Source organism: Hoplias malabaricus, chromosome 11 (assembly GCF_029633855.1).
Source record: "Hoplias malabaricus isolate fHopMal1 chromosome 11, fHopMal1.hap1, whole genome shotgun sequence".
In the NCBI taxonomy this organism is placed as follows: domain Eukaryota; kingdom Metazoa; phylum Chordata; class Actinopteri; order Characiformes; family Erythrinidae; genus Hoplias; species Hoplias malabaricus.
This window is the reverse complement of record NC_089810.1, coordinates 20123612-20267790: the sequence shown is the minus strand read 5'-3', so window position 1 is coordinate 20267790 and position 144179 is coordinate 20123612. Positions and strand designations below refer to the sequence as shown.

The 144179-nt window shown below is 39.4% G+C and overlaps 5 protein-coding genes across 8 annotated transcripts in view; 4 read left to right on the top strand and 1 right to left on the bottom strand.

Moving 5' to 3' along the window:
* The first annotated feature begins 28545 nt into the window (after positions 1-28545).
* Positions 28546-45651, top strand: kcng4a (potassium voltage-gated channel, subfamily G, member 4a). Its single transcript, XM_066685498.1, has 3 exons — positions 28546-28710; positions 31449-32373; positions 44178-45651. Exons 2-3 carry the CDS (start codon positions 31624-31626, stop codon positions 45051-45053), a joined length of 1626 nt encoding a protein of 541 aa, XP_066541595.1. The 5' UTR covers positions 28546-28710; positions 31449-31623; the 3' UTR covers positions 45054-45651.
* Positions 45652-55932: 10281 nt separating this feature from the next.
* Positions 55933-90701, top strand: si:dkey-246g23.4 (uncharacterized protein LOC559426 homolog). Of its 3 annotated transcripts, none has more exons than XM_066685613.1 (7): positions 55933-56074; positions 59451-59547; positions 59947-60000; positions 81634-81892; positions 82996-83139; positions 84576-85403; positions 90324-90701. In XM_066685613.1, exons 4-7 carry the CDS (start codon positions 81679-81681, stop codon positions 90359-90361), a joined length of 1224 nt encoding a protein of 407 aa, XP_066541710.1. In that variant the 5' UTR covers positions 55933-56074; positions 59451-59547; positions 59947-60000; positions 81634-81678; the 3' UTR covers positions 90362-90701. The 3 variants fall into 3 exon arrangements, with proteins under 3 accessions (XP_066541710.1, XP_066541708.1, XP_066541709.1); XM_066685611.1 differs by having other exon boundaries at positions 90226-90701; XM_066685612.1 differs by lacking the exons at positions 55933-56074; positions 59451-59547 and adding an exon at positions 59701-59828 and having other exon boundaries at positions 90226-90701.
* Positions 90702-100660: 9959 nt separating this feature from the next.
* wfdc1 (WAP four-disulfide core domain 1) lies at positions 100661-118103 on the top strand. Of its 2 annotated transcripts, XM_066685536.1 has the most exons (7): positions 100661-100971; positions 111061-111256; positions 111889-111972; positions 113943-114083; positions 114544-114594; positions 114719-114781; positions 115814-118103. In XM_066685536.1, exons 1-6 carry the CDS (start codon positions 100864-100866, stop codon positions 114772-114774), a joined length of 636 nt encoding a protein of 211 aa, XP_066541633.1. In that variant the 5' UTR covers positions 100661-100863; the 3' UTR covers positions 114775-114781; positions 115814-118103. The 2 variants fall into 2 exon arrangements, with proteins under 2 accessions (XP_066541633.1, XP_066541635.1); XM_066685538.1 differs by lacking the exon at positions 114544-114594.
* Positions 118104-119831: 1728 nt separating this feature from the next.
* utp4 (UTP4 small subunit processome component) lies at positions 119832-128219 on the bottom strand. Its single transcript, XM_066685123.1, has 16 exons — positions 128089-128219; positions 127141-127316; positions 126448-126636; positions 126070-126244; positions 125680-125891; positions 125101-125272; positions 124891-124982; positions 124709-124805; positions 124564-124628; positions 124284-124406; positions 123586-123739; positions 123383-123489; positions 121728-121823; positions 121218-121403; positions 120930-121040; positions 119832-120122 (listed from the first exon to the last, which is right to left on the bottom strand). Exons 2-16 carry the CDS (start codon positions 127297-127299, stop codon positions 120006-120008), a joined length of 2055 nt encoding a protein of 684 aa, XP_066541220.1. The 5' UTR covers positions 127300-127316; positions 128089-128219; the 3' UTR covers positions 119832-120005.
* Positions 128220-130722: 2503 nt separating this feature from the next.
* Positions 130723-144179, top strand: part of mical3a (microtubule associated monooxygenase, calponin and LIM domain containing 3a) — a 101362-nt gene continuing 87905 nt past the window's right edge. Inside the window, exon 1 of the mRNA XM_066685122.1 lies at positions 130723-130845. The gene's annotated coding sequence lies outside the window, so the exon portion shown is untranslated. The remainder of the gene's footprint in view (positions 130846-144179) is intronic.

The window sequence follows — 144179 nt, the reverse complement described above, 5'->3', positions numbered from 1 at the left end:
AATGTAGTCCAAAAGCCCCTGAAGTCATAAAATGACGCCTGTGAATAGTTACAGCCCTTACTATCAACTGTGCCTGTCCATCTGCTTCTGAGTGTGTTTATCAGAAAGTCCTGCCACTGGGACGTCCTGACTCTGCCTCTTGCTTCACCACTTCCTCTGGGGAGCCGTGCAATTCCATCCCCCAAACAATTAGCCCTCAATTCGAGTGAGGTCATTCACCGTGGAACTGCTGTGCCTGCTTCTTTTTCAGGCTCGGTTTTAATCAGTTCTGAATTTTCCAACAATTCCAGCGCAACACGATTCAAATGAATCTGTCACTAATCTGGCAGTTACACATAATGACAGGACTTTGTGTTGTGGCGCAGCCTATTAATCTTACAGTGCGGCCAATTCCGGCTCCGAGGTAATTACCGGACACATTCTGAGGCTTGCTGCAAGTTTATGAGATAGGCTCTGCTCCTGCCCACATTTCTCCATTCCCCTTAATGCAAAGCAGCAATTTGGGTTTTGGAGCGTGATGATGAGGCATATATCTCTCTGACTGATATGGGTCGTAACTGCCATTGTCCTGTCATGCATGCCACAGGCCACGGGCAGCAGCAGAGGAGGTTGGAAAATTGCACAGAGCCATGGGAAGGCACCGGCAATGGGTCGGAAACCCGGTTCCAGGACATCTGTGAGCTTATGAGAGAGGAAAATCACTTTTGTTTATGTCCATGTGTTGTTTTCCTTTTCTCACCTCCTCTCCTTTTTTATGGCACAATCGAACTGTCCTGTCTGTATGTTGATAGCTGTATGTTTGCTGCTGACTGGTAAGGGCAGGGATATTCTGAGGAAGGGTCTGATGGAGCTGAGGGTCATTCAGGCACACTGTGTCCTGCGTTTTCGCTGCCATGTCCTCTCATGTGGGATTTACTGCATCTGTTCATACAGCCCCATCTCATATCACCTAGCACAAACGTGTGAAAGCATTGGCATGGTGTTTTGGCCTTTCCCTTTGCACTCACAGCAGTGTAGCCGGCCTTAGGGGACTAGATGATGCATCCCTCCTTTAAATTGATTATTAATTCTGTTTGCACAGCTGTAGAAAATGTGGCATCCTAAAGCTGCTTATTTAAGCTGCTTCAGCCAAAGGTTCAGTACAATTCCATTAAATTCACTTCATATTTATAGCTATTATATTTTTATTGAAAAAATTTGAGATATTTCTGTGGTGCACAGATATAAGTAATAAAAAATGACTGTGTACATGATGCTCAATATTTTATAAAGAATAAGAGAAGACAATATATAAACAATAAATACTGATAGAGCTAGATGTATTGTCACTGTCAAAGAAATTACGTATTAAAAATAGTAATTTATAAGATATGTATATAATATTCATAGGAAAAAATAAACTTTCCTAACTTTCTATGAAATTTAATTTAAATAAGTTTATTTCCAAGTAATTTTGGAACATTTCTATTGGTCCATTCATCAGAAATATTTCAGAAAGGACAGCCTCTGTGTACAAATAATAATAAAAATAAGAAAAATTATATAATATAATTCATTTATAATAATATATAAATCAGCTTTTTAAGTAATTCATTTTAAATACATAGTAACTTATTTCAGTGTTTGTGTTACAAGCATCAACCAATAGATAAACTACATATACATAGACATAAATAATAAATACCCCTTCCGATTAGTGAATTCCACTTTGTACGGTTTCCCTGTAGGTTCAACTGTACACACTCAATTAGTATAATCTCCATAGAAAAGCATTGCCAATAAAATGAGATACTCTGCATGTAAACATATGCCAAAGGTTACCATGACCAATGCCAAAGCAAGAAAAGGCATTCTCCAGAGTGATTAGGCATAATCCAAAACCTTTGAGATGATCTGGAGTGATGTTTGTAATCCAAAGCCAATCATCCCACATCAGTGACCAGACCTCACTAAATCTCTTGTCGCTGTATGTAATCATCTACTCACAGCAATGTTCCAAAACCTGGGCATAACCTTGTCAGAAGAGAAGGTAGGTAGATTAATATTACCCATAATTTCAAAAGAATCATTGGATAAGTGCAGACCTTTGGTCATATACTGTATATTAAACACTCTCTATTAACTTCTTCTAAAAAGTGCTGCTTATGCCCTTACAAATCTTTTTGTACCTCCCCTCACTAAACCCAACCTTAATAGCATTCACACATGACTTTGAAATTGCAATTAGCTCATGATGAAAGTAAGCATTCTTTTTTTTATCCTTGCCTGCTTAACTGTATCTTTTGTAGGAACTGATGCTCCCAAGTCAATCCTAGCATTATTATTCCTGACTCTGCTTCTCTTTCATGCCAATTTCTTTTTTAGCCACTGTTCTTTCACTTCCAGCTGTGCGCCCTTGCTACTCATTGTTCTCACGTCCTTCCCCAGAGTCAGTCCCTTCTGTGAGACCTACCTCTCTTTCTCTCCTGAGGCCAGAAGGTGTATGAAGGGCATTGCCATCCGCCCCACACCAACTCCGCCCACTTTCCCTAGGGCAAATAAAAGAATGTCCACTGGACAATAACCCTATACTGGCTAATTAACCAAGGCCAAAGCCATTATGAAACACAGTGTGAGCCAATCCCCCCAACCTATTCCCCCAACAGAACTGAAGGTGACCATGAGTACGCAATTTTGCAGACCTTGCAGGTTTATTACTTTGTTTTTCTACCAAATGAAATATATGTACTATTCTTCATACATATCTGCTATATGGAGACACTATATTAATTGCTGTTGAAACAAAACATTGCGTCTGTCAAATGATACACTTATATGACATAGAAAATAATATTACAGTGAATTTTGAGGTTTGTTAATGCAATAAGATTATGTCCAAAATACTTTTGACTGTTTCTATTGGTTGCCTCACCATAAAATGCTCAAACAGTATAAACAGCGTCTCTCATTGTCATATCAGTGGAAATGTGGGAGGTTTATCTAATGAGTGAATGCAGCTTTTAAAGATACATTCATTGTGGCCACAGATGCCAATGGCACACTGTGTAGTAATTCAGTATCCATAGAAAACCACTGACCAATAGATTGGGAAGCTCTGAAGCAGCTACAGGAGTCAAAGGTTCCTGTAACCAATGCCAAGTTTGGGACAGATTTGTAACCCTCAGCAATGGGATGATGATTTATGAAACTGCATTCTGTGGAGCAATGGAGCACCATTCAATACCTTTGGAATGAGTTCATGTGGTGTCCTAGTATTAATCATCCAACATCACTAGCTCACTCCTCACTAATAGTCGCATGGCTGAGAGAAATCAAATCCTCACAGGATTCGCACATGTCTTCACAGATGAGTAAAAGCTGTAACTGCAGCCAAGTACAGTACAGATACCCTATTAATAGTCTTAATTTCAGGAGAAAGGATCAGCAAATAAATTAATACACAATAAATTAATATTGTGGGTGGCATGGTGGCGCAGCAGGTAGTGTCACAGTCACACTGCTCCAGGGAACTGGAGGTTGTGGGTCCAAGTCTCGCTCCGGGTGACTGTCTGTGAAGACTTTGGTGTGTTCTCCCAGTGTCCGCGTGGGTTTCCTCCGGGTGCTCCAGTTTCCTCCCACAGTCCAAAAACACATATTGGTAGGTGGATTGGCGACTCAATAGTGTTTGTAGGTGTAGGTGTGTGTGTGTGTGTGTGTTGCCCTGTGAAGGACTGGCAACCCCTCCAGGGTGTAGTTCTGCCTTGCGACCAGTGATTCCAGGTAGGCTCCGGACCCACCGCGACCCTGAACTGGATAAGCAGTTGCAGATAATGAATGAATCACTGAAATTAATGTTGTGATTGTCTCTTGTTATGGTCTGAAAAACTATACATTCAAGTGGGGGTAAGGTTTGAATGCTGTGCAAGTATTTAAAACTGCCCACTGGACATTTACCGTATACTGCAGTGGCGGTCATGGCATTTGTTCTTTGGTTTATACCATAGATATCGTTATTTTTAATTGTCTGTATATACGATCTCTTCCTCTCCTCTCATGTTGCAGACACAAATAGAAAGCTTTTGGTCTCAAATTACTGTGCAGTTTTCTCCAAAAGCCTGCCACTTTTCTCTGCTTAAGGTGGTTTTGGACTGTGGTCAAATGAAAAAGAAAAAAGAAAAGAAATAATGAAAAAGCAAAGCACCTTTACACAGGAATTGATATTTTCAGACTATTTAAAAGAGAGTGAGAGAGAGAAACAGCTCAGTGAAGATGAGGGGAAGCCTACACCTGCGCAGAGGCTTCAGGGCCTTCAAGCTGGCCTTCAATCAGAGCCAGCTTTCTAATTATAAACCAAGCTGTTAGACATGCTAATGGAGAGGAGGAATTCAATCACGGAGCACTTCGGACCTGGCTCATCCTCCCGAAGTGAGTTTCAATAGAATATGGTTCGTCTCAGCGACACTGAAACACACAGCTGGGGCTCAGGCTCCAAATGTCAGCCTCAGCGTACTGAGGATTTGTTTTAGAGAGAGTTGTATGATGCTGGGGTCGAGACCCGCTTTAGGGAGAAGCATGTCAGTCATGCACTCACTTCAGCTGAACCACAGACAGATGGGGGCTCTGCTCCAACTCCCACAGCTATTCCCAGCTTTACTGGCAGTCTGTTGCAAAGTTGAAAGCAGATTCACATCATATTCCGCATAAGTCATCTCAGCAAACTGGGCTTTGGTACTGTCCCACAAGCAGACAAGACACTTCTCAATCTTGTCCTCCTGTCCCCAGAAAACCTTGAATCTCCAAACTGAAAGTCTGTCAGCAGGGAATAACTTTTTCATTTGTACTTGTGACCCATGCGATGCAATTTTTGGCTGTTGTTTAGCTCCCATGCTTCTGAAATGCCCAGAGCTAATAGCATCCACTCTGTGAACTTGAGTCTTAAGTTTCTTGAGAACGCCAAAAGGCATGCATTAGCAGCACATACTTCCTCACTGATCTCTCATCATAGGCAGACCCTGTCTTATCTACTTGAGGCATGCTTTTTCTCAAGGCCTAAAAGATGCATTTCCCCTTGTCTTTCTCCTTTCCGTGGCTCTGTAACCTGTTCAATTATTGAAAGCTCTTTTATGTAGCCAGACAAATTGAGAGTGAGTGGCTTTATCTGTCCTTTAGAGGTGTGAAACTTGCAGGATCAAGAAGAATCCTTTTTTTGCCACTTTTATTCTTTGCTTGATCTTGGAGCGACTTCAAATAAAACATTCACAGTCCTGTCCATGCTCAATTTGGGTGACTTTGCTCAGTGGTTTTCGTGCAGTGTTGATTAAGTCCTAGAATTCTGCTCTCATACAACATTGGAAGGGACAAGAAAAGGAGTATTCATGGTTAAATCCCCCCCACCCTCTCTCTCCCTATCTCTCTCATCTCTCTTCACTTTTTGTGAATAATGAATGTACCCAGTGAGGGAACTGGAGCTCAGGAAAGACTGAGATCAATGAAAGTGATCCCGGGTGTGTGTTGGCTGGTTGACTTTCAGTCAGCTACGCTTGACGGTTTTAAGTAGAGTGCAGAAAGAGCGGCTATTGACTTGGTAATGGACCAGTGCGGACGCTATGTCTGTACTAGTTTCTCTTAAGTGCACTCCACCCCATAGAGCAATAGCTGCAATTTCCTCATACAGAAATGATATGTGCATTATGAGCATTTTGTATATTGAGTACTACTGAAAAATGCATGATCAGCAATTAGTTTCTCTAAGGCCGAGAGCTGAGTATAACAGATGATCAATACTTTACAGGATAGAGGATGTAATGAGTGGTGCGGAGATTTCCTTGAGGGTTCTGTCCACTTTTTTCATTAATGCATGGCCTGTTTTTTTGTGTTGAGCAATCGATAGCATTTTAAGTTCATTCTTCATGTTTTAATATTATCACCATGTCAACAAAGCAAACATGTATCTCAGAAATGCTGAGCCTACAGGACAAGCTAAAACACTTTTAATGCAACTAGATCTTCATCATCATCATCATTTTTCATTTCTCAAGTTCCACCCCAAATGGCAAGGATGCATCAGTTCCTGACTTGGCTGAGAACCAAGACCTGAAAGTCCCATCAGTCACTGTAGTAGCATGTTGAATTTGCTGTGGTAAGGTGACTTCTCAGGTACTTTCTTCTCAAGGACATTTTTCTATAAAAAAGAATGTCAAAATTGCACCCTTACTGTTGAGAAACATCCTTGATGGTAACAGTGTTAGGACTAGATGTTAAAGCATGGGCACCAATTCTACAACAATTCTAGGTAGTTTTATTCTCTATTAGCTGGGAGTTTAAGCTCATATGCAGCTGCTCCAGGACATCCCTTTTCTTTTTTGTACTCTTCTACACATACTATGCAAGCTGTGTGTGCACAGTTGAAAGCCTACACAATGGGTGTACTCTACATAATGTTGTACAGTGTACATGGCTATGATGTGACAATGATGTACATGTGTCAACTATTAAAACACAAGTAGCTATATCTTTAAAAACTACACAACTCTAACTCTGTATATATCTCTGTTTGATAATTAATACTGTTAATGACTTGATTCATTATAATGTTCAAGCCTCTTTAATGTCCTTTGGGTTATTTAATGCATGGATAATAACATGTCCATACTATAATAGGTTAAATGATTAATTATTAGAATGATCAAGCTTTCATTTAGGGACACAGCAATAGGCTAATGATTAGAAACAGACATAGAGTGATATAAGTGAGCAAGAAAAGATAATGGCATGTCCATTTGAGGCATTTTCTGAATGTTTTATCTTGATTGGGTGTTTTGTGGCCTCTTTGAATGTCACCAGAGACGTCTTTGTCCTTGGAATTTCTGCATGAACACAGAAAACACATTAAGCAGCCTGTGGCTTGACCTCCGCAACCCTCACAACACATACAACAAGGTTCGCTGTAGTAGTGACTTAAAATTGTATTGTGTATTGTTTTACAGCCTTCACTTCACTGCTTCATGTTCCCTGTGGGATGAGTGAGCTTCACTCATTCTCGACCTTTAAAAAATATCACAGTTTATCACCAGTATACTTTATGGATGCCTACTTTCAAACATTGTTTCTTCTGAAACTAAGGTGGTTTATAGGCCCCCTTTGCTGCCTTAAAGTCTTTAACTTTTCAGAGAAGCTTTGACAGATATGCTGGAACATAGATTTGAGAATTTAATGGCCTTTGGCCTCATGAACCTGTTTATGATGTATGATTTACATTTCCAATTCCAAAAATGTTGGTATGTAAATAAAAGGAGAGTGCAATGATCTGCAAAGCTTATAGGCCCATGTTTTATTCACAACAGAACACATATTCATTCATTCATTATCTGTAACCGCTTATCCAGTTCAGGGTCGCGGTGGGTCCAGAGCCTACCTGGAATCATTGGGCGCAAGGCGGGAATACACCCTGGAGGGGGCGCCAGTCCTTCACAGGGCAACACAGACACACACCCACATTCACACATACGGACACTTTTGAGTCGCCAATCCACCTACCAATGTGTGTTTTTGAACTGTGGGAGGAAAGCGGAGCACCCGGAGGAAACCCACGTGGACACAGGGAGAACACACCAACTCCTCACAGACAGTCACCCGGAGCGGGAATCAAACCCACAACCTCCAGGCCCCTGGAGCTCTGTGACTGCGACACTACCTGCTGCGCCACCGTGCCGCCACAGAACACGTATCAGATGTTGAAAATAAGATATTTTAATTGAGCCAATTAATGAACTTAATGAAATTGATCAACTTAATGGCAGCGACGAATCTCAATAAAGGTGGGACGGGGCAACAAAAGTTGGAAAAGTAAGTGGTGCCACTAAACAAAAAAACAAACAACAAACAGACTACAGCTATAGAAGCATTTCTCATGACTGGGTATAAAAATAGCATTTTAGAGTGGCAGAGGTAGCCAGAGGTTCACCAACCTGTGAAAAACTGCTTCTAAAATGATGACGACTTTGAATATGCCACAATCTACAATACTTAATATTGTCAAAAGCTGCAGAGAATATGGAAAGATCCCTGTGAGCAAAGGACAAGACCTGCAGTCAAAATTGTATGCTTGTGATCTTCAAGCCTTCAGTTGGCACTGCATTAAAAACAAGTGTGATACTGTATTGGAAATCACTGCCCCTGTAACCACAGTTGGCCAGGCAATCCACAAATGCAAGATAAATTTGTATCATGCAAAGAATAAGACCAATATGATCCAGAAACGCTGCTGTCTACTCAGGGCCAATGTTAATTTAAAATGGACTGAGGTAAAATGGAAAACTCTTCTGTGGTCAGAGGATTTAACATTTTTAAATCTTTTTTGAAACCACGGACGCCTTGTCCTACAGAGTCAAGAGGAGAGGAACCATCCAGCTTGTCATAAGTGCAGAGTTCAAAAGCCTACATCTCTGATGGTGTGGGGTTGCATTAGTACCTATGGTGAGGGCAATTTACACATCTGGAAAGGAACTATCAGTGCTGAACAGAATGTAGAGGATTTAGAACAACACATGCTTCCATCCAGATAACATATTGTTCAGAAAAGGCCTTGCATATTTCAGCAAGACAATGCTCAACAACATACTTTATCCCTCACCACAGCACAGCAAGACTCTCAACTAGGTTCTGAACTGGCCACCTGCAGACAAGAGCTTTCATCAATAGAAAACATTTGGTGCATCATGAAATGAAAAATCCAGCAAAGAAGATCCAGGACTGTTAACGGTTGCAGCAGAAATCCTACATTAGACAAGACTAGGACAGACAAGAATGGGATTCTGTCACTCCAGAGAAGACAGCTCCACTGCTTCACAGCCCAAAAATCTGAGAGTTTATATACCTCTCTTAATTATGATGATATTAAGCTCGTGCAGTCACTCCAGGACATCCCATTTCAAACCATTTTTTTCTGAATCATTAGATCTTCATTTTAACAGATTATTTGCTTAATTTTAAATGTATGTACATTCTTTAAAAGCAAATAATTTTCCTGCCCCATGAGACCACTTTGATTTGTATTTGAGCTTTCCTTTGCATTTGACAAACAGCACAATCTGTTTTCTGTTTGTCTCTGTTTTTAATTCATATTTTTTTTTAAATCACAAATGAAGGGCTTAAAAGCAAACTGGATAACAGAAAGTGGAAGGGAGGGAGAAGACGAGCTGGTGAAATGAGATATCTCATTAGATGCCCCACATCTCTTCACTTCTCTCTCCGTTGCTTTCTCTTGCAAAGTGCGAAATACGCCTCAAGCATCGTCCTTCCACACTTGAGTATTTCCTTGACTGTTAATTAAACAATCTGCCCTTCCCATTACACATTTCCACATATATTTCAACATATATAGCTCCATCTGCCTTTTATTCCTCTTTATGTAAATGAGTGAATTTTTCTTTATTTAACCTTTAATTTAACCAGGGAAATCATAAAGAACATATTCTTATTTACAGCGGTGGCCTGACAAGTGACAGAAACAGCCCAAGGAAAAGGAAAACACAAATTAGGACAAAATAAAAACAAAAAACACACCCACAAACAAACAAACAAAAAAAAAACACACCAGACAAAACCAAATGAGTCAACAACAGTCAACTGCTAAATAATAAAAAAAAGGTTTGGGTTTGGGGATCATTTTTCACACTGAAGTGATGCTGATGTATTGGTAGTGTGTTAGTTTTTTGGGCTGGTATGTGTGCATCTGATGCAACCATGCTGCTGGAATTTTTAAACCCCTCTGTGTCACTGATGGACTGAGAATAGTCCACCAAACAAAAATGAATGAATGAGTGAATGAATGATAGTTACACTTATACAGTACTTTTCTAAACACTCTTCTTTTGAATATTAGGGAGTCACCTTATAGAGAGCATCCACAATTATGGTAGATTCTCTCTGGTTTGTTTACGTTCAGAACCTCTGTGTCTTCAGTTTTGCTCACTGCTTGAACTACCACAGAAACCCATTTGTAACTTGAGTTGTTTATAGTACTTTTAGTCTGTTTTCATTCCACCTTAAGTCACAAAAAACAGCAAACAGCAAAAACAGCAAAAAATATTACCCACCTGGAGCAGGAGCACCTGGAGACCAGACCAGGTACTGACTGAGACAATTCATATCTTCAGCCAACAGCATCCTGCCTGGAGCTAACAAAGTATGTACAAAAATAGATGGACAGTATGTAGTTGTAGAACTACAAAGTGAGCCTGTATGGTCAGTGGAGCTCATCAAATGGGTAATGAGTTTAGAAATGAGGTTTTAATTTTTTGGTTGATTAGTGTAATTCTTAAAATGAGAAACAGACACTAAGAAGTTCAGTTTCAGTGTATTTGCATTGTGAACCAGCTGGTTACAGCAGAAGCCTGAAATGATGAGAATTCATAAGAACAGTGTTTTTATTGTTGAATATGAATGAAGCACCAGGTGTTCTACTGAATCAGAGTTTGACTGGCCAGGAAGAATCTTTTAAACCAGTCTATATTTCCATCTACATTCATGGTGTATAAAATACACTCTTTTTCAGTGTGATTTAAAATGTTTTATTGTCTATTCACCGAATTAATCCAAGCCAGTTAAAAAAGGTGAAAGTCCAAAATAACCTTGCACTGATTCGAACTAATTGTATTAATAACAAGTTGTATGGAGGGCCAAAATATATATGAATGGATAGCTGACTGATAAAGAAATGCAGGAAATGTCTGATGTGTACGTTTTCATGCCAGTCTGTAGACTGCATAACCATCAACAAACTGGAAGTAAAGTAATTTGAGCCAAAGTGATTTTGGCAATTATAATCTCTTACCTTTTGTATAGATGTCAGTGAAAGTGGAAAAGGAGTTGGTCTGGTGATAATGGTGTTTGGATTGGAAATGTAAGCATTTAAGCAATGAATGGGAAGCCGCTCAGTCACCTGCCTCTCGGGTTTCCCCCTCAGAGACCAGACTCACTGCATTCGAGTCAAGCCTCATTTATTCACGTTGCTCTGCTTTGCATTCTGAACCACCCTCAGACAAAAGAACAAAGCACTACAAAGGAGAAATGATTTTTCATCCTAAATTATGTGCATTGTTATGATTGTATCCCAGCAGGTCAGAAATGCTAGTCCATTTATGTCATTAATTATTTTGCAATATCAGCGATCTGACACTTACTTAAGGCAAGGTTTAATCCAATCATATATCACAACTCTATAAAATGAGACTAACAGTGCTGCATCAAATCTGTATTACATCATGACAGCTGGTAGTAGAAGGGCTTTTGGATTCCAGTGAATTTGCATAATAATGGGAATCAAGTGTTAGTTTAACTTGCCTTTCATCTGCTCCATCGCTTAAAAATGCACCTTTAGCCAAATCGCTTAAGCATGCAAGTCCCGAACACTTAAGGCCTGACTTAAAAAAGTGCTTAGCGCAACTGTTTTATTTTGGAAGAAAATAAATAGCAAATCAGCCATTGTGTGAGAATCACTTTTTTAGCCAGTCACTTTATTGTGTGCATTTGCAAAAATTTACCTGGGTGGGGTTGGTGGATATGTAATCAGTTAACCCAGAATTAACAGTGATGCAAAGTTATGTTGAAGTCTTTTTTTGAGGGCTCTGGAGCAGCAAGTCCACTGTCCTGAAAATACTCTCAAATTCTTTCATATTCAAGGTTTCATTTCTCAAATTAACAGCTTTCAATATTTTCAACCATGTTTTAAAAGTCCAAATATTGGAATGTATTGTTTTCCTCCTTCGACTTTTTGCCTTATGAGAATGCGGTATCTCAGGGGCATCAAAGACTCAATTTAAAATTGAGTGCCCCACTACAATCACGGCAGTAAAAAGTCAGTTTGATTCTGCATTGTGGAGTAGATCTGCAGGATATGACATGCAAATACATACAAACTACATTTCCCATAATGCCCCAGCATCTTTCAAAAAACTTAAGCAGTTAATGCTTTCTGTATGAACCTGGTACTTCTGGCTTTTTAACACGGAGAAATGGATATACATAAATCTTTATAAGAAATTCAGCCACGCAACAACAAGGTAATGAGTGTTCAGATACATGTTTTTGGTTATAGCCACTTAAAACCATATAACCTACCAAAAAATACAAATTACTTCACTAAAGCAAAGGCATTAATTTAAAATGCATATGTTACATTAGCATAGGCTTTATTCAGGCTAGTTCATAAGAGGAGCATTCTTAACACAAGCTCAATATCTGAGGAGATTTATATTGTTCCTGTTTTTATTTCTTGAAGCAGGTGCACATAAATAAAATAAATGCAGTGACAAATTTCTTTAGTGTTATTTTGGTATTCATTTACCATCCATTTAAAGTCCGCTTTATTCATCCATCCATCCATCCATTGCCCACCACTTATCTAGGTCCGGGTTGTGGAGGAAGCAGTCCGAAACGAAATTCAGACCTCCCTCTCACTAGCTACATCTTTTAACTTTTCCGGGGGGATACTGAGGCATTCCCAGGCCAGTCAAGACATATAAACTCTCCAACGTGCTCTGGGTATTCCCCAGGGTCTCCTCCCTGTTGGACATGCCCAAAACACCTCACCAGGACGACATCCAGGAGGCATCTGAACCAGATGCCCTAACCACATCAACTGGCTCCTCTCGATGTGAAGGAGCAGCAGCTCTGACTCTCTCCCAGATGTCCGACCTCCTAACCATGTCTCTAAGAGAGAGTCCCGAAACCCTGTGGAAGAAACCCATTTCAGCCGCTTGTACCCGAGATCTTATACTTTTGGTCATTACCCAAAGCTTGTGACCATAGGTGAGGGTTGGGACGTAGATTGAACGGTAAATCGAGAGCTTTGCTTTTCGGCTCTGCTCTCTCTTCACCACAACAGACTGGTACAGAGTCCACATTATTGCAGATGCTGCACCAATCCACCTGTCAATCTCCCAATCCATCTTTCCCTCACTCCTGAACAAAACTCCAAGATACTTGAACTCCTCCACATGAGGCTCCCATGGGCCCACCACATGTGGGAGAAGTAGTAATCTGGGTCTGGTGCAATGTGGATCGGGTGCGAGCTGAGGTCAGGGACCCTGGCATTCTAATCCTCAGTTACTGAAACTGGCTCTTGGAACATGGAAGACCACTTTAGTTTTAAATAAAGAAATATAATTAGCAGGAGTTTTACTAGATGCACATTTGTGCCCCTACAACTTATTGGGAAGAAAGATGGGTACTGCTCTGTCCCTGTAAATACTGTGCTCCAGTACAACAAATAGTGTAGAAATGCCCTTGGGTTATGTTATGTCTAGTGAGTGTTCTATAATATATATGAATACAAATGAATAAATTGTAATGTCTGTTTTAACTGGTAATTAATTACTGCAGCCAAAACACTAAAATTACCTCATTAACTATGTTCCAAATCCATTTGTACTTCTCAGCATAATTATAGATTACACAACTGAATTAAAAGTATGACAGTTTGTGCAAGTGACTATTACAGTCATTTTTTTTTATAAATAAGGGATGCAGCTTCTATTTTCAATTGACTGTAGTTCTGAATGTAATTATAGATTCTTTAAAATTATGTACACAGCACCTACAGGGAAAGGCATGGTCAGCTACTTTCAGGTACAGGTACTAGCAGAGTTTCATGGTGCTTTGTATTCATTAGATTCAGGATGTGATTTACCACAACAGTTGTCATCACATAGTTCTGAGATATTGTACACTGTTTATCCCATATGTATTAAGACATTATATTAATAAAGCTGACTAACGATGAAATGGGTGTTTCTCTTCTGATCTTCTCCCTTATTTGTAAAATGTTTGTAAAATACCCAGTAATAACCACATATTTCTGGTATCGTACCCTTTACTTTCTCAGTACTTATTTTATCTTACTGCTACCTTAACAGGTACACACTCTGTACTTACCCAGTAATTAGCGGGTTGTAATTTAAATTATCAGTACTTTGAACTTAAATACTTGTGTTGGAATGAGTCATGTGTACATTCACTGTATGTAGCTAAGTTGAAACAACAAGCAGTTTAAAGGCAAATCAACTTTTCATTCATTCTCTGTAACCACTTATCCAAATCAGGGCCGCGGTGGGTCAGGAGCCTACCTGGAATCACTGACGCAAGACAGGAACACAGCCTGGAGGGGCGCTAGTCCTTTGCAGGGTGACACATATACTCACACCTATGAACACTTTTGAGTCGCCAAGCCACCTACCAACATGTGTTTTTGGACCGTGGGAGGAACCCAGAGCACCCGGAGGAAACCCACACGGACACGGGGAGAACACACCAACTCCTCACAGACCCGTCAGTCACCCGGAGTGGGACTCAAACCCACAACCTCCAGGACTCAGGAACTGTGTGACTGCGACACTACCTGCTGCGCCATCGTGCTGCCATCAAATCAACTAACAGGAAGTAATTCAAAGCTAAACTTTACTTAAAATCATGAGTTGAAATAAATAATCATTCAATTTGGATTTAGCGTAAAAAGTTTTAGGCAGCTTTTGAGCTCATTTTTTTGAGATGGTGAAATTATTTAGTGTATGGATGTGTCTGATCCACTTGTACCAGTGCACCATATAATAACACAGCACCACAACATCAATGTCATTGTAGTGCTGAGAATGATCCGCCCTGTGGCAGAGCAATATACGGAATACAGTCTATAATTGTAGAACTACAGATTTCGTTTACATGACAAATGAAGCTGATATAGTGGACAAGGAGTGCAGAAGGTCATTTTTCATGTTTTGGCTGATCAGTGTATTGGGGAACTTTCAGAAATGCTACATAAGATGTGTATACCTCCAAACCAAAGCCAGAAAAATTGAAAGCTGACTGATGATGGACTCAGTAGCACTGAGACTGTAGATGTGCGTGTGTGTGTTTCCAACTTTGGTTGAGTGACTCACTTCATTGCCCTGTGTGTTATGCACAAACAGCCAGTGGTAGTGCTCGGGGGGAAAATATGCGTGTTTCATGTGTTTCTGCCTCTTTTTCTTCTTTTTTTTCACCCCTCCACTCCATTCCTCTCTTCTTAGATTGCTTATTATTCAGTGTGCATCTTTTTACTTCCTATTTCATGTTGTAGGATAGGAATTAATTAATGTCCTCCCAGTCAGGCTAGTAAGGGAGTTGGAGTTGCATGAGTGTGTTTGCGGAAGCTCATGTTCTTCCATTTGTATTGTGTGTGTGTGTGTGTGTGTGTCTGTGTGTGTGTGTGTGTGTGTGTGATTAAAGGCAGAGGAGGAGAGAGAGCCCCATGATGAAAGGAGAACAGGGAGACTGGCCGACTTTGACCTGTATGTGATTAAGAGGAATACTGAGGAGCCGCTGTTCAGCTGTACCCTGGAGGGGTGTGTGTTGAAGTGTGTTTGCGTGTGTGTGTGTGTGTGTGTGTGTGTGTGAGTTGGCTGGGTATCTCATTGGTAGCATTTTAATCTAGATGTCTGGCTCCAGCACACACCTCAAAGAGCAGAATTAATCTGTAGCCTGAATGCTGAATTAGCTCAGAGCCTGTACCTATGACTACCACACCGAGCCAATTAGAGCCCACATTAGATGAAATATTTACCAAAAGATCACTTTAACATCACTTACACTCGCTAATTCAAGATTAAGGATTTTTCTTCAAATCCTCATTAGGTCTCTTAGCAGCGTATTTTAATCTACATGTGCCAAAAAAGACCTGTGTGGGTTTCTACCTTCTACACATTCTACCTCTGTGAGTTTCTGTACCCAGAAAATATAAACTTGAAATGAATAACATTGGCTATCTTGATACAATGGCACCTGTCCAAGGTTGGGTTATATTGGGCAGCCAGTGAACTGTCAGTTCTTGAAGTTGATTTTGGAAACAGGAAAAAACATATGTAAGGGTTAGGAACTTTCAGCTTTGGTAAGGGCCAAATTATTATGGTCATAATGTTTTGATCAGAGCATCTCCAAAACAGTGTTTTAGTGTACAGTATGCAGTGTTATGCAAGAATGACTGGTAAGCCTGCAACAGCATTATGGGTGCATAGCAATCTGCTCACATTAGATGTTGACAAAGCAACAGGTGACCATTCGCTACCTACTGGTAGCAGGTGATTTGTTGTTGCAATTTGGTGACAGGCAGCAGGCAATATGATGACAGAGTGATGAGTCAAGTTGAGACTGTGTCTGTTGTATGCAAATTAATTAGGATATTGGACCAATCACAGATGCACTGTCCAAGGACAAGTGTTGCACGGTATACTGATACTAGACAAGTATTTAAATTTTTACCCCATATAATGAGTACCGGTACTTTAAGGAGTTTTTTAAAAAAGGGGTGGTATTTCCAAAGAGTGCCAGAGAGAGGCAGTGTATGCCCGCTGCGCTATGCCTCGTCTTCCTCCCTTAATGATTTTGCCGCTAGGTTTAGCTACTTTTCAGACCTTCTAGCGAGTTATTTCAAAAATTAAAAAAAAGACAGACTAGCACCAGCGACTTTCTATACCAGCCTCAGCTACTTTTTATAGAAGAGAGTTGCCAGTAGCACAACTTGTTAGAACACTGGGACTGACCGTGAGCAGGAGAGACAGCTCTCTCTCCGCAGCTTCTCTGCTCCTGGAGACAGAGCAGCACCGTCAGTCCGCATGGCAGCTTACACAGACCAGAATGAGCTGTGAATGTGCAAAAAGTGCTGACAAAGGCACGTTTGCTTCCTTTTATGTTGAATTTATTCCTTTTTCTGAACTCCTGAACTGAGATCACTAAATTGATTGAGGCATTCAGTTTTATTCAAACAGTGAACAAGTTTTATGAATGTATGACATAAGCCTGAAGGCGCGATTTAACCCAGAAAGGGTGAACAAGCAGATACCAGCAATTTTGCCAACCACCCTCGGTTTTTAGAAAGTACATGACATTTGCTGATGTTTTAGGTTTTTGCGATGTTATCTTTTCAGTATTGGTATCAAGATATTTAGGCAGGTATCATATTGACAGTCATAATTGTACACACTGACAGGCAACATAAGCAGCCCTGAACATGTCCACAGGAGATATATACCCAAAAGAAAAAGTTTTCATTCATTTTCTGTAACTCCCTATCCAATTCAGGGTCGTGGTGGGTCCGGAGCGTACCCGGAATCACTGGGTGCACCAGTCCTTTGCAGGGTGACACACCTCCACACCTTTGAACACTTTTGAGTAGTCCATCCACCTACCAGGTGTTTTGTTATTTGTTTTTTTTTTTGTTTGTTTTGGTTTTTTTTTTGACCGTGGAAAGAAACCAGAGCACCTGGATGAAATCCACGTGGACACAGGGAGAACACACCACCAGACCTCCAGGGTCCATGGGAGTCACAGACCTCTGACTCCCATGGACCCTGGAGCTGTGTGACAGCAACACTACATGTTGTGCCACCGTGCTGCCCAAAGAGAAAATTAGTGTAGGTCATTTCAGTTCTATGACTGATCGGTGTGTATAATATAACTACCCTATAATTCATTCATTCATTATCTGTAACCGCTTATCCAGTTTAGGGTTGCGGTGGGTCCAGAGCCTACCTGGAATCATTGGGCACAAGGCAGGAATACACCCTGGGGGGGGGGCGCCAGTTCTTCACAGGGCAACAAACGCACATGCACTCACACACTCACACCTAGAGACACTTTTTTTTAAGTCTCCAAGCCACCTATCAGCATGTGTTGGACTGTGGGAGGAACCCAGAGCACCCGGAGGAAACCCACGGGGAGAACACACCAACTCCTCACAGACAGTCACCCGGAGTGGGAATCGAACTCATAACCTCCAGGTCCCTGGAGCTGTGTGACTGTGACACACCTGCTGCGCCATCGTGCCGCCCACTACCCTATAATATATAATGTATAATACAGATATAATAATATAATACCCTACTTTGCAAAGTCTTTAATATCATTTGAATTTAAACCACCATAGAGTTTTAGCTTTAAAAACATATTAAAACACAACCCCACAACAACTGAATTCAGCACTACGCTGTTTGGTATTTAGTAAAAATGTAGCTTAGTATTTAATTATATTTAAAATTTGCACCTTCAGATTTCTGTCTTTGAATACATTCAGTGATGTTGAAATATGTGCCATGCCTGTGCTTTTTTATGATCTGCATTTTTATTGCCTATGTTATTTATGCTATAACAGCTATAATTTGTAATTAATAGTGTGGAAATTAAGTAAATGAATGTAAAACTAAAAGTAAAGATCCTCCCCAGAATCTTCAGGATCCTCTAGCTACCTTCACTAATCATCTCAAAGCAGCCTCGAGGTGTCAAGGCAGTTCTGGGCAATTTTTTTTTATTATTATTCACCTTAATTTGCCACCTCTAGTAGTCTTTCACTTTTGTGCAGTAGAGTATCCCTGTAATAGGAGCTTTATGGTAAAAATTTTCCAATAAAGAAGATTCTATTTTGGACCATTTCTATTGGTCTATTTGTCATGAAATATTAACACAAAACACATGCGTGTATTTAAATATAAATAAATAAAAATAAGAACTTAAAAATGTTCAATATGAAAGAGAGAACGATTTTTTTCCATGTGCACATTGCAGGTCTGTAGTAAATCAGTCTGGACTATGAAGATATTTCCAGCCTCCATAGATCGCAATCTTCCATCTGCTTCAGGATTCAGAAGCATGCAGCCGCAGAAATGTTATGTTGTCTCAATTGAGAGAGCTGATTTTGCTGGGTCCTCAGGTACTGAGCCTGTTTACACCAAGAACAAGAATTGTAACCTCACACAAATTTCACATCTGTTAAGCCAGCCCTGTGGCAATGAAAGGAGAGTGTATTTGTGCACAAATCCATTTCTCAATAATTAAAAACACTAGGCTGCCCCATTCCTTCATCAGTCAAAACAACAGCTGCAGGTCTGACTGTAGATCTGATGTAACAGTTGGGCAGCTTTGCTATATTCAGAAGCGTCTATCATATTTGCCACACTGTGCGTGTATGCCTGTGTGTGTGTGTGAACAGTAACAACAGTCTTGGTATAAACAGCACATCTAAGAATTAGGGGGGAAAAATAAGAGAGGAACGAGTCAGAGTTCTATTAGTTCTGTCCTGGAAGCAAATACTGCCTGGCAAGAATATTGAATTCTGCTTCAGTTGAATAATTAATAGAACAAGGCTGTGTAACACCCAGCATGTGTTTATGTATCAGAAGGAATTAGTCCTTACTCAAAATTAAAATCGATAATTGCTGACAGCTTTTAATTATTGAGAAGGTGTTTCTGCCCCTAGGTATGGAGAGTGAGGGGGTCTGTGGGGTTCTTGGCTGTGAAGAGGGTTTGATAACAGCCTCATGCCGGGTGTGAGTGTGATTCATTTGAAGACTGGGACTAATTACAATGGTGTTGGGGAATGTGCTAATGACTATTTGCATGAGGGTGCAGTTAATTATGAAAAGCATGCATGTGCATGCAAAGGCCCGTGTGCGTTTACGCTAAATTTAGCTGATTCATCTCTCCCAGGGCTTAAACACAGCGTCTCACGGCTGCTGGCTCAATGAGAAGAGCATGAGCCGTTGCGGTTGGGATGTTTTCTCTGAACTGTCATCTCCATCATCGGGCTTTTGGCCTTTTCAAGCCTGTTCCTCACTCGGGCCACTGTGCTCTGACAGGCCAGGGTATTTTGGGGAATGGAGTGAGGGCTGTGCTGATTGGAGCTGTCCAGTCTGGCCTGCTCTTTTTTGAGCAGAGTGTGAGGTAGGAGTGGACAGAGAGATTACAGAAAGTAGAAAAAGCATCGGGATGGCGGTCAGAGAAACTGCTTCAAGCACTTTGCCATGAACTAAGGGCTCTGCCCTGCAGGAAATCTGGACCTGCTGACTAGTTTACCATTTATATTTAAAAGTGTGGAATCACCATTCATATGGTAGAGTCAGTGTTGTCAATAATATAAAACCACTATGGCTGCAAACATGCACAGTAACCCAGGAATGTTTTCGAGTTTACCCAGAAGGCATAACATTTGTCCTGGAATTTACACCGATTTTATCCTCCTAGGATTTCCTCTCCATCTGCTAGCTCTCCACTGTGTTTGCATGCTGGAAACTTTGGAGCAATCCCTCAATGTGGGCAAGTATGTTTGAAATAGTGCCCACCGAGGTGCAGTTTCTAATCCAGTATGTATGTACAGTATGTCTGTGTGTGTATATGAGTGAGCGAGTGAGTTACTAACCAGTTCCATGAGGTGCTTCGCATCCAAAAAGCATCCATCCATTATCTGTAACCGCTTATCCAATTTAGGGTCGCGGGGGGTCCAGAGCCTACCTGGAATCATTGGGTGCAAGGCGGGAATACACCCTGGAGGGGACGCCAGTCCTTCACAGGGCAACACAGACACACTCACACCTACGGACACTTTCGAGTCGCCAATCCACCTGCAACGTGGTCCCAGGTCCCTGGAGATGTGTGACTGCGACACTACCTGCTGCGCCACCGTGCCGCCCATCCAAAAAGCATTAACAGATTTTATAAGAAGTGCTGGAAATGTAGATGTTATTGAAATTAACTAAAATTTGTTTAGCAGAATAATACACTGTGATCCAAAAATTCCTCGTATTTCAAAGGAGTGATCAAAGACAGAACCTTAATATGCTGTATTTGTGACACAGAACACAGTGGTTACAAAAATTTTATATTTTAAAAATTGAATTTCATAACAGTCAAAAACACATGCTGGTATGTGGATTGGTTATTCAAAAGTTTCCATAGATGTAAGTGAGATATGTTACCCCTCCAGGGTCTGTTTCTGCCTTGTGCCCAAAGATCCGAGTGGGCTCTCAATGAATTCATGAATGGAATTTTTTATTTTCAGGATTTATTGGTGGGGCGGCACAATGGTGCAGCAGGTAGTGTCGCAGTCACACAGCTCCAGGGACCTGGAGGCTGTGGGTTCAATTCCTGCTCTGGGTGACTGTCTGTGAGGAGTTGGTGTGTTCTCCCCCAGTCTCCGGGGTTTTCTTCCGGGTGCGCCGGTTTCCTCCCACAGTCCAAAAACACACGTTGGTAGGTGGATTGGCGACTCAAAAAGTGTCAGGGTCTGTGTTGCCCTGTGAAGGACTGGCGCCCCCTCCAGGGTCTATTCCTGCCTTGCGCCCAATGACTCCAGGTAGGCTCTGGACCCACCGTGACCCTGAACTGGATAAGCGCTTACAGATAATGATGGATGGATGTATTTATTGGCACCTATTGAGCAGTTAGGTTAAGTTTCAGTACTCAATGTTGACAAATATTTAATAGTCAGGTATTGGTTTGGTATTGATTGAGCAGTCTTCTATGTCACGTGTTTGGGGTGCTGCCTTAAAGGCCATTGTGCTATTGCCCTTGACCTTGGGAGGTCAGAGAACACAGTGAGAGGCAGCAGTTTTCCGATATCTTTACCTTATCCAGAGCAGGGAAGAAAGCAGAGCTTCTGTGTTGTAAGCTGATCTGCAAGGTGAGGTGTTCGGCTCATGGGCTCTCAAGCTCTTATTCAGGTGTGTCATTACCAGGTAATGTGAGATCAGAACAGAGAAGAACTGCTGATGTAAACAGCCTCATTTATTAGGAAATAAAACACTGACCTCAGCCAAAAGACCAGTGGAAGCAGACCGAGACTTTTCTCATTAAGGTGACTGATGATGGTGGACAGCAAATGTCATGTGTCCATGTCTACGTTCTTAATATTGATGTGATTAGTCATGCTTCCTAGTGAGAAGGGGAAATGGAGAAAATGACAGCTAATGAACATATAAGCCATAAATAACCATGGCGTTTTCTTATAGCATGTGATATTCATATTCACAGGGGAAAATGCTGACTCTGAGGATGCCATGTAGTAAGAACTTCAGCTATGTTTTATTCAGAATGGATGATGAATGTGCTGTTATTTTTGGTCATCCTGTACTGGGATATCCGGACTGCCACTCACACACAAGTACACACACACACACACACACACACACACACACACAAGCATGGAGGGATGCGTCTGTGACCAACAGGACTTTTCACGGTCAGTGCCATATTCCCTTTTAAGCTCAAAAGAAGGTTTGAAGTTGACGAAGAGCAGTGGTTCCTTGCTACCTCACCCATCATGCATTAAAATTTAACATGAATCACAACCAAAGGTGAATAGAGAAACACTTGACCCAAGAAGAAGTAAAAGTTGTATGAAATCAGTATTTAGAAGTAGCCCAAATCAAAACTAATTAAGCACCGAGTAACCAATTAAAGTGCAGTGAGAAGTCTTAGTTCCTGCATTGATCTGGGTAGGTTGGGTTAGTGTAGGGTAGGATCCAGACCCACCGCAACCCTGAAATGGATAGGTAGTTACAGACAATGAATGAATTAATGACTGAATGAATGAAAAGAAAGTAAAATTAGGTACTAATTCTACACTCAACTCCTGCTTTATAACATGTATTTCTCCAGACTCCCTTTATTCAGCATTCATTTATTCACTCATCTTCTGAAATCATATCAGCCTGATCAGGGACCTGTTGGGACCAGAGTCTGTATGGATTCACAGGCCACAAGGCAAGAATTTTAACATCTTAAACAGAGGTTTATTAAATTATTATTAAAGATTTGGGAGAACAAGGCTCAGCGAAAAAGAATCAGAAATAGCTTTATTAAACAAGCCATCAGACTTGATGAATGACTACAACTGACAACAGGACTATCTGTCCAACTGTGTAATTAGTTCCAACACAAACACAGACACACACACACACACCTCCCTGGGCTGCAGCTTGCACACTATACACATGCCATTTTACTGTGAATAAGATTAATTGCACAGAATTATGTAAAGGTTTACTGCTTTTAGTCAAGAACTAAACTTCTAAAGTAGATGTACATTCTTCAGTGCCTTTAACTGCACATGCTCAATGCAGTATATATAATTTGTACATTATTATAGGTCCATTATAATCATTTCCTGCTTCTTCTGTTTTTTCATTTGTTTTATTATGTTTTTGTTTTATTATGTTATTGCCTTTTATTATTTTTCTGAGCCAGAACAAGAGTACAGATCAAAATGGTCTTTGTTTAATGTAACTGAGGTTTACTGCACATATGATAATAAAAACTCTTGAATCATGAATAACAGTGACCTAGCCATGCAATAAACTGTATGGCATAAGCCATATGCTGTCATTTTTTTTTCTTGTTGCTATTCAGTAATAAAGCAGCATTTCATAACCACTGTTAATTTTCATGACATATGTCATAAAGGCTTACTAAAACATGTTTAGCAAAAAAGATAATGTGGCATAAGATAAATATTAAGTTATATTACATTAACATTGCAACATTTTTGGTGGCAATTGCCATGGTAACATGACCATTTTTACTAAACAAAGTCTGTCAACACAACTAATGACAGCATATGACTTGTCATGATGTGTATGGAATAGTTTTGTCAATATTATATAGCATTTAATGATGTGTTCCTGCTGTTCTACTCTTCTGAGGTGTGACCACTTGAAGACTTGTACAGATGCTGTCAATTATGTGATCCAGTCAAATTAAAATAAAACATTTTTAGGAACTATAAATATAAATCAGCTGTGCATGCACAACTTATATAATCTTCATAAAGAATGAAATACAATGAAATGCTCTGGAGCAGTTGCCCTTGAGTGATTTCATCTAATGTTAATGTGAAGCGATGTTTGCTAATACTATACACTATGCACACAGATTGTATTATATTAGTACAGAGAAGCATTATCATGCCCAATGCTTCAGCAATAGGGGTATACAATCTACCAGCACTGGGCAGTGGAGCAGAGGCACTGTGTTCTCTAAATGTGATGCATTATCAAACTAGGATTTGGAGTGCCACAAGTGATCCAAAAGTAATGGTCTAACATGAGTACCTGACCTGACTAATGCACTTTGGCTAAATGCCACTAAATCCTCCCATAAATGTTCCGGCATGTACTCTAAAGCCTTCCCAGAAACATCAGAGGCTATTACTGCAGTGAAGAGTGACAAACTACCAATAATCCCTTGATTTTGCAAAGGAATGTTTGATAAACAGGTGTCCACAAACTATATAGATACAACTATTTACCTCACACATATAAATCTTATCAAATGTTTTTATCCTCCTCCATCCTTTAGAATCCCCAGAACTAGAAGCCCTCCAAACACAAGCTGATTGACAGATGCTGTTCTCCCCAGAAGATAATGCACCAAACTGGCTCCACTTGGCTAGCTGCATGATGTGATTAAAAATTGCTATGTTATGTAAATCATTCTGGATTAGGATGGCTGCCTGGATCAAAAAACTATACACAACGACATAGCGCCTTTCTTAATACCCTCACACCATTCTCGCAAAATCTCTCAAACACACAATCAGAACATCTTCATAGATTACATCAAATTAATTTGTGCCAAAAGAGAGCAAATTAAAGACCAATTAGTGGGATAATCTGTCAGACAACTGTAGCATTTAGTATGGTGGGACAAAGGGCTGATGTGTGTCTTGTCACTTCTCATAGACTGAATCTGTTCCTGTCATGAGTGTGACAAACTGACCTAAGCCCTATGGAGCATATTCTTTGTCTCTAGGCTGGCCACCGGTGTAAATCTGACACACAAAATTAATCAACTGCTCTGTGAACAAATAGGGAGCTCACATCCAAAAGTGGGATCAAATATACGTGTGTGTTTCTGTGCACGGTAGAAAATATAAGTTAGGACAGTTTTGAGACTCAGCTGTAAACCCAGATTCACCCTGCTCATCTGAACCCCACCAGCTCTGCTGTGATCCCATCTCTTCACCAGGGATTAAAGCTTAATCCTCTGCCTGATTCCTGTCCTCTCGATTGCCCTCTCTCTCCCTCTTTCAAATGTAGCATCACCAGCAAAGCTGCCTAAAATAATGTCACCTGTTAGGGTTGGCTGTGTTTTTGTTTGTTCTTTTTTGTATGTGGTTGCATCCTTTTTAAAATGGTAGAAGAAACTTTTGCTATTTCCTCTTTCACCTAACAGAGAGAACTGAGGTGGTCTACCTACTGTGCGTCAAAACCAGGGACGGAGGTAAAGTGAAAGTTTGTGAGGGAGAGAGAGACTTCGTTTGATCCCTCGTGTGGTGTGATGGACACCTTATTATATTTCATATGTTTGATAACTTGGAACAGACACACGTGTACCACTAATGCCACATTAACAAATGCTATAAACAATGTGCTGCACTAAGTCAATTCAACAATGGGTCATTAGCAAATTACTGATTTTCACATTCTATAGTTAAGGCTACTATATCTACCACACATGATATCTAGTACCAGAGAACCAGGCAGTACAACTTAGTAGCACAGATGTAAACATCAAAGCCCAAGGAGAAGACTGCATCTGAATTGTTTTTTAAACCATTCATTCATTATCTGTAACCGCTTAGCTAGTTCAGGGTCACAGTGGGTCCAGAGCCTACCTGGAATCATTGGGCGCAAGGTGGGAACACACCCTGGGGGGGGCAGACCTTCACAGGACGACACACACCCTCACACATATTCACTCACACCTATGGACACTTTTGAGTCGCCAGTTGCCATACCAACGTGTGATTTTTTAGACCATGGAAGGAAACCAGAGCACCCGGAGGAAACCCACGCGGACACTGGGAGAACACACCAAACTCCTCACAGACAGTCACCTGGACCAGGACTTGAACCCACAACCTCCAGGTCCCTGGAGCTGTGTGACTGCGACACTACCTGCTGTGTCACTGTGCCGCAATTGTTTTCATAATTTAAACTTTTTGAATAAATGTCTAAAATGAAGAGATTGTAGTGACTAAGCTACCCATTCACTCAGATGAGCAAAACCTGAAGTTAGCATGGGAACTAGTCAGAGCAGTGTTTAATGAGAAAGATTTATCATTTTTCCTTTCATTAAGGTCTTTCAGGAAACATTAATGAAACAAATAAATATAGCGAGTACCAAGTAATGAATATATTTATTCTAAATGTTTTTTTTCACATATATGAGAGTCCTGCTGACTGATTTTAAGCTAACTGTGAGCAGGTAAGACAAGTTAGGAAAAGCTAACTTAGCTCCCACTGTCATGCCTGTTTTCCCCGCCATGTGCTCTCTCTGCACATGGCTCTGTCTGTTATTGTCCTTGTCTCCTCCCATGTCCCACCTTTGTTCCGCCTCCTTGTCCTTTACCCTTGTTATCTGTTTCAGGTGTGTCTTGTTTGTTCATGTATCTAAGTTCCGTTGTGTCACTTCCTTTCATCGGTCATTTGTTTTGCTATGTTCCAAGTCGTGTCGTTTTGTGTCTTTCTCTTTCCCAGTCATGTCGTGTTGTTTCCCTCCTTCTCTGAGTCAAGTCGTTGTGTTTCCTAGTCATGTCGTTTCGTTTCATTGTGTTTCCTAAGTCGTTTTGTTTCGTGTTGTCCCAATTCCAAGTCGTGTCGTTTCCATTCCAGGTCATATCGTTTTGTTTAAGTTCCTAGTCTTGTTGTTTCCGCAGTTGCCTGTCTTTGTTTTGTTATATCTTTTGTTTAATTAAAATCACTGTGTTTTAGCAAGTGCGTCCCCTCCGTCAGTCCGCCCCGCGATCCTGACACTCACCCAAAAACAATTGCTGAAAAGACGATTTGGCTGGTGAAAATATGTTTACAACAAGATGTTCCTCCTTTTAACTCTAATTTTTAACTCTAAAATTATTTGAAATGTGGTAAATGGTCTGAAAAAAATTAGACAGACCAATCAGAGCCCAAATTTCAACATCTGTTTTTGGGCCAAATAAAGGCCATGACGGACCGACCAGATTTAGCTCAAACAACAACATTCAAATGATGTCTGTTGTATTATAATTATAGTATTTTATAACTATATAGATAGTTATAGATTTTCTATATTCTAGATATATCTGTCTATTCATGTCCTTGGTACTACCATTCTCACTGCAGGTTTGTTCTGGTGGGCTTTCCAGAGATTGCCTTTCACTTAACAGTGGAAGGAACGCTTATAAGCCAGTTGTGATTGGCTGACAAACAGTCAGTTATTCACTCATTATAATAAATCATGGAGTTGGGCAGTTGACTGTTGTTACTTGCAATATTTTTAGAAAAAAATTGGCTTGTGATATATTTTAGTACATCAATGGCATGTTGGACACTTTTGCACAGCACACACACTGTAATGAATATTATAAATGCTGTAAATAACATCATGTTTATTTCAACCTCCCACACTTTCCCTGAGTCCATCATTAATGTCTGTCCACCACTGGTATAGCTTCTTTTAACATTTCCTCTGGCATGCTCAAGCAAATGAGCCTTCCAAAGGACAAATGCAGTATGCCCCCCAATTCCCCACCCTGTATATATGTGTGTGTGTGTGTATGTGTAATGTGCGTAAAACCTGATGCTGCTCAATTGTGCTGTCTGGTAAACAAATGATGTATGCAGAGGGGCCAGAGTGAGAGTGTCCATGTGTTCATGTGTACACAAACACAGAGCACTCTGCTTTATTCTGAGTTCCATTTTAAATTGATCTTTATGCCAGCGCAGTATATTGAAGTCATCTTCAGGGGTAAAGGATATCCATTTTCCACCAACATGATGCTGGGTCCCATTCTGGTCATTGATTAAACCATTAAAAACATGTGCATTTTAATCAAATTAACATATTTAACATATAACATAGTCTGTTCACATGGATTTATGAATGTGCCATTAGTCCTTGACCCTATCTCCACTCATCCTTCCTCTACTCACCTGCAGCTCAAAAGCCACACCCCTCAACTAATGGGAAGTTTCTTTTATGATGAAAGAAACACTGACTGTCCACGTTTAATGTTAAAACAAATAATAAAGATCATAAGACATATTTTAAATGGATGGAGATCATTAATGTTTTTCATTACTGTGATTTTAGTGAACATGAGAGATGTGCGCAGGTACGGATTATCGACTGGGTCAGAGTCCAGATGGGTCTTATGGCTTGAGGTAGCTAAAAGATTTGGGCAATCTATTTCATGTGCAAACCTTAGCTGATAATACTAAACGATCATTTATGTGCCATACACAAAGGTGTTTTTATTCAAACGAATGCTATAATATTTGCCGGCATATTCCTTAATATATTTAGTAGTTTTATGACATTAATCCATGAAAAAGGCTATGTAGGTTTGCCTTAAACACTTTCCTTCAGCTAAACGCGAAAGACGTGACGTAGTTTAAAGTCACTTACTCATCTAGGTTTTGGCGCGTAAACCCCCTACAGCGTCCCTCACGCGCTCTTTAAACGGCGTTATGTTGTTTTGTTTTCCACCTTACGTCCGACAAAGCCCCGCCCTCATGCACTATGATTGGCTACGAGTTCATATTCAACACGGCTCAAACACTGTGCAGTTAAGCAAAGTTCTGTGAACTACTAGCCAATCACAGCGCAGGTAGCGGACACCACCAGCCAGTCGTGTCTCAGGAGCGCAGGGCTGGTCGGAAAACGGGTGGGGAATAAATCGACTCTTTTTTTTCTTGCAGTGCTACTGAGAGAACGGGACGAGTGTGTTCTGCGGCTCGGTTTGTCAGGACTATTTCAGGAGATTCCGACTTTATCTGCGGCAAACACAAGAGAAGGACGTAAACTCTGCCGTCTTTGAGGAGAAATGCGAGCTTTATTAGAGAAGCACCTGTGTAAAAAGTGAGGACCGGCTGTGGAAAAGCCCAGTAAGAGGTAGGTATATGAAGACTTTTCTCCCCCTTCGTCCTCTACAGCTGCTCAAACGTTACGGATGTGCTCTTCAGGACGTTCGTCCCGTTCACGCCGTTCTCTCGTTCTCTGGGCTTTCATTTGCTATTCTACTATTCTACTGTACTCAGTTTTGTGAGATTTTATTCAAAGACGGTATCAACCGAAGCCATTGTAATTGTAACTTTTGAATGTATATCGCTTAGCAACAGCAGCAGCATAGTTTTATTTAATATCGACTTCATTAGCCTAATATATGTTTCACCATTTGTCTCCATAATAAGTTAACGTTAGCATTATGACTGCATGATATATAAGTTAAATTAGTTTTCTGTTTCGGAATTGTAGATAGCCGTGTTTAAAGTTTTAAGTGCTATGTACTGTTGACACACTTAACATATTTAACAGAATATCTCCCCGAACTCTCAACTACTTTATTTATTTCCAGTGGGCTATTGTGTCCAGTCTGTCTTTATTACAGCCGCAAAGACCGTGTCCCTCCGGGGCCTTGTTTGTCCACACCTCCAAAGTTCAATTTTAGAAGTTGCTTGCATTTTCTACTTCTCATGACTCCACTATTTCCCAACACATTCAGTAATACTGAGGTATGAGCTCTGGGGCAAGTCCACTGTTCTGAGAATACCAGCTGTTTCCTTTTTGGCGAACCTCTTCTGTTTTCTTGTCTCAGATATTACACCCTTACAGTCCCACGTCCTTTCAGACCCAGAGTATTGCATTCTCACTTTGAAAGGATGCTTCATTATTTCAAATCTCAACTAGGTTCAGCTCTTTATGGAGTTCCATTTTCTTTGTATCTTTCCGTAATGTTTAACTCCAGTTCGAAAAACTTCCACCCCACACAGTTATGATGATTTGTTCTCCCCATTCTAATCTTCTGTGAAACAAAAAATGAATAAATAAGACTGTCTTGACTGTCTTCTCTGGAAATCATATGTGAAATGTCGTCCCTGGCTTTTACCCAGATTTGTAGGCATATGTAAAAATAAACGTGGCTCAAAACATCATGCTGTAGGCTGCACTTCAAACTAAACAACAACTAAGTCAGCTGCAGACCTCTCAGGGTTGGACCCTATTCTAGCTCAACTTCATACCCCACCGCCTATGTGATAGGAACCGGATGCAAGTGTGTTTATATGCACAGACTGGAGGTTTCGCTTTGGTGTTTGTGTGAAAGCCTTAACGCTACAAACACTTCACTCAATTAAGTTTCCACACAGCGAGGCTAGGCTCCGTGCCTCCGACGGGAATACTCTTTCCACCCGTCCAGTTCATAAATACTTCATCGCTCTCTCCGCCCCTTCCTCCGGCGTAATGGAGCACCTTGACAGCAGGAACTTACCGAAGCTGCTGCAGTCCTACCATTTACATTAGGCTCTGAGGCCCGAGTGGTGCTAATATGTGAGCTCCCTGAGGGACAGAAAGGTTAACTGGATCCTCTCTCTCTCTCTCTCTCTCTCTCTCTCTCTCTCTCTGTCCACTGCAGCAGTCACCTATGGCATTTGAAAACCTTTTCATTCATAATTATTCTTAAACCAGCGTGCAGACTGTAGGGCGGACTTAAAACCGTCATAAAATATCACCTAAAATCATTGTAAACTCTGTGTCAGTGCCTAATAAGCTTGTGTGTGTTGTTTTTGTTGCTTCAAATAATCATCTAACACACCGACTGGTTAGCTTGCACAGTTGTAACAATTCTGATGTTAAACTGCTGTGTTGGTAACATTATAATGTTACCAATGTTAATGATGAGTAAGTAGCTTATACTTCAGTAAGATTTTGGTAATACTGTTAACTACTACACGTAAAACACCCTAATATGTCTTCAAATTTGTAGACACCGGCTAATCCAATGTTTAGAGCCAAATCAAAGGTATTGGTAGTCATTTTGTTCAGTCTTTGCTTTAGTAGCCAACTGTGAGGATTTAATTTACCCAGAATAACATTATTGAGGTCAAATACATGTGTAGGATAAATAGCTCCAAAAGAGGGAACTTAGGAGTGGGCTAAATTATTTAAACAATATATTTTTGCTATTGTGACATCACAGTGTGCTTTTCTGAGCATATCATGGGGATTATCAGTACTTTTCATGAACAGTTTTGTGTTTTACTACAATAATCAACATGTGGCACATTGTGAAGAGAAGTTTCATTGTATTCTTAGTGTCTATAACACTTTTAATGTGACATTAATTAGTGGTTCACTCTATGTTTTGCCCACCCATACACCAATGTATTCCTAAGTTATTCAATGTTTTGCTCCCTAATTCCAGAGAATGCTCGGCTGCCCTGCTAAAGTCTGAGGGCTTTATACCATTTATACCCTTCTGTCCTTGGGCATGGTGATCTTAGTTATCTCTTTGCATTCCTTTTATTTCCTTTGTTGAACTGTATTTCTATTGAAATTATACAGCATTTGTATGCTCAATTAAACGCCCGTGTCCACAAATGTTGTGGCGTAAAGAAGATGAATTAAATTACATGACCTTGTAATTGGGTGTCAGGCACATCATTTCAGATGTTTCAGTCATCTACTCTAAACCTGGATTTTGCAGATGGCATTTATGTCTTTGTTAGATGATGTGCATCAACTATAATAGTGTTATTTAATTGTTATATAAATATAATATTTATAGAATTGTTTAATTGTGGTGCAAGTAAGCTGTAATTTGCTTAATTTATTTTCCCTGTTGTCAACTACAGTGACCACATGATGCTGAGTGCCTGCCTGTACAATGAATATTGTACCACATTTTAAGGGATCTGCTGTGCTGTTCTTTGGATGAAGGCAGCAATTCCCACCACCCAGGGCCCAAGTTAAACTCCTCAGAGACAAAGGCCTAACGTCCTTTGTCTTGTCTCCTCTTCCAATGCCACCATGCCCATCATCAGTAACGCAAACCATGACTTCAGCAACCTCTCTGTCAGCGATGACAGCAGTCTGGACCGAATCTTCACTGAGATTCCTGAGACAGAGACCATTAAGGGTGTGTACTACCAGCGTGCCCGCTTTCTCCGCCGGCCAGAGGACCTGTTGTCTGTAGACCATGGCTTGCAGGCACTCATTAACGTGGGTGGCAACCGCTACACCTTTCCCTGGAGCACGCTGGAGCAGTTCCCTCTTACACGGCTAGGTCGCCTGCGCATGTGTAGCAGCCCAGAGGAGATTGCTGGCGTGTGTGATGACTACGATGAAGCACGGCATGAGTTCTTCTTTGACCGCAGCCCCAGCGCTTTTCGCGTCATCCTTAACTTCTTGGCTGCAGGCAAGCTGCGCATGCTTCGTGAGATGTGCATACTATCACTGCATGATGAGCTGACCTACTGGGGCGTGGAGATGGCCTACATGGAACGTTGCTGCAAACGCAAGATGTACACGCGCTTGGAGGAGATGGCCGACCATGAACGACGAGAGGACGATCGTAGGCGGCGCAGCATGCAGGTCCGCCCCCCGGTGGAGGAGACTCGTTACCGCAAGTTCATGAACCGTCTGAGGGACATGGTAGAGAATCCACAATCGGGACTGCCAGGGAAGTTGTTCGCATGCCTGTCTGTGCTGATGGTAGCAGTGACCGTAGTCAGCCTGTGCATCAGCACCATGCCAGACCTGAGGGAGGAGGAGAACAGAGTGAGTATCTGTGCTTATAGGATTACAAAGGAGCAGGGTTCATATAGAAGACATGCCAAATAACATAATGGTTTCAAAACCTGGTCATGAAATATCCATGTCTGGCATATATTGGTGTTTTTCAAGCTCTGTCACATGTGATCTCACTAATCAAAATATTAGCAAGGCCTTCTTTAATTATAGCAGGGGCAACACATGGTTGATTGATAGGGTATTGTAAGGATTACGTATACTGTCATATGTAGAAACATTCAAACCTATCACTCAAATGTAACACAGGCTTTAAAATTAGTTGTTTTTTTCCCTGCGTATTCTTTGTTTTGAATTGAATGTGTCTTATCACGTTATATGTCCTTTTTGTATGACTCTTGACTCAACTTGAGCTTCAAATCTTTTGACTCACTACTTGTCTCAGACTTCAATTTAGTGACCTGTGATTCACTCTGCTGCAATACGCTTACACCAACCTTTGTTATGGAGGGTGCCAGAGAGGATTTGCAAAACTTGTTATATAGGAACATTGCGGGTCTGCTAATATGTCCACATAATGTTTACTTTTGCAATTGGCAACAAAGGTTTATTCTGTGGGCCAATAAAAAACATGTTATTTCTTGCAGTAAAGCACATTATTGTAGAGTAAACAATGCTCTCTGGTTTACCATTTTCACCGAAGAGCTATAAAAAAAAATCACTTGTCATGTTGCCACAATTCTGTAGCCTATTTTTAAATTTTCTTTTAAAAATTGAGACAACATAGAAAGGTAAAATAGTCATGCAAAATAATTTAAAAAACAGTTATTCAAAATTCAGCAAGTTACATTCCTGGACACAATGTCAATAGCCAAAGCTACTTAGCAGAATTTGTGCCATATGAAACCCTTCATTTTTAGTCATTCATTTTTCATTTGAGTTGGATACATAAAACTGCCATTACAGTCCTCTAAAAGGTCTTACATAGATACATAGGTGATGAGTGTGCTCTGTCATGATTGTGCCTAGGTCTGTCTCTGTATGTGCTTTATTCCTAGTGGGGAATAATGAAGGCGGTACTTCCCTATGTCAGTAAATACTCAAAGAGTAATGAACTGGCTCAGCAAGGTATCCACAATGTCAGCAAACACGCACAGTGCATAATGAAGTAGCTCCTGCAAAACCTCCAGAATGTCAGTGGGCACGCAGCAGGTCTTCTGGAAGAACTTGGGCCTTTTTCGCTGCTAAATTACCATGCTGTCTTTCAGACCTTATGTACACATATCTAACTTGCATAACTTATTCTCTTAACCTGACTGACACCCAGGGTGAATGGACCACTGGAGGTCATGACTCAGCCATAAAACTCTGGCTTTTTAGAGTTTTAAATCATGGGCATGTTTTACATCATGAATGATGAATCTGCAGAACACCTCTATAGTTGCACCTCGTAGTGTTGGGTTTGTGTGTGTAGAAGCCAAGGTCTTGTTTTCAGTATCACAGGCTGTCCTCCTGTCCAGATATTGCTGGACACATACTTAATTTTCATTGCATCATCATTGCCCTTAATTTGAGTATACAGTAATGACTAGTAGTTAACCTAGAGCCTCTCTGTATTCACATCATTGTCTGTGCTGTTTGTGAGTGTTCATGAGAACGAGTCCACTTTGAAAGTATTAAGCTGTCTTCTACTTGACCATTTGGATCTTTGGATCTCATTGCAAATTGAGTGGATTGTGTCATGCAAGGGAAGGCATTCTACTGTAGTGTGCATTTGACATGCATATAATTAAATGACACTGTGTGTCTGTGGCTTTGTAGCAGGTCTTTGAAGAAGAGGCAACTAACCCCCAGAGTAAAGCAAACATGAGTCTGTATCCAGGGCATAAACGGGTGCCTGACTTTGTAAACCAACTATGAGCTGAAAGATAAATTTGCTTAATAAAGCCAAACAGGCCACAAGCGTATTAGACCGCTTTTCACAGCAGACTAAAACAGTCCATCAGACCTGCAAAGAATTTCATTTTAATGTGACTATAAGGTCAAAAAACCCTGTCCGTGAAGAATTTGATGCCACTGGAGTTCATATTAAACTATTTCAAAATTACATATTATTAAAATTACATATTATTCATTCATTCATTGTCTGTAACCGCTTATCCAATTCAGGGTCGCGTGGATCCAGAGCCTACTCGGAATCACTGGGCGCAAGGCAGGAACACACCCTGGAGTGGGTGACAATTCTCCACAGGGCGACACACACACACACACACACACACATTCACTCACACTCACACTTATGGACACTTTTCAATCACCAATCCACCTACCACCATGTACCAGCATGTGAACACACCAAACTGCTCACAGACAGTCACCTGGAGTGGGACTTGAACCCAAACCCCAGATCCCTGGAGCTGTGTGACTGCGACACTACCTTCTGCACCAAAATGCCGCCCATTAACATATTACCATTATTTTAAACTTTGTGTGGGTATTTGTTCTGAATCGCTTTTGGCTGATAACCTGAAAGAAAAAGTGGTACTGTGACATAACTAGTTATAAGAGCATTCCTGTGTTTCAGCAGGAACTGCCTTTGTTCTCTTCTCAGTCTAATATTGATCAGGGGGGTCTACTCTGGAAGTCATGCTGATGTGGGAATGATATATGACTTAGTGTAGGTTAGCTTTTATTTCTGTTCATAATAAAGTGGCTTCAGGTGATGCGATTCATGTATAACAGTAAGAAGAGAACCATCAAAATATGTGTTCACAGCAGGTTAGAGTGAGGTATTTGTCCTTTTTTGCAGTCTGATGTAGCTGTGCTTTGAATAGGATTATATTTGCTCTTTAATGACTTCCCTAGACATAAATCAAAGCCATTTGAAAGGCTTCCATAGGACAGACAGAGTCTGCAGTGCTGTTCAAATTTTTAACACTCAAAGACAAAAATAGTTTAGCATACCTGTGCATATGTAGCACTGGTTTATCTTGGGCCTTTCAGATAAGGTGTTAGGATTTAAAGTTGTGTCCCCTGGGATTGTTTTAAAATCTGTTTGCATGTCATATGGTAGTTAGGTACTTAAGTAAGATAGAGGGGAAGCAACCGGCGCTAGTCGAATGACCTTTCATAATCGGAATGTTTGCTCCATTCCTTTCTTCATTTCTTCTCCTTTCATTCTGGCTTCTTGTCCATCATGCCCCAACACATCCTGTCCCCTCTTAAGCATCCACTTATTTAAATTCATTGCTCATTTTTATTCATTATTTCATCCGGTTGTTTTTGTCTTTTGTTTCTGTACTGTTCTCCATGCCCTTTGATCTTTTGTGAGGTATTCTCCATGCCTCTTGTTGTCATATTATTTTCAATCATTTTCTTGCTGCTACTCTTTTCTTTCCCTCCCTCTTGCTCTCCACCTCTTTCCGGCTGTGGGTGTAAATTCTGCTCTGTTTGAAGTACAGCAGAGAGGACTCCAAGCTGAAAGCGTTAGCATGCCAGGAGCATCCTGCATGTGCTTGCTCTCTCAATCTAGGGACACACGTACTACGCTTAGTAATGTTGCTACAGTGGGGTACGTGTATGTGAGATAAATGTGTTGAATTAAAATTGCCCCCCCCCCTTCCCCCAATGTGTTGAATGCAAACTAATCTACAGAAACTAGGAAACATGAAATGAATATCAATTAATTCTGTAATCGAATATGTTTAGCTTAGCCTGAAGCCCAGTGAATCTCACAAACCAGCATGCTGTATGGCACTCTAAACGAAAGGAAAAAATGAAGGTCCCTTCAGAGCATGTACAAACATATGAGGTTGTTTTCAGTTTGTTGAAATATGGGCCAGCACTCTCAGAAATCGATCGGTGGTCCATGTGACAAAAATCAGATATGTTTCTTTTGCTCATGTGGAGTTATTAACAGCAGTTGGTATGCAGGCAGTTTATGCAGACCAAATAGCACTTCTGCATTTAGAATGGCATGTATTGGTGATAAATTCACTCTTTTGTTGAACCATAGTTAACTTGACCCTGAACCAAATCTGTTGATTTCTGCCAATCCGTGGTTCTGGTTTTTGTTACAGACTCGAGTGCTCGAGTGCTACAGACTCGGTAACGAGTGTTCACTCCATCAGTGCTTTTGTACCTCCATGCTTGGAAATTAATGAATAAATAAGTAATAAAATGTCATGGGTCACTGTAAGAGTGGGTGTTTTCCCTTCATCACCACTTCCTGATGCTCCAGTATTCTCCACCAATTCAAAAACACATGTTGGTATGTAAATATGCTATGTGAAATAGCCCATCGTGAAAGAACGAGTGGCTAAATAAGTGTGAGATATCCTGTGATGGCCTGTTGCCCTGTCCAGTTTGTGTTTCCTGACTTGTCCTGTCAGGAAACCTCTCTAACAATTAGCTTATGTGTAGTGAATGTACTGGCAAGGTTAGGCAGCAATCCATGGTTAGGCACATGATCCAGTTAGATACTGCACATTGGAGGCTGAGATGACACCCACAATGTTCCAAAGATATATAAAGCGCTTTGAGTGTCTAGAAAAAATGAAAGTGTTAGTAAACTAGGCATAAATGAACGCTCAGTTAGGCCAAGCGCAGTAAGGCTCTGAAACATCACCAGATGTCATGAAATCTGCTCAGTCAGTTGTGACCTTTCTATGTAAGACTTTAGTTTACATAACTTGGTTTAATGTCAAATATGTCAGTGTATAATTTTTTTCATGTTTCATCATGACCAAGGAAACAGACTCTACAGTGATATATATATATATATATATATATATATATATATATATATATAGGATGAGTAGAAATAATTGCGGAGCCTTTGAACATAGACTGGAAAGAGAAAGGTTGCACTAATAACTTTCCCTTTTGGATTTCAGTGCTCTTGACTTTTGTGACTTTTGCAGCCTGGTGAAAATGTCAACTCCAGCCCTGGCTTTGTGCTGTTCACTACTTTGAACACAAACATCGGCAGTCATTCAAGCTCGTAAAATCACAGTAGTGTCAAGCCACATCTCCATGAACAAACATACTCACACACATAGCAAACTCCAGGGCAACATTCCTTCTAACTGACAGTGGCTATTTGGGGGGCACAGTGGCATTTGGAGCCTCATTAGCTGCTGTGGAGTTTATCTGAAGGAGTCCAGGCAGCTGGTTTGGGCGACCGTGGGACACTGTTAGACGTATTTTACTTCCCTGTCCCACACACGTATTATTCATTCACTGAACGCAGAGACACGCTCTGAAGTAAACAGCATCATCCATCAGCGGTCCCAGGCCAGAAGTACCAATCTCACAGAATTAAAGATGCATTTTAATGTCCTCCAACTTATCCTCTCTCTGAATTTCCATACATTAATTTGACATGCATAACATACACTGGCATAAACAAGTTTCTCTGCATTTCTGTGCATCTGAGAGAGAGGATCTGTCCTCTTCTTCTCTGTTTTAGTCACTCATCCCTTTAATCCCATTCTGTCTTTCTGCACTTTGTGAGCTTCACTCTTCCTTTCTTTCTTGCCATTGTGCTTTATACACAGACATGCAGAGCACAGTGCCTAAAACCATCCTGTAATCTCTCTGCTCTTTTTCTGCTAAAGTGTTTATGGTCAGACAGGGAGGTATCCGGGTCCTGTTCAGTGTCTGTGCCTCTCTGGGCTTAAGTGCTGGAGAAGTGCTGCTTGACCAAACAGCGTCCAGCGGACTAGGGAAAACCTGCTAGGCTTAGACTAGTGTCAGATTTTAGAGTATATGTGGATAAAAACAGTTTTTCTAATGTTAACAGTCAAAACATTTTACCAATATAAAAATTGTGATAGCTGCGATTGTGAAGAATTAAAAAAATATTCAAAATATAATCAAAGCCACTCAAAGGGATCATTAAATGCTTTAAAGACTGGCAAAACACAAAACTCTAAAGCTATGTTGGTGTTATACTTATTATATTTCAATAATGTTGTGTAAAAATGCTGTAACTTTATGCATATAACAATTATTATGAGATGTGATTCTATTTGCATCTTTGCTTCTATTCTGAATAGTTGGGCTGAAATATTGAGAAGCCATAACCACTCACCAGCTGTTGCAGAGGACACAAACCGGACTGACAGAATTTACACTAACATGGCCTTAAGGACTCATTCACATGAACCAAGCCCAGCGTGTCCATCCAGGCTGGTGTCAGGGCAGACTTACTGGTCCGAGCTGAATGCTACTGATCCTATTTTTTGTCAGGTGTTTGAGGCTGCAGGGAGTAGGCTGTTCTTTGAAGGCTGATTTGTCTGTGTTTTGTACTGTGTAGTTTTATAAAAACGTGACGAGGGTACGGAATTGTGAGCAGGGTGTGTATGCGCGTGTATGTAAAATGTGTGCGAGCCCAGTCAGCTGGATCAGCCTCAGCCCTGGAGTCTGCTTCCCTGAGCAGACAGACCCTCACAGCACCCCCTCCAGGCAGAACACACATATAAACACATGCAAACTCACACACACACCCACACACAGACAGAGCTGCTCATCATAATTCAATTCTGCAGCCCAGCAGAGCAGAGCCATGCTCCTTGCCAGACCTAGCACTACACCACCATGCACTAACACTGATTGAGGCACTATTCTGGCGCAGTGTGTCTCCGACACCCCTGTCCACCAATCATGTTTGTGTTTTTGTCCAAGAACAGCGACACTGCAGGTGCACTCTCTTTTTAAACACACAGTCAGGGGTAGAGCATGGCATGTTTTCTAGAGGAAACTTTTTACTGTCATCACCAGTCCAATTATGGGGTACTGTAAAACCAACCTCTCAGTGCATATTTAATGATCATTACAATCCTCTCATAAAGAAGCAGGACAAATTGACAGGTTGAGTTGAAGTCTCTGATTTTGTTTTTGGTCAAGGCTGAGAACTTGTCCATTACTACATGCATGATCATTAAATTTTTCCAGTGTGTGAGGTGGATAATTTCCCATGATTTCCAGTTCATTAAAATAGCAATGGTTAGTGTGGTAATGAATACTCCGCTGTTTGCTTTCGCTAATTACAGTGCTGCAGTGTTTCCTAGCTGACATAATGATGGGGATGGCAGAAGATATTGGTTCAATGGTTAGGATCAAAATAAATTTTAAATAAAGTGTTTGATGGGTGTGAAATAAAATAAATCTGATGTTATTAATTGCAGTCATCTGATTCTGTAAGCACTTGTGCCTATTTCTTTTTTGTCCCTTGCTGTTGTATTCTATGGACTATTGTAGGTGTATCTTAGATACTGACCAAATTTCCTCAGAGCTTAAGGTCCAGAGAGGTTAAAAGAGCAAATGAAAGCATATCTTTTCCATCCATTCTTTAAGTCCATCTCATCTGATGTGCTAAACTGTTTAGTGGCCTTGCATCAGCCTGAAAGAAAAACAGATGTGTGGTCTCTGAGTTTTGGGCACTACTGTAATTCTTGTGTTTCTGTCTTTTTTTTGTGCACAGATATGTTAATATGATTATGCCATAAACAGTAAAAACTGGGGTTAGCTTAGACTTGCTGCAGGGTAATTGGACAGATAAGGGAGATGCATCAATTGTGAAGAAGCTTGCCTGCTTTCTATATCAACTCATTCCCATTTCTCTTCTCATTCTTCTCCCATCCCTTCATTCCCCCATGGCAGAGTCTGTCTATTACTCTCCATTATAGAGGAAAGAGCGTGCCTGTTAGCAGGAATGAGATTCAGTCTGCTTCAATAGACTCTCGGGGCAGGAGAAGCGAAAGGATGGACGTGTGTGTTTAAGATTCTGAGGAGGTTTGAGTGGCTCTCCGTGTAGTTTAGACGCTATGAATGAGGAAGCTCCACAGTCTGAAGGCTCCTTGTTCTTGTTTGGTGAACACAGAGCTACATATATTTTTTTTGCTTACCAAATATCATTCAAGGACCAAATTCAGTCCACTGCTGTTTGTAGGATTTTGAATGCTCACTGGTGAGTGTGTATGTGACAGAGGTTGAGTAACTGTCACACTGTGTGCATCTGATCATCTGTTAGGCAGCAGGGTTGACGTGTGTATCTGCACCGAGTGTATTACTGAGGGAGCAGATGGCTTAAGAGTTGTGCTCTGTGTCCCCCTCGGTGTCTAAAACTATACCAGTGACCTCAAGGTCGATCACAAATATGGGCTTACCGACACTACACTGCAAACAACATGACTGATTGCCTGGAACAATTTTTTTTTCACTCACTTTATCCTTTATGTCTTTCAACCAACTCCCAGGGGAGTGTGGGGATTAGAAGGCAAAGAAAAGCAATATGCTGACCTAAACAATTCCCTGTCTATGGTCTTTTCTAGGACTGATCTGAATGACGTAGGTCTGTTGACTCGATGCCAGAAAATGTTTGACAGCACATATTTGGAAAGAGATGGCAATAGAGAGAAGATAATAGACAACGGATGATGATTGAGAGATTTAACGGAGAGGAGGAGACAGAACGAAAGAGACAGATGGGGGGTGTTCTTTACAATGCTAGAGCAGTCTCATAATAATGGTGCAATGTTTGAATAAGGACTGCAGTAGTAATCTCGCTACAGAGTACCGAGCAATGTCACTGCTGTACTACTGGCTTGCATATGCACAAAAAAGACTGTGTCTTATGCAAGTCCATCTTTTGATGTCTTGGTGCATTGTAGGGCAGTGTATATATGTTTATTTTAAAAAACTGTGTTTATTTCATTTTCAGTGTTCAAAAGAGAGTACATCAGAGCAAATATCCCTATGTATGTATGAGCATGCTGGGAGGAAACACGTTCCTTTATTCTACTTCTGTCTGTTATGAAGCAAAGCCACAGGCTGTAAAACATCACAGAGGGGCAAGAAGATATGGGTTTGCAATGTCTGCATGCCCTGTGATCTCTCTCTCTCTCTCTCTCTCTCTCTCTCTCTCTCTCTCTCTCTCTCTCTCTCCTCACCAGAACATACATATACACACATACCATGGGTTTATTCCGTTTGTTTCGTTCTCCGCTGCTCATTCTCTTTTTTCCCTCATTCTTGCTTGGACTGATTCATTGTTTAGTCAGACTCCTTGACTTCTTTAAAAAAAGCTTAGCAGTACATGGCATTGATGAGCCACAGTCCACTGAGTCAATTTGTATGCAGAAGCGCACTGTGAACATAAAGAAATGGTACATGGTTTTGCAGAGATAACTCACCTCCACAGGGTACCAGAGGAATGTCTATCTCTGTCTGTGGCTTTAGCAAGCTTGGAGATTTATTTGCCCTTGTCATGAATAATGTGTTTGATCTGCTGTGTGTCCATACATGTTTCAGTGTTTGTGCTCTGTTTTTCTCTCTGAAAAATAGTAGCTCACTACAACCCTTCATTTGTTTAATTTCCAGTCAGCTGCATTATGTTATTGGTAAACCCTGAAGTTATTTATGTTTCATGTTCAACTAGTAAAATGAAGAAAATGTATATTTAACACAAAATTAGAAGCATCTAGATAATATTTCAGGTTTATTTTATTATTAATATTTTATTAATTTATTTTATTAATTTTATTATTAATATTTTATTAATTACTTATTTTATTAATTAATATTTTATTATTAATAATTATTAATATTTAGTTTCCCATATTTCAGGTGACTTACTTTCACTTATTTAAAAATATCTACATCAATATAATCCAGGGGTGGCAGGTAGTGTCACAGTCACACAGCTCCAGGACCTGGAGGTTGTGGGTTCGAATCCCGCTCCGCGTGACTGTCTGTGAGGAGTTTGATGTGTTCTCCCTGTGTCCGGGTGCTCCGGTTTCCTCCCACGCTCCAAAAACACACGTTGGTAGGTGGATTGGCGACTCAAAAGTGTCCGTAGGTGTGAGTGTGTGCGTGAATGTATGAGTGTGTGTCGCCCTGTGAAGTACTGGTGCCCCCAACAGGGTGTGTTCCCACCTTGCACCCAGTGACCCACCACAACCCTGAATTGAATAAGGGGTTTCAGACAATGAATGAATGAATGAATGAATATATCCCAGCACCACCAAAGTTCATTGTTGTGTGATCACAAAAATAAAAAAAAAACATTGTACATAGTGGGCATTTGGATAGAAAATGAAATGAAGGGAGGTCTCAGAGTTTCAAACAGTACGATGTGCTTTCTTCCTGTCAGCCACATACCTGATTCAATCGTTATTAATCAATTTGTGGTCCATTGTACAGTCAGATGAGAAGAGCATTTCTGATTGTCAGAGGAAAATGATTGAGTGTATGCTCCTGAATAGCGATGCTCTTTCAATTATTCAGACTACTGAATAACTTCAGCTCACTCCACAGACATGTTCACAAACCAGTCCACACATCTCATTAGTCCAAGTTCGCTTCCATTTGAAAGACTATTCTGCAGTGGATCTCTCATACTGTACCCTTCACTGAAGCTCACCACACACACGCAATTCCCCTGGCAAATGGCTTCACAGATACTGCAATTTTATGACACTTTTCATCTCAGCAAGGCCATTTCGTACCACTTTGTTCTTTCAAACTCTCCTACACAACTTTTACCAGACCCTGTTTGTTGTTTTATAGCAACATTTATTGCAAAATCATACAATGGGTGACAACTTCATAGTAATCTAGTCAGCAGTTTGGTGGGAGACTGGGAGATGTACAGTATGTTGGCACTGCAGGGGCTGAGGTGGCAACTGATTGATTCTCATGGGTGGAATGAGATGTCATTGACATTTCTTGCAGTAGCAGTCACAGAGATAAGGTCACTCTAAGTGCATTAGTGCTGAGAAATTGACAATTAGCCTGACAAGTGGGAAGGTGTTAGCATTCTTTCACATGCATAATGTCCTGATCACCAGTCACATTCATTTCAGCACACTGCTGCAGAAAGAAAGGGGAAACACAGGTGAGAGGAAAAAAGAAAAAGAGAGAATAAATGATTGAAGGATAAAGACATGCAGAAAAGGTTGGCAAAGGGAGGTACCCGGTAGAATATCTAAAATGATAGAGTGCCTGATACCCAGTATATGAAAAAGTAGGTGTATAGCTTGGAATAAGTAGTACAAATAGAATCTTCAGCAGGATAAACATATCTTGACAGCATGAATCACTGCCTCATGAGCCAACATTTTAACTGTCATACCTGAGTGACAAAGAGTAGTATAGATATGCAGGTTTAAGAAAAATGATGCAACTCAGTCAGGTAAAGAAATGATAGAGTAGTGATTGTGGGGGAGGGACCATGGAGATGGAGAAGTGATGAACTGGTCAGGAGTAGATTAGAGAGTCCATAGAATGATGGGTGCTGGGAAAGAAAGGAGCAGCTTCTAATGTATTGCAGTGGGTTTGTGTTTCAGTGGTTAATTGGCTTTCTGAGGAGAGGGCAATTAGAGGGCAAAGTTGTCTGTTTGTCTTCTGCGTTCACTCCCACAGTAAAGCGAATGGACCTTTGAACCAGGGTGCTTAATTGATTCTACTGGACTTATCTGCTAATGTGACTTGAATAGCAAAAGTAAACAGAGGCTTTGTATTAATGATGCGATGTCTATCTTATACCCTTGCCTTATCTCCCACATCCTTACGTTTTTGACCGTCAGTGACCCACCCCCCTTCCTAGACCAACCTCAATTTTTTCTAAATGTTATCTCTCTTTCCAAATCCCCTCTGCCAATGTCTCTCTCATTTATATTTAAATGTGGTAACCCTTTCAAATAATTGTGTTGAAGGTAAGACACAATTTAATGAAGATTAATTTCGTAGTGTTTAAACTTCTCTCTCTCTCTCTCTCTCTCTCTCTCTCTCTCTCTCTCTCTCTCTCTCTCTCTTCTGCCTCTTTATAGGGTGAATGTTCTCAGAAGTGCTACCACATGTTCATCGTAGAGACAGTGTGTGTGGCATGGTTCTCCTTGGAATTTGTGCTACGCTTCATCCAGGCTCGCAGCAAGCTGGAATTTTTACGTGGACCCCTCAACATCATTGATGCCATGGCCATCCTACCCTACTATGTGTCTCTGGCTGTGGAGGAAGAGGACCCAGGACTGGAGCATGAACGTCCAGCCGGGGGTAAGGGCTATCTAGACAAACTGGGCCTGGTGCTGCGTATTTTGCGGGCACTGCGCATCTTGTATGTGATGCGGCTGGCGCGGCACTCACTAGGCCTGCAGACACTGGGGCTGACCGTGCGGAGGAGTACTCGAGAGTTTGGCCTGTTGCTGCTTTTCTTATGTGTGGCTGTCACACTATTTTCGCCTCTGGTACATCTGGCAGAAAGCGAGCTGACAGGAGCTCAGGACTTCAGCAGCATCCCCGCATCCTACTGGTGGGCCATCATCTCAATGACCACAGTGGGCTATGGCGACATGGTGCCACGCAGCATCCCAGGCCAAGTGGTGGCACTCAGCAGCATCCTGAGCGGCATTCTCATCATGGCCTTCCCAGCCACTTCCATTTTTCACATGTTTTCCCGGTCCTACCAAGAGCTGAAGCAGGAACACGACCGACTGTTTAAGGAGGAATGTGCCGCTGCTGCTGCTGCTGCTGCTGCTGTTGGTGAATCAGAGGAGGACCAGGAAAGAGGTGTGGATTATCCTTCCCCTGGACTGGCTGTTGGGCAGGATGCAGGAATTCCTGGATCCACCGAGGCTCTATCTCTGCTGGAGAACAGAGAAGAGCCCACAGGGAATAACAGACATACACTACCAGCAGGAGCCTTTTAGAAAAGATTATTGGTATTCCAGTGTGGACATCACAGTGCTTCCAAATCTTCCTTATGCCAGACTGGAACCTGTAGTGGACAGCGGGGGCCTAGAATTGCTTCATTTGGAGTAATAGGCCCTAGAGACCTTCACTATGTGAATCGGCTACCTTGTCTTCCATTAGCCATCAGCTGCCTAGCTTTAACTGAACAACTGTGTGTTCCATATTCAACCTCTTTGAGATGGAACAGCTTTTTCAGATTTATAAATTATGCTTAAGCCCATTAAACAACATACAAGTTTTTTTTTGTCCTAGTTTGTCACAGCTGTAGATTCTTCATGCTTTGATCACAGTAATCTTTGCTTTTTATGTATTTCTGAAATATCCTTCCTTCAGTTGAAATCAGTCAAAATTCAGATAATGTTGCTAACTGTTTTTATTCCATCATTATATTGGTTTGTCCATAAGCTAATACAAAGAGTCTCTGCATTTACATTGTTGAGACATTTAGACTTGCTGTTCTTTTGTAGCATTTTGGTTGGACAGCATTGACAGATCCATAAAGAACCCAAATAAAGACAGCAGTAATCCCAGCACTTTGCTGTGCTGTTTTGATATTTCATTTCATTCTCTCATTTGCTTAAAACCATCTGATTACTGTAATGTTAAAAATATAAGACACAAGTTATTTTGTTTTTTTTTTATTTTCTTTTCTCTCCGTGAGTTAACACTCACACATACATATGACGATATGATTTCATATGATAAAGAAAATTCAGGCATTACAGAGTGTTTGAACGCTTATGTATGTGTTACATTTGTCATGTGCAGAGTGCAGTTCACCAGTAAGTTGTCAGTCATACAACTTTTGTTGTTTGACTTTTGAAATCCACCACATTGATTTTAAAATGAGACAGTGAATGTGGAGTTAAATGCAGAAGGTCACTATTAATTGAAGGGTATTTAGGGTTGAATCACAAAGGTACCTTAGCCAGTTGGACAAGGAGCTGCTAATTACTTTTCACTTAATAAGATGTAGCATGTACATCTGAATTTAGTTACTGGACAGAGTTAGGAAAGGAATTGTCAAAATACAGTTGGTTAAACAAAATACTTAAGTCTGTAGAGGTCTGAAGCAGAATAATGCATTGGAACAAAAGATCCATGAACCAAAACGTAGCGAGGGACTACTGAAATAGAGGGACTATTAAATAGCCCAGGGGTGGCCAACCTATCAGACACAATGAGCCAGGAAAAAATAAACAACAACAACAACATTACTACCAGGAGCTTACCAAGTTATGTATTTACACAAATATGCGTGCACTCAACTACCAGTTCTACAGCAACCACAACTTCTTGTGACAATCGCAAACCGAGACTGTGTGAGACAGCAAGAGTTTCATTCCAGATGTTCAAAGAAGGTCTTTGGGAGTCCATTCCCTTTACTATTTCTGTTCACACTGACTTTATTTATTGACTTTACTTATATAACTATGGATTTTGCAGAGCAATTTCTGGCCGATTTTTAACATAGGAATTGAGTTGATTCAAGCCATTTCAGACAAAAGTCTCCTCACACTCCTAAAAAAAACGTTTGATCTTCCCAAGAATCATGCACCATAGAGATGCTGCGGAGGCTTTTTGCTGAGTGTAAAGTGATTTCAGAGTGTGCTTCTAGGGCTGTCTTTCTGAGAAATAGAACAGAGATAACAGAGAGTAATGGGAAAAGGTAAAATTGAACATCCATTGAGTCACCCTGACCACAGCCCCAGAAACAGATGAAGAATTTTCCTGTTTTATTTCCCTGCAATTTTCTTTTTTACAAATCTGAAAGCTTTTGATTCAATTTTTCCATTTTCCCACTTCAAAATAAATATTATGAGCCCAAAGGTACACAGACCCAACAGGTTTCTAGCTATATTTTTGTATTATGAATGAAAAAGCCACAATTGTACAGGAATAGAGCCACGGGTTGGCCGCCCCAGAAATAGCATGTATGGTTCACACAGTGTAGATGAAAATAAAATCAAATTAAAGCTGACAGTCTGCACTTTTATTTTGCAGTCATTGTTCCATTTGAAATCCAATGTGCTGGATAAGAGCCCAAGTAACATTGACAGTGCTACTGTGCAGGTTCTTGCATTCTGCCCAGTCTATATGTTTTTATGTACCATTTTATATGACCTCACCCGAATGACTAAGTTATTTCATTATTTTAATTCACCCCTTTCCCATCTGACTTCCCCTGAGGACAATCTGCTGCCTCTGACAGTATAGTTCCTTTGCATAAGATCACAAAATCGTGTGCAGTGATTACTGAGAGAGGCAGCAGATTTGGAGTAATCTTCATGAGTTTGGGATTAGTTGAGCTGTAAATGGAGACAGCTGCCTTTGTCTACTGCAGTAATTATAATTTTGCTAATTTGCCTCTCTAATCCCGTTACTTTAAATAAAAAATAAATAATTAAAAGTACATTTAGAAATTTAAAATAATTTTAGTCTTTAGATGCCGTTTACATTTTAATGTGTGCTTTACCGTGTATTCTGCACAAACACCAATCAGCCATAACATTATGACCACCTCCTTGTCTTTACAGTAGCATAGTATAAAATTTAGGGATCAGTCATAGTACTGTGCCCCAAGGCTCTATATAAACCTCCATTTGGAGTCATTCCCATGGCCTTAACATACTGGTTAGGCATGAAATATAGTGTTTCCTGTATTAGATTTATACCAAAATACAAATGCATATAGATCATGAATTTAAAAAATATTTTAAAATATTTTTTGGATTTATCTTCATAAAATGGTCTTTCAGGTTAACTGTATTGCTACTTAGACCATATAATAGCCTTCGTTGTTGATAACCGACTACTAGGATAGGATGTGCTATCAGCTCAGCAATAAAGGACCTTTTAGCATCTGCTCTTTTTTAAAGTCTCAATCAATATTTGAGGGATTACTCGAATGCCGCATCATATGCCATTAGTTATACCAAGATTCCACAGCCTGATTAAAGTGGAACTGAAGGTCATATATATGTACACACCATGGAGAGATGGTTCAGTATGCCGGTGGTGCATCTACTGTGATACGTCTAGAAAGCCTCTTGCTTGGCTATCTCTCATTCTCCAAGCACTTAAGATGCAGTTCATGATCCTCTGTCCACACACATCTTAGGTGTTAGATGCTACAGTTGGTCCCCATAGAACAAGATATTTTGTTGTTTATTTGGGGGTGTAGATAGATAGACAGATAAAATCGACTTTGTGGCCATTGCTCTGTACAAGTACAAAAATAAAAATTGCAGTTAGTATTTACGAGAAGCGCAATAATATTTTTCACTCATTCGTTGTCTGTAACGACTTATCCAGTTCAGGGTCGCAGTGGGTCTGGAGCCTATCCAGAATCACTGGGCGCATAGCAGGAACACACTCTGGAGGGGGCACCAGTCCTTCACGGGGCGACACACACACTCACACATTCACACCTAGGGAACTTTTCATTTTTATGAGTCACCAGTCCCCCTACCTTCATGTGTTTTTGGACCGTGGGAGGAAACTGGAGCAACCAGAGGAAACCCACACAAACCAGGGGAGAACACACCAAACAGACAGTCACCTGGAGCAGGACTTGAACCCACAACCCAGGGACCCTGGAGCTGTGTGACAGTGACACTACCTGCTGCTGTGCCACTCTGCCGCCCGTGCAATAATATAATTTGGCAAAAAAAGTACAGAATGAATATTAAATTTATTTTCTGTAATTGTTTTATTCTGTATCGCTAGGTTCAGAGCCTACCCTAAATCACTGAGTGCAAGACAGGAACACACCTTAGACAGGGCACGAGTCCATCACGTGATATCACACCAGTCCACCTACCAACATGAGATTTAATCGCAGTGGCAGTATCCACATTTTTCATACCATGCCCAAATATGAACATGGTATACAGTATTACCATGAGGAGGGTGTGGGGGGTGCACTGTCAGGCTGCGCTGAGTCCAATATCTGTGAGTGTGTGTCGATTGAAGGGTTTTCACCACTGTAATGTTCACCTCAGCACAGCCCCTCACCGCACACCAACACGTGTTGATGATAAAAACCTGTTTATGAGTGAGCAAATTTCAGTGGCTGGTGCTGGAGGAACAGAAAAAAAAGTGAAATAAGTCTCGGCAGTTTTTAGAAGCACAGATGGCCAGATAACAGGCCCTTTTGGTTATATACCACAGCAGATGATTTTTCCAGTGAACTGAGGCTCAAAACAAACATATTTAGAGGATAAAGCTTCATGCCTGTGAACATAAATTGGAGTGAAGTTTCTTCTTTTGTCTGTTTTCAGCCTCCTTCCTCTGTCTTTTAACTCAATGCTAAACTCACACCCACAATGGACTACTGGGCTTGTGTTTGTTCCTCAACTGTTTTCAGAGTGTGATATCACCAGTCAGCAAGCTCCCATAGCACCCTCTTCCTGTGGCCCTCATTTTGACATACTGTCCACATTTTTAGATGTATTACTTTTAAACCACCAAATAGTTTTTGGACTGTAGGAGAAAACCAGGAGGAGACCCATGTTAACGCTGGGGAGAACACACCAAACTCAGACAGTGACCTGAGATTGAATACTGGGGATATTTATGTTGTAAATGAAGACAGCAGAGTATTGTTCTTATTTAATTGCTGCATTAATTACCATTTGCCAAACTAATTCAATTCCGTAGGGTGATGGATGTTGGGCAGAACATGATGTTGAGTCTAATGGTTCTAGAACAGATTTTCCTTTATCTGCCCCTGGATTGCAAAAGTATATACAGGGTGTAGCTGGGTTTCTGCTATTAAAGGTCTCCAGTGGTAGGGAGCAACAAGATGATGATGTATGGGGTGGTCTTCACCACTATTTGCAGGGTCATCTTGTCAGCCACAGTGGAGCCGATGTATCACATTCTCACACAGTTAGTTCAGTCTCCTCAGGAAGATGCTGTTGTACTTTTTTAACCAAATTAAAGGTATTTTGTGTCCCAAAGAACACCAAAAAACATTTTGGTTCAGTTTGGTTTTTGGTCCTCCGGTAGTAAATGAGTTCTTTGGTCTTCTTGGACATGATGGGGAACTTGCTGGAGGCTGCCAGGTGTTGAATCTTCTCCCTGTAGGATGATGTAATGTGACCGACCACTGTAGTGTCATCAGAAATCTTGATGGTGACCAATACAAAGGTATAGTCAAGGGTAAACAAAGAGAAGATTATTGGGCTTAGCACAGAGCCCTGTGGCACACCAGTGACCAGGGTTCGGCTGGAGGATATGTAATTACCTTCACAGACGGTTGTCTATTGGTAAGAAAGGCAAGAACCCAGTTACAGATGATTGTGCTAGTCCTCAAGTCACTGAGCTTGGTGACCAATCTTATAGGGATGATTATATTGAAGGTGGAGTTAAAATCAGTGAACAGTGTCTGGATATACTGTAAGTGTTGTTCTTGTCCATGTGGGCAAGGGCAAAATAAAGTGCTGTGGAAACCACATTCTCTGTTTATCTGTTTTAAACTGATGGGGATCCCCACCAGTATCTCAAAATACTTCTGTCATGCCGAAGTAGGGCCCTTTGGCACTAGTATGGTGGTGGTTGCTTCCCAGCATGTGGGGACAGTAGCCTGATCCAGTAACAGTTTAATGATATTGTCAGGGAAGATCTAAGACAACATTGTTAGCATTATACAACCCAGTTCAGATGAGTAACAATGGTGATCTTTTTTGTATCGCAAATAAAATTTCAGTTTTTCATAATTACTGTGTCATTAGTATTTGATCTATAGCCAATCCGATAAGAGTTTAAAGAAGCCTACATCAAATTAAGAATGTTTTTACTCCTAAGGAAACTTTTTGCACTACAATAAAAAATATGTATCCATAAAGGAACACAATATATTTCTTTTTTACGATAGGCTGTGAAATGGTTTACCGTCTGGAGTATAATGACTTCCAATTTAAAGTGAGGAGAACCTGAAACTGTGACAGTTTTATGGCTCTGTATTTTAAAAGACTGTTACTTTTTTGGGGAGGGTGTCAGGAATTTCAAACAAAACACTTGAGAAAACATTCAGTGATTTTTTTTGGCATTACATTTTCACAGAACCTGTATGAAAGCAATGAAAGATTGTTTTTGGTGATAATGCCCACCCTCTAATGTCCTATTGGGTAAATATATCTAGACATGGGTGCACTAACAAAACACCTAGGATGTGGTCCTTTCAGCCAAACATCCTCAGAGTCACTTGAGGTAATCATTACCCTTGTAGCTCACTGTTTAGCTCATGTGCATTTGTATGCATGGTGTGTCTGCCCTACCTCTCCGCATAGAATTATGTTTGGCAGCCTCAGCAGTATTGCACAGAGAGATATTGGTCAGTATGGATGGTCAGAAAGTAGCAGTGGAGAAAGATTTCAGCTTGACTTGAACAGCATAGGGATTTTACCATGTGTTCTGAGCCTTTGAAGTGTCTGCACTTATCTTCAAACACACAGTGGGCGGCAAAACTCAAGTGTGGAGGTTTGCAATGATCAGCACTGACCGAAACTATAAACTTTTGGTGCAAGAGGTCATACAACTCTGACTTCAGGCCAGTACTCTGCCCTGCACATGTCCTAATCAGATAAATTTGACCCATTTCATCCATTAATTGTCAGGATTGGTTGGTGTGTTCGAGTGATGAAATCAGCTGTGCTGGACACTGACCTTCTTCTCTATAAAACCTTACATACTCACATGCCCCTGCTCTCTATTCTATCAGTTACAGTGACGAGAGCATCAGTCAAGTAGCTTGTTTGCCATCAATCTCAACTGACATCTTGAATGCTGGGTGCGCTGATGTGTGGTCGTAAAGTTTAGGAAGTAGACTTACCCAGAAACACCATTGCTCTGTGAGAGTGCTGTTGTGTTTAAACCCTGGAGATGCTAATCACTGTCTGGATACTGGCCATAATGAGGGCTGCTACTGGGATTCATCACATGCAGCACAGGTTCTGTTTGACAGACAGCTGTAATTGGAGTGATTTGGTGCGTTACATGGACTTACAATATCCTCTTCCTGCTGTCACTCTTTTTGAGCAAAGTTTTAAAAATTAATCAAAGACATTGATTTAACTGCTTGAGGTTCCTTTTTCTCAAAGTTCAGGCCCAAATCTACCCACCCGAAACCGATAAACCAGAAAGTTTGGCGGGAAAGTGCTGCTCATTTATATTCAGTATGTCCCCTATGTGAAAAAGTGCCATATGATGCTCTTCTTACTAACAAGCTGTTGTTTGTTTGCATTGGCTAGCCTATAGAGCAATTCATCTGTTCAATTGCAGGGTCTATTCCAGACCAAATGACTTTCTTTCTACTTCTATGCTTTCCATTTTGCAAGATGGCTTTTTCTCTGAGTGTCATGTCGACTTGCGTTCTGAGGGAATGAGCCGTGATCACAGCTTCAGACTAATGGCCGAAGAGATAGTTTGTTAAATCATTCGAGCATGATCACCACTCTAAACTATGAAAATGAAATAGGTCATTAAAGACTGCTTAATAGAATTTTGAAGCCTTGTATATACTCTTGTACCCATAGGTGCTTCTGACTCATAGAAGCTGCTGAGAGACAATGCTGTGTTTTTGATTTCGCTGCTGGGCTTTGAGAGGCTGGTATCCTTGTGCTGCTTCTGCTTGATAAGCACTTCAGTTTTACACTTGGGAAATTGCTGCCTCTAAAGGCAGAGCTGCAACATGCTCTTTCATTATCCACTTCTTCCAAAACACTGCCATTTGTTGTGGGTGGTTAGTGAGGGTGAGATTATTTATTTATTTATTTTATCTTTCTCAGTATAGTCAGAACATTGCAACTGCTAGGTTTTGAATGCTTTTAACATCTTTTAAATGTGTTTAAATGTTTAACTGAACTATTTTCATATTTGGGGAAAATGGAAGATTAGTAAAATTGTTCTCAGAAGTGTTATCAGTTTATCCAATAGTAAAACAACACAATTAAACCGTGTACAAAATGTATTAAAGTGTTTGAAATCAAGTAAAAGTTCAAAAGAGGCATGTGCATAACTTAAATGCAATGTTCATGATTTTAATTAAAAACACTTATTAATTCTGCACAAACTGTGCAATGGAAACTGGTCTAAAGCCCCATTGTCTGTAAATGGGTATAAAACGGTCTCCGTCAGTATGCTAGTCTTTCTCTCTCTGATTACGGCACAAATTGACACATGGAGGTTTTTAAAGACCTCCAAACATTGAAAAGCACAAACCAAGATGAGGATATTGCTTTATTCTTGCTTCAAAGGTGTGTAATATTGACTTATTTTTGCTGTCGATGAACCGTCTCTAAATTTCATACATAATAATAGTATGAAAGTAAACACAGACTGAATTCAGAAAAAAATGAAACAACTTGAGTAAGACATTTGTTTCTCTTGTCATTCAAGCACTGAATAAAAAGTTACAGACAAGTTAAACTTCAACTTAAACAAGTTTTTCTTTTTCCTCAAACATACTGGCCCCACTTAAAACACACCGATTACTGAACAAAAACAAACCAGAGCGAACAGGGTGAGCGATTACAAAAGGTGGATGAATTAATGAAGACTATTTTATTAAATATTTTTGTATATTAGTTAAAGCCCTAATGAACATCACAGAAGATGCAGACATGTACAAGCACCCACACATTTTCCTAAGTGAGTGCTTCAGTTATGTCACTGCTCAAGTGAGCTTTAGGCATTAACAGCATGTAGCTGTCTGTAAAGTAGGGTTAATCTATTTTTACTTTGTATCATGTAGGTACCATGGACCAATAAAAAGATAAACATTATATAATACACTACATGACTGGAATTTTTATTCATCCAACGTTTCTTCAGAAATTAAGGATATTAACACATAGTACATCTCTACATGTTTTTGAGGACTGCATTCAGCCACCAGAATATTAGTGGGACCAGGTACTGATATTATATATATATTTTGTTCTGGTTTTCAGACTCTGCTCAAATCTCATCACAAAAGTATTGGATGGAGCACATTTAATCCACGATTTAGTTCCTCCAATTCACCAAATTCCAATGCTGGGAGGCTTACAGCAGATGAATTTACTGATTACAAGAGGTAATTCATTAAGTAGCTCAGAAGTCATAATTCCCATAAGTTTCACATATTGTTGCAACATTTTGGGCAGCATTCTTTGTATGCTTCACATGCAATATGGCCACCTTAGGAATTATTTTTCACCACTCTGCTCCAATAATACACAAAATTAGCCCTGGAGCACCCAGTCTGGACTCTTTGAACATCTCTGTATGATGAAGTCATGCATGGCTGATAAGCAGTTGTGATGCTGAAAGCAATGGCCTACTTCTCTATAAATGACCATGCCCATAAGGACACCGAATTTTATTCTGTGCCCTAGTGAGTCCTAGTATGCATGGGGCAGTGTGATCAAAGTGGTTCTGAGCGTAATACAATACACAGGCTGCTAAACTATCTAATTATTTAGTTCAGAGTTTTTACAGTATTATGACTTAACAACACAAAAATAATTTTTATTTATGTTGCCAGACCGTATCATTTACTGATTGTTATTGGGTTGTAAAAGTATTTAGAACTAAAACTGTGTTAAGACAAATCACCTACTCCACATTTAATGGGATGGCAGTTTATTACCCACAGATATAGAGTGGATGAATAAAGTCAGAGAGAATGAGAGAGGAGTAATGAGAGAGATGTTGTGATGATTAGTGAATTCTGCCAGTAAGACCAGATTGAAGTGTTGCTTTAATTATCTCATCTCTACAGACAACTATTTACTGACTTTTTACTGAGAAATCCTGGCCAAGTACCAATCAATCAAAGCCTCAGTAAAAGTGACTGCGATGAAGGTATTCCCAGTTCTGTGGACACTTCAAGCCAATCACATATGGACATGTCTATATTACAGTCCTGAATTTGATTGTACTGGATTTCATAGAGAAGGAGCGGTTAAACTGATTCTGTAACTGATGATTGCGATAAAAACTGCACATTTTTAAAAGTTTTTTGGGAGTAACATCTTTTAATAGTCACAGTCCATAATATAGAGATTTGATCCTTTGTCATTTTTATGAGAAGCTACATCATAATTATTAGAGATAATTATTTATTATTATTATGAGCTTTGAGTCCAGACTATGAATTTCTAAATCATAAATATGAAATACTGAGTCATAATTGTTAGAAACATTCTCATCACGTCGACTCCCTAAATTTCAAGTGATAATGTGCTTCCTTAATATTAAATAGGGTTTTTTTTTAATTGTGAGACTGGTAGAAGAACAGTCCTTAGATGTAAAAACTTTTAAAAACAGCAATGTTCCTAAATCCATTACAAAAATAAAATAAAAAGTATCTCCTAGCACCTAGCTAGCCCTCACTGCAACCCTGAGCAGGACGAAGTGATTACAGAAGAAGGAATGAATAAAAAGTTTAAGTTGTTGGATAACTATGGATTATTTTATACAATCATTATTGTTTTATTTAGTTTTACTTTCATATTTTTGTTGCTGCTTTGGAAACAACACACCAACACACAGATTTCTACTTCAAATATAGAATATCCACATTTCTACATTAAAATGTATGATCTCTTTAATCAAATGTGTTGCATTAAGGAAACTCAAAGCTGAAACTGTATTCTCTCTCAGAGCGTTGCTAAAGCAGTATACTGTCATTGAGAAGTGGCCAGTCCCGTGCAGAGCTCCTATGATCCCGCCCTCCGATGCCCTGCCTGTCATACCGCTCTGTGTGGCCAAGTCTACAATCACTATCTCCAGCCATGAAATGACTAAGTGAACATTGTTAATGTTATATTTTACCGGACCCGAAAAGCCCCATTGCCCTTCTACAAATCTCCTTGACCAGAGACGGAGTAGAATGAGAGGAAATATTGGCCTTATGTTTGAAAAGGGAGACATTTTACAAGCAGCAACACCTCAGAACAGAGCCAGTGCTAATTTCCCTCCTGAACAGGTAACAGCAACATATTTCTGAAAAAAAAAATACATAGAAGTACAGTTGCATATGAATAGATTAAAAGATTCATTAATTAATAGGTTGTGTGTTTTCTATAAATAAAGTGAGGCATAGCGACGTTTGAAATGTGTTAGGACTGTGTTTTGTGTTTTATACAAAAGAAGGTGAATAAAAACATGATTGAAATGTGTAAATACCATTTTTTTTCCCGTGGTGTGTGTTTAAACAAATTAAGGACTAAAAATGTGTAAAACGTATTCACCTATTTAAGGTGGAATGGAGAAATCAGTCTTGGTAGCACACAGTAAATATAAGCGTCTCACTAGTAGGTAGATGTTTTAGTGACACGATGAACATTTGGTCGTTTGTTATAAATGAATAAAATGGGAAATAAGTCGCAAAACGAGTTGTACTTATAAACCTAGCGCTAGCTTCGGCTCTTAAGGTGGAACAGAGACTTCAAGAACCTGTCGAGTAACGCCCTTAGGGCTCGTAAACCGACGCGTATCTAATGTGGAACGAAATGTTTGACTACGAAAATTGTACCAAGTAATAAGATCTGCCTCCTAAACGACATTTATAGTGGAAATGTCTAGTCTAAATATTTCAGTAGGACTGGGATAGAAAAGACTTGTAAATGCCTTGCGCCCAGTGATTCTGTGTAGGCTCTGGACCCACCGCGACCCTGAACTGGAAAAGCGCTTACAGACAGTGGATGAATGAACGCATTTCTGTGTAAATATGTTGATTATGGCACGTTCTTCTCAGTTATTATGGTCCATAGTTCTTAAACTCATTTCTTACTCGTTCGTTCACTTTCCTCAAACCGGCAACTGGTTCGAGCCTCACTTCTGAGGGGGAGGAGGCAGACAGCTCTCTCCACTGTTTTGAAACTTCATCATAGTTCCGGTTTTAAACGCTTGATGTCAGTATTACTTGCCCCTTTATCTCCTTATTTGTGATTTTCTAGAATTTCCTTGTTCTGTTCTTCTTTTTCCTCCATTGTCATTGTGAAAAGTTGTGAACTATATTCACAGGGGACACTCACTCCACTTTCACTCCTTATTGCTTACTAGCAGCTCAACACCAACATACACAACATACAGTCAATATCTTTCACAGCAGGTGATCAGGTGATGTAAATATTGTTGTTTTATGGGGAAATATTTGTATCTGATTATTTTCACTAAAAATAATTTAATTTTGCTGTCGACTGGCTCCTAGGGACCCAGCAGGTGGAGACTACACTTTTCTCATATTGAATACAATTTATTCATATTCAATAAGATGGATATTTTGATGCAAAACACCTTATGGATCTGGTTTGTAACTCACTCATTTACTCATTCACATACATATTCACTTACTGGTTAGGAAATAAACCCCAGGTTTCTCACACACCCGCTCGCGTTAAGGCACTGTGCCACAAGTGGCTACTGTGCTTTGCATCAATGACACTATCCGTGTCCTTATTTAATACAAATATATGCAAAAAAACTTTATATGAATGTGTCCCACTCAAAGATATCTAGAGAGAGAGAACTGGAAGAAAATTATATTCTGGAATGATTTCCAGTGAAATCGGTCAATGCAGTGGTGCAACACAGGACATAATCTAGTGTGGACACAAAGTAAGTGAAAGAGGACTGCTGTTTTATTTTGAGCAGGAAATTATTGTATTAGTGAGATGAAAAGTTTGCAATTAAAGCTGAAACGCACATCTTAAAATTTGTTTTTCCAGCTTTGATTAGTGGGAGTGCACTGTTTTAGATTTGAAAGTGATTGCAGAGACAGTCATGTGGGCCAGTTAATGGTAGCATTAAATCCAATTAGGAGAAGGCACCATTGAGCTAACGTAGCATCTCAAGACATCTGACAACTCTTCAACTCTGTAGCCTCCATAAAATCACTCGATCTCATTTTACACAAGATAATGTCTATAATGCGCTCTGTCATTTCCCCCTCCATTCTGTTGTGAGTGAATCTGTGAATGACCCATTACTGCACTTTGCTCATGCTGAATCAACTGGAAAATACTGAAGACAACATTCAAGCGAATATGTCCATGGGGAGATCTGGTCATGAGCAGAATCAGTCACCTTTTTTCAGGCAAATTTTATCATCTCATCATATTTTTATTTCTTCAAATTTAAGAACAAGAAAAATAGAGAAAAACACTTAAATTGAGTGGATATTGGATGCTCTGCTTCCTCTCCCATATTAGATATACAGTGTAATTTGTGATTATCCAGAGACAGAGTGGGTAAGGGGAAAGAGGCGTCTCTGTCCCCTCAGCTGTGGCAGGGCCGGATTGCTTCTTAATCAGCTGAACTATCGGCGCAGACTGTGAATAAGTCCCTCATGGGCTCTTCATCTTGCTCGGGTGGAATTGCAGAGCAAACCTATCATCTCGCATTAGCCCCCTACTGCATGGGCATATTCAGACACACACACACCCTATCTATCCCCTAGTGCATAGATATACAAACCCACACATATGCTTTAGGCTATTGCCTTGAAAAGACCCTTTGTAATATTTCAGTTATTTCAATTTAAATTGTATATTAGATTGAATATTATATCCGTGCATGTTTTGTAAATACAAAGCATTGCATATGAATGTGTGTGTGTTTTGTATTCTGTCCACATTTAAGGTCTCTCTATGTCACACACACACACACACACCCACACACACAGGTAAGTGTGTTTACTTGAGGAAAAGGGGCATAATATGACCTCTATAAATATTAGGTTTTCTATCTTCTTTTTTACAATGAAAGTGAATAACATCATGATGTTTGGTCGGTGTGGTACTGTGGATCAGGTGGTCTGGAGGTACCTTTTTGGGGAGCATATAGTTGGTGAAAAGAGGTTCTACAGGGTCAGGAATAGCGTTTCTCCAACAGTGAGTGATTTATTGTGAAGACCAAAACACCACAGAAAAACATGCAAAAATAGAGGACGAACAGTATTTACAAAAAATGTATATATATATTAATTACATTCCTTCAGGAAGGAGAGCTAATTGTGGTTGGTCTGGCTACCACCAGTTACACTGGATAACGTAATAATTTACCCCAAGTCCATAACTAAGATCCAGTCACGCGGAATCCAAGCTAACAAAGTCCTTCCTTCCTCTCTATTTTTGGTTTCCCAGCCCCTTATAAACCCCATTAGCACCACCCTGGACTAAACCAAAATGAGTATTATGGCAGTAGGGGTGTACTCCTAAGAACGTTAAAATATAAACACATTTAATTTCTAAGATAACAGGTTAGATCTTGATGCATGCATACTATTCTAGATGTTATAGCTAAATATATTTATTCAGTTATATGACAAAAGGTATTAACTGTATTGTTCCCATTTACAGGTTCACTGGATCCCCCTGCACCAGCTATTTACCCTAGTCCACTGAGGACTAATAAAAGCTGGGTGACCCACACGTTGCCACTCCAAAAAGGACACGTGTAAGTACTAGTCTTCTATGTTTAAGTGTCCTTTTCGCGTCTTTTCAAAGCTGTAGTGTGTGTGTATGTTAAGAATTAATATGTGCTTAATTTGGATTTGAAACATACTTAAGAAGATATAATGACAATTCATTTGATTGATCCAGCTTATAAACTGGTGTCACACTGTAACTGTAGGTGATCTATTAAACCAGATGAGCTTAAACTACAGATTTAATCATTTTTTTGTTTTCCCACTTACACTAACAACAATGCTAATGCTACTGATGGAACGGTCACAGGTACAGATTATTCCTGTCTGTGCCCCATCCAACTGTTAAAGGCAGTTCTCATGAGACTGACTCATTTATATATCTTCCCACCATCCCCCTCCCTCTGCTTGTTTACCTCGGTGAACAGGGCCTTAGCCTGGCAGTAATAACACACCTGGAGGATGCTGAGCTGGATCTGCAGGTAAGAGAATTGATTATTTGCTGGCTTTGCTTGTAGGCTTCTCTTTATAAGTTTCACACCTACTCTTACTCTATTATGGAGTGGTTGTTTTACAAAACTGCAAAAGTGAATTTTTTCATGAGCTTTAAAAGTGCATGACAGTGTGTTCTACCAAAGGGTAGTGTGCTACAGAGGATAACTTCCATTTGCTTGCAGCACTACTCCATAAGGAACAGGTCTTTAACACTGTGAAAAATCTCTGGAGGTGGAACACTGTCTCCAAGCACAACAAAACACTGCCAAGATAAGCACAGATTGAGTCATACTTGAACCAGTGGACTCGACAGGGAGGAAAGAGGACAAGTAATGACCAGTTTTTCAGCACTCTCCACTGAAATGTCTTCACATTATATTGAAATTATGCAAAAAATTTGGATGACATTTTACAGGGGGCCATTTTAATGTGTCACCCACCCACATGCACCATATCAAATCAAAAGGCTGTAATGAACAAGCTGGTCATTGCTATGTATTTAAGCGCTAAGTGAAATGAACTACCTCATTTATTTGAGGACTTTTATTTGTATATCGTACATGAAGAACTAAGTATATGCTTCCAATTGGTGTGACTGTCAAAACACTAGCCCTATCACTGGGAGATTGTGAATTTGATCCCTGGTAATGCCCAGCAGTCCAGGACAGCAGAACTGGCCCCAGTCTCTCTGTGAGGGTAGAATGGCCTTCTCTCTTTTCCCATTAGTAGTTCCCAGTTGAGAGAGAACTGTAGCACTAGGGCCTAGCCGGATGAGCATTAAGACCCAGCTGGGAGGGAATAAGAGGGGCACTAGGACCCAGAAGGAAAAACGCATTTTGGATTTGAGAACCAAACACAAATATATTGAGGTTTTTCGAGATCCGTAGTGTGCCGCCACTGATGAAAAGCATGTTCAGAACGCCACGGTAGTCTGGAGTGCTCTGACTGTTTCCCTGGTTGTGTATAAGAAAACGCTGGATGCAGTACTGTGGTTTGCATAGCCGGCACCTGCAGTAAAATTGGTGATAGACGGTGGAATCACAGGAGTGCCTGGAGACGAGTGCAGACATTTACGTAACAGCTGTTTTTCCCCAGGTTTATATTCTTTTTTTTTTTAGTTTTTATTTATTTTTTTTTTAATATTTGAACAAATTGTACTCTCCCTGTATTACTAAAGCCTTAAGCTGGAACTATTTAGGGTTTTTTTTTTATTATTCTTTTAAAATTCCCTAATATTTTTAGTAGTCCATAACTAATATTTACTATTGGTGTTAAAATCATCAACTGTATTGTTTGAGATCAATTTGTTTTTTGGGAATGTGCAATATCTTGATGCCTGGTATGGTTACATTGTGTTTAAGTGCCCACTATGACAAGGTCATACTCAAATCATTTATATTTTATGCCTGGTGGTTTGGGGTGTATATTATTGATTGAGTTGACTATGACAGTTTAATAAGGCCTACAGGGAATTGATGTCATTTTCCTGAAGGTTAACGTTTATAGTTATTGGTAATGTATTGAGTTGTATTCCCATTCTTTAGAGCTTAGAATATTTTAGCTACTTATATGGAACCGTGGTGGCTGTGGAGGGGCAGCTAAGCATACTTCAGCCCTGCCCAGTGCTTGGTGTGATTGAGTGGTTGAGTGAATGATATGTACTTTTAAGTTTGAGAGTTTGCATTAGACATTCATATCTGGTCGTGTTGGTCCAAATCCACAGGTGTATGGAGAGCAGTGACATTGAAATATTGTTCTTGAATCAACAGCTGTATGTTCTATGTATATTTAAGGGTCCATGACTGAGGAAAAATATTGATAAATAGAGTTCTCCCACCCTTTAGTATTAGGGAGTGGCGTAGTCTGTAATTTACTAGGTAAGAAGGGCCACACTAAGACCACACAACTGATGAGTTAGTCTTATCCTAAAAGCAAACAAAATTGTAAAATGGTGTTATATTACGAGGAGTTTAAAAAGAGGTGGTGGCTGCCTTCACTTCTGCATGTCAGTCTATTCATAAGAGGTGACTTGTAGCTGTAGTTGAACAAGATTGTCAAAAACACAAATTTTGTTTTATTATTTTTATTATTAATATTCCAAATCACTGTTACTGTGAACTGAAACACAGCAAAAAATTAGGTGGATGTCCTCAACTCATAGTTCATTTATTCACTCACATCTGTAATCGCTTATCTAGTTCAGGGTGACAGTGGGTCTGGAGCCCAGCCAGAATCACTGGGCACAAGGCGGGAGCAAAGCCTGTAGGGGGCACCAGTCCTTCACAGGGCAACAAACACTCCCACATTCACTCATACACTTACACCTATGGACACGTTTTGAGTCGCCAGTCCACATACCAACGCGTGTTTTAGACCGTGGGAGTGAAGTACCCAGAGCAAATATATGTGGAGAACACACCAAACTCCTCACACCCATGACCTTGGAGCTTTGTGACAGAAACACTACCTGCTGTGCTAACATGATGCCCTCAACTCGTAGCTGTGATGCAAAAATAGAGAAATAATCTGTTCCCAAGCTTTTTCTGTCACCCTGGTTATTGTTGAATGACGCTACTTATTTACCAGCTATAAGCAACAAAAGTCTAATAAAAGCATTTAGTGGGGCATTACTCATTCATTCATTCTTTATCTGTAAGCGCTTATCCAGTTCAGGGTCGCGGTGGGTCCAGAGCCTACCTGGAATCATTGGGCGCAAGGCGGGAACACACCCTGGAGGGGGTGCCAGTCCTTCACAGGGCAACACAGACACACACACATTCAGTGGGGCATTATAATTATTTAAATATGTAAGTGTTACCAGAATTTCTGTACAGTTAATGGAAGCTCTTCCTAAGTATTATGAACCTGTCATGCTTAGATAACCAGAGCAGAGGGGATAAAAACAAATCCTGGTATGTGATGAAGAGAGGTCTTGTGGTTTGGTAATCATTGATTAAAAACTGGTGGAAGATTAAGAGATCATTTAGATTGCTAGGTCCAGAGATCCTCCTCACCATGTGCTTTTCTTCCAAGAGTTCCCCAGGCCTGGAATTAGGTGTAGGATTAATGCATCAATGAAAAGAACATCAATACTTTCATTGGGATATGTGAGAAAGCACTTGGGCAAGGTAAAAGCTAAAGGTGTCAAATTTTCACCAACTACAACACTGCAATAAAAATCTCTGAACTGTATCTTTATACAGCTACTGGAATATTATACAGTCAAATGATTGTGGACACCTAAACCATCACTTCAATGTTATTTATGGGCTGCCATCCCCCTGTGTGGCACACCTGAGCATGAGTGATATACGGTAGAGAGACCTTCCTTTATCTGTGCACAAATTTTAGTTAGCACCTTAGTTTGCCCCACTTTGCTTCAGTCTACTATTCTGGAAAGGATTTAAACAACATGTTAGAACATTTCTGTGAGGAATTGATAACATTCAGCCACAGCAACTTTAGTGAGGTCAGGTACTAATGTTGGATGACTGGTTCTATTTATCCGACACCAGTCCAACTCATTCCTTTGGTGCTAGACGACATTCCAGTTCCACATCTCGACAGCCCAATGTTGGAGGGCTTTATACCCCACTTCACTTTGGGCAGAGAGTTCCATTACATTTATTGTTTTTCTATGAGGATTATACAAGCTGTGTCCACAATTGGTTCACAATGGATTAAATACTAACAAGGGCTGTCTACACATTTCTAGCTATATAGTGTACCATGTTGTTACACAATGTTTGTACTTGTCTATTCACAGTTCATGTCAGACATTCTCTAACCCAGTGGCCAGTTCTTAAGAGGGCAGTTCCTACCATGGCTTTGGGCATGTATAAACATGTTTAGTAGTTAAGTCACAGATGACAGGAACTTCAGCTACAAACCTCAGACACTTAAAATGGCAGTGTATCGATAGGAATAGTGGCTAAAGTAACATAATTTCAACCTATGGAATAGATGTCTTTTAAATTGGGTTACAATTGTGGGTAAAGGGTTATATGCATTAGTTTCTAGCTGTATTTCACTTAACTGAGAATGTCAATAGAGAAATGATCAGTGTATCAGCAAGAACAGTCAATCCACAACCACAGAAATGTAGACAAAAGTGACATTATCAAATTAGCCACCCTCCACCATATTCCCCAGAAATGAGTGAGTAGTATGTGTGGTTTACATAAATAGAAAAGTGCAGGTCTCTATGCTTAACACCTACAGTGAGGGCCAGTGGTTCTGGAATGTTATATTCTCTTCCCTAAATGATAGAGTGACATAATACAATGTTACATTACTATCCTGGTGCAAGTGTTGCATTCCATGATGAAAAGGCCTGGATCCACAGAGCTGAGGTGACAGGAGGTGTCACTGAATGATTTGAGTGAGAAAATGATCTAAATCATGTGTTACGGATTTCAGTCACTTGATCTCAACACAGTTGAATATCTGTGCGAAATTATGGACTGACATCTTAGACAGCACTCTCCATCACCAGCGCCAAAACATATGTCTGGGGAATATCTTTGGAAGATTAAAGCTGTGTCCACGAGGACACGTTTATTTTTAAAATCTGAGGTTTTTGTCTGCATTTTGGCCCAGGTCCACACGAAAAATGCATTTTAGGACACCGACAACAGAGGTATTTCGAAATTGCTCTTTAAGGTGGAGAATTTTGAAAACTACACAGGAACTATGGAGTGTTTTAGGATTAAGCCTCTGTTTCTCTCATGTGTTGTGGTGTTTTGTTGTCTCTTTTAGATGTACTACTGGACTGGCATGATAATGCTGCAGTGTTTGTATTCATCTGGATGAGGATATTAAAAAAAAAAAAAAAGAAAAAGAAAATAAAAACGGACAGAGGAAAATTTCCAAACCATTGGCTACATTAAATCAACAAAACCACTCCTACATCTGGGGAATTTGCATTGCATTGTCTATTTTTCCAGTGGTTAGTGTTCAATGTCTTTAACTCTCCTGGAAGTATTCTGAGGATTTTTTGTTTATAAAACCATTGAATTTATCACATAGATAATAGAAATTATTATAATACAAAATGAAAGATATACCAACAAATTTAATCAGCATAATTATATAATAGAATTGTGACCTATGCCTAACCTGCAGCTCCTCTGATATCCTGGCTTTATAGTCAGCAGCAGGACCATCTGGGTAAGTACAGAGACACCTGTGTTTTTTGGGTGGGAGCCACCAGGAGGGAAGGACTGCCAGAGGAGGATGCCCTTCTCAACACCACCACAGTAATGCATCCAAAATGACAAAAACAATGAAGGTAAAAACCAGGACTTTATAGAGTGAGGGCGGAAGGTCAGAACATGTCAATGATCAGATCTAATGTAAGCACGGGGGAGACTCCCCTAGTTATTTAACAACATTCACTCATCCTTTCAATCATTCATTCAAATTCTGAATTTTCCGCCTGATCACCGCTCCAGTGGGTGTGGATATAGTAGGCTGTAAGGTAGGAATTTTTTACAGCATTTTTAATGTACTTAAGTTTTCTTACTCTAATAATAACAAGACCATACATTTTTTTTAAATTAAGTTTGTGTACACCTGCTTTGTTTGAAAATTGAGTATTCATTTAACTGAATTATTTTGTTCTGGGAAGATTTAAGACCAAATGATGGAACGTATCTGTGAGAGTTTGATGATAAAGGTCAAGGAAATATGTTGAATAGATCAAGGCAGTTCCACTACTCCACATTACAGTGCTGGGGTTTTTAGTATCCTTGCATCTAGATTTTGCATTAGGCATGGTGATCATGGTCTTATGTACAGCTGCTCTAAAGTGTCTGATTGCATTTCATGCTTTTCTGTAGAGATAACACCAGCTGTGAGTTTCTAAAAGTAGCTCAATTCTCTAATTATGAGGAGAGTCTACACACATTTTAGCAATTAACAAATCTCTAAAAGAATGGGTTAAGATAAATTGTAGTGTAGGCTTAAGCTTCTTAGATCCCACAAACAACGAGAGAGAGAGAGAGGAATTTGGAACATAGGCCTATACTGGCCTCTGTCACCAGGTCTGATAATGATTGATTCAGTCCTTTGGGCTTTTTTTTTTAAGAAGCTCTGATCCTGTCCAAGCCTAGGCTGGGAACTTTGCAATGCCCTTCATTCAGGACAATCCAATTGCAAACAGATTAACAGCCCCTGCTACAGAACGGGGCAAGAATGAGGGCAATGCCAAATTTTCTGACCGTCAGAGTTATGCAAAGTGGAGAAATAACCATCATCTGGTCAGGCAGTTTAGTCTTGGCCTGATTGCTGTCGTGAAGGCATTTGGCTGAAGCCTCTCTGCTGCATGTACAGACTTTATTTCATAGAAACAATTATACAAGCACCTGCTCAGGACCTAATAACCAGTTATCTCCCACAGATCAGAGGACAGAAGTAGTACCAGTCAGAAAGGCAGAATAAATTAAAACAGGCTACTACTAAAATATATCCAGAATTAGAGAAGCACATAACCAGCATCAAAAGAACTGAGGACATTAGTCCAGTTCTTATATCTTTACACATGCTTCCGGTGCATTAAGAACTAGACTTTACAGTGCTGCTGTTAGTTTATAAATCACTGAATAGAATGGGCCCACAATAAATCTCTGATACGCTTAGAGAATATGAACTGGTAGGTCTCTCAGATCTATGAACTCAGGTCAGCTGGATGAACCTAGAGCTCTGACTAAGCATGTTGAAGCAGCGTTCAGTTTTTATGGTGCACAAAGCTGAAATAAATTCCCCAATGATGTTAGATGAACCCCGACTGCAGATGTTTATAAATCAAGATTAAATTCGTTTAGGTTTTCATGTGCCTACAACTGAGCTATACAACTCTCCACTATTGCACTATAATTTTTAATTGCCTTTTATGTTTTCATTCCTGTTTTCCTGTGTCTTATCATTGTAGTCAGAATTAGAATTTTTTAGATTTTTGTTTTATTACTGTTCCATCACTTTTTAAAATGTCCTGTGTGAGTTCTAAATGTATTTATTGATTTTTTTTATATATTTGTAAAAATTCTCTTCACTGTTTTTATTTTATTTAATTTCATTATCTTTTGAAATTTGTTTTTTGTTTGTTTTGCTGTTTTAATTTCCCTATACTGTTGTGCACAAAAGGAGCTCTATAACTTTTTTTTTTAACCTTGAGGTTATAATGAGTCAAGGCTGAAACACTCCTTATAACTCTGAACTGAGTAATGAACAATATCATCTTTTCTGATTTGTCCGGTACATGGTGGCAATAGACATAGCTAAGGAGCCCAAGTATTCCTGTTCTTTTTCGCTTTCCCTGGGGGGATCCCCAGGCATTCCCAGGCCAAGGAAGGGATATAACCCTCCAGTGGTCTATGGCTAGGCCACTCCACAGTTGGTCATGCCTGGGAAATTTCTTAAGGGTCATGACCAAGACATCAAACTCTCAAATCTCAAAAAAGTGAGTGCAATTTGACTTATTATATGGGCCCTTTTGTACCATATACTTGGGGGGGAAAAATGCTGAATGTGTTTTCAGCTTGGAACTTGGAAGTCAGCAATTTAAATCTGAAGTACAGGCACGTCAAGAACTGACCATTGAGGATGTATAATTCAACAGAGGTACCACAACAATAGATCTATTATTCAGCAAGCCTCACCAGACTAAATTTTTAATTCAAGGGTGGAAGCATTGTTTGAAATGTATTATTTCAGCTTTTATTCTTATATCACTTTTCTTCTTGCACTTCTTATATTTCACCATAATTCCTCTTTGGAGTGTATAGATGTTGTCCCTGGGCAAGATGTTTCAAATATTATGTAATAAAATTAAGATCAGTTGCTCTAATGCACTGTGGAAAATCACTTTCCTGGCCAACTGTGGCCTAAAAAGTAGTAGATTGAGATAAAGTATCTGGACTTGCATGCTAAACAGTAAAACATGGAGAGGAGGAACCAAAAAATGAGACCAGTTAATAGGAATATTAAAATATTGCTCAATACACATTGTAATAGCAAGAACTTGTTAAAGATTCCAATTACACCATCATCACAAAAGTCTGATTAAAACTCCAAGGGACTGAAATGTGATTATACATACAAAGAAAAGAATACTCTAATTATGAATATGTTTAGAAATACATGTTATTAGCTTAATTCAATAAATAAACTCATACTAGCCAAAGAGACTATAATACCTAGAAAATGTCAACAGTGTTAGCCCAAACAGTAATGTTCAAAGATGTACTAGAATTACAGTATAAATTACAGTATATGGCCAGTGCTAAGCACCTGCTACAGGGGTATAAATCCCTTCAGTATTGATCTGTAGATAAGCAGAACTAGAGTGATGGTGCACCATTCAATATACTGCATGAGTTTTAGTGGTGTTTGTGATCCACAACTTAGTCTTGATCTTTACCAGACCTCACTAATGGTTTCTTGACCTGCCAGATCCTCACAGAAGTGTCCCAGTATCTATTCCAAAGTGGGAAGGTGCAATTACTGCAGTAATAGGGGAACAAACTACTTATTATAAGCCTTCATTTCTAAATGCATTATGGGACAGAATAAATGTGAGTAGATTCCATAGTCTCAATCTGTAACATGAAGTCTATTTACAGTAATGTACTGGCTGTAGTCCACTACAGGTTCCAGTACATTTAAATAATGTGATGGAAGTGATAACATATGACTTTGAACATGCAGTTATGCATAGAGACACGGAGAAAATGTCATTGTGAGCAGCTGTGTACTGTGTAGCCTCCAGCTCTGTCCATATAATCTACAACTTCTCAGTCCACTAATGCACCTGAGTGCAGGAACGATGCCTTGATGTTCATGACCATATGGTCATTCCCCAGGAGGAATTAGCTTCTATATCTAAATGTCTCTTTTCCACATTTTATCCAGCACACAAATGAGGGGAAGTAATGGATTGGATCATTTTTAGTGCCTGTACTGGAGTACATACATTTTTCTTTTAGAGTTTAATTTCTAAGCTCTCCTCTCATCTTCTAAGCTGAGTCCAACAAGAAGATATTGTTCTTATTGTACCTTACTGCTTTCATTGAGGTTTGTTTCTCCAGAGCATCACTAATATCATTGCTGTCAGGTAAAAAACATTTGTATCTTTTAAAGGGTAAATTTTCAGGAGATGCAAAAAACATTATTAAATCTCATTGAGAATAAATATAAGGATATTTGATTTTAAGCCGTTTTTGTATAATTTGCATTAGTGCATTTATAACGATATTTTCACAGGGCAATGGACAGTTCACATGTTTAAACTATGTAAAAAAAATAGAGAAATGATGATGCAAGTTTCTAGCAGAGACAATATCATATTCACAATGCATCAGTTGTCATTTCATTCTAAAAAAAATAAAAAATAAACTCAAAAATGTCAAATTTATCAGCATATGATGATTTTTTTTTGTTCTTTCATCCTGGAGAGGTGGGAGGAATGGCTGAATTTACACTATTTTCTCCCAAGTTCCGTAGCCAAATCCACTCAGTTGTAACTGTAGGTGTCTTCCATTATATGAAACTACGAAGCAGATAGGGTGAAGCCTGTCACACTTCTTCCAAAACATAGGAAACCAACCACTGTATATTTTATCTAACTGCTATGACTTCAATGAGAAAAGGCCTCTGTTTGGACAGTGGAGAGACCTCCAAACGTTGAAAAGCATGAATAGAGATGAGGATGTTGCTCTGTTCCTGCAGCATAGTGGGGTGCTGTGAGAACAGTACTCCAGAATCTTCTACATTGCATTTAACTGATTATGCAGTCTTAGGTCTAAGTGGCATTTCTAGCTGGTGTTATGAATTTAGTAAATTTAAGTAATGACATAAGCAAACAACTACAAATGATTTTATCCAGCATTTTATTCGATTTGTTTTACTAATGACTTCCATGTCTGAGAGGCCAAGAAAACAACAACAAAAAATGGTAATAGTTTTGGAATTCATGGCAACAAACCAGAATAAAAAAAGCAAAACTGAAATATACACCAATCAGCCATAACATTATGACAACAACCTTGTTTCTGCATTTACTGTATATTCTCAGATATCTATACAGATGATACAGGAGCACTTTGTAGTTCTACAATTACAGACTGGTCCATTTGTTGCTCTGCATTCATTGTTTGCCTCCTTTCACCCTGTATTTCAATGGTCAGGAACAAACACAGATCATGGATGATTTGACACTGACGTAGTGAAGCAGTGTTAGTGTGTGTGGTGCTAGTATGAATAAGTGGATTAGACAGGGCTGCTGGTGTTTTTAAACCCCTCAGTGTCAAATACCAGCCAAATATTACCTGCTCTGTGGGGGACCTGTGAAGGTCCTGACTAGGGATGGGCTGTACTATCATACTGTCTCAAAATATTAACAAGTGTAATGTATTACCGTGGGGTGGGGGTGTGCACTGTCAGGCTGTGTGAGCCTCATGACTGAAGGGTTGTCTGCACTGTGCAGCTTAAGCTTAAACTGTGCACACAGACATGTGTTGATTATAAAAACCTTTCTGAGAGAGAACATTTTAACGAATGATTTTGGAGGAACAAAAATGTTCAAAAGTAAGTGAAATAAGACGGTTTTACACTGTTAAAAACGCTTAGATGGCCAGCTAACAAGCACCACAGCAGATAATTTTCCAGTGAGCTGAGGCTCAAAACACACATATTTAGAAGATAAAGCCTCATACCTGTGAGCATAAAATTGAGTGAAGTGTCTTCTGAATATTTTTTAGCTTCCTCTCTCCTTTTACCTAAACTCAGTGCTAAACTCATAACTGCAGTAAGCTACAGCCCCCCCCCCCCACACACACACACACACTTTTTTTCAGACAGTGACATTATCAGTCAGAAAGTGACATCATCAGTCAGAGAGCATCCACTTCCTGTGGCTCTCTTAAATGCATATAAATGAACATTTTGGCAAAAGAAATATGACACACCACACACGTCATAACTACTATCCACATTTTTAAATACAGCAGTATAGAGTATTACCAGTATACTGCCCAACATGAGTCCTAACCATTGAAAAATAAGTTTAAAGATTGCACACAAAATTTGCAGAACCACATATGGACTACAGTCTGTAATTGCATAACTACAAAGTGCTCCTCTGTGGTCAGTGGATATGACAATGGAAACAAGAAGGTGGTCATAATGTTATGGCTGTTCAGTGTAAACATAGAAAGAAACTAATCTCAAACCAAGAACACTGTTTCACAAGGCATTGAGGAGCTGAGGAATGTTTCTCCAAATAAGAAATGCCAGAGGGTAATGATGAGGGTGAGGAGCTACAAAAAGGGAACAGATGGAGGAAATACAAAATAAGGAACTAGGGATGAGAACATTTGCAGTGAAGTCAAGAGAAGCCAGGGGATAAAGATGGAGAAGCATGCCTTGTGTGCTGATACATTTTCACTTAAACATTTACTTCAGTTCAGCTCAGCTCAAGACTAAACATGTGAGGAGTTATGCATGCCAACTCCTGCCTGGGATCAGATCCATTAGAAAAGTGTTCGTTTGCACTTTCATTCCCTGTGGTTAGAATTATAGATGTAGAAGTATTGGAGTATCCCACTGACCTACTTGAAATACAGCTCCCTAAGCATAATTCCTTCATCTCAGTGGAAAAAAGACGAAGACATATGGCTCCGTGGAAGAAATGATGGAGCTGACTGGTAGTATGTGTGCTGCATGTGGCTTAGGGGCATTTCAGAAGCAGTCGGCCATCTCACCATAGCTCACCCCACAGACCTTCAGTCTCATGGGTGGAGGAACTATTGACTGCCACTAGCAAAGCAAGTCATTCATCAAATGCTCTGAAGGGTTTAACATATTATACAGTGACTTGCACTCTGACCAAGAGTTTGTGGACCCTTCTTATCCAGCATTTCTCCTGAACTCAAATAAATGAGTATTTTGTCCCCCTTTGCTGCAGTAATAGCTTCCACACTTCTGAGTAGGCTTCAGGTAAGATGTTGGAACATTTTCCATTTTATTTGATGGCTTTCAGGCACAAGCACATTAATTATTCAAGTACTGATGTGTGATGATTAATTTGGCTTCACCAAATACTCCAACTCATCAAAAAAAATGTGGATGAGGATCTGTTACTCCAGAGAATACCCAAAGGTGATGAGGGTTGTTGTTGACACTCTGCTTTAATTATGGTGATGTTTAGCTCGTGTTTCTACTGCAGAGCATCCCTTGTAACTTAACAAATTTTACTATTTATACCAACATTTAAAAAATACAACACAGCATGACCAAGCTGTTGAACGTTCCAAGACTGGAAGTGCATAATTAATTTTTAAAGCTGAAATAAATTAATATGATATATAATTAAGCTGCACAGATTTTTTTTGTTCAGTGAGACATTCTTATGTGTTTCCTTGATGCATTTAATTACATGAACTTCATCTGCTCATCAACAGGCTCCTGTTGTTCTCTTTATTCTTAATTTGAAAATCAACATTTGAGCACCAATATCATGGACTGGAACAACACCTGAATTAATACAAAATGAGCTGGTTTTGTTTCGAAGCTTGACAGTTTAATCTTCAGGAGAAATTCATTGCCCTTTAACAGTAGCAGGCAGCGAGAGAGCAGGAGAGTGTATCAACTATAAAATAAAGATTTTATGGGTCCCAAAGGTTCTTTAATTGCTTTTGGGTCTAAATATATTTTTGCAAGGAATATGTTTTTCCTCCTGGAAATTAAACATCAAAAGTCAGTTTATTTGCCTTTTATCACAGAATTCAATGTAGCAGCTAATAAACAGTGATAAAAACATTTTTAAAAATTATATTATAGTTATAGATCTTTCTTTGCATAAGTGAACAATTATCTCAGTAAAATACGCTTTAAAATAAAGCAAACCTTTACAGCTGCAGTGCTTATAGTATATGCATAGTGGCTAGATTGTATCCTTAAAAATGAGTTCAATATTTCTGTTGAAAGCCCTGTTTATGGACATATCTAAATATAGTAGTTTAAACTGGTGTTAATGCTAATGCCCAGGATCAATGTGCCACTGTATCTGCAGTGTTTCCACAGCCATAGCTCTACTGTAATAAACCAAACCTTTGAACACTTTTTACATTCTGTCAATGCTTTGTTTCCTGAAAATGGTTCACAACCACTTGATCAGGTTCTCAAACTCTGAGATGATGTTTCCCATTATAAAGTGTGCTCAGGTCAGCAGGGTGTTGCAGTAATATGTATGATCATGGTTTCCTGACTTTAACTATATTAGACATTGCTATGGGATAAATATAATGTACAAAAATAGTTCTGAGTGTGTCATCCTCGTATGGCCAGCAAAGGTCTTTTTGACTGTGTAAGACTATTTTGTTTGGTAATCTTTTTTCCTGTTACTTATTGTCAAAAACCCACATCATATGCTAGAAAAATATAATGTATAAAATAAGCAGCCGGTGCCATAGCTGAGCATTGCTGCTTTGAAATTGCAGTGCTTGACAGACAAGGACTGGCGCCCCCTCCAGGGTGTGTCCCTGCCTTGTGCCCAATGATTCTGGGTAGGCTCCGGACCCTGAACTGTAAACCGTTACAGACAATGAGTGAATTAATTAATTAATTAATTAAGTGAGAGTCACTTGCTTTTCTGAGGTAAAGGTAATACTGCATTATCTTTCAGAAGCACACTATATGTGCACATGTCTGTACAAGGTACTGTTTAGTTAAATATTAACTAGGTGAATCAAGGGTTATATGTGTTTGGTGTAGTATATTCGTGACATTTGGCGGACACAGGCTTGAACTGGGAACTATCTGCTGTGTGGCTGCAGAAATGTTATCCATTACACTATACAGACCACTTTACAGAATACTGCATTAGGTAATTCTCTACTTTTTTTGTTGTTGTGGATATGTGCCCCACTCCATGAAGCTTCTCTTCTAGACGCACAACTCATTATTGCATCACCTGGTGAGAAGAACTAAAGAGGCTGCCTCAGCAACCAGCTTCCCTGACAGCTTCAGCTCACTTGTTTCAGCTCATTTGTTGCTTATGTTGTTACTGCCTTTTGATTTTGCCTCAGTATTTGACTTTGAGATTATCATAGCCTTTTCATAACTGTTCAGCCTTTGGAATATGTTGTATATTGTCGCTGTTTCATGAAAACCATCTAAATAGGTGGAATTGGAATTGGATACATTTGAGAGGGGGGAGGAAAGCACAGCCAATGTATACAGCAAATGAAAACTACTTGTAGGCGAAGTTCAGAGTTCACTAGTGCAGGAAGCTGAAATACATCCCTAAGCACAAAAAGACAGCACAGCTAACGACCCCTTTTCCAAGCAGGTAATTATCAACCACAAAGGAAAACTTGTTGACATTTCAAAGTGTTCTGGCCAGGATAATTCCCAGCCTATGCTTTTAAAGAGGATAATGGAAAATTACATTTGTTTTGCCATCCTAGGTGAAAGCACAGCCTCAGCAAGAATTGTGTAATGGAGCTTTTAGCTCTTAGTAGACAGATGTCTGACAACCTGAATATTAAATCTATTTGCTGTTATGTTCCATGGTTGAGTGTCTCAGCACAACACACATCCCCCATATTCCTGTGTATTATGTATACTACAAATTTCTTTACAAATAAATGTATGACTGCACAGAACCATTTTGATGTTCATCATTTTAAAATTAAATTTCTCTTTGATTCATGTCTCAGATGAAGCACTGAGGTTCTTCACATGGCCGGCTTGTTTGATGCAATGGCTATCTTATCCTCACAGTGTGTTTATGATCTGTCTGGGCGTCTTGAGCTGTGTGTGGTGTGTAAAACGGTCTTTGACCTGTCCTGCGCTGTGTTTATATTTTGCAGACTGAAGCATGTCCAATCCTGGACAACAGCATTGACGTACACTTGGTTGTGTATTTTAAGTGGATAACATGGTAAATATGTAGTGTTTCAAAATTAGTTTTCTTTACAAAATCCTAGCCCTATCTTTAGCTTCGCATAGCTGTTTCAGGTGGAAGTAAGTACAGTGAAACCTTGACTTCCAAGTGACTCAATTTATGAATTTTCAGTGATTCGAACTGTCACTCAGTCGATTTTTTTGCTTTAAGATGCGAGCCGAGTCTGAGTTACGAGCGAGTGAGCTTACGCCACCCACCACTAGGTAGCCCAGTGAGCATTCAGGTTATCTTGCCGTGCATCTCTGTCATATTGCTGTTTTTTGTAGCGATTAAGTAAAGTTAAGCTATAGAGCAAGAAAAGAATAACTCCCCCATAACTTCCTCCTCAAGCTCTCACCAAGCTATTTGCTTATCGTCCTGTAGCCCATCCCAGCCTTGTGCAGGTCTACAATTTTGTCCCTGGTATCCTTAGACAGCTCTTTGGTCGTGGGCATAGTGGAGAGGTTGCAGTGTGTGGACAGGTGTCTTTTATACAGGTAATGAGTTCAAACATGTGCAATTAATACAGGAAATTAGAGATTGACTGATAGGGTTTTTTGATTGCTGATGCTGATTTTTAGACAGCATTAGTGGCCGATGGCCGATATGTAAAGCCGAGGTCCTGAAATATATATATGAAGTGGTCAATAGCTTATGAAAACCACAAAAAATGTAGGTGCTTGTCTTATTTTTGAAAAAAAAAACTGTTAGTGACTATAAACTGAAGAGTTCCCATTACTTTTTTTTTTCTTTTTAAACTTGTGTTCTCCAGGGGTCTACTTTCATCAGGTCAAATTTGGAGTTGATACCTCCTACTGATTTGAAGTTATTGAAGCTGGAGCACACAGTGGACAGATGGCCTCTCTAAGTGTTTCTTTAGACCTCAAGCTCTCCATAAGGAAAATGATTACTTTTACTGCAAAGATACACTGTATATCTTGTCTAGACCTAATGTCAACATCTTGTTGTTTTTCTTTACTTTCTATGAGAAACTCGTCTCCTGTCCCTCACCAAGTGGCTATTTACCCCTCATCAAACAGTAAAAACCCATAGTTATGGTGTGTTTTATTCTAATATACTAACTTTATTTCTGATGTTTACTCTTGTTTCTCACCAACTACAGTGTTCCTTTAAATGACTGACGTGTTAAAGGCAAGAGCTGCACTCTAATTGGCTGTAGAGCAAGGCACCCTCCCCCACACCCCTGCTGTATTTAAATGTCCTCAGTGGGGGAAATGTAACTAGTAATTGACATCTAAGCTTTGAAACATGTTTATTGACTTGATTATTGTTTGTGGAGCTTGGGGCTGCCAAATGGAACTGTTTGAGTCTTTCTCGCTGTGTCTGGGTCTGTTAAGTGCTGAAAACATGTGCTCTGCTGCGTGTTTGTCCCTCCTCCTTGGGTGTGCATCGCCATTACTCTGCCACTGAATGGTCTACAGACTTGATTGATATGTCATACTCAACAGTAGGTGTGACATGGGTCCATGGGGATCATATTTTAATTATTTTTTGAAAATATATACTATTTTTTTGGCTGGTACTCTTGACACAAACATGAGGATTACTCACGAACGGTTTGATGGAGAGACCCTGATTTAGTCTCGTTTTGAAGGGGACTATCTAAGGTAAAAATCTGAAAATCTGTACTGTCACTAATATTTTTTCATAACAATTTCCAATACAATTTCCAATAACAGCAAAATACTTATTTATTGAGTGAGATTATATATAAAATGATTAAATCAATGAAAATCAGTGACTTTAAGCTTTAATTTGGTACATTAACTGTTGACTTTGGACCTTTAGTACGTGAGATATACTGACGGATATAACAAGGAGTGATTTTTTTTATCGACGCCGCTGAACATTGAGCAAAATAAGAGGATAAATAACGCTGGGTTTACTGGTTACGCTGGTTACAACTATCAACTCAGTCGTTTATGATGCAGATTATTGAGTGTATGTTACAAAGAGCAGCCAGTAACAAATAGTGAGAGCTGAAGAAGAGAAAATAATTCATACCCTTTTCTCTGATGAACCATGCAGCTACAGGTTGGAGGCTTGTACTTGTGCTCAAAGATGTCTGCCTGTAAGATGTGTTTTTTGCCTGTAAAAAATTGACGCAAGGGGTGCTTTAACAGCCAGAATAACGGAGCTGCCCACAGCATTGCCTGTGTGCATTGTGTAAATATCGGCCTCTTGCGCTAATATATTGGCTGATGCCGGTTATATAAAAAATGCCAAAAATCTGGCCGATTAATCGGTCGATCACTACAAGAAATTAGTGCAGAATAGGAGGGCTTCTTAAAGAAAAACTAACAGGTCTGTGAGAGCCATAATCCTTGCTGGTTGGCAGGTGATCAAATACTTATTTCATGCAATAAAATACAAATTATTTATTTAAAAATCATACAATGTGATTTTCTAGATTTAGTTGGTGTACCTATGATAAAAATGACAGACCTCTCCATTCTTTGTAGGTGGGAAAACTCGCAAAATCTGCAGTATATCAAATACTCAAATACAAATACATTATAAATAGAACAAAAGTAAAAAGTGCAGATTTGAATGCAGTAAAATGAATTCCACTCAGAACACTTGTTTTCTTTTGCATTTCTGTGGAGATTTTTAAGGCTTTTGTTGTGGTTCCTCAAAAGGTGCTTCCTTAAAGGCAGACATTTGAAATTTATGGGCATAGATTATGGTAATAGAATGTTAATTGCAAAGACACGTGCACATCCTCCCAATTTAAGACCATTGAATAATGATATGTTCTGACCTAGAAATGTTGGGGTTGTGTGTTTCAAGCCATGGTAAGCCTAAAATAAAATCTAAAGTATTGAGGACCAGAAAGTTTGTCTGTTCCAAGTGCATGGCACTAGTCTGTAAGGTGACAAGGTCGGTGATCTTGGAAACATGTCCTGTGCCCATGTGTTCACCATCTAATGCAGGCACATAGGAATGTTGAGTTCAGCTACCAGATCAGCCTCGATGAAGTTCCCCTCTGCTCCAGAGTCGATTAGGGCTGAAAAGACAGACGATCTCTGAAAATATATAGTTGATATATAGTAGTTGTAGGCAGCAAACACTTTGACACCAAGCCCTTAATAGAAACACTCACCACATTACAGTGTGGAAAGGATTTCACCAGATTAACTGGAATAGGTGCCAGAAACCTGTGCTGGCATGCCTGACAATCTCGTACAATATAACCAGGTATACCACAATATATGCACAGGCCTTTTCTCTTTGGAGAGACTTGAGGAATCACACTGCATAGGTTCAGAGGGTGTACTAATTACCACATGGAAACTGGAAATGGAGTGGTCTGGCCTTTGTACGCCAGAGTTGGAGTGGACAAGAGACCTGGAACCAACTCTCTTGGAGCTTTGAATTGATCTCTGGGGAATACACCGCTGGAGTAGATGATCCAAACAAATAGACATCTAAGGTGAGATCGTCATCTCTACAAGTTAGTTCAGACAAAACCTCAAGGTAAAGTCCATTACCGAAAGTTGTGAACAACCACTGCCTGCTGCAATAGTGCAAAATTCCAGAGCATAAGAATGCCTTGCCTTAATTTCAAAGTAATTTCTCCTTGAGTTCTTTTGAGCTATAGGACTAGTGGTAGGGGTGCTAGCTTAGCGTTGACTTTTGAGCTCATGAACACCAGCCAATATCTGAGCCATTTGCACTTGCTGCTCACCTTGTTGCCATTTGATCTCAGTCATTGACTGGATAACTTAGGTGAATGATGATGACCTAGGAGCTGACCTTGTGGGTCCAGTGCCCCTTGGATTGCCTCGAAATCTGCCGTCTGCATATTCATTCATAAATTCACACACACACACCTAAGGACACTTTTGAATTGCCAATCCACCTGCCAACGTGTGTTTTTGGACCATGGGTGGAAACTGGCAAGTACTCCTCACTGCAGATACAGAAAGACTCTTTCTTCCTGGGAAGTTAGGGTAAGAGTTAGGTTGTACTGGGAGGAGCCAATTTTAGTCTGATCCAATGAAAACAAAATGAGGGATGAGCTGGATCACCTCCCTATGGATTTTTATTTCAGCAGCGCTGGCCTTCTCGCAACTGGAGCAACCAGAGGAAACCCACGTGGACTCGGGGATAACACACCAAACTCCACACAGACAGTCACCCTGAGCGGGACTTGAACCCACAACCATAGGCTCCTGGAGCTATGTGACTTCAACACTACCTTCTACGAAACCATGCTTGCGGATTCAAATTCAAAAGGTGTTTTTAAAGGCTAAGCACCACGTAATGGACCTCCATGAATATTTCACATTATTTTAGTTACTGTTACTATAAACCTCTGTAATGCAGCCTAGTATAATGAGCCAACAAGTTTAGTAAGTCAAGCTAACGTTAACTAACCAACGGTCTTTTAAACCTTATTCCTTGAATTAGTAAGAAATAACATGTTTTTGACTATCAATAAACACAAGTTAGGAACTCAGATTCCACTGTATTTATTTGTTTGACACTTTCATATCGCTGGTGCTTAGCCTTTAATGAAAAATGGTTGAACAGTCCAAAGTCAAAAGCCGAAAACAACAGAGCAAAAGGGGCAAGGCAAGAAACAAAGTCAAAAACCAGGAAAAGTCAAATCAGAATGACACACCCTGTAGAGTCCTTAAAAACAAATAGCTTAAACATGAGTTTAAATAGTTTGAGACACAGATGTTGTCAATCACAGGCTTTATCCAGGGGGGTCTAGGGATAATTGCCTCATAGCAGCAAATTTATTTGACGAAGTACAAATTAAGCAAATCCACAATGTTACTTACAGTAACAGGTCCCAGTATGCCCAAATACTGAGAATACAGACTGGAGGGTAGTTTCAAACCATATTTTGTCCAATTTTATGGGAGTCATTTGTGATTTGTGGCACGTTTTTGTTTTTCATGTGGGAAATCTTTAGAGTTTTTAAAAGAGCAGAAAGATTAAGGAGATGCACAGGTATGGAAGCCTGTTTCTGCCATATAAAATAATACAAAAAAGGCACCAGTTATTATTTTTCATTAATATGCAATTTTCTGTCTCAGTATTTTGAGATGCTATCTCATTATTTTGAGATACTAAGTCAATATATTGGGATTGTATCCTACCTCAATATATTAACTTATTATCTAAAATAATGAGATACTGTCTGAAAATAATGGAAAAATTAAATTTTTATTTTTTTTAAACCCAAGAAATTGTACTGATATTATCCCAATTCTACTCGATTATTTTTACTGAAGATGCTGTTGTACTTGTTTGTAACTGCTACAAACTTACATTTCTACAGATGCTCTGTGGCTGTAAGAACAGAAAAGGTTAAGAGAATTCTAAGAGCTCTAAACAGACAGGGACCCACAAAAACAATCAGATGAGACATAAAATTTTAGAGGGTCTAAGATTTCTACCTGTGCCCCTTTGGAGAACAAAATTGTGTAATCTTCCAGAAAGTCCTAGAAGACTGTAATTCTGATTTTTATTTATTTATTTATTTTTTAAGTATCTATTCTGTAAGTATCATTCTGATTCGTTTATGTGTCATTAAGCAGCTCATTAGCAGGTGTCAAGGAATAGTCTCCATTTTCTGGCTAGCGTTGTCACACTGCTCTTTGTTCAGCCGTAAACCGCTGGCCCTTCTTTGCCAGAGGGCACACTGAGTGCCTTCAGGAAGAATAAAGCTTTTTAAAGTTTAAGCAACAGGTGTTACTTTTAATATTGCCAAGGTCTGCAGTGGTTGCCATGGTTTAAAGTCATTTAAGAATAACAAAGTAGCTGTCAGGAGATGATGGACTACTCTCCCCTGCTAAAATTGACTTAGAATACATAAAAAAGTTTTATACAAAGAGAATTTGAACTTGTAGTTATGAATTGTTTTCCACACTTTATGGCCATAGGTTTGTGGACACTTGCTCATTCAAATTTTTTAACTGCTATTAATTGGTCCCCTTGGGCTGCAGTGATAGCTTCTTTTCTGGGAAGGCTTATTTTTAAATGTTGGAATATTACCATGGGGTTTTCATTGTACTGAGTGGCAAGGACATTCGTGAGGCATGATCAGCGGTTACAGAAGATGAATGAATGAATGAATAGGTACTAATGTTGGATTTTTAATTCTGAATTATGAGCACAGCTTCAGATATTTACTAACATATGGATGGTGCTCCTCACTCCTGAGAAAACTTCACAGCTCAATTGTAGAGGGTTATATACTTCTCTCTTTGACATTTAGCATTGGGCATGGTGACCTTGGATTTAAAAGCAGCTGCTTCAGAGCATCCCATATTGTTTCATAATTTTTTCTATGGAGAGTATACTAACTGTGTTTGCATAATTTAACATGTGTGTGCTCGATGGGTGCACGTTAAACCTTCTCATTAATTATAAGGCTTGTCCTAAAGACATTTGGACATATATTTTGTTACACAAATACTTTGTTCATTGCTGCTATTGTGTTTTTTTCTTTTTTGTTGTTCCTGTAATAGAAGTAGTGAAAGTACTTATTAATACTTTACTAATAACTGTTTTTAGTAATGATTGTTTTTAGATGTTTCCCATGTTATGCCTCTTTTGAGATTTCACTGTGTGTTTGCAGTGTAATCATATGCCTACATGCTGTAATAGATATTCCCTGGTGAATGTGTTTTGGCAGAGGCCAGATGACCCTTAGAAGGCTGGCTGCTCTGCTGTAACTGAGATGGAGTCGGCTGTTAAGAGGCATGCGGCAGGGCCTCCAGATGGAGGCTATGGCTGGTTCATTGTGCTTGCCACTTTCCTCGTCTTTGGCCTGACATTTGGTGTGATCAAATCTTTCGGAGTGTTTTATGTGGAAATAAATCACTACTTTGCCACCTCAGCAACGGCTACTTCATGGATCACTTCCATCTCTATAGCAACTGTACACATTGGAGGTATGAAATTGCTTAAGTCCCCCACGCCACAAGGGGGGGCTCATTTCTATTTACTTTTTTTTCCCCCCCTTTTGTTCCTATCATACTTACCGATTTAGTATTTTAGAAACCAACCAACAGAAACAGTATAATATAAAATCACTTTCTGAGAGGTTTATGATACGTTACCTTTAGCCAAATGAGGTGTCACTTAGTGAACCCAAAGGTTCAGAAACACAAGTTAGCACAGACTGTTCTCTCTTTGCTGCTGACCAACATGCCAGCATCCAAAACACAAAATAAGTTTTTAAAACTCCATTACTGAGAATAGAAGCGAGCACAAGTGTATTGTGGGCCAAATTGCAGTGAGTGTTAAGGACATTATTGCAGCTTTATATAATGCATACAGCCTTAATTTATTCCCTCAGTCATGTCTGCTATTGAGCTGCTCTTTAACACTCTTCAGCACATAGTTCCAACAGAGGCAAGCCCCAAGTTCAAATTTAATAGCTTAATAATGTTATCTTGATCTTAAATTATGTTTGTAGCCCCCTCAGGTCCCCCTGGCCATATTTGCTGGGCCAGCATCACAGCATGGTTGTATTTGCATGATTGGATGCCATATCTTTCACCACCAGAGGGCAGCTACTCCTTTAGCATTCTTAGCCAAGCTTGTATTATCTCTGCTAGAGACTTATTAGAATTTTGTAAGTTCAGCTCCAAAAATGTCAATAAGTAGACAATTCGACCTCTAACTCTCCCAACACTCTGAGAACAACATTGTGTTTTCTGTAGCAAAAGCAAAGCTAGATATCTCTTAACATTTGTGGAAGTCATTTTCCTGAGCTGTAGAGAATGAATAATCATAGTAATCATTGATTTGGTCAAATTCCTTTTAACTTCAGTCACTTACAGCCACAGACAAAATCAGATTGTGAAACAATACACAGATGCGTGAAGAGTAACGGGGCAGGTCTGTGTGAATATTAAATGGTGTCCTCTTCTCCTTCTCACTGCGTGGTGTAGTATAGTTTTATGTGCTGTCAGCGGGCCTTGCTCTCCGCAGTACAGTATTTCATAGCTGGTGTCTCCTCTGTGCATGCGTGTGTGTGTGGTTGGTGTAGCCCCAGTTGGCTCAGTTATGAGTGCATGTTTTGGCCACAGAGCCGTGGTGATGCTGGGAGGACTGCTGAGCAGCATGGGCATGGTGACTGGAGCGTTCGCCCAAAACCTGCTCCAACTCTACATCACTGTGGGATTCCTAACAGGTATGAAAACCACAATGAATGAATGTACTGTACATCTCTGTACAAATCTACATAGTCGCAGGAAGCAATTTTAGATTTGTTTTGATTTTTCTGTTCACTGCATTTGATTTTCAAGACAAAACTCAAAATGATCTTGTCATCCCAGGCACATGCATCTACACTAGGGGTATACAAACTGTGGGAAGCATTTGCAGTGGGGTGAGAGGCATGACTGCAAAAAAATAAAATATTTAAATGAGTCACTCCTAAAACTGATTTAAAAATGTATACATATTTAACATATTCTTTAATCCTGGTCAGTTAAAAGTGGTGAGGGAAGGTAACATTGGGAATCTTGCCAAAGGCATATTATTGTTGTGATCCTTCTTCAACAAGAACTTAAACTCTCACTTACAATGTGTGTAAAGGTGAACCACTGTGCTACTGATTATTCCTTTTTTTTCCCCTGTATTTTTATTTATTTTTTTAAACACAAGAAATTGTACTGATATTATCTCCCACTTCTACTTGATTATTTTTGCTGTAGATGCTGTTGTATTTGTTTGTAACTGCTACAAACTTACATTTCTACAGATGCTCTGTTGCTGTAAGAACAGAAAAGGTTAAGAGAATTCCAAGAGCTCTAAACAGACAGGGACCCACAAAAACTACCTTTTATTAACAAATGAGATGAGACATTAAATTTTCAGAGGGTCTAAGATTTCTACCTGTGCCCCTTTGCAGAACAAAATTACTGCTCTGTTTTTGCAGATTTTAGTCCCAGCTCATTTATCTCCCATGCCTCAGTGGTGACAGTTTTCACTGTAGATGGTCTGTGTTGCTGATGGTCTACTCTTGCTGAATGCAGGCCTATTCCTGACTGACGCTATAGCAAATACAGATATCAATCTACGTTTAGTTTAATGTGTCATTGAGAGAGCTTTTTAACCCAGTTTACACTTCCAATCACATTATGCTACCAAGCTTGATTGACAAAGCTAATAAATATTTCCAAGTCATATGAAACTATCACTGAACTGCCGCTAACATGTTGCCATTAAACACCTTAGCAAACTTGAGGAGTTAGCTTAAATGCCCAATTTTTCTATAAGCTACAAGTCATCAATATTTGAGGTAATGGTCCATTTAGAGAGGTCTTTCCCATGCTGTAAGAGAGCATGACACCTGGTCTCACCAGGTGCGGTATCACCAGGGATTGCATAGACAGTTAGCCATGCTTTAGCCCAAAAATGTATTTTGTATTATTACACAGGTGATAGGCTGTGATTTAATATTCACATATGAAATAACATATTTCATGTGTCTTTTTAAAAGGTTTCCATACATTAGAATATTCCAGTTATTATGTTTATGTCCTTGCCAGTGGCCATATTCTTACTCTGCTATTGTTGTCATTGTTGTGTGACACACTGCCCTCTCTACTGTTTTCCCTGCAGGTTTTGGCTATGCCCTTACATGGACCCCGACTGTCACGATGCTGGGCTGCTATTTTGAGAAGAGACGGCCCATGGCCAATGCTCTAGCCAGTGCAGGCGAGTGCATCATCACCTTCCTCTTCACACCTTTCTTCCAGCTCCTAGTGGATGTGTATTCCTGGAGGGGAGCCATGCTGCTTCTGGGAGCTGTGCTGCTCAATCTGTGTGTGTGTGGGGCACTGCTGAGACCCCTAAGTGACCTCTCAGACCAGCATTCAGCAGTGCTGGACAGAATAGAGCTGGAGGACCTGTCTCAGCCACACACAGACTTACAGGAGACCAGCAGAAAGTCAGAAACTATTAGGAGCAAAGTCCTGCGCTATGTGGACTACACCCTCATCACCAACTCTCACTTCATGGTGTACTCTATGTTTGGCGTCTTTGCAGCATTAGGTTTTTTCGCTCCAGCTCTGTTCTTGGTGCCATATGCCCGTAGTCAGGGCATAGAAGAGTACCAGGCCGCTGCCCTCATGTCCATTTCAGCTGCCCTGGACCTGTTTGGCCGCCTCCTCTTTGGCTGGGTGGCCAACCTCCAGCTGGTGAAGACCATTCATCAACTGACTGTGACTGTCATCTTCCTTGGTGTGGTCCTGCTACTCTGTCCATTAGCCACCACTTTCACTCAGCTGGCAATATTCAGCTCCATTTATGGCCTTGTGTTTGGAGCCACCGTGGCAATCCACATCACTGTGCTGGCAGAGGTGGTTGGGGTTAACAGGCTGGGAAGTGCACTAGGCTTCTTCATGCTTATACGTAGCAGTGGGGGACTCCTGGGACCACCCTTAGCAGGTGAGGCTAACACTAAAATACTGTTATACTGTTATTTTATAAATTGATGGGAAATTGTACAAGTGAAAGTACGTCTACATCCCCTATAGAGACTGAATTCTTTATATTTAGATTTTATACATACATAAATTTCAACTACATATAAAATATTAAATGAAAACTAGGTAGAATTTTTACCTTAAGGCTTTACCTTGTAAGGCTTCAATGACCTGTAATATGGAGAATACAGAGGTAGGTAAATTGGCATCTGCAGGCAAATGCAATATTTAATTCCTCTGGTAGGATTTGTTAGCATTTTTTCATTACGAAAACAATGCAGTGATTTTGGTAAAACTTATATTTAATTGGAAATAATATAGTAAAATGACAATAATGACTCTAAGTTTCAAAGTGTTTCAAAGAGTTTCACTTGAATAATTAGATGATAGGATCTTACATTGATAGGATCTTCCCCTTGCTCTCCTGTTACTATATAAAACTTGTGGAACACCAATTCTCTGTGAAGGTTCAGCCCTCATGACCATAATAGATGTAATTCATTATCAGCAGCAGAATTGCCTTCACTTTCTCACTGAACAGAAAAGGGTTCTCAGGTTATCAGGGTTTCCAGCATATTCAATAGGACTTGGAATGCAGAAATGAGATGGCCTTATACAAATGTCAGTCAAAGAAATATATTATTGCTATCTCTCTCTGTCACTGCTGGGTTAATTTCATGGATTATTGGTCACTGGATAAATGGTTTTTCCTGCATTTTGGCATAGCTGCTCCTAATACATGTCACACTTGCTGCTTCAGCCCTAATCTATCCCATGTTTTGCAGGGCTGTAATTCTCCAAATGTTCATGGCAGTGCATTAATGTGGCACGTAGCCCTCATCACAAACAGTACTGTTACAATATAACAGAAAAAAACACAGGACAATGGCACTAATGAATCAAAGCAGCAGAGAGAAATGGGAGGCATACAATAGCAATGCAATTGCATTCGTTTACCTCTCTATGTCCTGACAACTAAATTTTTTACGGCCTTTAGATGACAGAGGTAATGTTTTGTTCATGAAATCAGCTAAGCTTGTGTAAATGACATCATATATTTATATATATTTATGTTCCATTCAAATATGTCCCACTACATTTCTTCAAAATGTTTTTGCTGTAGTTGCATTCACACTGAGCTCATGCAGCTCAGAATAGCTTCTGCTTTTATTGATTATTTTCTCACAGAAGTGAGTGAGGGGCTTTAGTTAAGAACCAGAGTTTATCACTGCAAGAGTTTGAGGTCTGGGGGCTAGAAGCTATGGGACAGAAATGGCTAGGATATTAAGCTGAATTTGCAAATATGCAAATGTGAAGTAATCCAATTGTGACTGGTCAAGCAGTTAAAAAAGAGAACACATCTTAATTTAAACTGATAGAGTGTATTAGGGGCGGCACGGTGGCGCAGCAGGTAGTGTCGCAGTCACACAGCTCCAGGAACCTGGAGGTTGTGGGTTCGATTCCTGCTCCGGGTGACTGTCTGTGAGGAGTTGGTGTGTTCTCCCCGTGTCCGCGTGGGTTTCCTCCGGGTGCTCCGGTTTCCTCCCACAGTCCAAAAACACACGTTGCAGGTGGATTGGCGACTCGAAAGTGTCCGTAGGTGTGAATGTGTGTGTGTGTGTGTCTGTGTTGCCCTGTGAAGGACTGGCGTCCCCTCCAGGGTGTATTCCCGCCTTGCGCCCGATGATTCCAGGTAGGCTCTGGACCCCCCGCGACCCTAAATTGGATAAGCGGTTACAGATAATGGATGGATGGATGGAGTGTATTAGGTATTTGTTGGAGGCAACAGAAAGGTAGACACATTTTTTAATTACACAAAATAAGCTATTTTAAATTCACCCATTTCTGATAGACACCAACATTCAGTTGTGCATACACAGCTTGTACAAACTTGGAATGCTCTGGAGGAGCTGCACATGGGCTTAAGTCTACTTTGCTTAGAGCCAAGCACCAGCTAGAGGGCTATACGTATTGGGCTGTGGTGCAACATTCCCTGGAATGATGTATAACTAATCAACCATTATCAACACCTGATTCCACTAATGCTGTTGTGACTAGTGGTCTGCTACACAGGGTGACAATTAATGTTAATACTCTTAATTTAGAAGCAATGTTTAATGAGCTTTATTTATGTTTTTTCATCTTATACTATCAGATAACTAGTTTTAAAATTAGTTATGTGGGTCAGTTATAAATAACATCCCCATCAACCTCATTTCCCCAGAGAAATCAACAGTCAATAGGTTCAAAGCTAAATGTCTTTGCACCCTTCTGGAATGATTGGTGTAATTACCCAGCAAATTAGCTGCAGCATCTTCATCCTGGTGTAGTTTGTTCCATTAAACATTTCACTCAAACATTTTCTCTCAACTCAACCGCTGCAGATCAATGTCAGATTGATGAAGTCTGTCTAAGATCAAACAAGAATCAAACAGCTGTGCTGCCAGTGCTGGGTCCTAATGTTTTCAAATTATCGTTCAGAGCAAAGCTGTACATACAGAAGAAAAGAAAAAAATGTGAGTGTAGGGTACTGCAAGCTAATGACTTTATGGTGCATTCACTCTTCAACTCTGGGGGAAATAACGCAGTGCAAGCACACACTTTTAAGTGCTTCAAAACTACACTGTATTTATTGAATAACTGTAGATTTGTGTACAGAAAACCTCAGAGACCACCTTTTACTTTGTTCAAATTCCAATCTAAATGGCAATAAAGCAGGAGATTTTCCACATGCATAAAAAAGGGGAAAACAAAGAAATACAAGTTAAAGAAAAAAACTGTGACCATGAGCAACATGAGTGCTTCCTTTAAAAGGAAATCAAGCTACACACTTGCTTCAAATCTGAAAAGATCCACAGGTGTTTCTGCCCATCCTTAAACTCTGAGAAGACAACTTAACCATGTGTCTCATTGAATGTGTTTGAGCCGACTTAAATTGTGAAAATGAAACCAACTTCTTAGACTGAACTTTGTTTGAACAAGTATCATTTTTGATTAAACTGAAAAACTGAAACAAAACCCAAGAAACATAACGACATTTATGCTGAAAAAGAAAATTCTGTTCTTAAAGTGACAATCCTTAAGATGATTAAATAATAATAATCATAACAAACAAAATTAACCAAAAGTGGGTAGAGGATAAATAAAATATTATGATAATATAATGGTATAAATGTGCTAGTGTGACCATCCCTGCAATGTGCAATATACTAATTCTAAAAACAGCTTGGTCTGGTAGGTGTTTGTGGAGTTTTTCTGGTCATATCACAGACCTATAATTATTTACATCCAGCACCTTTTGCTGGTTACCTGAACAACTGAGACATTGAATACAAGAGCTACTGTGAACATGGAGATATCAAAATGGCAAACTCAGTTTTGATTTGCTCATTCACCTATTGGCAAATTTTTTTATGACTACCTACTAAAACAGGCAACCAAGCTATCATTGCTGTAGATTTTGGTATGATTTTGCAATTATAACAAGCAATCTAAATTATAGGAATCTTTTTTCATTTTAATGGTTAACACCTGTGCCTTCACCGAGTTTTGACTGAGCTCGCTCTCTAAATACTCCACAATTACTACTTCTCCGATTCATCTGCTTTGAAAGTAGACAGTACCTCAACTATTGTTGCAAAAAATTCCGATATATTTCCAGTAAATTACTTTCCAGGGGAACTTTAGTTCGGGAACTTTGGAAATATTCCAAATGTAAATTTTCCCTGGAAATTTTGGGAATTAATAGAAAATATTGGATAATTTAAGGAACTATATCATACACTATCATCAATGTACTGTTTCTTTTGTTTGTTTGTTTTTTTCTCAACAGCAGACATGAATGACATAAATAATAACTATGACACCTTTAATGTCATAGTTGATGCACGTGGCATTCTTCTGTTAAATAAAATGTCAAAGTGTAAAAACACTAAATCTGATGATCTTCAAAATGTTAAATAATAATTAAGTATGAATTCTTGGTTGCAAAAACCCATTGAGGCAAAAAAAAATGTAGGTAGCTAGCCTATGCTAGCCTTGGTAAGCCTCTTGCTAGTCTGTTAGCCTTGGTAAACTAGTCTCTTAAATGAAATTGCTAATTAAGCTATTCTGATTTACCAGATAGCAAGGAACTGTGAGACACCTTGATATTAGTTGCTTAAATGTTTCAATGCTATTACTGTCAATAACAATATGAACTTTGTCAAAACTTACCTGACTTTAGGTAGCTCCTTGGTCCAAATATCTTCTTTTAGTAGGTGAGTGTCAGGTTTCTAGAAATTATCTTGACATATGCTGTACATGTGATGGAGGAATGAACAGTGCAGGGGGTGTGGTCTCAATAGCTCATCAGTGCATAATGTGCCTGGGATTGAGGAGCAGCTTTATTATTCAGCTGTTTTGGTATCATATCTAATTGTTTTAGCCAAGACTATGCTTCAGTACATTTTTTACCAACTATATGTAAGTTTCTCACTTTTAGGCTTGAATATTCCTATTTTATTCCAGCTAATTCCCATAATTACCCATTAATTCTCATGGTAAATTTCCCAACATTGAAAATTCCCGGAATTTTGCAACCCTAGCCACAAGACACATTTTAAAAGTAGTCTTCCACATTCTTGGTGCAATTACACATTCTCACCAGAGAGGTCTCTATATCCCCAAATAACCCCAAATTTTAAGGCATGTTGGTTTAAAGACCATTTTATCCGGAAGGTACATAGGTATGGGTGACTTCTGCACATTAGTGTGAATAAACAAGTCCTTCTCTTTTCCTTCAGGATACTTCATAGACAAAATGAGCAACTATGGTACAGGCTTTCTGATGGCAGGTGTTGCTCTTATACTGTCTGCTTTCTTCCTGCTCTTACTGTATCAGATGACACGGAGGGGCCAAGACATACAGCTGGAAGCTAAAGGCTCCTCTTCAGCCAGCAAGAAAAATAATGAGGATCAGGACAAGTGAAAAAGCAGAATATAATGATGGAGAGGAGCAAAAGGAAGAAGTTTTTAAAGTGAGCTCATCAATTCCAATTTACTGTGACACTGATAATATGGGTCTTGTCATATGCTGTAAGAATTATTCTGGATTTATCACAAGAACAAAATTCATATCCCATATTCATCAACCACTCTAAAGAATTTAATACCTATTAAGAAACTGATAAGCGGTCATGAAAGGCCAAATGTGGGACCTTGCAATTAAAGAGGCCATTACAATAAACATATTTTTTTGAAATGTCATTGTTTTTCTATATTTTTGACCATAATTAGAAAATTCCTGCAGCACTTTATATTGAGTTAAAAATACATGAAATATGGACCAATAAATAAATGCTTCAAACTCTCTTTTTACATTAACTGTCATTATGTGTTAACAGCCTGTTTTTCGTTCTCCTGGAAATTTGGCGTCTTAAAGGTTACAAGGCTTTTTTCACACAAAGAATCCAATAAACACATCACTTCACAAATATGTTAGAACATCACTCTTAGTAATAATGGTCAAACAGGCTTTAATATCGACTTGGAACAGCTGGAAAGTTGAACAAGCTCCATTTGTCCATAACAATCTCTGGAGCAGTTAAACACCCACATAAAGGCAGGCAACATGCTGTGGATCATACACACAACACATTTCTTGTGTCTACCTTCTCATCTTTTCCACAAAAGCCAAAGTTTGGGCCTTTTTCTTGACACTGGGGAAAAGAAGGAAATCACTCACAATTGAAGATGTTCTACCCAGAGTTTAGTTTCTTTAGTAGCTCATGCAGCAATGATGCTAAAGGCAAACAGGGTGAACATTCATCTGTGAGCGGCTGAAAAGTAATTTACACCATATTTACTGAAAAATTCAAACACACCATCCAACTGATGAATTCAGCATCTTTGATTGCTCTTGTAATTGTATGCTGTCAAATCCTCACATCAATGTTTCATTGCTTGGTGTAAACCCGTTTATATCATTCTGCCATAATTTTTATGTATACAATTTATGAATGTTCTATTACTCCTTTAAATATAGATTCAATCCTAACATTAAAAAATAATGAACATTTTTTTATTAGAGCAGCACCTGTTGGGTGCTCCCTCTAAATAGTGGGTGTTGGTGAGAGAAGGGAATGCAAAAAATAAATATTTAAATTACCCTGGAATCCACTAATTTTTAAATATTTTTTCACAGTCTTGTGTGACGTCCACGATTGTAATCAAAAACAGTTTTTATAAAATTCAGAATGTTTCCTCATCATTTGCTAACTCTTCTGTTTGTTTGTGTGGTGGAAACCGGTCTAATGTGTTTACAAAGCCCCAGTGCCCCAGAGTAAAAATACAAACTGTCTCAGTCCAGTATGCTAGATTTTCTCTCTCTCTGCTCATGTAAAATGGATTTATTTTTGCTGTTTTGGATCAGTTAAGTTGTAAATGTCTCCAAACTTGGGAGATGGCTAACTGCATTGCTGAAAGTGCTACAAAATGAAACGGCTCAAGTTACAAATGAGTTTCTGTGGTAATTCAAACTTCCATACAAGGTTAACTTCAGTCATGTACAAACAACAGTCAATTATCTTCTTAAACATACCATTCCACCTTAAAATATACGGAGATCCAAAATTCTCTCTCTCTCTCTCTCTCTCTCTCTCTATATATATATATATATATATATATATATATATATATATATATATATATATATATATATATATATATATATATATATATATATATCCCTGTCTGAAAGGGATGTTCGGGTGCTGACCCGGATTGTATCCAAAAAACATAATATCACGGCAGAATTAAATGTGCACCTCAACTCTCCTGTTTCCACCAGAACTGTCTGTCGGGAGCTCCACAGGGTCAATATACACGGCCGGGCTGCTATAGCCAAACCTTTGGTCACTCAGGCCAATGCCAAACGTCGGTTTCAATGGTGCAAGGAGCGCACATCTTGGGCTGTGGACGATGTGAAACATGTATTGTTTTCTTATGAGTCCACCTTTACTGATTTCCCCACGTCCGGGAGAGTTACGATGTTGAGAAGCCCCAAAGAAGCGTACCACCCAGACTATTGCATGCCCAGAGTGAAGCATGGGGGTGGATCAGTGATAGTTTGGGCTGCCATATCATGGCATTTCCTTGGCCCAATACTTGTGCTAGATGGGCGGGTCACTGCCAAGGACTACCGAACCATTCTGGAGGACCATGTGCATCCAATGGTTCAAACATTGTATCCTGAAGGCGGTGCCGTGTATCTGGATGACAATGCACCAATACACACAGCAAGACTGGTGAAAGATTGGTTTGATGAACATGAAAGTGAAGTTGAACATCTCCCATGGCCTGCACAGTCACCAGATCTAAATATTACTGAGCCACTTTGGGGTGTTTTGGAGGAGCGATTCAGGAAACGTTTTCCTCCACCAGCATCATGTAGTGATCTGGCCACTATCCTGCAAGAGGAATGGCTTAAAATCCCTCTGACCACTGTGCAGGAGTTGTATATGTCATTCCCAAGACGAATTGACGCTGTATTGGCCGCAAAAGGAGGCCCTAGACAATACTAATAAATTATTGTGGTCTAAAACCAGGTGTTTCAGTTTCATTGTCCAACCCATGTATATATATATATATATATATATATATATATATATATATATATATATTCATTATCTGTAAGCGCTTATTCAGTTCAGGGTCGAAGTGGGTCCAGAGCCTACCTGGAATCATTGGGCGCAAGGCGGGAATACACCCTGGAGGGGGCGCCAGTCCTTCACAGGGCTCTCTCTCTCTATATATATATATATGAGAGAGAGAGAATGAATGAATATACTGAAATATATATTTTTCCCAGTTTGAATACATGGACTCAAGGATGAGGAAAGAAAGCACTACCAGTGCAGAAGTGTTCGTATGTGCAGAAAAGGGGTGAAGCTCTTACTGTCATTTGCTGTGTTTTATTTTATTTTGTTAGCCAGTCTATATTGCATAATAAAACAGGGTGGTCTGACTTTTATACAAATGCTGCTGAGGTAATTTGCATTTTAACCAGTTTGTTTTGGTTGAGGGGTTGTTGGTTGGGTGTTGTTAAAAAACTGGCAATGGGGGCCTCCAGAGGAAAAAGCATGAATACCTCTGGCTTAGAGTAAAACAATCCTGGCAAGAATGTCAGTGTCTTGTTCCATGTGGAAATGTTCTTAGTGATCTCCATCTAGTGGCCAGAGGAGTTGAACACTCAGCAAGTCAGGGTCATTGCTGCAAATTTAACTAAGCATTTTGCAGATCTGCTAATTAAGGTTATAAATCATGCATTTACAAATGAGATTTAATAGATGGTGCTTTATAATGAGTGTGAGGTATTTCATTATATCGTTTTCCTAATCCGTACAGAAGAGTGGCCATAATGATTCAATTATGTAATAATGTGGTATAGAGGCCCGGAGGCTAGAACACAAGTGTGGAGCAGTGGATCATACTCAGGGATCTCTGTGACGTATCTGCTACACACATCCTACAGTTTCCTGTTTATTCTGGGTTATGAGCATGACCCAAAGTCATTTGCCTAGAATATCAAAGCTATACATTTAATATAAAATATCAAAGCCATCAGATACAGTATCTTTAGGCAGCATGTCTTGTGTCTACTGCCCTGTCTGACTTCATAGGTAAGTGATTTTCCAAACTGGAAAAATTCTGAGGGGTTGTGATAGAACTCTTATGTCTGGAACAACACAAATAGGTTGAATGAACTCGTTGCCCCGTATAAATCTCGGAAAATAAACAATGCACTGGGAATTGACCGCAGTAAGCAGTTTTATGGACAAGAGTCACCAAACATTTTCTAAACATATTTATCTCTCTCTGTCATACATACACACACACACACTACACCAAATTCAAACCTAATTTAGCAGTCTAATTAACCAGCAATAGCTGCTGCAAAATCAGATATTTATTATGTGGAAATAACTTTAATATAATAAAAATGAGATACATGTTAATCTTTGTTTAAAGAACACACAATCCAAAGTATAAAGCTTGCCTGTGCATGCATTAACACACACACACATACACACACACACAGTGGCTCATCCAATTCAATTCAGCCACTCAGAAGAGAAGTCCACACCTATTATCAGATAACGCACAGAATGTAAGATCAAACAAATTGCCCCGCATTTCCGTCCTACAAAGATCCTGTTCTGTTTAAAGAAAAAAAAAAAAGAAAAAAAGCCCACATAGTCCTCGATTAACCCTTCAGTTTCATTCCTTTGCCTGTGTTTGCCTGCAGTCCATGATAGATTTCTTCTTCTTGTCAAGGTTGTAAATTGAATGAATATATATTTACATTTCTTTTGGTTTACTGCATAACTCCAGAATTAATGATGTTTCTTCACTGAAATAAATTCTCTTTGAATAATAGGACACAATGAAAGTGATACATTAAAAGTTAAAAATTAAAATCTTGTAGTATGACCTTAATTTATAAATGGATTCTCCGTATTGTCATAGAGAACCTGACCATGTAAATACGTTTCATGTGTCAAGCCAAAGGTGGTATGTTAGTCTGCACACTTCACCATCTGAAGAGAAGCATAAAAGGGCTGAAATGAAACTGGGGCACATGCTGTATGAATGCAGCCATCCTTGTCTTTAAACTTGTATGGACAGCAACTCCTTTGAAACCCTTAATTGGAAACAGTTGATTGACCATGGCTAAATGGCTCCATAGGATCCCTGATCCATCTGCCTTTCTATAACTCCCTCCCTTCCCCTGGCCCCGCTAACACCGACCTCAAGGGTGGACTCCCAGCCGGGCAGTACCCATGGAAACAGCCAGCTGAAATGTTTTCTGTTTGACCTTGCTCACACGGGTCAGTGTGTGGAATTTGGCCCAGCTACCTGAGTTGAAAGAGTCTGACGGAGGAGCCGGGTGGGGGGTGGAACTGAGAAGGAAAATAAAGAATAGAGTACTATAAGTACAGTAGAGGAATTAACCCTTTGATAACTTGTGGCTTGCCATGACATTCAGAACCTTGGAAACGACATGTGGAATTACAGGCTTCTGCTACTGTGTTACCTATCACTTTAAATCAAGTAGAATGCTGACTTCAATGTTGGGTGCACTGTAATAATAATAATAGGGAACACAAGCACAGTATGGACTGCAGTCGCTAAGGGCTTTTAGGGTCCTCAAATTAACAAGGCAACTGAATTGTGAAGCATATTGCTGCTCATGTATTTCCTTTTCCATAAGGTTGCTTTGTGATCCACACAGATGATGTAATGTAATTACAGCTCTCTGAGATCTTTCTCTGTTCATAATGATACGATTTACACTATAGCACGATTTGAAATTTCAAAAATTGAAATGTATTAAGGGCAATAATAGATACAGTTTCAGTTTTGTTTTCAGTTTTTTTTTTAACCTCAGCATTAAAATGAATCCTCTTTTTGAAAACAGGCCACCAGGAGGTTTAGTGAGAAGATCAAGAAGAGGTAGATAGTCACACTGGAACTAGATAAAAAAAAAACGAAAAAAACTAAATTGGTGGAGAAACTCATGGATAATTTCTCAGTGGAGTGATTTCTTTCTTTTCCACCCTATTTTTTTATCTTTCTCTCTGCACTTGGGGGTGGCTAGGTGGCCCTGATTGGGGGCAGATGAGAGGGGAAAGTGCCCTAATGAGGAGTGATAGGGACAGCTGCGGGGGGGCTTCTTATAATGAGCTGTTCAGGGAACACATACTCACAGGCTCGGCCAGAGGGACAAACAGGCCTCAACTGAACACAGTAACTTCTCCCAGGCTACAGGCACATATCATAAGAGACCTGAGTTTGTGTGATGCACTTAAATTAGAAAAGGATGCACAGGAACAAGAGCTTTAATTTATAAAAGAACAGCATTTTCCTGAACATTTTTTTTAGGTGAAGTATAAATGAATACAACCAGAGTTTATATCCCCTTATATGTGTGAGGTATTATTGTCATGATATAATAATAATAATAATAATAATAATAACACAGTTAACGTGGCAAAGAGAGAACACTAACTATTAATACACTTCACTGAAGAAGAAATGATGGATAAACAGGTGGCCAGCACATTTTTAGTGTATAAACTTTACGTAGTGAGAAAGTGAAGTGTTGAAATATATCATAAAACTACATCAAGGCCTTACAAATTTGTTTTTAAGGTCTATGTAGACGTGTAGCTTTGTAAACTATGTGAACTACATAGATGTGTAGCATTCACTGATATTTTGTGTGCTGGGAGAAAGAAGAAAGGGAAAAATCTAATTGGTGTGGGATTATACTTAAACACAAAAGTAAGTTAAGATAAGAATTTATTTTATTCAATGTAATGTAATCTGTTTAAATCCATGGTATATTTTACAATAGAACCATTATGAACCTAATATGCATATATTAGTGTGAAAGACATATCATTCTTTGAAATGTAAAGTGCATTACAAATAAAATGTTTTATTATTAAAATAAAATGTATTATTATTATTATTATTATTATTACTATTATATGATCTGTATTAATCTGTAAGAGAGCTGTGATTATGCATGTTTTAAAATATATACTACCATGATTATCAAAGACTTTTTTAGTGTGCTTTTAATGTTATGTATGTTTCCATATGTCACACAAGAACATATTTACACTCACTAACTCCACTAACATTAGCCATAAAACAAAGCATTTTATTTTCAAAATGAAATAGTTGTTGGGCTCAAATAGTTTCACACACACACACACACACTCAATTAAATAACATTTTAAAAAGTGTGAGAAAATGAATGAAGTGTGTTTAGCAACAGATCTTCCTCTCTCAGATTTATCTCTCCTCTCTCTTCAGAACAAATGGGATGGTGCCAGTTCCTTTATCAAGACATAGATCATAAATATCCATTCCCACAATAACAGTAACAATAGCTAGAAAATAAACTCACACAACCATCTAAACACACTCATAATGTGCACAATTACACACACTCTCCTGCACGGCATTCGGAAACCCACAAAATAATACCACAAGCATTTCAGTGCTTACTGAGTGTTTGGACATCTGTACAAACCAATTAGCACTAAAACGTCATCTGTGAAGAATGGCATGCAGGCGGTCATTTACGATCTAACAGCGTGTTAGTACCATATAGTCATGATATGCCAGACATCTGTTTAAACCCTTAAATTTGTAAGGCCTTTGTGTAGTTTTATTATATATTTCAACACTTCACTTTCTTATTACGTAACGTACACATTAAGTTTATACACACAAATGTGCTGGACACCTGTTTATCCATCATTTCTTCTTCAGTGAAGTGTATTAATAGTCAATGTGCTTGTGCTCTCTTTGCCACGTTAGTTTTTTTGCCAGATTAGTTCTCATCCCAAAACTACAGCATGGTGTTCCATCACTAAAGAGAGCACAATCCCACTCCTCCACAGCCCAGTGCCTGGCGTATTATAGCCCTTTTCACTGACACTTGTCATTGAGCATGGTGACCTTAGGCACATATGCAGCTGCTGCAGTGAGTTTTATGTCATGATTTGGTATTGACCTGGCCTTTACGGAAATCCATTGACCCACATCTCCAGAGCTGCCTGAACTGATACATTCACTATAAAACTAGTTTAGATTCACCATCATCATCAAAATCCTAGCTTCAAGAGGCCCACCATGAATCCACCACCCACTCCCATCTGTGTGAGATTAGAGCCTAGTTCTAGCCTCAGCTCCAGCAGGTTGGTAGCATATGACTGGAGCTGAACGCCTCCAAAAGCTGGAAAGCCTAGGAACACTGCTTCAAATCAAAGGAATTTCTCCTTCACTCCACTCCCTCTGCAGCCTTGTTTTAATCATGACTCCTGAAGTACAGGGGCCTATATGCTGCTGACAGAGCTAATCATAACATCACAACAAAGATGGATAGATAGCAACTGCATATGTTCTATTTACACTTAAAGATATTTAACATTAAATGTATCCCCAGTTCAGAAGGTGACCCAAAGTAAAGCTAAAGTGACTGAAAGGCTTTTATAAAACTACTTGCAGCTGTCAGCCCCCACAGAGGGGGAGTGTGTGTGTGATCTGCAGCTGTCTGTGTTGCAGTGTGGAGGGACTGGCCATCATAATGACTCTGACAGTCAAACGCTATGTATGTATGTAATGAACATGCTCGTTCCTCACATTAAAAAGTGGGACCACCAGGAAAATACTTCTCTGATTTATTACATTGTTTTTCATTACACTGTATTTACATAACAATGTGTGTCAAAAAAGAATGCACTGTGAACACAAGCAAGCACACACAGCTTGTTTAAAGAAAGTAGGACACACCACACTGTAATCACACAAGAGCCTAAATTCACCATGCTCAATGCCAAGTGTGGGCTAGGGTGGTATTAAACCCAGCACTGGATTGTGAAGCAGTGGACCTATGTTATTTGGGGTGATTTAGCACCATCCAGTTCGTTTGGCACGATTTGGAGTGATGACTATGATCCAGAACTAATCATCCTTCATCAGGACATCAGCAGATGGAACGTTCTAAACGAGTGTAATGTCTTCCATCCTCTCTCTGTTCTTTCTGTAACCAGATGCTCAGTCCTTCTCCTGCCAGTGCCTAAAACAGTAAAATGGATAATGACAGAGATTTGAGCTTCTGAGCTTTTTCAGGGTGGTTATGTGAGGGGGTGTAGAAACAGAGGGGGGCATGTCCTACTTTAAGAGGGAACACGCACGCTCAAAGACAAGTGGCCCCTTCCTCACAGTTTGGCACATTCTTCCCACCTTTTTTCATACTGTACCCTCTGGAACCACACACACACACACACACAAACACACAAACCTTAGAGTTCAAAAGTTTGTAATCACTGTTTCCAGTAACAGAAACTCTGTATTTATTTTCAAATTCATAAACTAATCAGCCATAACATTAAAGCCACCTACACAGGACACTTTTGGCTGAAAGCATTTAGTTGGAGGACTATTCTCAGTCCAGCAGTAACAGTGAAGTGTTTTAAAACCCCAGTAGCACTGCTGTGTCTGATCCACTTCTACTAGCACACCACCAACACCACCAAGTAAGTGTCACTGCAGTGTTTAAAATGATCCATCGCCCAAGAAATACTTAATAGGATGCGGCTTTGTGGGATTCTAACCATTAAAGGGCCAGGTGAACTGGCTAACAAAGTATGCAGAGCAACAGGTGGACCACAGTCTGTAACTGTAGAATTACAAAATTCATCTATTTTTTAAGTGGTGAGCAGCCATGGCCTAATGGTAAGTGAAGCAGGCTTGAGACCTGAAGGTCGCAGGTTTGATCCCCACAACCGGCAGGAAACTGGAGGCGGGGGGATTGAAGGAACAGCACTATGCATCATCCATAGCTTATGTGCCCTTAAGCATGACTCCAGGTGTGTGTGCGTGTGCTCACTGCCCCTCATACACTGCCATCTGTTCACTTCCATGTAAGGGTGAAATGTTCTGATGAAAAATTCTGTTGTACATTGTACAATGAATATAAAAGTATGTTTATCATGTCATAATCAGATTTATCACATTATTAATGACAATAATAAAAATGGACTATGTGTGAGAGACACAAGGAGGCCTAAACCAGTAATCAGTAAAAGCACCTAACAGATACAGAGAAATCTGGCTGGTCCTGGCATTGTGTTCCAGCCCTTTGTGCTCCACTAAAAGCACTCACAAACACATTTATGAGTGCTTTGATTCTCATAGACTAGTTTGGGATTTTATCAGCGGTGTGGTCAAGATACAGGGGTCAGAATAAATCCCTAAAAATAATCTGCACTTTTTCAACCTCATCTTCTGCTCTGACCCCTCCTTCCCGATCTCTTCCTACTTTCCTTTGCCCATCTCCCCAGCTCTCCCCTCCCTCTCCCTCAGAGTGAGCCATGTGCATGTCGTTCCAGCCACATTTATCCCCCTCCTCACAATATCCAATGGGTGGACAGCTGCCTTTTTCTTCCTTCTCTTTTCTTTGCTCATCTCTCACGTTCTTTCTCTCTTTTCCCCGTTCGGCTTCATTCTGTGCTTTCATGCCAAACAGACATAGAACCTCACTGGAGCTGGTTTGCATGAGCGCAAAAGGAGACCTCTAACCGGCACCGGCTTACAGACGAGGTGGGGGGGGGGAACCGCAGGGAAGTGCTTTTACACACACACACACACACACACACACACACACACACACACAAACTCCGAGAGGAAGCCGCAGCATAAACATACCAACAAGGAAAAAAACACAAATCTGCAGTCAGACTACACAGAGCAGGACAACACTTCAAAGTGCAGGGGTTTGAGAGGAAGAAGCAGCAGAGCAGCAGAAGAGGAGGGAAAGGAAAACCAGGAAGGAGGAGAGGGGAGTGAAGGAGAAAACGGCCATGGCAGGCACTCAGGTCCGGCGGCTGTTGGCCTTTCTGCTGCTGCTGCTGCTGGGAACCAGTTCAGGGAATGCCCTCAGACTCAGGAGGAGAGGACTCAGTCAGAAGGTGAGAAGCTTTTTGAACTCAACCTCATCAGTGTTTTTTTTTTTCTTTTTTTTTTTTTTATAAATAATTAAATTGAATGAAATTGGCCTACATAACTTTTTGGCTAATTGAAAAGTTTGTTGAGTTGGGTGTCCTCAAGCAAAATATACTTTAAAATCACCTGACTCAAAGGCAAACTAGGTAGAATTTTTACCTTCAATTTACAGCTTCAAAATGAGCAGTAATTGGGAGAACAGAGGCTGTCATTGCTGTTCTTGGCTCAGCACTGCAGAAACTACACTTTGTAACTTTTGGAGGAGGGTAAGAAAACCAACACATCCCAATGCCTCCCCTTGATTTCAAGAGAGTGCTGTAAAAGTGAATTACAATCTGCAAATAGTGCAGTAGCACACATACACAAAATAAAATTACACTTGTTAATACAGCCTGGAATATGTTCAAATATTCACCCTTCCTCCTTCACTATGAACTAGTCCTACACTCTCTCTGTCCTCCCTAAAGTCTTAGGTCCTCTAACCCTGAGCTTCATAACTCTCTCTTAATTTACATTTAAGGCAGATTTATGAAGTAGCATTTCTGCTCTCTGCTTCTCTTCATCCATTCCAGCACTGAATGTCTCTGTAGAAAACATCAGCTGAAGTCTGTCTTGTTTCTTAATTCTTTCTATCCCTCTACATAATAACTCATATGAACTGATCAAAGCTTAAAAATATAATGCCTTGAAAAAGCAATTATTCTTTGTTTTTATTTTTTTCTCAATGATAATTTTTCACATTATGAAGCAGTCATTATACTGACACCAAGGGCCTGGATTTATTATAGACCAAACCTGTTTTAAAAATGGCTGCCCCAATGAATGTACCCACTGTAGAATTGAGCAGAACTTGTTCATTAATACATTTATGATGCAGATATATTTTGCAGCTTTTTAGTGGTGAAATGTGACTTACTGGGATTAATTTTAGTTGATATAAATGGCACGGTGGCGCAGCAGGTAGTGTCGCAGTCACACAGCTCAAGGGACTTGGAGGTTGTGGATTCAAGTCCCGCTCCGGGTGACTGACTGTGAGGAGTTTGGTGTGTTCTCCCTGTGTCTGTGTGGGTTTCCTCCCGTGGTCCAAAACACACGTTGGTAGGCGACTCAAAAGTGTCCATAGTGAATGTTTGTGTGTTGCCCTGTGAAGGACTGGCGCCCCCTCCAGTGTGTATTCAGTATTGACTCGGAATTGGATAAGCGGTTACAGATAATAGATGAATGAACGAACGAATGAATAACTGACATATACATGCCTTACCCATACAATTTACCTTACTTAGATACTGCTGATGGTTTGGACAAGCTTTACAGGATGTTGGGGTAAAAAAAATTAAATTTAAATCATGACACACTGCAGCACACACTGTTTTGAAAAAGCAGATATTTTGAGTTTGTGATTCACATGAACCAGGTTTTAACTATTTTTATACATGTGGAAAAGTTTAGTTTTTTACTCAAAAGAGAGAATATTTGGCTTCACTCTTTCCGTATGTCCCCAGTTTTCCCTATATCACCCAGGGCAATGCTGGCCTATTCAGGTGCCCATTAGCTGGTGTTAAAGAATTAGGCAATTAGCGTTCTCCTCCAAGTGCATTCAGCTGTCCAGTGATGTTTCAGTCTACTGACAATTGCTGGAAAAGAATGCTTTTGTGGCTAGATCCTGGATATGTCAAGACTTTCTGTCAGACTGGTGAAAGTGACAGGAAGGTAAGAGTAAAAGAAAGTGAGCTTTCCCACAGTTTAATTGTTTTATAGAAGAGAATTGTGAGAGCCAGTGGCAACTGCCAAGCCAGCACTGTTCTCTGTGTGGGCCTGACACAGTCCAAGAGCTAATGCCGTCCAACTGGCACTCACCTCACTCGTAACTGTAAGCAGCCATGGACACTTGATTCTATTAGAATGTCTTGTATTGGGCAAGAAATGCTGGTGCCTTGAGATGTGTGTTTCAGTGGACCAATTCGATGCATAATCTGAAAGCAGCCTTGTAGCACCCACCCAGTTTCTGTGTGACAGAAAGAACTGATACCTGTTATTATATCCACAACTTGCTCCTGTCTTGACACTTTCTATGGACAAGCAATTTCTGCATGCCATCATCAATGAAGCCTGAACACTAAGCAACCAGCCTCCTGGGACACAGCGATAGCAAGACAGCTAGGCTAAAGGTTAAGCTGGGGTTCCTGTCCTCCATCCGTAGTGTGAATTCGGAGTCAGCGTCCAGATTCAAAACTGGCAATCCACGGATTTAACTCAAATATGCACATCAATCCTTTTTACATCCTTTAAGGCAGAGATTGGGCCTGGCTAGCTAGCAAAACTAGTGATCACGTAGCATGACATTTCTCAGACTATTCTGCAGTCTTCAGTAATAAATCTGCATGTGCCTGAGATAAATATATAGTAGGCATGAATAGGCTGAAAATTATAGTATGGCAGGCAATAATAATAAATTAGTAACCTGCCACAAATACTTTCTTTATAATGATGGTGTTCTATTGAATGAACTCATAAATGAAACCCTTGGTTTCCTAAAGGACCTTTAAATGGATAGACATTTAAGAAGCTATCTTGGTAAATAAGATGAGCGTGAGGAACCTATTTAAAATGTAAGTAACCTCCTTAAGACACACAAGAAGGTTTAAGGTCTGTGCTATCTACAATGATGGAACAGTGATTTCTCCAAACACATTTACAGCTGAGGTGCCCTTGAGCAAGACACCTAACTTCCAACTGTTCCCTCGGTTCTGTGGCTTAAAAATACCTTTTGAACACATGATTGCCAATTTCAGGACTCCAACTGTGAATGTGAGAAGGGCAGCGTGAACATGGGAAGTGCCATATATGTAACTAATGTTCTGTTGAACCATCTAATCCTGTTTATTTGAAATGATTACCAATAGATCCCTATGCTGAGAAATGTTGAGTTCCAACTGCAATATGATACTGACCAGATTTTCATTTCAGGAAGAGGAACTGCATTTGAGGTCCATTATTAAATCAGCATAATTTACTTACTCTGTTTTACAATGACCTGCTATATTTTTTTCTAAAGCTGGTGGTGATTTGCACTCCATAGGAGTACAGTGATACGTCATGAGAGTACTTTCTTTTCAGCCATGATACACAAAATATCCATTACAATTTGACAGAAGTTAATACTTAATTATATTGAATTCCTTTTGTCCAGTAACGATACAAGCAAGGATTGTTTGCCTGTGCAAGTGTCTGTCTTAGAACATTTATTGGTTTTTTTTCTTGGTCTGCAGAGCATTTTAACAAGACACACAATGCTTGAAATGCTTGTCAGGGCATGTGTGGAGATGTTTGACCTTCATGACATCCTTTCCATCCATTCATCTCTCTGATCCACACTGACTTTTGGCAGGTCTTACAGGAACTAAAGTGGCTGACAGGTGTTTTGAGGTTGTTAGTCTGCAAGGGGTTCATCATGACATTTTCCAAATCCTTCTTCCTCTAGTCCATGAGCACTAAGATATTTTAAAACACTGAACAATGTAGAGACAGATTTTTCCTCAGACATTTATTTTGATTTTGTTTTCCAGATGTGAGGTATTTAATGAGTCTAGCTCGCCCATTGATGTTTAGCAATGTGAATGTTCTCCTAACGGGAGGGCCATTTTTTAAAATTGTTTTTGATAAAAAGCATTAATGTCCTAGCTTCAGGCGATACTTATCAAAATTATGCCTTAAAACTCTGTCACTGAGTGGAGACGTGGAGTAGTCATGTGCTTGCTGTTCTGGGATTTGTGCAGTAATCCCAATCACCTGAGGAGTGTATGTTTCAGAACACTGTAATATTTATTAGATAAGCTCCTCATGAGCACCCACTCAAAGCACCACAGTAGTTAAGATGGTGTACTTAAACTTAAATGTGTGTCTACATCTTTAGTTAGATCTAGTCCAACTGCTGCTACATATGCAGATATATTTTCTTGCACCATTCTTTGAACACCTGTAGGCTCTTCTCTATGTCAGCCAAGCTGAACCATAATCCTGGAAATGGATTCAGTCTGTGCTGGAGTTGTCCATATGTCTAGACATGAATCACCTTATAAAGGATCTGAGGAGAGGCCACTTGATAAACTTGAAGTAGGCCAAATATGAAAGTAAATGTCACATAAGATATTAGAAAAAGAAGACATGAGAGCATATGTGGAGAAGATAATTTTATGGGAAAAGAAGCCTGGACAAGCACAGCATGGACAACATGGATGTGGAATAATGTCTGTTTTGTGTTTTATAGGCATGCACATTTTTTTGCTTTCACCACGACTGTGGTGTTTTGCCAGACTAGAAACAGTCCCTCAAATACAAGCAAAGAATCAGTTCTAAGTATACTATGAGCGGAGATGACTAATCCTAGACCACCAGAGCTGTCATTTTAGATACAGCATAAAGAATGAAAGCTAACTGCCTTTAATGTAGAGATCAGAAGCTCAGTTATTAATTTGTCCTGTTATCTTTGGAAACCCACTGACATGTCCAAACACTATCTGTTATGGCCTGTGGTTGTATGCTGTGTTTATGCTGGCACTCCATACAAGCCTAGACAAGCCAATGAACATCACCATTCTCTGCAGCCCCCATTAATGAAGTGGCCGTAATCCTTAAAGTGTGCAGTCATGGGAGGAATTTGGGAGTTGTTTAAAACCAATATCAACAAAAGAAATACTACATCAATATAGAATTGTGTTACTGTCCAAACATGTATGAACTTGTCTGAAAACTTGAAGTACTGACCAGAGGAAATTCTGAAAAAAAAAAAAACTCTCTAAACTTCAATCTTTAAGTTTTTGGCATTTTGGATATGCTTGGCTTTTAGACAGCAGTAATCTGATATTTAGGCTAGATGTATAGTGTAGATAAAATATTTCAGCTACAGCTCCTTGTATCATCAGGTAGTTTTCAAGACTTGGGCCTACATTGGCCCAAAAACACTAAATGCGGCAGTGGATTAATCAGAGCTTACATGAAATGACAAACGTGGTCTCCTGTGACCTCTCTGACCATCTTGAAAGGCAATGTGGCCAGCAAACATTAGCATCACAAAGCACCTGGCATCACCACATTAGAGCAGAAGAGAAAAACAGATAAGGCCCTAGCTGGCTCAAATATTCACTTAAACACACAAACATAGATCACAGGAACAGTTATTCCAGAGAGGAAGAGGATACTACTATTCATCCTGATGCTGAGTCTCTTGAGAGGTTGTTTGTGTAGTTAGACCAGTAATGAATGGAGTAAGCATAGCTGGGACATCTATTTCCGCTGTAACGTACACTGATAAAGGCATCACAGTAAGACCTCTACTGTAGAGGTGGGCAGTGTAAAAGAGTTGTTATTCATATTATGATAAACTGCATCACACTAGGCTTTAAATCTGTGTACTTTTTTGTCTCTTCCAACTCATTTAACCTCTGAATACTGTGATCCATATTGTGTACCGAAGATTCCACACTTAGAAAATGTTTCCTATACAACATATATATATTTTTTTGCCATATTACACACCTCTATTTCACAGCTAACTCACTGATCAGTCTGCATCTGTGTCCAAAGGTATGGATTAGCCCCTGGTTGGTTGCTCCGCCCAATTAGTCCAAAAATGAAACTGCTAATAGAAGTCATCATTTTCTGCCTGATATGTGGCCCTGATTTTCTGTGGCACTCATGTAGCCAGTGATCCGTATTTCAGTGGGGTAGTTTGCATCAGGTGCATTTCCATTAATCAATGGTAGGAAGCTATTTCTATAACCTAGATTACAACAGCTCTGTAGTGGGGAACATCTCTGCCCTTCATAAGACAGCTTACTTTCTCATTCCCAATTTGTGCTGTATCAGCCTCTGGATAAGAGCTTTTGCTATACATGTAAATGTCAGCCACAATGCAAAAGTACACCTATATTCCTGAGAGCTAAAAGTTCAGTTATTATACACTATGTCATTGCTGTCTTACATTATGGGTCTGTTAAACTTAAGCCGTAACTTAGACTACATTCTCCCTTCAGTGGAAAAATCCTCATTCATAATGTTGGGCAATCCAGGACTCGGCTTAATGCCTGTCTGGGAAAATAAGTGTATTTGTAGTCATTGCTTATCCAAATGTTTCCTCTAAAGACAAAGGTACTTTTGTTGTACTTGTCTAGGAAGGCCGTACACCAGATATTAAAATACTGCGTTAAGGTTTCGAAACAAAACACAAGTGGTCATTTTCCGACGTGACTGGATGGAGCTCCATGATGTCAGAGAATGTTGTTTCGCTGCTCCACTGCCCAGTTATAGCGGGGCTTTAAATCCTTCTTTATGTCTGGCACAAGGAATCAAATGTTTTCCCAAGTGCAGTTGTTCATTCTATTGACAATGCATTTTAATGATGTTTAAACATCTCAGCTCGAGTGTAGATGAATTCATGAAATCATGACCTAAGTGGAAGCAAACTCCAGGCAGTTAGTGTAAAACTAAAGTAGACAAACCTGAGAGCGCAGGGAACACCCAAGTGTTTCAGTTTGGCCGTGCTACATAAGGAGGACCACTCAAGCTTAGCCACATTACTTTAACTGATGCAATATATCAACCATGAGAAGAGAATCGACTATAAACCCTCTGCATTGGCACTCAACCCAGCTATCCAAAATGCATGTGTGGATTACAGTTAAGATATAAAGACTTAAATACTGTGTCACAGTTACCGTGCCAAACATTTGCTTTCATTTTAGCAGTTGCTTTCGAAGCAAAGCCACTTGCTGAATAAACAAGCCTCTTTTTAAAATTGAGTGCAGAGTATAAAGGCATTAAGAAATCACAGAGAGGCAGCCTGCCTCACACTGTTATAAAGCTTTGCAAGACAGCACAGCAAAGTAACATACCAGCATATTTGCTTTTGGAGAAGCTCTGGTCTGGATTTTCAGCAGCAGAATGTAGGTTAGTTTACACTTGGCTAGACTTGGACTGGAAGAGATATAAAGCAGCACTGGACTGCAGTCAGGGCAGGGCAAAAGACAAAGAGGAAGAGAGAAAAAGGCACCCGGGAGAGGGGAGAGTGAGAGCAAATAGCAGACAGAAAGAGAGATATCTACTGAGAGAAGAGGATTTTTCCCTAAACAGTACCTCTTTTGCAACTGGAAACCTATTCAGGGCCTTTGTAGAGTCAGCCCACATCCCTCAGCTCATGCACAATGGAAATAAGAGGAACGATGTTGAAAAGCCCCATGACATTCTTAGGAAGAAAAGCCTCTTGCGTTTGTGTGAATTCCTGAAAACCACATCCTTTATGCTAGTACTGTTCTTCCAGGCATACAGTGATAGCACTAAATCCCTCCTGCTGAACTTTGACCTCAGCCAGGGGTCTTTACCTCTTTACCTTACCTCTGCAGAACATTGAAAGAATGCCTTGGTTTCTTTACAGATCTGACAGTGTTTCACACAAGTGCAAATTTCTGGCAAAGCTACAGTACAGCCTCCACCCAGACTGAACAGAGGAAGGGGCCTCTCACAGGACTTGATAATATAGCATTCATATGTATCTGTGGAGCCTTAGTGCACTGAGTTCAGAACACACAAGTCTCAGAATAATCTGAACACAATTAATGGTTGATTAAGAGTTGCTGATGGATAATATTGTGGGAAAGAAGTTTACTTACATTCCAGGAAGAAAAACTGCTCCATAAAATGACAGATGTGGCTAGTTTAAATGTGAATATAATGGAGCAATTAAAGAGATTTTAAACATGTTTAGGAGGAGATATTGGCCTTCACAAACTCCCTCTCACTCAAGCATGTTGTAAGGTTGAATCTGGCTGAGATAAAAGTGGATAATATCCACAGTCTCTGGAGTAAACTGATAAACCACACCCAAAGAAATTCAGCTTGAGCCAAATTTTTTACAAATTACAGATGCCACAATTTTGTGTTTCCCATCTCCTGTCCTGCACTGTAGATCCCCATTCCATGTGCCCTCTAGTGGCCTTCCTGCCAATAAATATGCACATTAAATTAAAATAAAACAAAAAATTTAAAATGGGGAGATATTATATTCATTTCCCAGAAGCTAACACAGTTCCCTGGGGTTTTAATGAAACATCCATAAAATGTTTTAAAATGCATAAAATACAACAAGGATCGAACAACACAGCACAACAGCTTCGTATTAGTTATTTTCCTGGCAAATCTGATTTGTTCAAAACAACGACCTACTCACTAAATAGTGCACTATAAATATTTATAAATATAAATCTACTGCACAACTGCATTATGTGCTACATAGTGTAGAGGAAGATGTTTGAGGTTCAGCCCTAGTGGTGTGGCGGTGTAATTGTAGAGCGACGCAGATACCAACGCAGAAGTATAAATGCTCACAACTATGGAACGCTGTTGGTCTCTAAACGTGTTGGATTTTCCTTGTTCAAACGTAATGTATAATTTTATGTTAACACGCTAAGGTATTTATGTGTTAACGCGTTATGAACGTGTTAACACGTTAAGTTTGTGTATTTTGTGAATCATGATACTCTTTGTGTGTGGAGGTAGGGGAATTCATGTTTCTGTACTACGGTTCGTAGGCGTGGTCTGCGTCGACGCGACTCGTAGTTAAATTTCTGTAAAGGTATGCGTCAGGCTACTATGGAATATGGAACGCCGTTGGGCTCTAAACGTGTGAACACATGCGCGTTAACATGTTATTAATAATTGGAATAGTGATGCTTGTTTGATATAAAATTATGAAAAGCTTTACAACTTTTTATGAAGTTATATAATAATATGCATTTTTACAAATTTTAAGGTATTAAACCAGAGTCTTTTATTGTGAAAAATAAACTTCCAGTTGCTATGGGGATCAGCTTACTAGTATGGCTGTCTTCACACTGCTCACGTAGGGCTCAACGTAGCCATAGGTCAGCGCTTAGCTCACTGTGTTATGAATAATTCAGATGAAACCTAGGGACTATGTTAACAAAAGATTTAGGTTTCGTGTCAGCTACAGTGTGTGATGTAAACCCTATCATGAATATTTAAGTACGCCCGGATTTGAGGCCTCCCATTGGCGAAATCCTTAAGAAGGGTGTGAAAAAGGTGTCATTTTTGGTCACGTTATCACAATAAAATTTTACGTGTTAACACTCAAATTTTTAATAACGTGTTAACGCGCATGTGTTCACACGTTTAGAGCCCAAAGGCGTTCCATACACAATGGCGTAGACTTTGCCTCGAGTCAACGCAGAAGTATAAATTGGGCTTGGTCACAGCACATTTCAGTGCAAGAGGAGCAAGCAGAAGAAACTTTGGTTTTTAGACTTTTTTTTCTCTATTCTCATTTGCTTCATATTTAATGGAGTAAGATATAACATAAAGTAAGAATGGCTCATTTTATTCCATGTGTCCTAGACTTAGACAGCTCCAAAACCTTACACGGTAGTCTTATTTAAGAGTTTGTGGTCTTGTATGCACTCCAGATACAAACATTAATGGGAAAATGCACTATAATGTATTTTTTACTTTTGTCCCCTAAATATGTCCCCTTTAATATAGTGGTACAAAATAATTACAACCATAGCACAATTTACTGTGTGCTCGCTCAGAGTAAAACATTGTGGCTGTTTTGAGCTGCTAGCAAGCACTGAAGGGTGAAAAGCCTGGCATGAGGCACCTGGTGTGAAAACTTACACAAGAAGCCATTCCAAGAAAAAACCCAGAGCACAAGTGCAACTTTTTTGATGTCACAAAACTGTGTCCACTGCTAAAATATAATGCAATTTAAACACAGTATAAACCTTGCGTAAATGTTGACTTTCTTGCTTACCTATGAAGAGGATTTCCAGTTTCGCTAATCATATATATTCCACAATTATTGATGATATAACCAAGTACTACCAAGAGGGGGTTTGCACAGTTGAGAAAACTGTGACTTACTGACATGTTAAGATGAGAAGTTGATTAATCAGCTGTCAGAGCAGAGTGTGGTGTGTTGCTGAAATGCTGCGTGATATATTTAAGTAAGAAATTCTCTCTCTCTGCATCCTCCAATCTTTTTCCAGGACTATGAGTATCCAAGCCAGTCTCAGTCCACTCAACACCAGAAGAATGACCGTTGCCCACCCCCACCACAGATGCTGCCTGAGCGGGCATGTGAAGTGCCAGGCTGCCGCTCTGACTCTGAGTGCGAAAGACATAAACGTTGTTGCTATAATGGCTGCATCTATGCCTGTCTGGAGTCAGTCCAGCCTCCACCAGGTGAGAATACACACTCACTCACACACAATGGTACAAGTGTATACACACGTACAGCAAGCTCAGCCCAGTGCAAATCATCTATTCTACACATTCATATCCAGACGTTTGGATATACCTCTTCTAATGATTGATTCCCACACTTTTAAGGTGCACAGCCTCCATGGATATGTCCTGATAATACAATGGAGAAGGTGCACATGAATCTAAGGTCATTATGCCCAGGAAATGCCCTAAGGACTAATATTGGGCTGTGATGCAGTGAAACTGTGCTCTCTGGAATAAAGCAGTTCTTTGCCTGTCCATTCAAAACAACTGAGAGGAGTTGAATTGGAGGTTGTGTTCCTGAATAAATCATCCTTTATCAGTCCCTGATTTCACAGCAATGTTTCAACATCTCATTGAAAGCCTTCCCAAAGGAGTAGAAGCAACTCAGCGAAGAGGAAGAGACTCTGTTAGTGCACATGATTATGCACCCAGTGGAAATTTGACCACAGCATAAAAATACACATGACGATATGGACCAGATTAAATGAAATTGTGTGCTTATGTAGTACTCTTTCAGATATGCATTACATAAAATAGGATCCTAATTATGTGCTGATCACTGTTTGTATTGTTCTTTTATTGCTCAGTGCTGGATTGGTTGGTGCAGCCAAAGCCACGGTGGTTGGGTGGAAATGGCTGGCTCTTAGATGGACCAGAGGAGGTTCTACAGGGTGAGTATTAATGCCTGGGGTCTTGTAATGAACTAATACTCTGAAACCCCGCCTGTTGTAATCACAGATATTCAGCTGATTATGACTATATGTTTATTTCATCTCAGACAATCAATGTCTGTTTTGTCCACTCTATGCACAAATGTACAACCATCAAAGGGCTAATTGGCTGATTAGCTCATGATCTTGCTTCCAAGCTGACAAAACTCAGTAGCTCCCAACAGAAGACAGACACAGCTTGAACTCAGATAAACAATTATTACCCATTGTTGCACTTCCGTGTATAGTGCAAATCAAAATGTACTTTTTGATTAATGTTTTTTTCCTAATACAATATATATTATGCCCTTCAAAAATGTTTTTCTTTCTTTTATTTACCTTATTCCAAAAAAAAACATGTGCATTCTGTTAATTGCAAAGTCAACATACAGCTATATATGCTAATTAACTTAAAAAATTGGTATCACATGATTATGTGGCCTACAAAGCCCACATTCTATAATCTTATTGTATATAGTACATTGTTTCATGCTGCATTGTTGCACAGCTACAGTCTGAGAGGGACAGTGTCATTTAGTGTATTCTTGCATTAATAAACCTAATAAACTTATAAAATTATTAGAACCATGCTTGTTTGAGCAGAGAAATCACCAGTCTGTGCACGATACCTGGCCTCCAGAACCCGAACTAAACAACTGTGTTGTAGGAGACTGTCTTATATATTCTCATCATCAGAGTATTAAAATGAAACTTCATAACTGTGGTTTAATGCATGAGTTTCACAGGTACAAAAACAAACAAGACACCAAAACATCCTCGCTACCTGCCTCTCAGGGTGCCATCTTTCCATCACCAAGAGAACAAACTTTAGCTAGATTCTGTTTAGCTCAGTTTCCAGTTCAATTCATTCTTATCGAGTTCTTAACTACTTTCAATTTCATTGCTTTCCTCCTCTTTGTCTTGCCCAGCCATGTGAATAATGTATGTGTGTAAGCCAAGTTGTGGTATTAGCCAGTATTACTTTGTGTGAGCCATGGCAATCCACAAAGTTAATCAAAAGCAAATACATCTAGCTTCAACCAATTTCCAAGTTTCTTCAACTGGATCAAATGGAAAAAAAAATTAAAAATCTGTCACTCAAACTGTACTTCAGTTTCTAGCATCCTTAGGTAGACCCTTCTACATTATATTGCAAAAAGTATTCACTCCAACCCAAATCATTGTATTTAGATGTTCCAATAACTTCCATGACCACAGGTTTATAAAACCAAGCACCTAGGCATGCAAACTGCTTCTACAAACATTTTTGAATGAATGGGTCATCAGGAGCTCAGTGAATTCCAGTGTGGTACAGTGAATCCCCACAGTCATGGGATTTCCTCGCTACTTAATATTCCTCAGTCAACACTCAGTGGTATTATCACAAAGTGGAAACAACAGCAACTCAGCCATGAAGTGGTAGGCCATGTAAAATGACAGAGCAAGGTCAGTGGATGCTGAGGCATACTGTGCGCATAGGTCGCCAACTTTCTGCAAAGACAACCACTAAAGACCTCCAAACTTCACATGGCCTTCAGATTAGCTGAAGAACAGTGCATAGAGAACTTCATGGAATGGGTTTTCATGGCCAAGCAGCTGTATCCAAGCCTTACATCACCCAGCTCAGTGTAAAGTCACTGGACTCTAAAGCATTGGAGACATGCTCTTACAGGAGACATGGTATGTTACATGTAAGAGCATGTCTCTTACATGTAACATACCAGGAGATACATTACATACTAAGGCAAGGATCTGTTTTCCATTTTTTTAAATTAGGGATCACCTCAAAATTAAGATGACTATAAATGAATAGATTATGTCTTTTGTGGTGGCCAAACACAGGCAAATCAGAAGCAAAACACAGGCCAACAAAAATACAAAAATACAAACAACTACATAAAAATATTTCTACTTTGACTGCTTTTTTATAGCTGAGGCATGCAGCACTACAGAGGATGGTGATGAACCCTTACACTGTCCTACTGGGTATGAATGTCACATCATCAACCTTGGAAACCCCTCTGCTGGGATCCCCAACCGAGGACAGTGTATCAAACAGCGAGGAAATTCAGGTCAGTCTCAATTCCACTGATTTGTTCAGTTCAAATATTTCCATGTCTTTCAGTCCTCAGAAATAAACCAGAAGTCCGCTCAGTATAATAACTTTATCTACATTAATATTATTATTAAGAAATAATAAAGCCATAAAGATAAGCCCTTAAACACATAAATTCATATACAATATGCAAAGAGTTAGTCATTCCTGTTCAAGACATGTTTTATGGGTTTTCTAAGTGAAAAAAATAGTAGTTGTGCTCCCACAACTGTGTATAGCACCAGTTAGCTTCCTCTCATTTTGAAAATCAGCAAAACATGCCATTTGACCAGGGATGTTAAAATTTTGCAAAATACATGATCTGATACAGTGTACAACTTGTATCACCTCTTTGGACCACAACCCTCCCTTTGTATCAGTGTGCTGGTGTCATCCTTTTGATACTAAATGCACTTGTCGGAACTGTTCTCCTCTAGATGGGCGTAGCCTGAGGTACAAGTACGTCAAAGATTACAAGGATTACTTAGGTCAGTATGACCACCAATTTTTATTTATAGCCTTTGTAATATTAGACAAAGGGAGGAAGTATCTGAGCATAAACCTGATCCACTTTCAAGTATCTCTTTAAATTATGACATTTCTTTCAAACAGGTAGTAACTCCAACAATGCAGTGGGCTACGAGAAACATTACAAGTATATAGGATGAAAGACAAGTGAGTTTTCTCTCTCACACACACGGTCTTTTTTTAACAATAATAATAGATTGAAAATATGTATTGCATAAGCAATGGCCTTTGAAATCTAAATGATTATAAAACCTTTGTGAAATTGTAAATATATATTGCAATATGCACAAAATTACCCATACTTATACTTGGAAATGAATATTGAAATCAGTCAAAATCACAGGTCCTATATATTTATGTAATGCAATGCTACCTGTCTCAGTCCTTTCTTGGCACTTTCAAAAATGTCATATGTAAGTTTTCCAGTCTTATTAATTTAAGACAAACATAATTAAAGTCATGCAAGTTTTGCAACTGGGGATATCTACAACTAGATAGCTATACAGACACTTGAATATGTTCCAATGTTTCCAATCCACTAACATCCAGTTAATATTCAGGAACTGATATTATTACAAACTTCCCTTTATATTTTATGTCAAAATATCATCAGAAAACATCTACATTTGTAACCATTCCACGTAACCTGTGGATAAGTATCTATAATATATGATATCTGTCACAGAAAAAGGACAACCTCAGATTATTTTTTTTTAAATCCCTAGTAGCACCCACCCAATAGCCCCAAACCCCAGATAAATAGATAAACAAATAAATAAAAGAGTAAGAAGATAAATTAATTAATAATTTAGGGGTTTTTTTTATAATAGTATATTAAATATATATATTTTAATGAGGGGGTGGGATCAGTCAGCAGGTATAGTCTAAAGTGAAACAAAGTAAGAAAGGAGGGGATTCCACTTAAAATAATATGCAGCAGTATTGGCTCTTAAAGTAAATCGTATCTTATCAAGTCTGAGATGCATGACATCAGGTATCCACATTGAAATTGAGTGAGGTTTTGTGGTTGGTTTCAAATGCTTCAGAGGAAGTATGTGCTAGGCTTCACTCTACCAGCTTGGTAACGTGATTGGGGAGATGTCGCTAATGGGTAGAAAAGACTAACTAGCGTGGACATCTCATATTCCTCATCCTGACTTAACTCTTGTCTTCCCTTAGGTGACCTCCACCATTCTTCAGACTCTTTCCAACAGAACTCAATCCTTCAACAATCAATCTAGTCCAGATGGTCTTTCTGTTCTGTCCGAACTACTTCAGTTTGGTGCTGTAAAATGTAGGTGCTAGAACAAAGAAAAAAAATTCAACATATACTACCTCTTCCAAAAAACAAAACCAAAGAGATAAATTATTATCAGGAACAGTTTAATAATGCTCTTCTGTCCCCACACACACTTGCTCTGTCACAATAACACAGAAACTATATAGTCTGGAAGCCAAAGATATTTAGAAAATCTTATTTAATTTTTTTTCCAGATATTTAACATGATCTATACCTGAATAGGGACCATACCAAAGAAACCTTTTTAGATCCCCTAATCCAGCAAACCCAGAGAAGCTATGTTTGGATAGAGTAAAGTATTTCAGCTCACACTAGAGTGAGAATGATTACTTATACAAGAATACTGCATGAAAATCTGTCCACAAACCCACCCACCCAAATGGTGAGTGAGGACTGGCAGGAAATGAGGACCATGTTCCACTCTGTTCTTTGTGGTCCCAGCAGGCCAACAGGAAGAGAGGCAGACTGCAGAAGGGATTTATGGCAAATTACAGTTAGGAGATCATGCGGTATACTGTATCCTACCTTTACTGGATGCCTCTCATTCTTCAAAAGGAGCAGTAAATGCTTCATTTAGCACTTCTTAAAACTCTTAATGCCATTAGACTGAATGGTAGAACTAATAGTTTCTGGATTTTACTATTCTCAGTCATCATGAGATAAATAAGGCCTAGCTCTCATTAAGCTCACATCTCTAATTTCAATTTCTCCAATGTTCAGTTGTTTAGACCTAATGCATAAAATCCTGAAAGGCATACTATTTAATTTTTTCAACCTAACCTGTAACTGGGAGACACTGGGAGGCACGGTGTGTTGCCCTGTGAAGGACTGGTGCCCCCTCCAGGGTGTGTTCTTGCCTTACACCCAGTGATTTTGGGTAGGCACCGGACCCATCGTGACCCTGAACTGGATAAACAGTTAAAGACAATGAATGAATGAATAATCTGTAACTGCCACATTAATAGCATATGTGCATTAAACATGGGCAGTAATTTCATTTGAGTGTTCCTTGAGTAGACCTGAGTAGAACGGTGACTTAAAACATGCATCAAATCAATGAGTCCTTTAAATCACAGGAGTCTCATTCATTTGGAAGCACAAGTAATAATAGACAAATTGGAGGGTCATAAATCAACTGTCTCTTGGTGTCATTTTTTTTTTTTTCCTATATACAGGGCTTTTATTGTCTGTGCAAATCTACCATATGTGTCAGATAGCATGCTGAGATTAAGTTAGCGTTAACATGTTTTTCTTTAAGTTACAGTGACTGCTTATGTGAAAATGCAACATGCATGGCTTTAATCAAAAACACCTTTTTAAGATATATATCTTTATATATAAAATTCAGAATACGGCAGACAAACAAAATCTGGAGGATTTTAAAAAATTCCAAGCATTTAAAAACACAAACCGAAATGAGGATATTGCTCTATTGCTGCTTGGAACACACTCTAAATTCAGGAGAGCGCTAACTGCATGAAAGAAAACACAGACCGAAAGTGTTGCAGGACTAAATCTAAGTAAATGATGAGAAAACATTTTCAGAATTTTATATATGTATATTTTGTTTTATTTTTATCATGCATGTTGCATTTTCACCAAAGCAGTCACTGTTATAACTTAAAGGAAAAACACATTTATATATATTTAAAAAGATTGTTTCACTCAAAATGTTTTGCATTTACGTAGGATTCAAAAATCAGTCTCATTACAGTTTATGCAACAAGTTTCTTAAGGGGAGTGTTGTGTGAAGGATGCCTATCTGAAAGCAATGCAGTAAAATCCAAACCTGTTTATTCACAAACAGTGCCTTGTCCATTTCACATGGTGCTCTAGTATTCTTGTAATACATATTCAATGAATAAGCTCATGGTTCATCCCAAACACTTCAGCCTCTCCACACTCAGATATAAGCTATGGGAGCCTGAATGGAAAAGGACCAAACCATTCATAAACTTAATCAAACCTGAGCTGCAATAGTACCAATGTACAAAATGCATTCCCAAATAAAATGTCTGATCAACTTTTCTGCTGCCCACTGTGATTATTTAATAAATAGCCTTGAGTCCCTACCAATATTGCATCATTATATATATATATATATATACACACACACGTGTGCTGGTCATAAAATTTGAATATCATGAAAATGTTTTTTCAAAAAGTGAAACTTGTATATTATACTCATTCATTACACACAGACTGATATATTTCAAGTGTTTATATCTTTTAATTTGATGATTATAACTGACAACTAATGAAAACCCCAAATTCAGTATCTCAGAAAATTAGAATATTGTGAAAAGATTCAATATTGAAGACACCTGGTGCCACACTCTAATCAGCAAATTAACTCAAAACACCTGCAAAGGCCTTTAAATGGTCTCTGTCTAATTCTGTAGGCTACACAATCATGGGGAAGACTGCTGACTTGACCGTTGTCCAAAAGACAACCACTAACACACAATCAGGGCAAGACACAAAAGGTCATTGCTAAAGAGGCTGGCTGTTCACAGAGCTCTGAGTCCAAGCACATTAATAGAGAGGCGAAGGGAAGGAAAAGATGTGGTAGCAAAAAGTGTACAAGCAATAGGGATAACCGCACCCTGGAAAGGATTGTGAAACAAAACCCATTCAAAAATGTGAGGGTGATTCACAAAGACTGGACTACAGCTGGGGTCAGTGCTTCAGGAACCACCACACACAGACGTATGTAAGACATGGGTTTCAGCTGTCGCATTCCTTGTGTCAAGCCACTCTTGAACAAGAGACAGCGTCAGAAGTGTCTCGCCTGGGCTAAAGACAAAAAGGACTGGACTGCTGCTGAGTGGTCCAAAGTTATGTTCTCTGATGAAAGTAAATTTTGCATTTCCTTTGGAAATCAAGGCCCCAGAGTCTGGAGGACGAGAGGAGAGGCACAGAATCCATGTTGCTTGAGGTCCAGTGTAAAGTTCCCACAGTCAGTGATGATTTGGAGTGCCATGTCATCTGCTGGTGTTGATCCACTGTGTTTTCTGAGGTCCAAGGTCAAAACAGCCATCTACCTTGAAAGTTTTAGAGCACCTCATGCTTCCTGCTTCTGACCAACGTTATGGAGATGCAGATTTGATTTTCCAACAGGATTTGGCACCTGCACACACTGCCAAAGCTACCAGTACCTGGTTTAAGGACCATGGTATCCCTGTTCTTAATTGGCCAGCAAACTCGCCTGATCTTAACCCCATAGAAAATCTATGGGGTATTGTGAAGAGGAAGCTGCAATACACCAGACCCAACAATGCAGAAGAGCTAAGGCCACTATCAGAGCAACCTGGGCTTTCTTAACACCTGAGCAATGCCACAGACTGATCGACTCCATACCATGCTGAACTGCTGCACTAATTCAGGCCCAACTAAGTATTGAGTGCTGTACATGCTCATACATTTCATGTTCATACTTGTCAGTTGGCCAGCATTTCTAAAAATCTGTATTGGTCTTAAGTAATATTCTAATTTTCTGAGATACTGAATTTGGGGTTTTCATTAGTTGTCAATTATCATCATCAAATTAAAAGAAATAAACACCTGAATATATCAGTTTGTGTGTAATATAAAAGTGTCATGATATTCTAATTTTATGACCAGCACCTGTATTTTATTTATATATTATATACATACATAAAATTAGAATATTGTGAAACTTTTAAGTGTGTGTGTGTGCCTGTGTGTGTATGTATATATATATTAATAAAATTAACAATGGCCTTATTCTTTGGATCCCATAAGGTTCAGAACCTTGAGACATGCAAATCATCACTAAACACAATCTGGCTTTCATATATTCCAATCATAAAGCGAAAAAAGAAAATACTTCAAACCATGTGAAGGGCATTAAAACTAACTCTGAATGCTGAAATTAACCACTGCATTTAAAAAAGTAACATTCAAGTCCAAACGTATTCCAATAATATATTTGGTTTACCTGCCAGAGATATGACACCAATGTATACAGTAAATATTCAGTTTATTACTCTATCAAACAGTCATTACAAAACCTATCACGCACATTCTCTCTCTCTCACATAAACACACTTATGTAGCAAATTTCTTTTGTTTGACTGGTGCTGGCAGTTGAGCTACAATGTCCAACAGAGGGCGCTCTACCACCACCAGAGACTGATCCTCCATCAAGTCCACAAGCAGCAGGTCCTGTAAGAGTAAGAACAGGTTTACAAAAGGAAATTGAGGGGTGGGGGGGGTCATTGTATAAGATGTTTGTGCAGTGCAGTCTGATTGATGGCCATTTTCAAATCAAAAGCATTTATGGCCAATTTTTCCAAAATGTCTCAAGAAGTCAGATTTAACCTCCTAATGCTTCTGAGCTGACTGTATATCAGAAGACCCTAAAACAAGACTGCATTTAAAGGTTTAAAAGTGGTTTGAAAAACCTGTATTTCATTGTTTTAACCAAGTTGTAAACACATTAACAGTTATTAATAAACTTTTGTAACAGAGAAAGGCCAGGAATAGAAAGATGTGAAGCTGACAGGGTTAATGCCAACTAATGGAAAAGACAGGTCAGTTTAACTGTACATGGATGCGGGTTCACTCTGGCAAACAACAGGTCACTGTTACGTTTACTATGTATTATAACTGATTATTACTTAGTTTTAATGTGTTTATAACCTAATTAATGACAATTAAACAGATTTTAAATCACTTATAAACCTTTATAAATGTAGACTGAGGTGGTACCTCAGAAGCAAAGTAAATCCCTTCTGTTACATCACAAACAAGATTAACCTGCAATCTGACATTACTCTTGGCTTTTAAGACAGAAAAGGTGGATATTCTGGCAAAAAAAAAATCTTAATTTAAATATTTTAAATCATAAAATTAACAACAGATTTTCTCATTTCATTTAAATTCTGCTAGATATAAAGAATGTTACTCAGAGCCCCTCTAAAAACAGATTTTCCATAGTATGTCTGTTTAGTAAAAATGCACAGCACTCACCTTGTAGGTCTTGCTAACTTTAAAAGCATGGGCATGCTTTTTCCTTTCCTTCTCTGGCAGGCTCCTCAGGGTCAGCTGATTGTAAAACTGACTTGTCTGATCAGGGAGAGGCTGTTTGGGGGGGGGGAAAAACATTTGAAAACATCTACAGAGAAAAGTTGTCAGAAACAATGGGGCATCAGCAATTGCTTGGTTTTAACTGAAACTGTCATATTTTAATTTTCAGTACCTCTTTAAGATATAACTAATAACTGACATCAAAAAAGCTTAGTATTAGGACTTTCTTACCAGGGTTTGGTCAATGATGCAGAACATGTAGGCATCATGCAGAATAACGTGGGCAGGGTTTTTGGGATTGAATGTGACATTAGTAACAGGTGTCTCTCTTTCCAACCACTTAACATGAAGACCATCCTTCTGCAGCATTCGGCTCCAGTCAGTGTACTGCTTCTCTTCTATAGAAAACTCAAAGATCTGAAAGTAAAAGACACTGCATTACCTGATATGCTTTGATGCATATTAGGCGAAAGGAATTCATGGAATATATATATATATATATATATATATATTCAGTAATAAGTCTGGCATTAAAATGCTACAGCCCATGCTTCACAGTAAATATTCTGTTCTGAACCAACATACAACTAAACACACATTTATGAGACAACATGTTATTTTTGTATGGTGCTGTTTTCTACTATAGAGAGCACTTAAGGAGATTAAAACGTGCAAATGTAGTATCAATCAGAATTTATGAATACACCTGACATGCAGAAAGAAGATGCAAGAGCTGAATACCTGCCGATCTACATGCACCATGAACAGGTTGTTTGTGGTTGGGTGGATGGCTATGGCACTGACTCCAGAGCTGTAAACAGGCACGGTGCATCGGGACTGAAACACAAAGTATCAGAGCATGATTTATAGCACATCATTTTCTAGTCATTCAGTATCAAGGTCTGTTATACTGCTGAAATTTAGAAGAGTACTGGGTGTGAACATGGTCCAGTGCACTTAGTTACACTGTGATTTAACGTCTAAAATACACAACAAAAAAGCCGCAAGGGAAACATAAAAGCACTTAAAACACAAGCGCATATAGAATATTCAAGATGCATCTGAATCTTTAAACATTCCATAATAAGCAGGGGAACTTGTTACCAGAAAAGGCAACATGACTGGGTTCAAAAGAGCCTCCAACAAAGGCTCACACTTTACAAGCAAAGATGGGTTTTGGCTTAAATCTTTGTGTCAGTGCAAGATTTCACTATATCTCTATTGTACATAAAACTGTAAAAAGATTGATGTAACCAAATCTCTGTGTAGAGCAACACTATTGAAGTGTATATCCTTTGAGCCCTTGGACATCATGGAAGGAGAAAAAAGAAAAAAAAAACTCTCAATCCACTGTGAAACACATCTAAATGGGCTTAGGATCACTCTGGAAAACCCTTGTCACAAAACAGTCCCCTACTACAGAGTGGGCCATTTATATGGATACACCTTAATAAAATGGGAATGGTTGGTCATATTAACTTCCTGTTCATGGCACATTAGTATATGGAAGGGGGGAAACTGAAACTATGGATACTGGAAACCTGTGCTAGCAATCCTCCTGCGGTGTTGCTATCCGTGTGTGAAGAGTGGGAGAAGAGGGTTGCATTGATAATTGAACACAATGGGCAGCACTTAGAACACATTTTATAAGTGGTCAGAAACTTGTAAATAACTCATGAAAGAATAAAGTTACGTTAAAACTAATTGTTTATCTTGTGAAATTTCCAATAAGTTTGATGTGTCACATGACCCTCTTCCCATTGAAAAAACAAAAAGTTGGATCCAAAATGGCCAACTTCAAAATGGCCACCATGGTCACCACCCATCTTGAAAAGTTTCCCCCCCTCCCATATACTAATGTGCCACGAACAGGAAGTTAATATCGCCAACCATTCCCATTTTATTAAGGTGTATCCATATAAATGGCCCACCATGTACATCAAGCTCTCTGGGCTCAAAATCATCTCGGATGGTCCAAATGTAGAAACATTTGTTTACGTTTAATTAAAAAAAAATTATAAAAAAATGGGTTGTGTTTTACATGTTAATGAAAAATTTTATCCATAATGTTATAAGCAATAGATGCAAAAATCCAACATCTCTCATGATATGGGCAGAACATATAGATCTAGATCTTATATTGGGAAGGCCATGGTCATTTCAAGAAGACATGTGCTAAAGACATCATAAAGACAAGAATCAGACAACAATAACCAGACTATTGAGCATTTTTTTCTTCAACTGTATGGAACCTCTAACTCTCAAACCAGCCTCAGACGTGAAACTCCCCTGAGACTAACAAAAATTCTGGGAAGTATTTTAAATGTTCTGGACCTGACTTTGCCACCTCTAAATGTAAATACTCGGTAGCAGCTTCATTAAAGACAAAATATTACCTTCATTTTTTTCAAGTTGTAGACTTCAACTACATGGTCACTGTTTGCAGAGGCCAGCCATTTCCCATCCTCGCTGACTGCTAACAGATGAACGGCCTGGGCAGATCCTTGAAAAGATGCAAGTACTGCATGTCAAACATTTGTAATACAGATTTAGAGACAACCCAATTTCTAGACATCCCTAGAAAACATGTATGGCTCACCTGACTTAGGTTTGAGTGTACATGTAAATTTGTACCCAGATTGGTTCAAATTTAGCACATGTACTGAACAACTGGATGCCACAAACATGTGGGAGGAGTCTGAAGAGAAGCAAATCTGAGTGGCTGAACTGAGAACCTTTGGAAGACTGCACACCTAAAACAAAACCAAACCAAAAAAAACATTCAAACTTGTTGCTCAACTTTAGGGTGCCAAGAGTAACTTTACAAAGTAACTTTACAAACAAGAGCAAAAGTTTAGCTAGATTTAAGTCTGACCACAATACAGAGGTATAATCTATGCACTTGGGATTGTACGCAAATATATATTGATAGCAGTAAACTTTCCATTTGTTGTCACTTTTGCAGATTCATCAAACCCTACCTGGACCAAAAATTCCAGGAATTTCCAAACAGCAAGTTTGCCACACAAAATGTCCTATACTGAATCCATGCAGATGAAGCGATTTGCAGCATACACTGCTGTAGCCTCCCACCTTTTTACAGATCTTACATCTCTCTATTCAGCACTCATTCATTATCTATGTGCATCTATACTGAACAATACTGATCATTTTTGGTAGATATGTCATTACTCCTTTAACAATAAAGTGCAATATTTTACATTGTTGATCTGTTTTAAATGTAATCTAGAAATTATCCCCATTGACACAGAGGACCAAATGTACTTTGAAACATGCCTTGGTGATGCTGAGATTGTTGTTGTCGCTGTGTAGTCTGTATAGCCGGAAACTGGCCACTGTTGAGTATGAAATCCACTCCCCACATGGTGACACTGCACTGCAGCAAATGTGATCATCGCCCTATGGTCCCAAAGAAAACAAGTTGAATGATACTACAGCATGCATGTAACACCTAGTCATGAAACGTGATGCAAAATTATTACACCAAAAAAACATAAAAAGACCAAGTGATCTCTAGTAAGTTCTGAATGGAGGACAATACATGTATTCAGTTTACCTTTATCTTCAAATGAAGTAATTTCTCTGGCTTCTTTTTAACAGGCAAAACACTTCCAGTAATTCCTGAAAAAAAAAGAAAATATTCTAACAGCTGAAACCATTATGTTTGTTTTCACTCTTATTTTTGATCAACTTTCACTCACCATTTCCATCACTCTCCCCCAGTCTCCAAAGCTCCAGATGGGCAGGATACTGAAACAGCAGCAGGCCAGCCTTTTTTGCACATGACACTAAGCGGCGCTGTGTAATGGAAAAGAAGCATTATAACACACAGAACACATCCGAGTTGAATCAAATGAGCTTTAGGGCTGAAGCAAGGACTCACATGGGGGAACTGTATTTTGTGCAAGGCGGAATCAAAGCCCTTCTCATCAATTTTGCCCAAGAAAGGTCTCACCACAAACTGCGTATCCATACCTGAGAAGGGAGAAGACAAGGTTTGATTCACAAAACATTATATAATGAAGAGGCGACAAAATAATTAAATGGCTAGTTATTTTAAAAATAACTTTACATTTTATGAAACTAAACTCACCGCCTGATACAACAGCTGTGTTGATCTCCAAGACAGCACGGACATCGTGTGTGTGGTTCTTAAATGTTCTGGTTCGAACCCACTCTTTATCCTGCATGCCTAGCACCAAAGAGAGGAACTGGAATTGTACTACATTTCCCTCTGAGGTTCCTGCAACTAGACTGGTCTCATCCTGGGGAAAAAAAAATTAAAAAATCAGAAAAAGACTTCAACACTCAGGTTTTCATTTAACATTTGATACTTTAACAGAAGAGAGAAAAAAACTAACAAACAAACAGCAAGTTTGGAGATACAAAATGAGCATCTAGAGAACAAAGCACAAACATCTATCAGCATATGAAAATCTGACCTCCTCTTGCTGTTCAAGAGTCTACTAGTGCCATCAAGTGGCCATCCACTATTTAAATCTAGGAACCAACTAAATATACTGCAATGTTCTGCACAGAAAACTGGTCAGTTATATCTGTAATATTGACCACAGGCTTAGATGCAAAAATGCATCCTATGCCAAAAGAAAAAAATAAAATAAATAAATTAAAACATGAAAAGGAATATAAATTAACACATTTAGCTTCTCACCTGTGAAACTGATAATGTCAGCACATCCCACTCCGTGACCTGATGACTTTTAGTCAACGTTCCAGTCTGGCTGTCCCATATTTTAACTTTACCAGATGAGTCTCCACTGATGATGGTGCCATCAGAGAGGTAGATCACGCTCCAGACCACACATTCCTTTCTTCGTGAAGCTCCTATTCTACGCTCTACCAGTAACCTGTGTACTGAGTGACCTAAGCCAGAAAACAACAAAACGTGACCCATTCTTTCCCTGTAGACATTTACCATTTGTTTATTAGTAAAACTCTTACAGCAATAAAAATAATATTTATCATTCATCCCTACCATCAGCCAAAATTCATTAATAATTACAGAGACCATAACTACGATATCCTCATACCCCCAAATTACCTGTTTCAGTATCAAAGACTCGTATCATATCCATCATCCCTGCAACAATTTTTGTGCCAGAAGAATGCCAGGAGAGGGAGACAATGCGTCCTTTCTGTTTCGTCAGATTCCTTTCAAATTGTATTTTATCTTCCAACAATGCAAACAGTTTCACAGTCCCATCTTCACACCCTACCTGTATGAGGCACAAACACAAGAATGCAGTTTATTACATTTCAAGACATCAGTCTCTGTCAGTCAACAATATACAATAACTCTTTTGTGTCAATCTGACTTTCTTCATTAGAAAACACTCCTCACATTATGCTCATAACCTGTGAGGTTTACATCCATTTAGTAAAGTAGAATATATTGAACCAAATGAATAATAATACTTACTGCTAGATGGGTGCCTTGTTTGTTGCTTGTTATGGTCCATATGGGGCCTCCATATGCATTTATTGTGTATTTCTTTCTGTTGTTTTCGAGATCGTATTCAACAATCTCTTCATTTAAACCTGCACTGAAAAGACGATCCCCAACCCAGGTCAATGCTTCAGTAGCAGCTTGTTCTCGTCCAGGAATCACCTATAAATGGAAGCATATTTATTCACAAGACATAATGCACTCTAACACTAGGGCTCTATTTAATTTGCATTTAGACCTTGAACAACCAAAGACATTTACTCAAAGGCAATGGGTGCTTTTACTGATACAACCATGTCAGTGTCTATTTTCATAAAGCTGCAGGAATTACCTTCATGTTCTTAGCAGTGGATTATTCCAAACCAGTCTTAGTATTCATTCATTCATTCATTGTCTGTAACTGCTTATCCAGTTCAGGGTCCACATTAATAATAAAAATAAATAAAAATAAAACCTGAAAATACCATTAGATAATACTTCCAGTGCTTTATGAAGCATGCCAGACTGCCCGTTTTGCCAGTGTTTTGGTTACTTCTGAATGGTCTAACGTGTGTTTATGCAGTTCACAAGCTTTACACAATGTTTTTACATTTTCCTTATACCTTGTTAAAATAAAGAAGATACTAGAGGTTATAATTAAAATGACTGTATGACAACGTGACCAACCTTTTCTTGATAGTAGCGGTCTTTGCAGTTTACGATTTCAACAGAGCCATCCATCCGGGCCACAGCAATCCTGTCCCGCTGTGGCTGAAAGGCCAGAGCCCGAATACCCGCAGGCATGTAGTCAAAGAACCGGACACGGTGCACCTTAAACTCTCCCATTACGGATCAGCAAAAAACTAATGGGTGGGGGGAACAAAAAATACATACTTTCACTTAGACTTAAGGAAATGTAACTAAAGCATGGATCCACACAATTAAGAGGAATTCCAGATATTTCTGAGAATGTCCTACTGATTGGTTTGGTGTCAAACTATTGTTGAGAAATTTGCTAAATTTACCTTACTATTTTTTACAAGCAGCCCTGACAATAATAACACACTGATAAATCAGTAATGGTAAGTGTTCTTTGCCTCACAGCAACCAGCACGGAAAGTGTGTCTGAACACAACATCGTGATTTAACAACGAATTAACTGGTGAAATTCCCCTTTCACTGTTTAACTACTGATCAAGCTCAAATGGTTTCCTGCGGCCTGTTTTGTGCATAAAAAAATAGTTTCCATGCCAAAATAGTGTGATTTATGCCTAATATATGAACAGTTATATACAACCATGGTTTGTATGACACCTTATTTCTAATGTAGTGTCCTGTTTGAGAGCCGAATCCTTAGTTTCAGGATAAACGGATTACTCTGTGTAGGGAGAGGGGGACCTTCTGAGATTCAGCCTCAGAGTTTGTCGCTAGGAGAAATCATCTCTGTGAAATGATAATGACCTATAGCTGCATTTATAGTCAGTAGTGTTTAAATTAAGTAGGTACATATAAAAGGAGCCACTGTGCTGCTGCTCTACAGGTAAACATTGAAGAGTAAACACATAAAAGAACACCGCGGAGACGCGCAGAGAGATTCGGCGAATCCCGGTGAAGGAAGGTAGTGTTTGTACTCACCGTCACCGTTTAATTTATTTTGTTTTAGTAATAAACCGTTGTATATCAGTTCTTCTCCTCTCGCGCAGCTCCACACGCTGCACCGCCGCGTACACCACGTTGGAAACCTCACACCAGGACGTAACTCCACCGCTTAGGACATAAAAGTCTCAGTGATAATATTAATTTGCTTTAATCTCGTAAAATATCTCATATAATTTCATACAATTCATTTTACAAATAATAATATTTACATTCGTTTTGCTGTGTTTTTTTAAGTTTCTTTAAACGTTTTATTAAAATTTATTTTAAAATGAAGTGACTTTGAATTTGTAATTGCGCCCCGGATTTTGAACGCTTTACACAAGCCAAGACTCAGCCCAAACCCACGCCAGAGCTGCGCGGGGCCTGTCACGTGGTTTGGTGAAAATAATTGGAAGGGGCCAGTCTTCGGCCTTGATTCCCTTTTTGTGATTGTGGTGATTATTTTTAGACTAAACCTGATTGAAAAATATTTAAAGAGTCAAATTCCATCACTTTGGTTTCACACTTTTATCCCAGATTTATAAATGTTTTCTTGAGCATGTAGTTTTTTATATAAATATTTCTGTTTTCTCTCTCTCTCTCTCTCTCTGTTTTTTTTTTAAACAAGATATTTTATCAAAAAATATTTTACAAAAAAACCTTACTAACCAGAAACAAAAATTTCAACAAAACTTTATAGACATTTACTGGGTATATAAAGTTCGCGTAGGTTTTGGTTACTTTGAGGGGCGTTCCGCCACCAGAGGGCGGCATTATATCACCTACTGAGCCTCAGAGCATAACGACCCTGTATTTGATTGTGTTTCTGTAAATTTGGATTTAAGTTTATTCTAAACAGAAATTGTCTTTTATTTTGTAGAACCTCTGTGTACTGCAATATAGATTTATTTTGACTTTTGTGGTCTCACCTACCGCAATCTCCCACCGATTAATCTGCATCACTGAAACACGAATTCCCAATTTACAAACATGACACCGAATTTTGGTAACAATAATTGCATTTTTTTTTATATAGTTTTATAACCAAGATGCTCCGCTTGCAGCTAACAGCGAATATTGGACTGCATTCTACTTAATATCACCTTGTCCTGGGACACAAACCAGCAAGATAATAACTTCCATTTTGTTTCAACTTGAAACATTTGCATGCATTCATCCATGTAGAAAGCAGCAAAATACACAGCCAAATTCCCACGCTGGTCACTATTTTTAATGATAATATTAATTTCACAGATACAGACAGTAGAACTTTTATTTGCTTTTTCATTAGCTTTCTTATCCTTTTCGTTTTCTGTGTCCCTATGTTATATGTCTTTAGGCCTGAATCACATTTAGACCTGAACCACTGAATATCTGCTGATTGTTCTAACATAAAGCAAATAAAAATACAGTTTGATGTAACATGTATTTTTATCTAGAGCAGTGTACTGTAGCACTTGGGCTCCTGGGTTCAATCCACCTGATGTGTCTGCCTGGGATTCCTCCAGGTGATCTAGTATCCTCTCATAATCTAAATCACGTGCTGATAAGTTTTTTGTTTGTTTGTTTGTTTTTGGAAATCCTTTCACAACTGTGAGTATTTGGGTGAGTGTGTGCTGCCTTGAATCATTGGATACAAGGCAGTAACAACCCTTGTACAGGGTGCTAGCCCATCAGAGCCACCACACACTCACAAATTCCCACATAACTACGGACACTTTCAAATAGCCAGTCCACCTACCAATGTGTGTTTTTATGAATTATGAGAGAAAATCAGGCATAAAAAAATAAAATAAAAATCAGCACAGACAGGAAAACCACTAAACTCCTCACCTGTCACCTGAGGTAGGGCTCAAACCCAGTGGTGGACTCAGGCTGAAAAAAATTAAAAAGGGCGGCTAGTGCATGACACAGGGCCCCACTAGCATGCCACAGCCTATGATGTAATGCTATAAGGACACTTCTTAAGACACATAATGTAGAGGGCACGCCATCATAAATCTTTGTAAGAAATGGCACCAAAGAGGGCACTCAATTATCTCTTTGCCATGTGAAGTGCAACCAAAAGAACACTTTGTCTTGTTTTTGCAATGTTCTTAGCAGTTTTTCAACCTTGGGAGCATGAGGAGACGTGTTCACACCCCTCCACACCAACCCCCCAACCCCCCCCCCCAGAGACCATCCATGAGAACTGTATAAGAGTAACACTACTTCTTGCACCACTGTGCTACCCTAAATAAAATTGACAAAATAAATGTTAGCCGTTTAAGATAGAAGTAAAGATGTGGAGAGAGAGAAATGAAAGGTGTACAACGAAAAATGGACAAGGAAATAGGTGAAGAGTAAGGAATAGAGAGACATTTAGAAGAAATTGTGAATAGAAGGAGACTACCTTGAGTGATGGCATCGTCCACCCACTCTCCACTGTTTAATTTAATTGTACAGTATAATTGGGTCAAATTTCAATGCAGTGACGTGGTGCTTTAAGAGAGAGAGAGAAAGAAAGAGAGAGAGAGAGATGTGGGTGGAGGAGTTATGAAAGGCATATTTTTTTTCTCTTGTTCCGGACTGAAATGAGGGACTGCTGGGCACATTGCAGAGCCAAACACAACAAAACAGAGGAGAGAGCAGCACTGCACTACTACCTTCAATAGAAGAACATACAGCAGACGAACCTATACCATGAGCTGTAAGACCCATCTGGACCTCTGCTTCCAGAGAAGCTGAGAGGAACTGAAGGATTCTTCAGAGAAGGTAAGACTCAGTGGGTATGACTGCTGACTTGCTGGTGTGAGTCTGTGTATCTGCTGTAGGCTTTTGGCTGCTGATGATTTGTCATGCAGTGCCCCAGCAGTGTCTGTAGGGCTGGCATCAATGATCATGTTTGTAATCAAAAAAATGTATTAATTGTTTTGACGATTAAGTAAAAGCCACTGAATAATAACCATCCTTGCACAGACTTTAAAATAAGAAATAAAGCTCTGAAAAGACACAAATGGGAATTTAAAATATGCTTTATCCCTGTACAAGTTTAATCATTTTTTTCAGTTTATTCAGAAGATATCTTTTAAAACAATTATTGAATCCATTAATCATGATGCTAGCCCCAGATGACTGTTATACACAGTGCTGTCATTCTGATGGCTCACTTTGGTGCCTTTGTATAGAATAATGAGATTGGTCCAGGTCAATGTAAGCTCTTGTTACTGTAACGTATTGTCCTCACAATAGCAGACACTGTATCACCATCCCCGTCCTGCAGCAGCTACAGAAACATTGCCCTGTGCTCTGTCTTGGAGCACAGTGGGATATTGTGCAGGCCCACACTGATTGTGTGCTGAGTGGGAGAACTGTAGTTGTGGTTGCTCATGTGATGAAGGAGTGATGAATATAAATGGATGGTGCTCAGAAACTAATTTAGGCAGATAAAAAAAAATCCAGACATTGTTTTATGAGATAAACTTTCAGTTTTTAAAAATGAATACAGGGGTGAAGATGCACAGGCAGTAATATGTAAATCAACATATACCCTAAACACTTCACTCTCTTCAGATATATACTTTAAGATACTGGGTCTATTTTCCATTACACATAAAACACTGAACTGTAGATTAATCCGTTTTTTAATGAATATAGCTATGTTCTATCCCCAGATTTATGGCAAACTGACCCCAGGTTCCGATCATCATCACTGGAAAGAAATCTGAATTAGCTTCCAGCACAGCGAGCCATGTAAAATCAAATTACAACTTTACTTCACATTTACATTAATTTATACAACTATTAAATAAGATGTGGAATGCCTCTTTAAACATTGGTTTGTAAACAATGGAACTACACAGTCACTGTTTATGGACTGAACAGATTTTACTTGTGCTGGTTGATTAAATCTGACCTGTAGTCCAGGTCACTTCTCTGCTATGGAATGGCAGTGCTCTAACCCTCACCATCAGCTGTCTGGGCCTTGCCTGAAACAAACATTACCAAAAATACAGAGACAGTGCCTTCATTTTATTCATGACACAGCTGCTTCATAAGACCCTGGGAATGAAGCCACTGTGGTCGAGTTTAATTAAGACCACAACATTACATAACATGCATATAAAGGCATCTGTGACGCATGGCATACATTTGGCAAAAGGGAAACATTTGTCAAGCAACTCTTTTGAGTTCTTTGTTGGTTATTGAGGAGAGTGAGGTTGCATTTGAGGCACAGGGACTGTAGCGGTAAATCCAGATGTGAGATGAGACTTTACACTGCACCATTCCGTTGAGCAGCAGTAGGGAGAAAAAATTGTTTAATAGGAATTTCTTTTATTATTATTATTTATTTGGCCTTTCACTTTTTGCAGCTTTCACCCTTTTCTGGACATTTAATTTGAGTTTTTTAAAGAAGGATGCAGGAAATATTTTTCCACAGCCCCAAAGTTCAGTCTTAGAAGTTGGTAGCCAGTCCTGGGTCTTCTGGAATCACTGGGTGCAAGGCAGGAACACACCCTGGACAGGATGCCAGTCCATTACAAGGCATCGCACACGTACCAACATACTACTTTGTGGTTGCATGTTGTTTTTCCTGAGTGTATCCCAAGCACATTTAATGATTTTGAGGTCTTGGCTCATGCAATTTTATTATTTTTTATTCAGTCTCTTCGGAAATGTAACATAAACTTGACTGGAAGATAAATAAATGAAAGATGGCCTCTGATGTTAGTATGCATATATAGCCTGGGAGTAAAATGCTTAAAATGATTTTGGAATTGTGTATGAAGCTTTATAAAAATAGCACAGGCTAATATATTTTACATGATCTCACTCCAGATTATTTGGTACTGATGTATTTTGGGAGTCTGATGAATGCCAAAGGTAATGCTATATTATGAGCTGTTGAGCTTAGTAATAAGTGATATGCAGTTTAACAAATAGACCTAAAGGGGATGCCCCCTAAAAGCCTCTCAGACATCCGTTATCCTCTTAATCTCTCATGCCGGTGCTGAATATATCATTGTTCCTAATTGTCTAGGGGTTTCCTGGGACGGTGACCATATGGCTTCATATGGGGCGTGGGGGTGGGGGGCATGTTTACAATAAATTCTCATTGGATATGTGACATGGAGCAGCATATGTGTTCAGGCTCAGCACATTTAACAGCTGACCTTGATCTGTTGTGTCAGTGCACTATTGAAACAGACCCTGAAACTGAGGCATTAACTTTTTAGTCACAGTATCTGAAATATGTGCTTTAACAAGAGAAATGGTACTATGTCTATAGGGCATGCTTTCATTTTTCCTGAACTGTGGGTAAATATTTAAAAAATGTTTAAGTTAGTTGAACTTTTCAAGCCACACTGAGTCATTTCTTTATGCATTGTGCTGAGTTATGTTGTACAGTAGCTCAGTCAAGGGCTGATGATTTCTGCCTGCTTCCCTGCAGCCTGCTGACGTGGACAATTCAGATATTCTTATCCACCAGACAGATTTACTGTCTTGCCCTTGTCTTTCTTCAGCTTCGTTTCAAAACCCCCAATTATGCTGCATCTTCCAACCCTGCGGCTGCCTTCCCCACAGCCTGAAGCCACTCAGCATTCCGCTAGACCACTCTTTTTGTCTCAGGAGCTGTGTATGGTGCCACTGGATGTTGCATGGCCCACCCACACTATTCCGGGGCAGCTTTTGTCCGGAGTGAGTGCTTCCAGCCAAGGCTGTGTCTGTACCCAGTGGCTGGACCTTGTTTGTCTGAAGCTTAAGCAGTACACTTGGAGAAAACACAATGTTTATGCAACCACAAGGGCTCTTCGTTTAATAAAGGATCTTCCACGCTGGCGTGAACCCTGTTTAGACGAGCTGCCTCAGAAAAGCTTAGTTTAAAATTAGCAAATGCCAACAGGGATGTCACCATATGGTATAAATCCTTGGTGAACTGTCATATGCATATGGTGTGCAGGATTATGTAATACTTGACTTGAATTGAAGTGACTGCCCTAGCTTAGGCTTAGGATTCTAGGCTAAAGTTAGGCTTAGAGTTAAGCTCAGGATTTTATTGTAATATGATGGGAAGTTAGAGCAGGGTCTTGTTCTTATATTATGGGACCACTAAAAACATTAAAGGCAGTGGTGGACAGTAATAAAGTAAATATAATTCGATACTGTACTTAAGTAATATTTTCATGTATCTGTACTTTATTGAAGTATTTCCATTTTTACTTTAACTCCACTACATTTCGAAGTCCATCCATCCATGCATCCATTATCTGTAACCGCTTATCCAGTTCAGGGTCGCGGGGGGTCCAGAGCCTACCTGGAATCACTAGGCGCAAGGCGGGAATACACCCTGGAGGGGGCGCCAGTCCTTCACAGGTCAACACAGACACTCACACCTACGGTCACTTTTGAGTCACCAATCCATCTACCAACGTGTGTTTTTGGACCGTGGGAGGAAACCTACGCGGACAAGGGGAGAACACACCAAACTCCTCACAGACCGGAGCGGGAATTGAACCCACAACCTCCAGGTCTCTGGAGCTGTGTGACTGCGACACTACCTGCAGCGCCACTGTGCCACCTATATTTCGAAGTCAAATATCTTAATTTTTACTCCACTACATTTTGAAAATCGGCCGTTCCTTTTGGTTTATGTGTGGGTAAAATCGTAACATGTCTGAACAAATCTCCCGGCTCTACACTGCTCTCTGCGTGGCTCCGTTGCCAGGAAACACATAGATACAGTTGGAGCGCTAAAACAAGCAAACTTTTTTTTTGCCTAAAACCAAGCAATAAGAAAGACAGAGTTTTAATTTTAACAGTTAAACTGAAATTGTAAACTGTTTAACAGACATAGTTTAAAAGCCCGTTGAACCAAGAGTGGCACAAGAGTCTTTTGTGTTGATAATGTGTTGATTAAGCATGAGTCTTGTTACAAAAATGATAACAGCTATTTAGAACCATAATAAATTATTGTACATTTATTTTCGTTACATTTGAGTACATTTTGAGTACATTTAAGTACATTTGAAGGTAAATACTTTTGTACTTTTACTCAAGTGGAGATCTAAATCGAGGACTTCTACTTTTACTGGAGTAATATTTTACATTGAGTATCTGTACTTTAACTCAGGCTTGTGTACTTTGTCCACCACTGCTTAGACGTAATTAAAAGGGACATTTTGAAGAATAGGAGAATTAAATCATTGCGCAAATCATTTCATCAGCCACGTGGGGTCAGAAGTTTTGTTATTTTAGTGTGTTGTCACGCTGCAGTGAGACTGACTTTCCTGAGACATCACAGAACAAATAAGTGAGAAATGAGAGAGGAAGGATAACATCTGATAGAAGCATTTGAAGCAGGTCAAATGTAACAAATAGCTTCTTGCAAGATAAAGCCCTTCTGCTTGAATAAAAAGCTCAAAGGGATTCTTTCTAAATAGAATTTACAGTTTTCCCTTCACCCACAAATATATTTGATCAGTGTAGTTAATTTCCCCTTTTTAAATTTGATTTTTTTATCTTTGTAAGATCATCACTGAGGGTGCTGCACAAGGTTAGCACTGTCTAAACTCTATGCTTTAATGATGCAATTTGACGGAGGTGTGAGATCATTTGGGCATGCGGTTTTTCATTGAGTCTGATGGACGTTTTTGGTTTAGGTTTACAATCTGAATTGAAAACTTACATGAAAACTGCATGTGTTTCAAGTTGTTAAGTAACATAATCTAAATCTAGGACTGCATTGTTTTGGTAAAAAATATTTTATTAGATTTGCACTAGAGCTGTAGAGCTAATGTATTTATCAAATAATTCAACTTATACCAGATAAATTAGCATTAGCATAACTAAACAAGATATCTAAGTGTACAACTAGAGTACCAAATCTATTTTCCAACATGTCAAACATGATTTGATTGATTGGCCATATATGTGTTAATGGAATACGGTGTCAGTATGATATTATTGCTTTAATGTAGCTTGTTTATACATGTTTGAAAACCCTGCGCCAAGTTTATGGAGGCATGTGTCATGTGTCTGACCTAGTGTAAAACTGATGAGCTTGAGAAGAGACCTGTCTTTCCCTCAGCTCTCACTCTGTCTACCTGACTCTGCTCTTTTTCCCCTTTAATCCGCAGTCTCGGCTCAGGCCCAACACAGGGAGAGAGAGATTACAGGGGTTACGCAGTGTTACACTGTCTGTCAAACTGCAGAGCACAAAGCAAACCCGGCTCAAGTGTGCTAAGCACTGGGTCATGCTCTCTCTAAACCACCCCCACCCCCCACGTACACACATTTACTCATTCAAACTGTCTCTTTCTGCAAGGCCTTCGATATTTATTTATCTTTCCCACTTTGTCTCTCTCTCTCTCTCTCTCTCTCTCTCTCTCTCTCTCTCTTCTCTCTCTCTCTCTCTCTCTCTCTCTCTCTCTCTCTCACACACACACACACACACACACACACAGAGAAAGAGAGAGGGGGGGTGAGCATTCTCTTTCTTCTGTTTGTTCCCCCACAGAACACGGTGAACTTGTGCTTCTTTCAGTGTGGAAGAATTGGTGGAGTATTAGATAGCCACTGCGAGTCTGGGCCAGACTTCTGCTTTTCCTCTGCTTTTAACACACTTCAAGCTGGGTGCAGTTTCTCAGCCAAGGGCATGTCCAGGACAGGAACAGCAAACCTCCAGCCCAGCCATATAAAGGTGACCAAGCCCACCCTGAGTGAATTGGCATGGCTGGTAGTGTGTGGTTCATTAAAAACTAAATGCCTGTGCTTTTAAGTCTGTGTAAAATGACTCTAGTACCAAAGTGTCGGCCTGTTTAAACTTGAGCAAGGTCTAAGTGCTACAGGTTCTCCCTATCTCTCTCTCTCTCTCTCTCTCTCTCCCTCTCTCTCTCTCTCTCTCTCTCCTCCTGATAGTTCCCACTACCTCCCATGCCCAATGAAAAGATTTAGTGAGCTTCAGTGATCAGTTTGTTAATTCAAAGGAATCTAATTTACACAAATTTCACTTCATCACATGTAGTCAAAATGGGAAAGACATTTTTACCTCTTGAGTTTTTGATTGGAGCTACCAGATTAATTTACCTAGCGCATAATTGATAATATATAACTTCATATCAGGGTGAGAACTGCACAAATAAACCATTTTATTGTTACAGCTGACAAAGGGTGTAGTGTAGCTAAAAAAACAAATGTAGTCCTAAATACTGTTTATTATATGATATACACCAATAACGTAGTAGCTTCAGCCCTTTAAATTATTGGGCTCTGTGTCAGCATTTTTCTTATACTATCATTTTTGCATCATTGTCTTAGCAGATGCTCTCTTTTTTTTCAATCTGTCTGTCTGGGCAGAGAGAACTGGCTTGTGCTCCAGCTGTCATTGCCCCTGTCTATCAAAACACTAGTGAAATCATATTCCATGTGTGTACACTCTGTGCTGTGCTGGCTTCTACATGCATGTGCATGTACTCATGCAAGGGTGCGGCTACTGTATAAAAAAAAAAATAAAAAAATAAGTAAAAAGAAATTTGTACCGGGTGAAGAAAAACCCCAAAAGATAGCCAGCGAAAGTCCTCCCTCACACACAAACACACCCTCTATCCATTCCCTGTGTCTCAAACACTCAAGCAGTATCTGTCCTTTTGTCTAAAGCAATTGAAATCTGTGCCCAGGCATAGGTAGAAGAAGTATCGGATGGAGAATTCCAGTTGTGTCCTCAAACAGCTAACACAATGAAGTGCAGATAATCTGTGACTCAGAGTGTGTGGGAGCTATCTGTCACTTGCCTTCTTCATTTAGGGATATTAAGCTTTCTAATTTCCTCCATACTGCATTTCTTTATTTTAAACCAGTTCATATGAATATGAACATGAATGCAAGGGTGAATGCACAGAAATGTATATCTATAAAAAAAATGCATAAAAAAACATTCGTAAATTTTCCCTGTATGCCTAATATAGTCAGTTGTGTTCAATGCAACACACCTGCGAAAGGTTTATGAATTAATCACATTAATAGACAGTCTCTGAGATTATCAGACCTATCAGTAGAAATAGATAAAGGCCTACTTTTAACAAGGCCTGAAAACTAAGGTTTATTTATACTTTTCTCCATTATATAGGCATTAAGTTGTACATTGTCTTAGATAAATGATAATATATCTAGGTTATGCTGATGGTAACTTTAAGTACATTAGATTTGCAAATCCAGTATACTAAAAAGAACATAAGGATTTTTGCATGATTGAGTACATTTGTGGAAAAGCAAAGTACAAAACCGATCTTTGGCCAAACCATCACTTTTAGTCAAAGCGACTGTGGCCTGGGTAGATGTTTCTACAGAGATCTGACTGTAGATTACAGCAGCAATGTGTCCTAAGATCTCTATCTTTAATTCTGTGGTTACACTTGAATAGAACACCCTCTTGTGTGTTTTGGACAGGATCACTGCTCTCCTCAGGGAGTGGCAAGGCTGTCTGTGGCAAGGCTGTTCTGCTCTCTCAGGCAGAAGTCTGGATATATGCAAGGTATTTTTTCTACTACCTCACAGAGAGAGAAGAACTGAAACATAGGAAATGAATGTAACTTTCAGTAAGAAGCTACAGCACATTTTATGTTCATTAAAAAAAATCTACTTTAACAGCTGTTTACTTTCTTGAGAGTATTTGTTCATAATTATACACCTCCCATGATCCTAAAATCACACAACACTTCATAGGTCACTAACAAGTGCTCCAGTCAGTTGTAAGGCAGGGAATAATACGTGTAATAATCCTATGGTAGAAAGCGAGAGGCTTGTTTCAATATTCAGTACACTCAGACAGACACATGCTGCACCTATAATCTGGCTGTCTGGTTGCCATGAGTTACCAGAATTGTCAAACCTACTTTCCTGGAAAGTAATATTATTAAAGTCTAATAAAATGCCAGCTATGCAGATTATGCCATGTATCTTTACAGAAAAAAAATGCAAAGGCAACAACCAATCATTTTTCTCTTCCCTGTGCATGTGTGAATGTAGAGTGAAGGGTCTAAACCCATCCAGGAACTTTGAGCTTAGAGTTCATGCCTGATATCATTCTGAGCATGGAGAGCCAAGTATGATTCATTCCGAAAGATCTGTTCACCTCATAACAACAAACTTCTGAAATCACTCTTAAAGCCTCAGGCCTGGGCAAGGCCAAGCTGTAAACATCCTCTGCTGTTGCTTGGCACTATGGTTAAGGTCATAGTTTTATCTATAAAATGATCTTGTGGCATTTGTGCTGTTGGGGACTGAGAAGATTACCAATGAGGTTTTAATTTTCTTCCTAAACATTTCCAGAGATCAGAGTTTAAGCGATGAATGTTGGAAATGCATAAATAAACATTCGGTTTAATGTTAAAATGAGGTAGATTGTTAGAAGAGTTTGAAGTGACTGTAGGCAGTATTAGCGTTTTATCAACTTGCATTAACCTAGAACATTTTTTACAAGATACTTTTAAACGATTTGTTGAGTTGAATGCCAAATATAATGGTGCATTTCCAAAAAAGAAAATCAGCAGTTCTCAAAAAGAAAAGTAGCAGTTCTGAACACTAGCATCATGAAATTTCCCAGAATTCTATTTTGGTAGGACTGTGTGGCTCTGTTTGTCCCAGATTTCGCCAGTCTGTGGTTTCTCTGGAAACACATCTTTTGCTACATCTCAGCCATAAAGTGCTATTAACACTGTAACAAAGCTCTCTAAAAGCTTTTACTGTGTACGTTTTTACAATAATCTGAGTGTTTTATAGCATAAACACGATACTGTAGGAGATTTAACTAGAGTTTATACAGTTAACCTTAGTCCCTTGTTTTTTTCTGAACGTATCTATAGCCTTTCTCCATAGTTTCCACTAGTACTCAAATAGAGAAAACATCCCCTCTAAGATGTCTTCAAAAGATTCCCTGTAATAGATTTTTTTTGCTACATCTGTTGCATTACTAAAATCAACAGCAGTATAGTGCCATAGTGATGACGGCATTCTCAGTAAAAAATGCTAAGTTAATGTTTGCCAGTGGGTAATGGTATGAAAAATATTTGCCATGAATTTTTATTAACTTTGAATCAATTTCAAAATCAGAAACAGCACAGTTTTCTTCCCTACATGCCCTTTATGGATTCCTAGTCTTCACTGTTGCATGATATTTATGAGTCATGTTTTGTTCAGGATGTTGGATGCCTAATGCCCAGCTGTTTTTACTGCAGTACATTTTTCGGTTTCAGCAAGAATAATAAGTAAATAAAATATTGGGTGCAGTATTGTGTGATAAAATAGCAAGCTTGACTTCAAGAAATAAACATTTATTTTCTTGGTGCTACAATACATGAAAACATCACTTATAGGTGTATTTCACGATTGTAATCAAAAAACTCGTTCTGCTTCCTCCAGAAGAGGTTTCCTTACCATTCTCAAATTGGTTTGCATGTTCGAAACCGGTCTAATGTGTTTACAAAGCCCCTGTGTCTGTAAATGAATGATAAAACAAACTGGGTTGGTCCAGTATGCTAGTTTTTCTTTCTCTGTGTCTCTGTTCCAGAGTCATCTGGAGATGTATTAGACAACGGACAGAACTCCAAGCATTGAAAAGCATGAACTGAAATGAGGACTGCTCTATTCCTGCTCCATATGTACGTAATATTGATGTATTTTTGCTGTTTTCACTTAAGTTGGTAATGTCTCCAAACTTGGGACACAAAACTAAACAGTTACAAAATGAGTTTCTCTGGTAATTCAAGCAGTGAATAACTTTAACTGTAAGATTATTTTCACCTCTTTGTCTTCATGTCGTTTTATATGGTTATTAGGCAGATCTAAGCCTTGTGGAATCTCTTTGCGTAACAAAAAGCAGGAATGACAGTTTAAGGTCTTTGCTTGGCTTGCAGCCATGGACTAATTTGAGTTTATCTGAGATTTTTGGTCATGACCTCACTTTATGTTTCTGCAGGACAGTGCATATGCTATGAATCTGAAATCTGCCTTTACAATTAGATACATTTGGGAGCTATATTTACTGGGACATGTTTTAGAGCAGAGTCATAAGGGATGTAATGCTTGTGCAAAGCATTGCTGCATCTTTTTATTTTTGAGTTTAAACTATTGCATAAAGAAAACAACTTGTTACTGTTCTCTAGATCTATGTATAAAGTGGCATGCAAGTTCTGTTGAACATGGGTATCACAAATGTATGTTAGGAGATGGTACAAAGTGCTTGTGATGATTCTTCACAACTGAAGTGTTCTAAGCTGCAATTTCACACTTCCTGCTCACTTGAATGTAATAAGTGGAGGTTTTCTACACCCTCCCTGATTTGTGATGATGGCATGTGATTGTCGCCTCAGATTAACCTCATAACACACATTAGTTTTAAAGAATATCTCTTTAAATAGGTCTTTGCAAATTAAGTTTTTCATGACCATTACTGCGGGCGGCACGGTGGTGCAGCAGGTAGTGTCGCAGTCACACAGCTCCTGGAGGTTGTGGGTTCAATTCCCGCTCTGGGTGACTGTCTGTGAGGAGTTGGTGTGTTCTCCCCGTGTCCGCGTGGGTTTCCTCAGGGTGCTCTGGTTTCCTCCCACAGTCCAAAAACACACGTTGGTGGATTGGCGACTCAAAAGTGTCTGTATGTATGTGTGTGTGTCTGTGTTGTGTCTGAAGGACCGGCGCCCCCTCCAGGGTGTATTCCTGCCTTGCGCCCAATGATTCTAGGTAGGCTCTGGACCCACCGCGACCCTGAATTGGATAAGCGGTTACAGAAAATGAATGAATGACCATTACTGCTCTTTGTCCCTAAAATTGAACTGACTGATTTGCTACTGTGCCTTTGAGACTGATTATATGTAGGATATCTTTCCTCCCCCACACTGTAGTTCATTGCTAGCCAGTGCAGGCACCTGTTAGATAATGTATCAATGTTGACTTTTTGTGTTTAAGTTACATTTAGTTTGGTCTCCTATAATCACTCAGTGCTACCAAGCTGGGAGAATCAGTGCTAACCTATGACCAAGAAACCTAGCAAGTGGAAATTGGCCATAATTTATATTAGGCTTGATTAATTAAATTATTTTAAGAATTATTAATTAAAAATATACAAACAAATATTTTAAAACTAAAAAACCTGGATTGGAAAAATATGGATTCTTTAAAGTGCACAAAACCTCTACATAATTTAAAACTCATATAAAAAATAAAGAAAATATTTTGAAAAGAATACATTCCTCTTGGATCATTTCGGATAATGCTTTTTGATGAAGAGCCTTGGTTATATAATATTTATTATGCTAATAACTTAAATACCATTCCTCAAATCCTTTGGCATGAGATGTGAGTGATGCAAAAAACCCCAAACATTTCCTAACCTTGTTATGAGACATTACTCCATCTCCGGTTCAGTAAAGGTATAATGCTGATTGTTTTTCTGTAATCCTTGTGGGTGAAGTGGTATGATTGTGTTGTCTCTGTTGTCCTGGTCTGAAGTTATAAAGAACTTCGGTGCACTGTTATGAGTTGTGTTTGTTGTACTAAGCTGTTTTTTCGGGAGGACAGACAGAGCGGTCTGATAAGGCACTTTGTCCTCTTCTTGTGTCTTTTGTCTCTTGGCTCTCACTGAAGCAACCTCTTTGTCTCTGGCTGTGATCACATGTCACAATATTTGAACAGCTGCAGAGTGTGTGTGTGTGTGTGTGTGTGTGTGTGTGTGTGTGTGTCCATGTGTGTGTATGAAAGAGATGTTATTAACAGCACAACTCTGGGTGTGTAAAAGATGGTAGCTTGGAATGAGCAATTCTTGGTGTTGAGCTTGAAATGATTGAGAGGGAAACGTGTAGCAGTCAGTAATATGTTACTGGGAAAGGGAAAGCAGGAAAAAATAGAGCATTTGCACTAGAACACTGTAACTGGACATCTGAGACATGGAGTAATATTTCTCTGCTCATTGTTGCCCTCATGGACGCCACAGACATAAATAAAGCTCAGCATATTTAAAGCATAACTCTGAGTCTGTTGAGAACAAGGACAGGAGGTTCAGCCAACGGTTAAATGCCAATATCTTAACATTTTAAGCATATTCTTCTCACCAAAGCCATGTAAACATGTGATTGGGCTGGTTTAAAACATGGGAAGTAAATGTACAGGCCCAGACCTGGAGGTTTTAATAGCGTATATTAGTGGAAATCATGATTGGTGGCACTTGAGAGTCATTGTGTAAGTTTTGGCTGGTGAATGGCAATTAGAGGCTCCTTAAAGTACCGCTGGTGTTGAGAGGGAGTGACAGCAAATGTCTGTGGCTCTGTTATGCAAGAGGAACTCCGGGGAGTGTGAGGGAGGGGGTTCACTTGGCAGTGAATAGTTATGGAATTAAAATTCAGGAAATGCACAAAGGCAATGACATGCACACTGTTTGGCAGCAATATGTTAGCATGCCTGTGCAAATCATTTGTTATTGTGTGGGCAGTTTTCTGTATCCATATATCAGTCCAATGCTCATTAACAATTACATTTTAATTTCTGAGTTAATTAATTTCGGTACAACAGAAGAGAAGGTGTGGCTTAAGCCTGGGTGACATCAGATATGACTGATGACTGACACATGAGCTAATCCTGATGGTTGACACACCCATGCTGCATGGGGAAAATAAATAATGGAGACTGCAGCATTTTTGTGCAAAAAAACAACTTTGTAAGTCAAGGCTTACTGCACCAGTGTAATCATGACAACAGGACAAGCCCACTGTAATCACTGAAAGTGCACAGAGGAAATGGATTGTAGAGAGTTTTGCAAAGCATGTAGCTAATTAGCCATATGAACATTAGCAAATCTAGTTTGAGTCTTCAAAAATGCAAATAATAATAGATAAAAGGAAAACAAATAAATGGAAAAAACCTGTGTCAGAAGAAACTGTAGCTGCAGTTGGGGGAAAACCCAAACCACAATGTAAACCCATGGAGAGAGGACAACAATGAACTGCAGTGGACATAAAGGTGGTAAGAGTTCCCCAGAAATGGTGGGAAATCAATCTTCTGTGGGGAAAGGAACATAAAATTTTAGAAATGTTGGACGTTAAACTGCATACACAGTCTAATCA

What these genes read in the sequence shown, in the direction of transcription:
- wfdc1 (XM_066685536.1), top strand. Translation starts at nt 100,864, where the DNA reads ATGGCAGGCACTCAGGTCCGGCGGCTGTTGGCCTTTCTGCTGCTGCTG. An exon ending in GTCAGTCCAGCCTCCACCAG is followed by an intron (nt 111,257 to 111,888) that starts GTGAGAATACAC and finishes TTTATTGCTCAG; the next exon opens with TGCTGGATTGGTTGGTGCAG. An exon ending in AGATTACAAGGATTACTTAG is followed by an intron (nt 114,595 to 114,718) that starts GTCAGTATGACC and finishes TCTTTCAAACAG; the next exon opens with GTAGTAACTCCAACAATGCA.
- si:dkey-246g23.4 (XM_066685611.1), top strand. Translation starts at nt 81,679, where the DNA reads ATGGAGTCGGCTGTTAAGAGGCATGCGGCAGGGCCTCCAGATGGAGGC. An exon ending in AGCAACTGTACACATTGGAG is followed by an intron (nt 81,893 to 82,995) that starts GTATGAAATTGC and finishes TGGTTGGTGTAG; the next exon opens with CCCCAGTTGGCTCAGTTATG. An exon ending in CACTGTGGGATTCCTAACAG is followed by an intron (nt 83,140 to 84,575) that starts GTATGAAAACCA and finishes TTTTCCCTGCAG; the next exon opens with GTTTTGGCTATGCCCTTACA.
- kcng4a (XM_066685498.1), top strand. Translation starts at nt 31,624, where the DNA reads ATGCCCATCATCAGTAACGCAAACCATGACTTCAGCAACCTCTCTGTC. An exon ending in TGAGGGAGGAGGAGAACAGA is followed by an intron (nt 32,374 to 44,177) that starts GTGAGTATCTGT and finishes GCCTCTTTATAG; the next exon opens with GGTGAATGTTCTCAGAAGTG.
- utp4 (XM_066685123.1), bottom strand. Translation starts at nt 127,299, where the DNA reads ATGGGAGAGTTTAAGGTGCACCGTGTCCGGTTCTTTGACTACATGCCT. An exon ending in ACAATCTCAGCATCACCAAG is followed by an intron (nt 123,740 to 124,283) that starts GCATGTTTCAAA and finishes GTTTTGTTTTAG; the next exon opens with GTGTGCAGTCTTCCAAAGGT. An exon ending in TACACTCAAACCTAAGTCAG is followed by an intron (nt 123,490 to 123,585) that starts GTGAGCCATACA and finishes CATCTTTTCAAG; the next exon opens with GATCTGCCCAGGCCGTTCAT.